This window comes from Artibeus jamaicensis, unplaced genomic scaffold (genome assembly GCF_021234435.1).
Source record: "Artibeus jamaicensis isolate MK-2021 breed Jamaican fruit bat unplaced genomic scaffold, CSHL_Jam_final contig_311, whole genome shotgun sequence".
In the NCBI taxonomy this organism is placed as follows: Eukaryota; Metazoa; Chordata; class Mammalia; order Chiroptera; family Phyllostomidae; genus Artibeus; species Artibeus jamaicensis.
Window position 1 is genome coordinate 6,423,328 of NW_026521717.1, and position 144,179 is coordinate 6,567,506.

The 144,179-nt window shown below is 35.9% G+C and overlaps 1 protein-coding gene across 2 annotated transcripts; it reads right to left on the reverse strand.

Annotated features, from left to right (window-relative positions):
• Positions 1-20,518: 20,518 nt before the first annotated feature.
• On the reverse strand, positions 20,519-90,967 carry PPP1R3A (protein phosphatase 1 regulatory subunit 3A). 2 transcript variants are annotated; one of them, XM_053662937.1, is made up of 5 exons: positions 90,509-90,686; positions 90,148-90,230; positions 28,092-28,150; positions 27,872-27,996; positions 20,519-26,019 (listed from the first exon to the last, which is right to left on the reverse strand). In XM_053662937.1, exons 1-5 carry the CDS (start codon positions 90,614-90,616, stop codon positions 23,650-23,652), a joined length of 2,745 nt encoding a protein of 914 aa, XP_053518912.1. In that variant the 5' UTR covers positions 90,617-90,686; the 3' UTR covers positions 20,519-23,649. The 2 variants fall into 2 exon arrangements, with proteins under 2 accessions (XP_053518912.1, XP_053518911.1); XM_053662936.1 differs by having other exon boundaries at positions 90,148-90,967.
• Positions 90,968-144,179: the final 53,212 nt, after the last annotated feature.

Genomic DNA, 144,179 nt, shown 5'->3' on the forward strand with positions numbered 1-144,179 from the left:
CCTTGGTGAATACCTAAGGCCCCAACCCCTTACAACTTATCAGCTGTGCCAAGACAGAGAAATATGGCCCAAGTGAAATACTCCTGAAAGAGAGCTTAGCAAGGAGGAGATTGCCAACCTATCTGCTGGAGAATTTATAGCCCTGGTAATCAAAATGCTCACAGAACTGATTGAGTTTGGTCAAAATATGAAAGAACAAATGAAAGATATCCAAAATGAAATAAAGCAAGATATTCAGGTAACCAACAGTGCCGTGAAGGAAACCAGGACTCAAAGCAACAATTTGAAGCAAAACAAAGAAACAAACACCCAACCAGATCAGAATGAAGAAATAAGAATCTGAAAAAATGAAGAAAAGTTGAGGAATCTTTGGGACAACCTGAAATGTTCCAATATCTGAATTATAGGGGTGCTGGAAAAAGAGAAGAGCAACAGCAAAAAATTGAAAACCTATTGGAACAATAATGAAGAAGAACTTTTCAAATATGGCAAAGGAAATAGTCTTCCAGGAAGTACAGGAAGCCCAGAGAGTCCCAAAGAAGTTGGAACAAAAGAGGAACACACCAAGGCACAATATCATTAAGTTACCCAAGATTAAAGACAAAGAGAAAAATCCTAAAAGAAGCAAGGGGAAAGGAGAGAGTTATCTACAAAGGAGTGTCCATAAGACACTCCTTGCAGCTAATTTCTCAAAAGAAGCCTTGCAGGCAAGAAGGGGCTGGAAAGAGGTGTTTGAAGTCATAAAAGGCAAAGAACTCCATTCAAGATTACTTTATCCAGCAAATTTTTCAGTTAGAATGGAAGGGCAGATAAAGTAATTCCCAGATAAGGTCAAGTTAAGAGTTCATCATCACCAAGCCATTATTATATGAAAATATTAAAGGGACTTAGTTAAGAAAAATAAGATAAAAAATATGAACAGTAAAATGACAACAATCTCATGACTATCAATAAATTAACCTAAAAGAGAAACAATGAAAACAAAAATTAAGCAACCAACCAGAACTGGAACAGAGTCAGAGAAATAGACATCACATGGAGGAATTTCAGTGGGGAGAAGGGAGGAATAGAGGGGGAAAGGTACATGGAAGAAGAAGCATAATTAGTAGGCATACAATAGATGGGGAGAGATAAAAACGGTACAGGAAACAGAGGACTCAAAGAATTTATATGCACAACCCATGGACATGAACTAAGGGGGGTGAATGGAGGACAGTTGGGTGGAAAGGAGTTAAAGAGGAAAAAATGGGAAAAGTGTAATAGAATAATCAAGAAAAATACTTACAAATAAAAAACTAAGAATATATTCTAAAAAATATTTTATTCATGAATGGAGGAAGATGGCGGTGAGGTAGGTGGGAGCAAGCCCATTTCCCCCTGTGCACAGGTAGAATACCTAGCTGATCTTCTGAGGAACAGAGTGAACAGCCAACGGGAACCCAGCTTATATGAGCTTTGGAGGCCAAAATTGTAAAACACATTGAAAAACAGACAATAAGGGGATTGCATTATGATGGTAAGTTTCCTGGGACCAGTGTAGGGACCAAAGCTGCTGCAGACCCCATCCCAGTACCAGCCACAGGATCCTTGGAGGAGAGCCAAATCAACAGCTCCCTCCCCTACCAAAGCCAGGAGGACATAGCAGCACCAGGAGGGACCTGGTTCCTTGAAATTGCTGGGGGAATAAAGATAAAGTTGGAGACACATAGAAGTGGTATTCACCTTCGGGGACTATGGACACTGGCTAGGTCATTAAAAGAGAAATTGGGGAGCCAGGAAACCCTGGACAAGGGAGAAGAGTTGGGCCATGTTGGACCCTGACCAAGATAGTCTCTGGTCTGGTTAGAAAGTTGCACTGAGTGAAAAGCCAGACACTTGTTAAGAACAGTGGACTTAAAATAGAGCATTTTATTAAAAAAAAAAAAAAAAAGCTCTCAGTCACTGTTTGAGGAATTCTCAATGTGTCTGTGCCTCTTGCTGCTGGCTGCAAAGAGGAAAGACCAGGCTCCCCACACAGATCGTTCAGAGGAGGGCATCAAGGCTCAGGGAGTTAAAAGTTCCCAGAAATATTTAACTCAGTGGGGAAGTTGAACTACCCTAAAGAGACTTTGAGGGTGCCCAGCACCTAGGCCAGTAAAGAGGCAGAAGGTGGTGTATGAGTTTCCCCTAATTAGTGTACCTCGCAGATGGCAAAACTAATGAATTAAAGGCGCCGGCCTGCTGCAGATGGACTGTGATGACCTGGCAGCACATGAGAACAAGAGCTGGAGGCTGGGCAACTGTGAATATTTCAGCCCAGTACTGGCCCCCTCCTCACAAAACCATAGGAATAGAGAAAAGTGAAGCCCAAACCCCACATCAGCTTGCTGTGTTCAGGAAGACCAGAAGGGCTTACAGTCAGCAAGAGGCTTCTTTTCTTTTTCTCCCTGACCAAGTAAGAAAATAAGACCTGGAGCTGTGAAAGGTCCAGAGCCAGAACCAAAGAGGGGACACAAGGCTAACCCCAACAACTGAAAAACGGAGACAAATTTCACTTTGCTATTCCAGAGAACTTGCATGTTATAGTTTATTTGTATTATTATTTTCATTATTTTTAATTTTATTTTATTTGTATTTTTATTTTTTCTTTCTGTTTAGTTTTCTTCATGTTATTTGTTTAATTGCATTGTTTGACTGGTCTTCCTTGTTCTTTCTTTCATAATGTACTTTAATTTTCCTTTTTTTCCAATGTTCCAATATCTCACTACTGCTGATAATGTATTTCCTATTCTTCTTATTCAGATCATATATTTCTTGTCATTTTATTGTTATTCCACTATTATTTTTTTAATTTTTTTATTGATTATGCTGTTACAGTTGTTCTATTCCCCCTTTCATTCCCCTCCACCCTACCCCCCCATCCCCACCATTACCCCCCCTTTAGTTTATGACCATGTGTCTCAAGTTCTTTAGATTCTATATTTCCCATGCTATTCTTGCCTCCCCCATCTATTTTCTATCTACTTTCTATGCTACTTATTTTCTGTACCTTCTCCCCCCTTCTCCTCCTCCCACTCCTCTGTTGCTAACCCTCCTTGAGATCTTCATGTCTATGTTTCCACTCCTGATCTAGCTGTCCTTTTAGTTTGCTTTTGTTTTAGGTGTGGTTGTTAATAACTGTGAGTTTGTTGTCCTTTCACTGTTCATGTTTCTTTAACTTCTTTTTCTTAGATAAGTCCCTTTAACATTTCATATAATAAGGGCTTGGTGATGATGAACTCCTTGAATTTGATCTTATCTAAGAAGCACTTTATCTGTCCTTCCATTCTAAATGAAAACTTTGCTGGATAGAGCAATCTTGGTTGTAGGTCTTTGGATTTCATGACTTGGAATACCTCTTTCCAGCCCCTTCTTGCCTGTAAGGTCTCTTTTGAGAAATCTGCTGACAGTCTGATGGGGACTCCTTTGTAGGTGACTGTCCCCTTAGCTCTTGCTGCTTCTAGGATTCTCTCCTTCATTTTAATTTTGGCTAATGTAATGATGATGTGCCTTGGTGTGTTCCTTCTTGGGTCCAACCTCTTTGGGACTCTCTGAGCTTCCTGGATTTCCTGGAAGTCTATTTCCTTTGCCAGATTGGGGAAATTCTCCTTTATTATTTGTTCAAATAAGTTTTCCACTGGTGGCTGTGCCTTTCCCCCTTCTGGTACCCCTATAATTCAGATGTTGGAGTGTTTAAAGATGTCCTGGAGGTTCCTAAGACTCTCCTCATTTCTTTGAATTCTTGCTTCTTGACTCTTTTCTGTTTGGCCATTATTTGCTTTCTTCTGGTCCACTCCATTGATTTGAGTCCCAGTTTCCTTTTCATTGCTATTGGTGTCTTGTGCATTTCCATTCATTTCCATTAGTTTCACCTTCATATATTTGTCTAATTTGTGGCTATAATCAACCAGTTCTGTGAGGATCCTGATCACCAGTGTTTTAAACTTTGCGTCTGAGAGTTTTGCTATTTCTTCATCACTTAGATCTATAGGCTCTGGGGCTTTGAGATCTTCTTGAGCCATTTTTGTTCTGTTCTCGCCCTTTAAGTGTGAGAAGCTGCACCTTGGGCTACCAGGTTGCTGGGTTGTGATGCTGTATGTAGGGGTGTGGTCCGAGCGGGGAAATGGCGACCCCCTCTGCTGTTTCCTGCCGCTGGGTGAGGAGCAGAGGCTTAGGTGGTTCACCCGGGCCAGGCCACTCAGAGTCGCTGGGTTATGATGCTGTATGTTGAGGTCGGGTCAGAGCAGGGAAATGGCGGCACCCTCCACTGCCGCTTGCAGCGGGGACCCGCTGGGTCCCCGTCCAATCACCCACTCCCTTGCTCATCTATCTGCACACCAATGCGCGGCCACAGTCAACCGCAGCCCCGGTTCCCCACTGTCTCCTCCGAGTCGCTCGCCTGGTTGCTTGCTCCGTCGCTCACTAGGTCCAACCCTGCGCCTGGATTCCACGCTTCTGGATTCCTCGAGCCTGAGCCTGTCTGACCGAGTTTTCCTGTGCAACCCCGCTTCACCAGCCACTGGTTTCGCCCCTTACTGGTCAGGCTGAAGAATTTGTTGTTAACGGACTTCTGAAAAGTTCAATTTTCCGTGTTCTGGCTGTTTTTTCTATTGCTAATATTTTGTTGTCTCTAAACTTCGTCGTGTGAGAAGGCATGGCACATCCACCTATGCCTCCATCTTGGTGGAAGTCCTGTTGTTCCACTATTATTATAAATACAACACAGCACCCCTCCCTGATCATACCTCATTTCACTATATTCTTGAGCTCTATTACTGTTGTGGTTAGCTCTATTCTTTGGCACACTATGGCTACTTTCTATCTTTTACTTTCACTATATCTCACCATCTAACCTGCACAAATGCTCTATTTTCTGGATTCAGTTTATATTCCTTCTCCCATCTAACAAGATTTTTATATCTTTTTCAAATTTTATAAAAAGTGGCAAGTTGGGGGAAATATTATAGTTAACATTGTACTTCTCCAAAGGATCTCCCACCTGTTTTCCACCAGTTGGTACTTTAAATTCCATGGAATAAGATTCTTGTGTCTCAATCCATTTTGCCTCCCCCTTGCCACTTGTATGTGGATCACATACAAGATTAGGTGGGAATTGCAAATAACAGTATACCTACTGGAGGAGAGAAACCACCAAAAAAGGAACCAACAATGGGTAAAAACCCAAGTACAACAAGAGGACCTACAGAAGAAAGGGCAACTCTAGAGCATCCAGGGAAGGAGATCAAAGAGACCACATTGAATCCCATACAACTCCTACCATAGAAGTTCACCCTACAAAGACAGCCTACAAAGGGAAACATTAGGAAGTGCAGAAACAAAAAAATAGTCACCTAAAATGGGGAGACAAAAAAAGAACATGCAGTCAAAAGGAATGAAAAACTCTCCACTAAGAGTTAAATGAAATGGAGGTAAGCAAACTAACATATATAATTGAAAATAATGATTATAAGGATTCCAAAGGAACTCACAGACAACTACAAGGCACTGAGAGAGAACTGCAACAGTATGAAAAGAAAATAGTAACTATAAAAAAAAACCTGGAAGAAATAAAAAATAAAATGTCTGCAATAAGAAAGACACTAGAAAGAATTACAAGTAGGATTTTTTCAGGGGAAAAAAATCCCATTTGACATAGCAATGAGAAAAATATAATACCTAGGAATAAACCTAACCAAGGAGGTAAATGACCTATACTCAGAAAAGTACGCAACACTAAAAAAAAAAAATTAAGGAAGACACGAACAAATGAATACATATACTGTACTCATTAATTGAAAGAACATCATCGATATGTTTATACTACTTAAAGAAATTTACAGATTCAAAGCAATTCTTATTAAAGTACTAATGACTTATTTCACAGATATATAACAAAAATTTAAAAATTTAGGTGGAACCATGAAGGACACAGAATAGCCACAGCAATTTTGAGAAAGAAGAGCAAAGTAGGAGGTACCACAATGCCTGATATCAAATTGTATTTCAAGGCCACTGTAATCACAGTAGCTTGGTACTGGCATAAGGACAGAAACTGAGACCAACGGAACAGAATAGAGAGTTCAGAAATAAACCCAAGTCTCTATGATCAATTAATATTCAACAAATGAGGAAGAAGCATAAAGTGGAGTAAAAATAATCTCTTCAATGAATGGTGTTGGGAGATCTGGACAGCTACATCTAAAAAAATAAAACAACCACCAACTCACACCATACACAAGAATCAATTCATGGTGGATAAAAGACTTAAATATAAGTCATGACACCATAAAAGTCCTACAGAAGAACATAGGTGGTAAAATCTCAAATATTCCAAGCAGCAATATTTTCACCAATATGTCTCCTAGAGCAAGGGAGAGAATAAACAAATTGAATCTCATCAAAATAAAAAGTAGTGCTCAGCCATAGAAAACAACATTAAAATGAAAAGAAATTAACCATATAGGAAAATATGTTTGCCAATAATACATCAGAGAAGCTTTTAATCTCCGAAAGTGTAAGAACTCACTCGAGTCAACTCCAGGAAGACTAACAACCCAATTAAAAACTGGGAAGAAGACTTTAACCAACAGTTCTCCAAGGAGAGCATACCAAGGGCCCACAGACATATGAAAAGAGGCTCAGCATCACTATCCATCAGAGAGATGCAAATTAAAACCACAATGAAATACCACTTCACATTGGTCAGAATGGCTATTCATAAACAAATCAACAAACAAGTTTTAAACACTATTTGGAGAAAATGAAGCCCTAGCGAACTGTTGGGATTGCAGACCGGTAAAGCTACTATGGAAAGCAGTGTGGAATTTCCTCAAAAAACTAAAAATGGGTGCCAAGATGGAGGCATAGGTGGATAAGCCATGCCTTCTCACACAACCAAGTTTAGAGAGAACTGAATATTAGCAACAGAAAACACAGCCAGAACACAGAAAATTGAACTTTTCGGAAGTCTGTAAACAACAAATTCTTCAGCCTGACCGGTAAGGGGCGAAACCAGCAGCTGGTGGAGCGGGATTGCACAGGAGGACTCGGTCAGATGGACTCAGGCGCGTGGAATCCAGGCTCAGGGTTGGACCTAGTGAGAGACCCAGCGAGCGACCAAGCGAGCAACCGTGGGGAAACAACGAGGGAGCAGGGCTGCGGGTTGACTGTGGTCACGCATTGGTGCGCGGATAGACAAGTGAGGGAGTGGGAAATTGGACTGGGACCTAGGGGGGTCCCCGCGGCAAGCAGGGAGGGCGCCGCCATTTCCCTGCTTTGATCCCACCTCCACTTACAGCATCATAACCCAGCAACTCTGAGTGGCCCAGCCCAGGTGAACCACCTAAGCCTCTGCTCCTCACCCAGCGGCAGGAAACAGCAGAGGGTGCCGCCATTTCTCCGCTCGGACCACGCCCCCACATGCAGCTTCACAACCCAGCAAGCTGGTAGCCCAAGGCTCCACTCCTCACGCTTAAAGGGCGTGAAAGACCAAAAATGGCTCAAGAAGATCTCAAAGCCCCAGAGCCTATACATCTAAGTGATGAAGAAATAGCAAAACTCTCAGATGCAAAGTTTAAAACACTGGTGATCAGAATCCTCACAGAACTGGTTGATTATAGCCACAAATTAGACAAATATATGAAGGCAAAACTAATTGAAATGAATGGAATTGCACAGGACACCAATAGCAATGAAAAGGAAACTGGGACTCAAATCAATGGAGTGGACCAGAAGAAAGCAAATAATGGCCAAACAGAAAAGAGTCAAGAAGCAAGAATTCAAAGAAATGAGGAGAGTCTTAGGAACCTCCAGGACATCTTTAAACGCTCCAACATCCAAATTATAGGGGTACCAGAAGGGGGAAAGGCACAGCCACCAGTGGAAAACTTATTTGAACAAATAATAAAAGAGAATTTCCCCAATCTGGCAAAGGAAATAGACTTCCAGGAAATCCAGGAAGCCCAGAGAGTACCAAAGAAGTTGGACCCAAGAAGGAACACACCAAGGCACATCATCATTACATTAGCCAAGATTAAAATGAAGGAGAGAATCCTAGAAGCAGCAAGAGCTAAGGGGACAGTCACCTACAAAGGAGTCCCCATCAGACTGTCAGCAGATTTCTCAAAAGAGACCTTACAGGCAAGAAGGGGCTGGAAAGAGGTATTCCAAGTCATGAAATCCAAAGACCTACAACCAAGATTGCTCTATCCAGAAAAACTTTCATTTAGAATGGAAGGACAGATAAAGTGCTTCTCAGATAAGATCAAATTCAAGGAGTTCATCATCACCAAGCCCTTATTATATGAAATGTTAAATGGACTTATCTAAGAAAAAGAAGTTAAAGAAACATGAACAGTGAAAGGACAACAAACTCACAGTTATTAACAACCACACCTAAAACAAAAGCAAACTAAAAGGACAGCTAGATCAGGAGTGGAAACATAGACATGAAGATCTCAAGGAGGGTTAGCAACAGGGGAGTGGGAGGAGGAGAAGAGGGGAGAAGGTATAGAAAATAAGTAGCATAGACAGTAGATAGAAAATAGATGGGGGAGGCAAGAATAGCATGGGAAATATAGAATCTAAAGAACTTGAGACACATGGACATAAACTAAAGGGGGGTAATGGTGGGGATGGGGGGATAGGGTGGAGGGGAATGAAGGGGGGGAATAGAACAACCGTAACAGCATAATCAATAAAAAAATTTTAAAAAAAACAACTAAAAATGGAGCTGACTTTTGACTTGTCACTTCCACTGCTAGGATTATCTCCTAAGAATCCTGAAACACCCACCCAAAGAGCATATGCACAAGAATGTTCATAGCAGCACAATTCATAATAGCCAAGTGTTGGAAGAAACTTAAGTGGCCACCACCAAATTAATGGATCTAAAATGTATAGTACATTTACTTGCTGGAATACTATACAGCAGAAAAAGGAGCTCCTACCCTTTGTGACAGCATGGGTGGAACTGGAGAGCATTATGCTAAGTGAAATAAGCCAGGTGGTAAAAGACAAATACCATATGATCTCACCTATAAGTGGAACCTAATCAACAAAAACAAACAAGCAATCAAAATATAACCAGAGACATTGAAATAAAGAACAAACTGACAGTAACCAGAGGGGAGGTTGGATGGGAGAAGTGTGGGAAAAGAGGGAGGGATTTTTAAGAAAAATGTATAAAGAACACATGGACAACACAAATTGGGGGTAGTATAGAGGGTGGGAAATGTGGATGGCTGAGGTGGGACAGAGTGGTGGAGGTAAATGGAGACAATTGTACTTGAACAATAATAAAAATTTCATAAAAAAATAAATTCAGTCTTAAAAATATTTTATTTCCTATAGTAACAAAATACATAAGGTACTTATGAATAAATCTATCAATAAATGTGCAATATATTCAAATAGAATATTATAAATTATAATTGAAAGAACAAAAATATATATGAAATACACTATTCTCATGGATGGAAAGATTACATAGTTTCAAATATCAATTAGCCTTAAATTGTTTACTTTCAGTAAAATTCCAATGAAAACAATATTTTTGTAAAACTTTTTAAGCTGATACTATAATTCAAATGAAAGGGCAAAGGATCAAGAATTACAGAATTTTAACGAACAAAGTAGAGGAACTTGCTCCACATGATATCAGGATCTTCTATAAATCTATAGAAATCAAGGTCATATAGATCTTCAAAACAAAAAGAGGCTGAAACATACCCATAAAAATTTGAGATTTGGCACATTATAAATACACATCATAAGTCCTCTATTCATGTCTACTCTTTGAGAACCTGGAAATAATGTCTTTTACAGTGAGTCCTCTATCACATCCATTATGAGAAAATGGCAAATTCTCTGCCTCCAGTTACTGGGATATAATGTCTGGCATCTAGAATGAACATCTGATTCATACCAAACCAGTGAATTTCTCTTTTCTGGGAGTTTAAAGCTGTCATCCAGACCACTCAAACTACTTAACTTTTAGATATATATAAACAGTATGTGACGCTACCATTGGAGAATTCTACTATAGGAACCATGTATCTTGAAGAGATAGCTCACTGACAAAAACAGAAAAATTAAGTGAATGCAGATAAATGGGGGGGGGGGAATATGAAAGACAGGAGATTCTGATGTTTTCTCATGCCCTGGCTTAGGTCCCCAGAAATGCCTATTTTCACTTCCAGCACTAGAGCACCATATTTTCTTATGATATGCTGTTGTTGTTTTTCCTTACTTAAACTACTTTGAGGAGGTTTGGTCATTTCCAGCCAAAGAGCTTTGAGTGATATGGATTGACTATTGTCAAAGTTCCTTTGGCCTTAGCAATTAAAAATGGCAATGCCAGCTTTATGAACTATCATAATCTCTACACTTTCAATGACTGAACAGTTTATAGAAACATAAAACTGACCCCACTGACATATTTTTAAAGGCACAAAGAAGAAACATAGATATTTAGAAACTCTATCTCTATGTCTTATGTGATTAAGGTTGGGTGGAAGGTAGCAGAGGCACATCTATAAAGGCTTTTAGAGCAACTAAGCTAACTTTTTGCCATTCATTTAGCATGACAATGTTCTATGGTGTTAAATTATGTAATTCTTTGGGGGAAGTTTCCAATGCACATATTCCCGACATAGAAGTGAAAAAATGCAATCTCAGAATCACACACCTATATGAAGTGGGGCCAAATGTGAAGCATTGCAAAGGCCAAACCCAAGTGGAATAACACTAGTACCACCTTAAAATTTCTTGTTTTATTGAACATCCTGGGCCATTTGTTTTAATTTTTTTTTCTACTGCAATACTAGTGGCTTACTTTATGATTAATACATTCTAGTAATACAATCTAGTTTCTTTCCAATTTTTTGTTCAGATGATTAGCTTAAAGTATACTCATAATATGGCTTCCAGCAATATATACTACTATAATTTTTAGTGACATACAGTGGCTTCTACAAATTTGCAGAAGTTTCTTTTATATTTTTTCACTTTGGCCACCTTGGATGACAGAATTATCATATCTTGAGCCCTTTGAGTAGGATATAAGATGTAGCATGTGGTTCCACAGTGATATGATTATATTGTATCAGTAATATAAATTACTTCTTTTAATGGATTTTGGCCAGGGTATTCTTTGTAAAATATCCCTACTGGTTGTTGTTGTTTTATTTTATTATTTTTATCATTGCCCTCTGCATATTGGATCTGCAGAAAATGTTGCTTTACTCTACCTAGGCTGACCTAGGGGTTGGTACATCTGAATTATGTGCTATGGCCCTAAGGACAAGAATTCTGTCTGTAAGTTATAGATAATATTAATATTGAAAGCTGCCTCTTTGTTCTGGACACTATTTTAGTTGGTTGGAGCATTGCCTTGTTCACCAAAAGGTTGTGGTTTTCATCCAGTCAAGATACATACCCAGGTTGTGAGTTCAGTCCTCTAGAAAACATACAGGAGGAAACCAATCAATGTTTCTTACATCAATCTCTCTTTCTTTCTGTCTCTCAAATTAATAAAAATATTGGATGAGGATGTTTTTAAAAAGCTGCCTCTTTTATTCATTTAACAGAGTGACTTACACCTACTGGTGAGGATATTTAACTGTATTTTATGTTGACCTTATAATTTTTCATCCAAATCATGTTAATTTTATTAAGATTTTATTTATGTATCTTTAGGGGGGGAAGGGAAGGAGAGAGGGAGAGAAACATCAATGTATGGTTGCCTCTCATACATTCCATGCTGGGAACTGACCTGCAACCCAGGCGTGTGCCCTGACTGGGAATTGAACCTCGATCTTTTGGTTCACAGGGCTGCACTCAATTCACTGAACTATACCAGCCAGGGCCAAATCATGTTAATTTTGAAAACAAAAAAAGTGTTATTAATAATTACATTGGGACAGCAGACATGAATAAGCACTACACCAATTTTATCAAGATGTTTCTTCACTGTAGTTACTATATTTATAAAAGAATAGTAAGGAGATATTTGGTGGGCTTTGTTGTGATTTTCTTTATACCTAAAATTCTAGTGTTAAAATATGACAAATCTCTGAAATGTAAGTGTAGCACAGTGCTTATAAGACCAAACTTTCATTCATGCCATTTCTGTTCCTAAATCTTACCTCTATTATTGATATGGTCACAAAATATTTCAATTATTGATTTATGTCTTCATCTCTTGGGACTAGCACCTTGTTTGTGACCTGGAAGGGATTCAATGTGTACTTTTTGAATTGAGGTTACATAAATAAATAGAAAAGTAACGGAATATTTTAGAAACTTTCATTTTTAGGTATATAAATAAAGATAGGATTACCCCGGCCAATTTGTCTCAGTTGGTTGGGCATGATCCTGCAAATTGAAAGGTTTTGGGTTTGGTTCAAGTCAGGGCACATGCCTAGGTTTTGAGTTTGTTCCACATTCACAGCCCATACAAAAGCCAACCAATGGATGTTTCTCTCTTGCATTGATATTTCTCTCCCTTTTTTTCTCCCTCCCTTCTTCTGTTTCTAAACACTTTACCCCTTCCTCTCCCTAAAAGCAATGAAAAAATTATCCTCCAGTGAGGATAAAAAAATAAAAGCAAAGATAGGATTATCTGTGCAGAAGATATAGTGTATTACATATAATTTACTTATATATTAATATAGGTCCATGAAGCATGCTAATATATTACTACACAATTCATAAGATAACTTGATATATCTGGATGAGCAGCATGCTATAATGGTTAAGAGGATCAAATCTGGAAAAAAAACTGCTGTAATATGAATCTAGACTTAGCCACTTAGGGGCCGTGTGTTTTTCAGAAAAGCTAGCCTTCTATGCACTTGATGCTATCTGTAAAATAGGAAAGTAATAGTACTTCTCTCATGGAGTTATAAAATATAAATGGGTGGTTTCACCAAAGAGCCGAAAATAGCATCTGATGATTTAAAAAAACACAAGAGTCAGCTATGGTGTTATTATAATAATAATTATAACAATTATAATTGCTATTATTGTTTAAGATTGAAGCTCACATATACAAATCGATAGAGATACAGATATAGATGTTGTACTCAAAGATCAAGACTACATTGCATTCCTTGCTTATTCATTTAATTAAAAAAAAAACATGTTGCATCCAAATTAAATACTAATTTAAGGACTGGAATAAAACCAGGTAAGTCAACGAATTCACATGGGAATAGACAATTGACTTAAATTGAATTCTATAATGAAGTATCAGAAAGAGAAACTAAAAAAAAATTCCATTTGTAATTGCTTTAAAATAATAAAATACCTAGAAATAAATTTAACAAAGAATGTAAAAGACCTGTGTTCATAAGATTATAAGAACAGGAATAAACCTACAACTTTATTTTTTATTAAAGATTTTATTTATTCTGTTCAGAGAGAGGGGAAGAGAAAGAGAGAAATATCAATGTGTGGTTGCCTCTCATGTGCCCCATAATGGGGACCTGGCCTTCAACCCAGGCATGTGCCCTGACTGGGAATCAAATTGATGAACTTTCGGTTCTCAGCCAATGCTCAATTTACTGAGCCACAGTAGCCATAGCCAAACCTACAACTTTATAGTCAATTAATATATGACAAAAGAGGCAAAAACACTCAATAGGGTAAAGACATTCTATTCAATGAATGGTGTTGGAAACATCGGTCAAATGAATGAAAAAAGTAAAACTTTCTTATACCATACAAAAGAATAAACTCAACATGGATTAAAGATTTAAATGTCAGACTCAAAACTATACAAATCCTAGAAGAAAGTATAGGAAGTGAAGTCTTGGACATTTCTTGTATCAATATTTTTTGTTTTATCTTCTTGGTTAAGGGAAACAAAATAAACAAATGGGACTACATCATACTAAAAAGGATTTGCACAGAAAAGGAAATTATCAACAAAATGAAAAGATAATCAACTGAATGTGAGAACGTATGTGCCAATTACTCACCTGGTAATAAAGAACTTATCTAACTAAACGCCAAAAATCCAACACCAAATAATAAAAATGGTTAAAGGACCTGAATAGACAATTCTCCAAAGAGAACAATAAGATGGAAAATAGGCATATGAAAAGATGCTCAATGTCACTAATCAGCAGAGAATTACAAATTAAAACTATAGTAAGATATCACCTCATGCTTGTCAGAATGACTATTATCAATAAATCAACAAGCATTGGTTGATAAAATGTAAAGAAAAGAGAACGCTTCGTCACTGTTGGTGAAAATGCAGGCTGGTGCAGCTACTGTATAAAATAGTGTGGAGTTTCCTCAAAAAAAAACAAAAAAAAACTAATATGCCTTATTCAGGTGGTCACTGACAAGCTGTGTTCACAGCATTGACACGAGAAAAATTCTCATGGACTACCAAGTCCTGTGGAAGAAAAGGGACAGTATGGCCACTCTCTCAACGGGAGAGTGCCTCTGGGCACCTCAGCCACTCTCTCAAGAGGAGAGCACACTGACCCTTGACTTGACAAGCTTTCATTGCTTTTCTGGGCACATTACGTGGAAGATAGTCCTCATTTACTATGCACAGGTTCACTTTAGGTGGTTACCTTTTTACGGAAAACAAAGGAAAGAATGTTGCTAATTATTTCAAAGAGAAGGATGTTGCAGACTAAAGGGAAAAGTGGTTGAACCAGTTACACTCCATACTGGGAGGTTTAGCACAGACTTTAGGAAGTTACAGTAAGCACTTTTGCTTCAACTCAGGATGAGGGAGTTTTAGCAAAAGCAAGGCTCATAATGGTCTAGGTACAATGTAGGTCTGATTCTCCACAGGATAACCTATCCATGGGTGTGAGTTCTGTGCATCAGACCTCACTTTCCACTGGCCTTTTTGAGTGGGAGCTGGGCCTACACTATGCAGAATGGTCTTCTATATCTTATGACCCAGTGACTTCATTTCTGGGAATATATCTGAAGAAACTTGAAGCACTAATTCAAAACAATATATGCACCCCTATGTTTATTGTGGCATTATTTACAATAGCCAAAATTTGGAAACATTGCAAATGTTTATCAATGGATGAGTGGGGATAAAACTTTGTGATTTATTTACACAATGAAATACCACTTGGCCATAAAAAGAAGGAAATCTTACTCACTGTGATAACATGTTGGATCTCAAGAGCATTATGCTAACTGAAATAAGAGAGTCAAAAAAGTACTATATAACTTCACTTATATGTGGAACAAAATAAATTAACAAGTGAAACAGAGTCAGATTCATACACAGGGAGCAGTTTGACAGGTGTTGCGAATGGGAGATTGGCTAGGGGGTTGACGTATTAAGAAAAAAATAAAGAAAAATAAAACTCGTGGATGCAAATAACAGACTGTTTATTGCCGGGGGAGAGAGAGAAGTGGGAGGAAGAGCAGGATACAGGGGGATAAGTGGTGATAAACAGAGACTTGACTTGGAGTAATAAACACATAATACTGTGTACAAATGATGTGTTGTGTAATTGTGTACTTGAAACTTGTATAATTTTGTTAACCAGTGTCATTCTAATAAATTAATAAAAAGGATAAATAAATAAATAAATAAATAAATCTATAGGCCTGACCCCAAATACTTAAATACTGTGAAATAAATATGGAGGGCATTTATAATCTCTTATCCAACTTTCAGACTGTAAATACATTAAAAATATTTCCACTTGTTTTTTTGGTAAAGAGATTATTTTTTAAATTTTTTTTATTATTGTTCAAGTACAGTCATCTCCATTCTCACCCCACCATGCCTCCCTGCCCCACCCATCAAAATCTACCCCTTTTGGCTTTGTCCATGTGTCCCTTTTTTAAAAGATTATTTATTTATTTATTTATTTTTAAACAAAGGGAAATGAACTGAGAGGAGAAAAACACCAACATGTGGTTGCCTCTCGCATGTCTCCACCTGGAACCCAGCTTGCAACTCAGGCATATGCTCTGATTAGGAATCAAACCAGTGATCCTTTGTTTAGCAGGTTGACACTCAATCCACTGAGACATACCAGCTAGGGCTACATGTGTCCTTTATACATGTTCTCTAATGGCCCTTTCACTATTTTCCTCCATTATCTCTCTCCTCCCTCTGCTCTGGTTACTGTCAGTTTGTTCTCTGTTTCAATTTATCTGATTATATTGTGCTCTCTTGTTTTTTTGATTAGGTTCCACTTATAGATTTGATCATATGGTATTTGTCTTTCGCTGCCTGGCTTATTTCACTTAGCATGAAGATCTCTATTTCCATCCATGCTGTCACAAAGAGTGGTAGCTTCTTCTTTCTTCTTACTGCATAGTATTCCATTGTGTAAGTGTACCATTATTTTTTGATCCACTCACTTACTGGTGGGCATTTAGTTTGCTTCCAGCAGTTGGCTATTGTGAATTGTGCTGCTGTGAATATTGGGGTGCATATGTTGTTTTGAATTGGTTTTTCAGGATTCTTAGAGATTCTGTTGGCTGTTCACCCTGTTCCTCAAAAGATTGGTTAGGTGTCCCAGTTGAGTGCATGAGCAAGTAGGTTCAGCTCCCATCTACCTTGCCGCCATCTTCTGCCTCCTCTCCACTTATATTTTTGAATATAGAAATAAATTATCTTTTATTTAATGCAGATGGTTTTACTTAAACATGGGAAAAGTTTATTTGAATAATAAAAATGACAATTGCACTTTCTGAGGATTTATGAATTAATGGGGAAAGTCACTTAATGTTTAGAAATAAAATATTCATATTACTCTAGAGTATACACATTAAAATGATTTAAATGTGTAATATTTTTGTAAATGCTTTACATGAAAATATTTTATAAACACTACATTGAAAGCTTTCTACATAAAATTATTAAAAGTAGATTATGGGTTATTTAAGTGTTTACAGCGATAATTTATAACTTCTTATAGTGGTTTTTAAACACTATTCCTCTGCTGTTTAATATTAAATTTAATAAAGTATGTCTTTAGAAAATTCTAAATCTTTCCACTCAGAGCCAAGTCAACAGATACAAGATACTAATGAATTCTACAATATAGCAGACATGTGTCTGATTTTGATTCAAGTCTCTGGAGAATAATTACTGGTGGTCATAAGCTGTTTTATGACATGCTACTACATTTCCAGGACATATAGGGATTTGCTTTAGATTCTGACTTAAAAATAGCCATGTCTTTGCATTATTGCTTTAATTTTATATCTAAAATAGGATAGTATGAGTTTCTTCAAGAAAGAGATAAACCTCTTATGTGTTATATACATCACTACACATTGTGTTAATAGACTACTGTCATTACTGTTGTCAAATGTTGGAATACTGTGTCTATACATATATATTTATGTCTGAATTATGTACATGGTTTTTTTTGTATATATATATATATATATATATATATATATATATATACACATATAATGCTATGTTTAACAAGTAAACATTTTTGGAAAAAAATACTATTCTTGCAAGTTCTACTTGCTTACTTTAAAATTTGACCTGCATCAAGGGAGTGGACCAGAAGGAAGAAAAAATGACCAAACAGAAAAATATGAATAAACAAGAATTCAAAAAATGAGGAGAGGCTTAGGAACCTCCAGGACATCTTTAAACACTCCAACATCCACACTATAGGGGTACTCGAAGGGGAAGAGGAACAGCCATGAGTGGAAAGCTTATTTGAACAAATAATAAAGGAGAATTTCCCCAATCTGGCAAAGGAAATAGACTTCCAGGAAATCCAGGAAGCTCAGAGAGTCCCAAAGAAGTTGGACCCAAGAAGAAACACACCAAGGCACATCATCATTACATTAGCCAAGATTAAAATGAAGGAGAGAATCCTAGAAGCAGCAAGAGATAAGGGAACAGTCACCTACAAAGGACTTCCCATCAGACTGTCAGCTGATTTCTCAAAAGAGACCTCACAGGCAAGAAGGGGCTGGAAAGAAGTATTCCAAGTCATGAAATCCAAAGACCTACAACCAAGATTGCTCTATCCAGCAAAACTTTCATTTAGAATGGAAAGGCAGATAAAGTGCTTCTCAGATAAGATCAAATTCAAGGAGTTCATCATCACCAAGCCCTTATTATATGAAATGTTAAAGGGACTTATCTAGGAAAAAGAAGATGAAAAATATGAACAGTGAAAGGACAGCAAACTCACAGTTATTAACAACCACACCTTAAACAAAAGCAACCTAAAAGGACAGCTAGATCAGGAGCAGAACCATAGAAATGAAGATCTCATGGAGAGTTAGCAACAGGGGAGTAGGAGGAGGAGAAGGAGGGAGAAGGTACAGAAAATAAGAAGCATAGATAGTAGGTAGAAAATAGGGGGCAGAATAGAAAGGGAAATATAGAATCTAAAGAACTTGAGACATGTGGTCATAAACTACAGGGGGGAATGGTAGGGGAGGGGGTGTGCAGGGTGGAGGGGAATGAATGGGGGAATAGAACAACTGTAATAGCATAATCAATAAAGTTTAAAAAATAAAGTAAATAAATAAATAAAATAAAATAAAATAAAAAATTAAATTTGACATGCAGAACAGGTGTGAAATTGAGAGGTCAGTCGTTTTCAAAGGGCATGGCAGCAGCTGGGAAGATTGAGTTTCTTACACTTTATACCTTGTGATGTTTGTTGATTTTTAAGCTACTAAGCTACTTTATCCGAACGCATGTTTTGTTCTATTAGTTATCACACAAACCAGTGATCAAAGATATAAATTATTATTCTTTTAGTGTATAATCTGTGTACATTTCCTATGAAATCAAATTAACAGAAAATGTTTTATGATATCAAGAACTAATAAATGTAGAAATCAGTTTAATTATTAAGAGGAATGGAGAGAAATGATTGTCTCTTTCTACAACCCAAATGCACCATACTACTTGGTGGAATGTGTTTTATCTCCACATGCTCTTTTACTCTATCTTGTCTTTGGCATTTTAATAAAACATTCTAGCTTTGTTTTGATTAAAAGTCTATGTATTTTAAAATCAGACCTCACAATATCCTGTTCACATTTCAGGAATAGGATAGGAAGGAGACAGCACTGCAATTCAATTCTAACCACCAGTATTGACTGAGAATTCCTACAAAATTAACTAGGCTTTGTGAAGTACAGGAAAAAAAACAATAAAACTTTGTCCATTTCCTGAACAAGCAGGTAGTCCAGTTATGGTAATTAGTCAAATGCCCAGTGCATGCAAAAGGAGGAAAAAGAAGGAGAAGGAGAAGGAGGAGAAGGAGAAGGAGAAGGAGAAGGAGAAGGAGAAGGAGAAGGAGAAGGAGAAGGAGAAGAAGAAGAAGAAGAAGAAGAAGAAGAAGAAGAAGAAGAAGAAGAAGAGGAAGAGGAAGAAGAGGAAGAAGAGGAAGAAGAAGAAGAAGAAGAAGAAGAAGAAGAAGAAGAAGAAGAAGAAGAAGAAGAAGAAGAAGAAGAAGAAGAAGAAATAAAGAAAAAAATAAAAGAAAAGAAGAAAAATGTCATTAGAGATGTGAAAACAGAGTGATCTACCATATGAAATAGTTAGAGACCTAGAAAGGGTACAGATTTGAGCTGTACACAGAAAATGTGCAGAGTTGAGTGGGAAGAAAGATGTAGAGACAAATAAAAGTGACCTCTAGGGTGACAACATGACCAGTCACAGATAAACCAGATAAGCATGTTCTAGGTACAAACTGATTGGTTTGACTGATAAGAGTACTTGGCACAGAGAGAAGTAGAAAAAAAGCTGCATGTTGCAGGGAGAATGATGTGAAGTACAAAGTAGATTCACTAATTCCAACCAAAACCAGTAACTTAATTAGGCATTGAAATATGTTGCAAAATCAGTTCTTGGAATCATCTAAGGCAAATAAAAAGAATTCCTCTGTAATCCATTATTGATTTGCCCCTTTCCTTCTTTACTATATCATGAATATTAGAAAATTGGCCTGGCTGGTGTAGCTCAGTGGATTGAGCGCGGGCCTGCGAACCAGACAATCGCGGTTCGATCCCAGTCAGGGCACATACCGGAGTTGCAGGCAGGTTCCCTGCAGGCCAATTCCCCGCAGGGGATGCACGAAAGGCAACCACACATTGATGTTTCTCTCCCTCTCTCCTTCCCTTCCCCTATAAAGATAAATAAATAAAATATTTTAAAAAAAAAAGAAAATTGGATATATCAGTCCTGGCTGGTGTGGCTCAGTGGATTGAGTGTCAGCCTATGAACCGAAGGGTTATTGTCTTGAATTCCAGTCAGGGCACATGCCTGGGTTGTAGACCAGGTCCCCAGGAGGAGCGCGTGAGTGGCAACCACACATTGATGTTTCTCTCTCCCTTCTCCTCTCTCTAAAACCAAATAAATTATCCTAAAAATTTTGGATATATTAGAAAAGCACAGGGAATTTCCACATATTTATATAGTTTTATATTTGAAAAATGAAGATAATATATATGTATTTAACAAATATAGAAATGACACAAAATAAATATGCTCAACTTTTTGAAGAGTTATTTAATGAGGTTTTAACACACAACAATAATGACATTTCTCATAAAACATGGTCATTCAAAGCTAGGCTGAAAATCTAGTGAAAATTTAATTTGTTGTTTTAAAGAGGTTTTGGTAAAGTTATGGAAACATATTTGATTAATGGCAGGATTTCTTATTAAAAATGAGAATTAATGTTGCTATAAATTATTATAAATTATTTCTGAAAACAGAAAATTATTTAAATCAAATCAATGAAAGGAGCTTTTGTAGCTGTTCTCTTCATATAAATATACAACTCTAGTGATGCTGGAAGAGCATGGCCTATCATATTTCTTTTGTACCTTGCTTCATAATTAAAGTAGATTCTATTCTTCAATTGTATAGGAACTAGCTAAGACAGGACTACTAACCAAAATTGAGCCTTATTGAGTAGTTTGACTTCTATATTCACTCAATGAAAGTTAAAAGGAAAGTCAAAGATCTTGATAAGAGAAATACATAGATGAAATTGTCCTAGAGATGACACACCCCTCCTGTCTGCATCTGTATTAGTTCTCCTGCTAGTTTTTGTTTTGCTTTGTTTTCAGTTTTGATTTATTTATATGCAAAAATGTGAGCCTAATAAAGAAGACAAGTCTGGTGATATAAAATAAGATTCATGACTAAAATAAATTATTAAGAACATCACATAAATGCTATTTGGAAAAAATTAAGTATTTTATTTTTCCCAAAATTTGGTGTATACATTTCCCAAATTGAATGTGTATATTTAACCAGAAGACCTATTTAAGATGAAAACAAAACATACTTCTGTTCTTCTCACAAAATTGTGACAGAATATATATGTATACATACATATATACACATATATATTTTTCATGAAATAATTTACTATCAAAATAGTGCAGCTTACCAGGGAAACACAACTGTATTAATTCAACTTTCTTAAATGTTGAGGGATGAATGTCATTTCAGTGACTTTTTATTCCTACAGCAAAAAATATATTTGGCTTATACAAATGTGAATTTTTAAAATGATTTTACTACCTACATTGCTAGACTTGCCAATTAATTTTTGTAATTATTTCTCTAATAGTTAGATGCCCAGAAAAATAAAAAGCAATTATTAATATATCACATTTTTACCCCCTATATGAAGCATATGTGCAATGCATTTTAGCTTATTCTCATGACATATCCTCTATTGACTCTTAACTAATCCTTGGAAGACACAGTGAAGGCAGTTGTGCTTACAGAGATTATTCTTGCCATGATGACTCACAATCAAATTTTTTATTAACTGGGCTTTGCCAGGTCTTCCTGAGATCTACTTTTCTTGTTCAATGTGGTAATGTGACTAAGTCATGTTTCAAAAATCTACTTCTCCACCTAGCAATAGTTTTATAAGGTTATGACTATTTCAAATGTTTCATAAGTAACATTTAGAAAGTCAATTAAATCACATTGTTTTCATTGCGGGGAGAGAAATACACAGTGGGTATTTAAATCCTTGGGTTGTCATATTACTAACATGCATGAGAATGTTTAGTAAGTTAATGTTACCAAAAGTCAAATAAAAGAGATAAAAGAATTTGCATTCTTTTTTGAATAAGGGAATAATTACAGTCCACCCACCTGTTCATAAAGTAATGTAGTATTATTTGCATTAATAAGATATAGTATTTTGAGTGAAAATCTTAAAGGCAGAAAGAAAAACCCAACCTATTAAGAACTGAAGAAATGCTAACCTTAACATTACTGTAATTTATATCTGTCAACAAAGTTAATAGAACAGCAATTTTAGAGATAACATTGTAGGTATGCCTATAGTATTTCACTTATATTTACTAAAAATATGCTTTCTCAATAAAATATTTTCCCTAAGTTCTACTTCAAGATGTCTGTATTTGTTTAACTATATGGTTAAATTCAAGCATTTAATTTCTATGGGACTTGAAATTGTAGTAGTCATTCAGTAAAATCAATTGTATAAAATCTTTGCATTATTCTCATGTGACTAAAATTACTAGTTTGTTTATTTCACAGACTTAGCTATAGATAATAACAACAGTCAAAATTAGTGCTACATTTAATATTCATTTCTCCTTTAGTAGATTTCCATATCTACTTATGTTTCTAGTGTAAAATTTGAGTTATCATCTAGCAACCTGAGTTATATAATAAATATCACTAATAATTACTTGTTATCTAAATGCACCTTAAGGAATAATTCATTTTCTTATAGTGAGAAAAGATTAAAAATTTGTGTGAGAACAAAAATACTACTGAGTAGAATGGTTCATTTGGAACTATTTTAAAATTGTTATTATTTAAAACAATGTTTGTAGTTCTTTAAATTTTTCAACGTTGAATAATAGTTGACATTGAAATTGTTCACCTATGTTACATAGCCTCCCTTTATAATAGAGAAAAATTGCTTAAAGACAGACCATCAACAAAATTTTATAGAATTGAAAGATCATTTACCAACTGTTTCAGGTCTTTGTCAGATTTGACTTATAAATGCCCTGACTTTGTAGGCATAAAGGAGGTGAAAATTATGTGTGTATATAAAGTATTATTCAATTCAAGCAAGTAATGCATTTCTTCAATTTAAGTTTACATATTTTAATATACATGTATGTTGTTTCTAAAGTTATTAAATTGAAGTTGAAAGATTTAATCTATCAAAATGTGTTGATAAATCATACAGTAGTAAATGCAAAATTCATGGTCAGTATTGAATGTTTTAGCTATTTTTAAAAACCACAGAGGAAAAAATACTCAGGGAAAAATAAAGCTTTACTATAAAAGAAATGAATGCAAGAAATGAAACTTTAAGTAGCAAAGAGACATGAAGCACTGCAACTTCATAGCCTGCTAAGGAGCAACAGCTGTACCTAATTTCAACTTCATGTGCTTCAGATCTCATATTCATATAGGCATTTAATGATCCAAGCATAATGGTCCTATATAAAATAACTACTTATTGAATGCGCAAATTTCATATGCATTCTTTTTAAATCATTCTTTAAGAGAAAAACTTGTACTGGTTCTTTGAACAATAAACAGTCTTTTTCACCAATCCAAATATTTGGGGCTAAATAGCTTATCTTTGAAGAAAAATAATAGTACTCTTGAACTTACTTTTTTCTGACAGACTTTTTTTGTCTCCCCCCTTCCCGAGATAGGCAATACAATAAAAAAAGGTAGAACGCCAAGCTGATCATTAAGTCATATTGGTAAATGGTTACAAGAAATATCAGAAACAAAAGGAAATGAAATATTTTTGAGTTGATGTATTTCAAAAGCAGAGATCCACTGCTTTGAGCTTGACATTCTTGGGCATGGAGATTAGCAGAACCAGAGCTCTTAGATTCCTTGTCACTTGAAAAACACAGAGATTGTCCAGAGTTTAATAATCCTTCATTTTTATGCCTTGCATCTTTTATGTTTTCAATATCTTCAGTGATTGAAGCCGTAGGCCTTAAGTATTTTTTCACACTACATTCTTTTTGTTGGGAAATCTGACCTATAGGTTTTTCATTTCTACTAACTGTCATTATGCCTGAACTTTTGGAAACTTCTTCAGATATATCCCAAGAATGCGAATGCAGGTGTTTTTCAATACCTTGGATCATACCTGATGGATTACAATTATATTCTGATTTAGAAGGAATAGATTGGAGAGTCATGGTAGTAACTGTATTCTCTATAGTAACTGCCTGTTCATCAGATGACACTGAAGTTTTAGCATGGTGATTGGAAATGTGAGAGCCATTCTCAAACAGTCTATCAGGGTGTGAGTTTACAGCAGGATTAATAATGGCAGCTACATCCATTTTCTTTGATAATTCTTGGACCTGTCGATGATCTGTATTTTTTGGAAATATTTTTTTGGTTGTTGGTAACAGTCCCAAATGCAAATTCAGTTTTGAATCTGCTCCCTGATTGCCACTAATGACCTGTAAGGATTCTTCTACAGATGTTATATTTCCAATGCCACATTTCTTTGGAGGATTGTACATAGGTAGCATTTCTTCACTTTCCACTTTATCTACATGTACATTGTAAATATCTAAACATGTTTTTTTTTCAAAGTCATTGTCATAGATTATACCTACTTTATCTCCTTGACAAAAGGTATAATGTGAATTATCTTTTCTCCCTTCATGTGGATCAAACATTGTTTCCTTTACCTCAATGGCCCTGTAACTTTGTGCTGTCTCTTGAGGTAGCTTAGCAATTACTGCTTTTTCTGTAGCAGAGATGCTTTCTAGAGTACTTTCTGATGTTGTCTTAATTATATAAGATGTACCTGCTCCCACTTTCTCATTAATATCATGATCAGCTAGAGAAGACAGTCCACAGCTCACTGTTTCTTGGCAGGTAAATAATTCTGTAGGAGTAGCATTCAAACTCTTTGTATTATCTCTTTTTCCCCACATATCTTCACAATCTGCTTGTTCTTTGATCTGCTCTATTGTATTTGTCTTACTCTTTCTTGCTTTTTCCTGACCTCCCAAAATATTCTGTATTTGTTTATGTTGTTTTTTCTTATTCTGATCTTCAGTATTAGCCCAATATGAAGTTTCTTCTTCAGCTTGGTAAAGATGAGAATTCTTCAAAACACTTCTATTTCTTGAACAAACTTGACCAGGCATCTCTCCTAAAGTAGTGCCTTTACTAGGCAAGGGATCACACTCTGAGGTTGTTACCACAGCTTCTTCCAAACTTAGATTTCCTGTTGGTGACTGAAACAAATCTGTCCTGATTGCCTGGTCAGAAGCTGTAGTATCTTCACTCAGAAGAACAGTTACTTCTCTGCTACTAGCTCCAATTCTTTTCACATTCATTTTGGAGTGGCTCATCATTTCTTGGTTGTGTAATACTGATTGAAGATTTTTGCTTTGTTGTTTATTAATACTTAAATGTTTCTCTTTCTCACTTATACCTGTCCCATAATCTTTCGTGGAAGATGCTTTTTCTATGGATTCTTCCAAATGAAAATCTGAAGGTAAATCTCTGCTTAAACATTCCCAATCTTTTATATTAATTTTCATAGCTTCTACTTCATGTTTTTTATTAAGTTTGTCTGCCATTAGTTGATCTGAAGAGGAACAAGATATTTGCACTTTGCCTCTTTTTTGATCTGGATTAGCCTTATCATCTAATACTTCTTTGATATTGATATGTGATTTCACTAATTCATCACTGCCAGTATTTCTCAATGGCAGCTTGATTTTTCTCATATCTGAAGTAATGTTTTCTGAAGGTTGATGACTACAATCATTTCCTGAGAAAAAATTTTCATCGTGGTAAAAATCTCTCTTTAAGTTGCTTCCTGGTGATGAACTTGATGACAAAGTCTTTTTAAGGAAGTCAGTGTATACTTCATCACAAATATGCTTCTTCTCGAACCCTTCAGCTTTATTTGGAAAATTGACTGTGTATGTTGAAAATGTATTTTTTTCATCTTTAGAAGCAGGGCTTCTGATTAAGTGTTGACTTACCTTAAGAAATAAAAAAAAAAACAAGAAATAATGACTAAATGATTTTAAATATACAAAATAAATTAGATAGGTTTTATTAACTTGGCTACTAATTATTTGGTAGACTTTCTTGACTCATTTCAGTTGTGGATTTAGTACACATTGTAGAAGCTAGATGTTTTTTTGGGCGGCACTTGTAGGCTATGACTTGGGAATGAGAGTAATAAGAAAGAGACCAAAATTAATAATTTTCCTTCCCAGCTTACAAATAACACATTATATTATTCAACTGTTCTTGCTTGTCATTGCACTTTCTCACCACTTAGAATATAAACATTGATTGCACCAGGCTAATCAATTAAAGAGTAGCTTTCTGCATTCACATTTGCTGTAGGTGCCCTTATTACAAGTTCTTTTATTAATATGTTTTCTGCAAAGCCTCTGCAAACTATTAATAGCAAAACGTCACTCAAAGAAAAGTGAAGGAGTTAATGTCTCTGCAAATTCTGTTTTAATGACCCTCTGCCAACGGGTACTCAAATGTATTTGAGTTCTTCAGTGATGCCAACTGTCAGGATTTAACAGTGAGATGCCTGTGTATTTTTTCTCCTGATAACTGACATTTGCATGATCTCAATAATTATATGCAAATCTTACGTTTTCCCCTTCTTCTCACATAAGGCTCATGTTACTTGTCAACTGCACAGCTGTCTTGTAAGCCTATGCCTGTGGGTTCTACAAATTTGGTTGTATTTCCATCTATTATAGAGCTTCATTGTTTTATGCATTAATGTCACCATGGAGCAAATTAGCTTCTAAATTACAGCTCCCTGTTCATTTATTGGACATACAATCTCAGTAACTTCTAAATAAACTTATATTTGAGCCTGCATTTTAATGATGTATATTGGTGAAGTATGTAATTTTTCAGTTACCTTTCATTATATTCTGTGGTTTGAAAAAATGGCTATGTTAACTTTCTGCTGGTAAGAATTCTCATAATGGTGACAACTTTGTAGTTTCTTAAAGTTAGAACAAAGTATATTGCCCACTTTAGTGATGCAGCTCCCCATCAGTATAGAAAAAAAAATATGTGTGAAAAAGATGACCTATATTTATTTTCTGTTTCAGACCTGACACTTGAAGAGGTAAGTATTATTTTAATCTTAGATATTTATGAATCTATGTATTCTAATGACAAGCACTCTAACCAAATGCACATTAAAGGATAAATTATGTGATTCATTTATCCTTATTTTTTCTTTTTAATAAAAATATGTAAACCACCCCTTCCAAATTCCAAATAGATTGATTGTTCACCAAGTGTGAAATTTATAACAAACTTAATACTAAATTGTATAGTACTGTGGTTGGTTCCTGTTTTCAAAATATAGCACTGAATAATTTCTCATTTTATAATTTAATACTTTCCAGTGATATAGAACTTTGAGATTCTCACAAAATGAAAGTAAAACAAAATGTTGCTAAATGCAATGTTTGTAGTACTGAACAGAGCCTTAACAATCATCTACCTTAGCTCTCTACTGTTACAGATAAATTTAGAGTAAGTGGACACTTGTCACAGAGATTAGAAATGTACATTAGAATAGTGCTACCTCTTCTGTAACTCCTACAAATTATTATTCAGAGCTTCTGGTAAAAAGGTAAAGGATAAGTGTTAATTTATTACAGCAGAAAGCAGAAGCAACATACTGAAATCAAAGTGCCTTGTTGATCAAGCTAGAACAGAATAGGCTGTACTTTCACATTTGCAAATTACATTAGTTGAAGCTATTGAAAGGCCAGCATTGTAGCCTCTTTGAAGCATAAAATGATTCATCTTCTCTAATACTGTGGCAAACAGAACACTTACCATCAGCTTTAATTCTTTTGCATTAAGTTCATCATGTTCCCTGTTTACATCTTTTACATTTTGATTACCAATTTCCAAGTCCTCCTTCTCCTCATGCGAACAAACAATTGTTGGGATATTGGTATCTGAAAAGTTAATATAATTGTATATATGTAAGATTATTATAATCATAAACTTTAACAAAAACTACAGATTTTGTTTAAAAATTAAGTAAGATTACCTGTAATCTTTGAATTCTCAAAGTTATTCTTATATGTAGTTACTGATGATTCTTCTTTACTGTTAAATTTAAAACAAAATGTTATACATTTTTTCTGGGATTATATCTTCTAAGTATTTTTATACATGGGGAATTATTTCACTATTCATGAATATAATATTTTCAAGTGAGAACATTTTTGTCTTCATTTAAATAATAAAGTTTTATGAACTGACAGTTCATTTGTGGTCATGGAAATTGTTTTCTAATATCACAGTTATTAAGTTTTTTGTGTTCTATCTTAACTAAAATTTAGTTGGACTGATATAACATTAGCTCTATCTCTCCAAGAAAGAAGGTACTAAAACCTACTAAAAACTGAAAGGAAGCTAAATTTATATTCAGTTAAAAGAATTTACATGTGTATTTCCACAAGCCAGTTTTAAAACCAAGACTTCAGATTGCTCATAGGAATCCATACATTTTCAAGTTACAATTTCTTTGCAATTGTATCCTGCATACTGATTGAGAAAGATAAATACCTTTTACTTTCTAATGTAATCTGTTTATAGGTGTATTTGTTGAATCTTTATATTTAGATTTGCCTGTGACACTCAGCCAAAAACAAAAATGTTAGTGAAGAAACCCACTTTGTGTATAGTTATAATACAAGTCAATCCATCAGATTTTCTTGTTCTATTTCAGTTGAATATGTAATAAAAGAAACCTAGGGAATTGGCAATGGCTGATAAATTTATGTAATAGAGTTTATTTTTCAGTGGGAAATGTGATCCAAATCCCAGGAAGCCTAATCTTATTTCAACAAATTCTGAGATAATTGCAAATTATTTCATACTAAGATAATTTAGTATTTATTATACTCATTATGCTTAAATTTAAGTTAACCCAAAATATTTAGTACCTTTCAGTGGGTCTATGAATGAAAATAATATTTCTACATAAAAATTTTCACTAAAAAAATAGTACTTGCATAATTGATACTGATTTAATCCATAAATCTATATTGTTTAATGAGAACAATAATTATGTTAAGTTACATTTTTTGTGATATTTGCAAGCTGTCACATTTTTCATTCTCCATGTATGTAATATTTATGGGCTTAAAAATATATAAAGCACTAAACATCACTTAATTGTTCCAGCTTCCTCTTCATTTCCATAACAATGCAGAAAATTCATTTGTAGAAGGAAAATAGCCATTTAAATCCTTTTATTTTCACCTAACCAAAATGCTATTAATTGTTTTTTAAATTCAATTCTCTAAAATACCTCAATTTAAAAAAGATTCTGTCACAGTGAAATACTACGTAGCAGAAAGAAGGAAGAAGCCCCTACCCTTTGCAGCAGCATGGAGGGAACTGCAGAGCATTATGCTAAGTGAAATAAGCCAGTCAGTGAAAGACAAATACCATATGATTTCATCTTTAAGTGGAACCTAATCAATAAAACAAACAAGCAAGCAAAATATAACCAGAGACATTAAAATTAAGAACAATCTGACAGTACCCAGAAGGGAGGTAGAGAGAATAATGGGGGGGGGAGGGTTTTTAGGAACAACTATAAAGTACACATGGACAAAACCAAGGGGGGCATGGAATCAGGGGAGGAAGGTGGGTATAGATAGGGTTGTGGGGTGAGGTGGGGAGGTGAAAGGCAGACAATTGTACTTGAACAATAAAATAATTATTTTAAAGAGATTGTTCCTTTTTTCAAAAAAAAGAAACCTGCTTTTAACTCATTTTAGAGACAAATAATTAGTTAACAAACAATGTATTATTATATTTGTGTCTTGTAAAAACATATAAATACAGAAATGTAGAGGGAAATAGTAAATTCAGTAATAAACATAAATAAGAGAAGTTGAAATAGATGAAGTTTAAATATATTGAGTGTCTATAAAATTAATAGAAGATATGTAATAAGACTCAAAAAAGAATAAAATTGTATCAAAAACTAGAAAAATTTAAAAATATAACATATTTATAGATATAAAGAAGATATTGCGAAGACACTAATTCTCTCCCAAATTAATCTACTACATTTTAATCACAATTCCAGTTCAGTTTTTCACAATATTTGGCAATATGATTATAAAAAATGTATAAAAAGCTAAAGGTATCTGAAATATCTCCAAGAAATTGCATGAAAGAGGAACCTGCTGTACCTGACTTTAAGAGTTCTTATGAAGATTTAATTAAGACAATGACTGGCACAGAGACAGATGAGAATTGAACAACTTACTAACACATCTAGTGATATTAAACTTTGGTATATGACAAACATAGCATGTCAAACAGCAGGGATCTAAGGAACTTTCTGGTAAATGGAGACAGAAATATGGCAACTCTTATTAGGAAAGATGAAATTAGCATAACGTATATTCACAAATGAACTCCAGATTGATTAGACCTTAAATGTAAAAAAACAAAAACAAAAACCATTGATATTGTTAGTAGAAAGTATATATAAGTCTGTCAGATCTAAAAGTAGGAAATGTTTTCTTTAATAAGAAAAAAACAGGGACTGTAAAAAAGATGGTCTGTGTACCTTTACCAATATTTAAAATGTGCCCATTAAAAGACATCTTTATAATAAACTAATATAAATTACAAACTGGACATACTGGAAAAACATGCTTGCATTACACAAAATCATCACAAATAATTACTAAAATATTATAAAGAACTCTAACAAATCAATAAAAAAGCACAGAGATTTCAATAGAATCAGGGGAGGGTGTGAGACATTTCACAGAAGACAAAATACACTTTGCTAGTAAGTACATAAATAGATGGTCAGCATTATTAAAAAAACAGAGAAATACAAATCAAGAACCTAAAGAACCCTTGTACCACTTACTAGTAATTGATCAAAATTGCTATTGAGTACATAAACTTGAACCAAACCAAATGTCCATCATGATTAGATGCAAAACCATCTCATTTCACAAAAATATATGTAAACCACAGAGACCTGCAACAATATAAAAAAATTTTACCTAAATAATATTAAATGAACAGTTCCAAAATATTACAACTGAGGATGTTCTTTTTTATTAAACTAAATAAAACTAAAATAATTTAAATGTATGTCAAGGAATATATAGACTATAAAAAATTACATAAACAAGAAAGCTTGATTTTTAAGATATGGCTTTCATCAGGTGGGACAAGTTAGGTAATAGATGTTAGGAAAGGCAATGTTTAGAGTCAATTACTGTTTTGAGTGATAGTTTTGTAGGTGCTCATTACATTTTTAATAATATCTGACTAATTAAATCCTCATTTCAGATAATTAACTAAAACAAATGGGTTTCTCTCTGCCCAGCACTGGGGGATATCTATAAATAAAATCCCTCTCTGAAATTCAAAACAGCCATCATATAACCAATTACATCTAAAAGATATAATTAAACAAATTTAGAAAATTTCAGGCAAAAGACAGATTTAATGTTCGATGATAAGGCCTGGATTTACATACAATTGTGATAAATGAAATGTACTATTAAATGTTTCTATGTTCCCCTTTATGTTTCCTGAGTTCTTTTTGAATTTCTTATCTGTATTCCCAGTGGCTAACACATAGCCTACACATAATTGTGGCATAATAAATTCTATTGAGTAAATGCACAGCATCCTTTCTTCACTTCCCTTCTCTCTACCTCTTGTCATATTATCTAATATTTTTCTCTTTTCCCTTCCTCATTAAAATTTAATTTCAGAAAAAGTTCTGCCCAATAAATTAAATTATGCATATTTTGTACATCTCATAAAGCTTCAAGTTTTACTCCTTTCAAAGTTCAGGACAATATTTTTAATTATGGGTTCAAATAATTATACAAAATTTTTAAAAGCTAATATAAATTTTAAAATTAAAAGTCAAAAAGTATATATTTTGTGGAAAAACAGTTAATTTATAGAGAAACTTAAATCATATAATGTCATATTATTTAATCATAAGAGGGGTAGTTTATTCTTCTAATAGATATTTTGAGTACATAGTATGTGCCATAAATTATTATAAGTACTGGGAATCACACATGAATAATCTATAGTTTCTTACCTCAGGAAAGCTATAATGTAATGAAGAAAAAACATGAATATCAATTGCTGTAATAAATGATAAATATTGTAATAAATAGTGTTATTTGATAGATATTCTCTTAGGTAGAAAGAAAGGACAGAATTGAGGCAAGACTTTGTTGGGAGAAATCATAGAATTTTTCACAGAGATCAACATTCTGAGTTAAATTTTAGGGAAAGTAGAAGTTCCCCAATAAGAACAAAATGGTAAGATAATTTCAGTCAGAGGGAATAACAAATGGACAAAGAGTTGAGGGAAAGAAAACTCCAAAGAAAGATACACATCTAAAATCAGTGAAATGTTCAGCATTCAGACAGTGTATCAGGGAAAAAATTCAAATGAACAGAACCAGGGTTTGATTCAGCCAGGTTTAAAAGTCTTAGCATGCCACATGAAGTAAGGCTGAATTTCCATACACTATTTAAATAGTGTGGAGATGTGGTGGTAGGGGAGAGAGAGTTAAATGAGAAAGAGACATGTTTAGATTTACACTTAGGGATTAATCTCTGAAGATACATCTAGAGAGCCTGGATGGAATGAGCCACAATATAGCAAGAAGTCTAGTTATAAGGTTCCAGCAATATTTCAAGCACAAAATGGTGGAGATTAAAGGTAACAGCAACGAGAAAAAGGAAAAGAAATAAAATTTGAGTTACATCAATTGATGTAGCATCAAGATTATTTGTTGATCAATTTCTCATAAACAGATTTTTAAAATGCCTCCCTCTGCTTGAAAGTGGTTGCATTCATGAGCTTTAGGACATACAGAGGGCCCAGAGACATATGAAAGGATTCTCATCATTACAAGCTCTAAGAGAGATGCAAATTAAAAGCACAATGAGATTCATTTCACACCAGTCAGAATGACTATCATAGATAAATCAACAAACAAGTGCTGTCATGGTTGTGGAGGAAAGGGAACCCAAGTACACTGTTGGTGGGAATGCAGGCAGGTGCAGCCACTGTGAAAAAAAAATATGGAATTTCCTCAAAAAACTGAAAATAGAGCTCCCTTTTGACTCAGCAATTCCACTGCTGGGATTATACCCTAAGACTTCTGAAACAACAATTCCAAAGGACTTATGCACCCCAATGTTAATAGCAGCACAATTTACAATACCTGGAAGCAACCTAAGTGTCCATCAGTAAATGAGTGGATCAAAAAACTGTGGTACAACCAGACTATGGAATATTATGCAGCAGAAAGAAAGAAGAAGCTCCTACTATTTGAGACATCATAGATAGAGCTGGAGACCATTATGTTAAGTGAAATAAGTCAGACCATGAGAGACAGATACTGTATGATTTCACCTATAAATGTAACCTAAGCCAAAAAACAAACAAGCAAGCAAAATATAACCAGAGACATTGAAATTAAGAACAAACTGACAACAACCAGTGGGGACATGGGAGGGGATAATGGATGGAAAAGGGGAAGAGTCTTCAAAGAATTTGTATAAAGATCATATGGACAAAACTGAAGGAAGGTAGAATGAAGGGTGGAGACTTGGAATGGCTGGGGTGAGGGGAGTGGGGTGGGGATGAAGACAACTATACTTGAACAACAATAAAAATAAATAAATAAATAAATAAATAAAACCTTAAAAAAGAAATCTGGTATTTTCCCTTCTAAAATCTTGGCAAGGAAAAATTAAGTCAGGTGGTTAACTGGGGCTCCTGCACTAAAAATGAGGAATGTCTTAAATTAATCTGAAGTCTGGTTTCTTTTGTCTTATAGTCTGTGTGATTCACTTCTCATAGGGCCATGAGAAGTACCTTCTTCCTTAATATCTGGTATATATTTCTGAATCGTGGACAAGCAAGTTATGCTTAGGTTCATGGCTTTTATTCTAGCACTTCACTGGGGAAAAATAAAATATGATTTCAGTCATATTCTGTCCACCTGAATCCATACTATTCTCAGTAGTTCTTAACCATCCTGGAAATGGTAACCAATCAATCTTCTTTGCTAGATTTAGGCATTCTACTGAGAGGAATTTCTAGGAAACTAGAAATTAAGCTCATAAAGGAACTATAAGCATTTCAGTTGTTCAGGGGCCCTACTACTTTGGCCTCCCTTCTCCCATGAATACCGTAGCTTTTAAATATAACAATAATTCCCCATGTTACCTTTCATATCAGAAACACCAGATCCTATGTCTATGAATTCTAAATTAAAAGACATGCACATGAAGGTTGGGAGAGGGAATGGAAAATGATGGTACTGGGAATCTCCTAAGATGATATTTTTTTCTTTTTTAAACATTTTTTATTTTATTGATTATGCCATTACAGTTGTTCTATTCCCCCCTTTATTCCTCTCCACCCTGCACCCCCCCACCCCTACCATACCCCCCCCCCTTTAGTTTATGATCATGTGTCTCAAGTTCTTTGGATTCTGTATTTCCCATACTATTCTTGATGTGGGGCCAGAATTGAAAACTCCTGATGCACACAAAAATGTACCTTAGAACACAAGCCCATGGACTTGGCCGTTTAGATTCCCCCCCTTTCCTAGAGAGTTGGGAGGTCATCCCTCCTCTTTAGTTGGATCTCTGGGCCCCAAACCTAGTTCTACATTGTATTAGTTTTATATGAGTACAGCACACTTTACTACAATCTAAGCAACATGTATGAGTAGAAAGAAATAAAGGGTGAGGCAGAGGCTTCTAGTTTGAGATTTAAAGATGCAACTCACAAAACCTAAGATGGAGAATTCAGCAGGGTAAACAAAAGTGAAGGAAAAAGGGTGACTTCTATTGAAGGAAAGAAATTATATTTAGAAGGTCTTGATGATATGAGCTTTTGATCAAGTGGGAAATGAAAATTAGTGCTTGTTGAATAAAAAAATGCCCAGTTTTTGTTGTTCTTCTTTTATCTCCTCCAATATCATTACAGAATGGCTGGCACCATCTTTAGGATTTGAAGAAAAAATGTCCTCACTTGAAAGAAATGGGTCATAAAATTGAAATTTATATGATGTCATTAACTAAATATTAAGCAAATGTGTATTGAATATATGAAGAAGTGAATGTTTTTACCTAATAGTGATCCTGATGAAAATGCAATAGTTATTTAAATAAATAGAAATTAATATTCATTAAGTCATCAGTCACTCATCATTTAACATACATATATTGAGTGCACACAAATTTTTACATATTGTACTAGATCACAATAAATAAGACAGAGTACCCTGCTATCACAAGGCTCACAGGAAAATGGGGAAGGTGGACAATTATGTAAAGTAATACAGTCATCCCCCATCATCTAAAGTTTTGCTTTCCAGGGTTTTAGTTACCTATAGTCAACCATGATCTCAAAATATTAAATAAAAATTCCTGAAATAAACATTTCACAAATTTCAAATAGCACATGGTTCTGAGTATCATGATGAAATCTTGAGCTGTGCTGTCTCATCCCTCCCCTGCAGGATGTGAATGGCTTTGTTTGCATATCTATACTCTAATGCTTCCTTCCCATTAGTCACTTCATAGCCTCTGGGGTATCAGATAGACAGGCTGTTACACTCACACAGTGCCTGTGCTCAAGTAACCCTTATTTTACTTAATAAAGGTCCCAAAGTGCAAGATTAGTGATGCTGGCCATTCAGATATGCCAAAGACAAACCAGAAAGTGCTTCCTTTAAGAGATAAAGTTTTTCATTTAATAACTAATGAAAAAATGCAGATGCTGAAGTTACTAAAATCTTTGGTAAGAATGAACCCTCTAAAGTTGTGAAGAAGAAAAAAGGAATTGAGGCTAGGTTTTCCTTGCATCTCATACTGCAAAAGTTACAGTCATAAGGTAAGTTCTCAGTTAAGGTGAAAAAGTCATTAAATTTGGGGGTAGAAGACATGAAGAGAAAACATATATAAAAGGGGTTGGTATTATCCATGGTTTCAGGCATCCACTGAGGTCTTGGAACTATCACTTTCAGAAAAGCCAAGACTACTGTGACTGCATAATGTAATAAATGTGTGCTCAATGAGGTGGAGGGTGAGGCAGGGAAGACTTCAAGGAAGATATGGACACTAAACTAAACAAAAAGTCGTATTAGAGAAGAAGGGAGCAGCAATTATAAGCCTAAGGCATCATGTGCAAAGGACTTATCAATAAAAATAATTATTTTTTAACATGGCAAGTAATTCAATAATAAAATTACAAAAGTTAGGGCACCAATCAATAGTCAATTGGCTCAAAAGACACAAACTTAAATACTAATGGCACATCTTTTTCTGGGAGGGATTTTTTTAAATTTTTATTATAATTGTTGTTCAAGTACAGTTTTCTGTCTTTCAATCCCATCCCAGCCTACTGCCCCCAATGCTCCCTACCTGCCTCCCATTTCTACCCCCCTTAGTTTTTGTCCATGCGTCCTTTATACTTGTTTTTGTAAACCCTTCCCCTTTTCCCCTGAAATTACCTCCCTTCTCCCCTCTGGTCCCTGTCCCCCTGTTCTCTATTTCAGTGTCTTTGGTTATATTTTGCTTGCTTGTTTGTTTTGTTGTTTAGGTTCCTGTTAAAGGTGAGGTCATATGGTATTTGTCTTTCCCCGCCTGGCTTATTTCACTCAGCATAATGCTTTCCAGTTCAATTCATGCTGTTGCAAAGGGTAGTAGCTCCTTCTTTCTTTCTGCTGCATAGAATTCCATTCATTTACTGATGCTTATAAACCTAGGTTGCTTCCAACACTTGGCTAGTGTAAATTGTGCTGCTGTGAACATTGGGGTGCATAGGTTCTTTTGGATTGGTGTTTCAGGGTTCTTAGAGTATAATAAAAAATAAAACTCAAGCACCAACTTACACCATACACAAAAATAAATTCAAGGTGAACAAAAGATTTAAATACAAGCCATGACACCATTAAAGTTTTAGAGAAGAACATAGGCAGGAAAATCTCAGATATTTCAGGCAGCAACATCTTTACTGATATGTCCCCTAGAGCAAGGGATGTAAAGGAAAGAATAAACAAATGCAATCTCATCAAAATAAAAAGCTTCTGCATGGCTAAAGAAAACAGTATTAAAATAAAAAGAGAATCAACTGTATGGGAAAACATATTTGCCAATGATACCTCAAAGGTTTAATCTCCAAAATATACAAAGAACTTACATTACTCCACTCTAAGAAGACAACCAACCCAGTTAAAAAGTGGGCAAAGAAGTTGAACAGACACTTCTCCAAGGAGGACATACAGAGGATCCAGAGACACATGAAAAGATGCTCAATATCGCTTGCTATCAGAGCTATGCAAATTACAACCACAATGAAATACCACTTTACACTGGTAAGAATGGCCATCATAAACAAAGCAACAAACAACAAGTGTTGGAGAGGTTGTGAGGAAAAGGGACCCTAGTTCACTGTTGGTGGGATTGCTGACTGGTACAACCACTATGGATAAGAGTACGGAATTTTCTAAGAACACTAAAAATGGATCTGCTTTTTGACCCAGCAATTCTGTAACAGCACATCTTAAACTGTGGTTCACAGACCTACTCTGTGAAAATCACCTGGTACCTGTTAACAAACAGTGCTTCAGGAGGCAAAATTCAAATCTACTGAAATAGCATCTCTGGAGTGGGGAATCGGTAATCTTTTTTTTTAACTAGAAAATCAGGTATATATAAGGGCACTAATGTTTTGGAACACATGGGTTTAACTTCACATACAAAAGGGCAACAAGCAAATACTCTAAGACTCTGGGAAGTGATGCAGGAAGTGCCTCTTGCTATCTCAGATGTTCTAGCTCTTCACATCCAACTGTGTAAGAACAACTGCAGTTCTATGCATAAAAGAAAATTGTTTATGTATCACATATATATCCATGAAAGAAGAAACACATTGAAGATTAGACCACTCTAGGTACCTTACCAAAAGAAATAATGAAACATTGATGAGGTCGGTATTGAAATGTATTTGTAAACTGTCAAATAAATTAATAAGAGGACAATATTTTTGTTTCTGAGTCAGCTGTTAATCACCCAAAAATTGAGTCTTTGAGGCTTTACCTTTGAGCCTTATGCAACTTACAAATAGTTTATTTTACTTTTTATGTCAAATTTCTCCAATTCATAAAATCTCAGATCTGTAAGGGAACTCATATGAAGGCCCACAAGGCCCATTCTATAATATTATAGAGAAAGAAACTAAAGCCTAGTTGATATGGCAGAAGTCACAGAAGCTAACTAGTAATTATACTAGAATTAGATTCAAGTTATCATGTCAGTGTATTTTTTTAGTAGAGGGTCAATCTATAATGATGCACATCTCAATCTTTCCTGTTATTTGCCATTTACTAAGCCCCTTATTGTCCATGTGACCAAAGACAAGGTACTTAACATTTACATGTCTCATTTTTTTCTCCAAACTATTTCTTGCTCCTTACAAAGGGCATTTATTTAGCATAGTTCTCAGTATGTGGAGTGTTTAATAAATGTATTACTATGTTGCTACTATTAATTATCATTATTAATTCCATGTGGTAAATATCAAACTGATTATTAGTTCTATGCTACAGAAGTACACAATTCCAGTGCTACATTTTTATTGGAATTATCTATATTTTTAATGTTTATTCCATTCTCATTTATCTTTAATGCACAAGCTACTTGTGCATAAAGTAAAATTTGTAACCCATAATAGCATATTTGTTTAGTTTTTTTCAATTATTGTTCAAGTACAGTTTTCTACATTTCATTCCCACTATCTTCCCCTATCCCACTGACCCCTCACCTCCCCTACTCAATCCTATATCCTTTTGGTTTGTCCATAGGTCCTTTATGTATTTCCCTGATGACCCTTCCTCTTATTTGCCCCATTGTTAAACTTTCTCCCATCCACTCTGCTCACTGTCAGTTTGTTCTTTATTTTAATGTCTCCAGTTATATTTTGCTTCCTTGTCATTTTGTTGATTAGGTTCCACTTATAGGTGAGACCATATGGTATCTGTCTTTTACCATCTGGCTCATTTCACTCAGCATAATGCTTCCAAGTTCCATCCATGCTGTTCAAAGGGTAGGGGCTCCTTCTTTCTTTCAGTTGAGTAATATTCTATTGTCTAATTGTACCATAGTTTTTTGATCTACTCATTTACTGATGGGCACTTATGTTGCTTCTAGCACTTAGCTGTTGTAAATTTTGCTGCAATTATGCACTGAGGTGCATAGGTTCTTTTGGATTGCGTTTCAAGACTCTTAGGGTATAATCCCAGCAGTGGGATTGTTGGGTCAAAAGGCATTTCCATATTTCGACTTTTGAGTAAATTCCATACTGTTTTCCACAGTGGATGCACCAGTCTTCATTCCCAGCAACAGTGTACTAGAATTCCCTTTTCTCCACAATCTGGCGAACACTTGAAGTTTCTTGAGTTGTTTATGATGGCAATTCTCACTGGTGTGAAGTGATAGTTCACTGTGGTTTCAATTTGCATCTTTCTGATGCCTAGTGTTGATGACCATCCTTTCAAATATTTCTGTGCCCTCTGTATGTCCTTCTTGGGAAGTGTCTATTCTGGTCCCTTGCCCATATTTTAATTGGCTTTCTGGAATGGAGTCATATTAGTTTCTTATATATTTTGGAGATCAAACACTTGTCTGAGGTATCATTGACAAATATGTATTCCCGTACAGTTGGTTCTCTTTTCATTTTAATGCTGTTATTTTTAGCCATGCATAAAATTTTTATTTTTTGCCAGATCCCATTTGTTTATTATTTCCCTTATGTCCCTTGCTTTAGGGGACTTATTAGTAGAAATATCGCTGCATGGAATATCTGAGATGTTCCTGCCTATGTTCTCCTCTAGGACTTTTATGGTGCCATCACTTATATTTAAGTATTTTATCCACCTTGGATTTATTTTTGTGTATAGTGTAAATTGGTGGTGTAGGTTCAATTTTTTTGCATGAGCTGTCCAGGACTCCTAACACCAAAGTTGAAGAGGTAATTTTTACTCCATTTTATTCCCCTGACCCCTTAGTTGAATATTAATTGACCATAGAGTCCTGGGTTTACTTCTGGGCTTATTTTTTTAAATATATTCAAAGAAAAATTACTAGATTTTTAGTGAAAATAATTTTTAAAGTACCTTCTCTGAATGCTGTTTACATGGGAATATTAATTCCCACTTTTTGTTACTCCACAACTGATTTATTAAGTATCAGAATTAAGAAGCATATTACTATTATTGTAGTTCCTTGAAGTGTGGCACATCTGCTTCTTTATGTTGATTTTTAAATGGTCAAAATTTAGTAAATAAAAAATGTAGTAATTTACTATAAATAATAATATGTCTTCCCTAAAGTTCTGTAATATTGTGCTAAAAGCCCAAAAATCCTCTTAAAATATGAATGGACCTCTGAAAGACTTGTTCTATACCATCTAAGTCTGATGTGATGGAATAACCCAAAAGTCAGAGTAAGCATCATTATTTTGTAAGCAGCAACATTATAACTCTACATGAAGAAGGATAAAAATGTTAACATTACAAAGTATCATTTCCAAACTGAGTCTTAATTAAAGAGCTTTTAGTCAATATGGTAGAATACATAAATTCTGTACTAGCTTCTGCCCACTACCACATCAAAATTACAACTGAACTACTGAACAACAATGGTTGAAAACTGTCCGAAGCCTAGCTAAGCAGAAGTCCTATAACTAAAGACATACAGAAGAAGCCAAATTGAGACTGGTAGAGACAAAGATGCAAAATGAGTTGGTTTCAACCTACATGTTGTAGGTAAAAATCTGGAGGAATATCTCAGATGCAGAGGTTCCTGTGTAGACCAAGGAGTTCCAGACCTACACCAGGTTTCACAGTCTAGGGTACCAGTGCTAAAAACAGAAGTCCCCATAACTTCTGTCTGTAAAAAAGTTTAGACCATGACTGAGTGAGATGAAGGGCTACTGGACTCCTAGTAGTTCCCCTTAAAGGACACACACATGGATTTTTACTTCCTGGCAGACTTACTTGCTAATGGACTCACTCACCCTGAGATCCAGTGCTGAAGCAGCAACTCAAGAGACACCAGGGAGATATGTGAAAGAATTGAATTGCCTGGCTTCAGGATGTGGCCTGGAATGGTAGCTTTCTCTAAGACAGAAGTGCTGGCAGAAGAGGGGTAAAGGGATTGAAAACCTATTTGAAGAAATAATAACGAGAAAATTACTTGGAGAAAGAAATAGACGTACAAAACCAGAAAGTACAGACAGTCTCAAAAAAGATAAATCCCAAAGAGTCTCATAAGTCTCAAAGAGACTCATATCAAGGCACATTGTAATTAAAATGCCAAAGGTTAAATACAAAGAGAGAATCTTAAAAGGAGCAAGCAAAAAGCAGTTACCTACAAGGGAGATCTTAAAAAACTATCAGCTGATTTCTCAACAGAAACCTTTCATTCCAAAGAAGCAAAATACACATTATTTTCAAATGCACATGGAACATTTTCAAAGATAGGTCACATGATAGGACACCAAACAAGTCTGAACAAATTCAAGAAAACAAATCATATCAAACATATTCTCCAATCATAAGTGACTGAAACTAAAAATGAAACACAAGAAAAAACTCAAAAACACTCAAATGCATGGAGATTGAATAATATGCTATTAAACAATGAGTGGGTTAAAAATGAGATCAAGAAAGAAATAAAAAAGTTTCTGGAAACAAATGAAAATTACTTCACAAGAATACAAAACTTATGGGACAGATTGAAGGCAGTCCTGAGAAGGAAAGGTATAAGGATAAACACATATCTTAAAAAAAGCAACATTTCAAATGAACAACCTAACCCTACATCTACAAGAAATCGAAAAACAACAACAAAGACAGCCCAGAGCAACTTAAAGGAAGGAAATAACCAAGATCAGAGCACAATTAAATGACATAAAGACTAACAGCACAATTTTAAGGATCCAGTAGCTGGTTCTTTGACTAGAGAAACAAAATCAACAAACCTTTAAGAAGGCTCATCAAGAAAAAAAAAAAAAGAGGACCCAAATAAACACAATCATAAATGTAAAAGGAGAGCTTACAACTGATACCACAGAAATACAAAGAACTGTAAGAAGTTACTGCAAAGAACAGTATGCCAAGAAATTTGAAAACCTAGGTGAAATGGAAAAATTTCTAGAAAAATATAATCTTCCAAAACTCAATGAAGAAAAAGCAGAAAGCCTGAACACGTCAATATCAGCTGACAAAATCAAACCAGTAATCAAAAAACTCCTGGCACATGGAAGCATGGGACCAGACAGTTTCACAGGAGAATTTTAAAACAAATTTAAGGAGTATTTTTGTTTCTCTTCAGATCAAATAAATCCTTTGCCTTTTACAAACCATTTAAGGAAGAACTAACCTCTATCCTCCACAGACTATTCAAAAAAATAAAAGAAGATGGAAGATTCCCAAACATTTTTTTGTGATGCCAGCATCATCCAAATCCCCAAACCAGATAATGATACAACAAAGAAAGAAAACTTCAGGCAATATTGCTGATGAATATAGATGCAAAAATAGCAACAAAATATTGGCAAACTGCATCCAGCAATACATTATAAAAGATCATACACCATGATTGGATGGGATTTATCCCAGGAATGCAAGGATGGTACAATATAGGCAAATTAATAAACATAATACATCAAATAAACAAAAGCAAAGACAAAAATCACTTGATCATTCAGTAGATGCAGAAAAAGCATTTGATAAGGTTCACCACCCATTTATGATAAAAACATAAGTCAAAGTGGGAATCGAGGGAACATTCTTTAACATAATAAAGGCCATATATGAGAGAACTACAGCCAACATCATGTTCAATGGGCAAAACTAAAAGCTTTCCCACTAAGATCAGAAATGAAACAAGGTTGTTCACTTTCATCACTCCTATTCAACATAGTATTGGCAGTCCTAGCCACAGCAATCAGACAAGAAAAGGAAATAGAAGGCATCCAAATTGGAAAGCAGGAAGGAAAACTCATTATTTGCAGATAACATAATAGTGTGCATAGAAAATCCTATAGACTCAACTAAAAAAACTACTCAAGCTAATAAGTGAATCTGGAAAACAGCATAACGCAAAGTCAATATTCAAAATCTGAAAGCAGTTTTGTACACCAATAATTAAATACCAGAAATACCTGATTCTTAATCAGGAAAAAAATCCCATTTGATGTCTCAACAAGAAAAATAAAGTACATAGGAATAAATCTAGCCAAGGAAGTAAAAGACCTGTACTCAGAGAACTATACAACACTGAAGAAAAAAATTAAGAAAAACACAAACAAATGCAAGCATGTACCCTGTTCATTGATTGCAAGAATTAACATCATTAAAATGTTCAAACCATCCAAAGCAATTTATAGATGCAGTGCAATCCCAATTAGAGTAGCAATGACATATTTTACATATATAGAAGAAACATTTCAAAAATTTATATTTAACTATAAGTGACCCCAAATGGCTGCAGCAATTTTGAGAAAGAAGAACAAAGTAGGAGGGATCACAATACCTGATATCACACAGTATCACAAAGCTACTGTAATCAGAATAGCCTGGTACTGGCATAAGAACAGACACATAGACCAATGGAATGGATTAGAAAGTTCAGAAATAAATAGAAGTCTGTAGAGTCAATTGACTAGTTTTGAGGCCAGGGCCCCAGTTTGCAGTCACTCACCTGAGTATCTGTGTCCTCCATTGTTCCTCAGCAAAGTAATATTTACATTTGGTTGCTTATTTATTTTAATAAAAAAATTGTATAGGGAACAAAGTGCTAAATGTTTCCAACTTTTTCTTTAGCTTATGTTCCATTCTTGTTTCTTGACAAAGAATGTTAAGCATCTATCAATACTCCTCCATTTAACTGGAGAGTAAATCAGGTAAAATAGTGTATAACTCTATACAAATACCAAAAAAGCAATTATTCTGTATTTCTTATAGGAGATCATAGATTTTATGTTTGTAAAAAATCATCAGATATCTTAAATACAATAATTGGGACCAGTAAAAGTCAAAGAATGCCAAAGCATATTAGAAATGTTAAGATACTTGATATCATCATGTAACTACTTTTAATTAAATGTTACATTTAAAAGTTATAAAGTCATATTTTTAGATCCTGGAACCATTTCTTTCTTTATGATTTTTTTTCATTTCTTTACTTCTGTGCAATCAATATATGTCTAGTTCTCCTATACATTTTTAAATGAATTATGCAATTAGCTGCTGTCTTTTATTTTTAATAAGGCTTTAAAAACCTCTATTATATAAAATGTGCTGTAATTCATTTCTATTTTAAGCAATTTAGTTTTACAAACATATTTTCATACTTGCTATTCTGTTTATGCTAATCACAGAATAACTTGATATATCAGGGTAAAAAGAAATATGGTAAATTGGGTTGAATGATTTGTGTTAAAATCCAAATAACAACCCTATTATCTAACTGGATTAGTTCTTAACTGTGTTTGGAAAGTTTTCTAGGCAGACTCAGTAAGTCTTAAGGCATTATTTCTAAATGATATGCATTTATTAATTTGCCTAACACATTGAAATAATCTTACTACACCTTTTTACCAAGTCTTCACAATAGTGCTGTAAAAGTAGAAGAGAATATATTTAAAAAGCAAATGAAAAAGAAATGAGTGGAAGCCTATTAGGGTACCTGTTGATGAAAGCATTTAGGAGAGTCATTAATATGCATATCATTGATGAGACAGGGCATAATATTTCCCCAGAAAAGGTTTAGTCTATTGTGTCATAAACTAGTTATGGATTCATTAACTCGAAGAGTGGGTCTTCTTAACATGCAAATTATTATTGCAAGGCACTGAGGCATACCTCAAAAATGTTCACGTTTTGTGTAATATATTTTCCTTGTTACCCTTCACCCACATCTTTTGTAAAATTTTTTCTTTTATTATCTGTTACACATTTATTCACAAAGATGATTTACAAAGATGGAATCTACCACTTCAAATTAAAGACCCCTTCTCTTCAGGCCACATTTGTTAAAGCAGGTTTACATATAAAAACCACTTGAACATGTTTACTAAATAAGTCAAAATTCAGTACAAAATGTGATGTGATGCATTTTTTCTGTATTAAGTGGTTTTTAGCTAAAAGCAGAGCATTGTGAACAGAGTGCTTTTTTTAAAATGAGACTGAAACATGAATAGTATGACCATCACCTCAATAATATGGATGCAAAGTGAGTGGGAAAAGAGTAGTAAAGTAGAGAAAAAAGAGAAGAGACAGGCCCAAAAGAAGTGAAGTTAAACCAAGTTAGAAGAGTAAATATTTATATCAGTATAACACATTAAATGAGGAAATGGATTCAAAACATTAAATACCTGGCATACAGCAAGTAATCAGTAAGTATTAGCTATTTTTATAAGTTACCTTTTGCACTTGTGCAAAGAGGTGAAGTTAGTATCCATATCACATATTGAAATAATAAAAGATTATTGAATAAAAGATTATTGAATCAAACATACTACTTATTCTTACAGTAGAATTAGTTATGCAGTTAATAAGGTTACTTAAATATTTTTTAATTTTATTCAAATATCATGTATGTAAAATATGCTATAATACATCTCTTTATATGGAACTTTATATGCTACCTATATTTATTTTTTGTGACTTTATTACTCTAGCCTCATCTAAAATACAATACAATCTTTCAATACTATTTTTCCCCAAATTTCAGAAGAAACAGACCCTTATTTCTAAACTTATAAATTCTATGGACTCTGAACTATAGTGAGTTTGTAGAAGTCTATATCTATGTGTCATAAAATATTTGTATCCTCATTTAAAAAATCAATAACATAATTATTTAATTTAGTAGCTTTATTGAGGTAAATTTACATATCACAAAATTTGCCAATTTTAATTTTTATTTATTTTTAGTATATGTATACATACATATTACATACATAAATAATACATCTATATTTCTGTATATATACTATTTAGTATATATGGTATATTTGCAAAGTTTTGATTTGCATTTTCCTAGTTACTAATGAAGATGAATACTTTTTATTGGGCTTATTAGTCATTAATATATCTTATTTGGAGAAAAGTCTATTCAAACCATTTGCCAATGTTTACATTGGGTTGTCTTTTTATTATTGAGTTGTGAGAGTTCATCTGGATACAAGTCACCTATTAGATATATAATTCAAAAATATTTTCTATGTTTTCTTCCACCTATGAGATATAAATTTGAAAATATTTTCTATGGTTTTTTTCCAATTTCTTGACTGTGTCTTTGAAAAGGCCAAAGTTTTTAAATTTGGATGATACCCAACTAACACAATTTTAAAATTACCTTTAAGGTCTTTGCTATCTTGAAATTATTCTTCGTAGATTTGACAAAAACTCTTTAAATAATAAATTAGGTTATTTTAATATAAATTAACTTGATTGTTATTATTATCACAAGCAGCTAATTAATTTTACATATTTGCTCATTTTTCTTTAAATACTAAATGCTGAAAAACATCCACCAGTTATTTGTCCTACCCAAGTACTAGACTGTAGTAAGTAGACTCAGAGATGATGCAAATGTAAATATATATTCAAGGAAAGCAGCCCAACTGATTTAGGAAGCTTAGAGTACAAACATTATCTTATTTTCTCTTGAGCCTACCACTGGGAGAGGTGGAATAGGCAAGGAGAAGCTTATCAGAATCAAGATGGCTCTTGTGGTTGAAGGCTTTTTGATCTCTGATTAAATAGAACAAAGTTTATTACCAAGAAACCCTAAGAAAATAAAGTACGAAGGGCTCACTAAGATAGGATACATTTGGAGATTAGTGCAAGAGCAATATGGTGCTTGGAAGGATAAGTTGAGAACCAAAAAGCAAGGAGCAAGTGACTGAAGAAGGTTGGACAGACTGAGGTTTCAGAAGGTGTCAGGTACAGGAGCCAAATTCTGAGATGAAGGTACATTGCTGAAGATGGTGATCTCTACCACACTTTTAACAAAGCAGCATAAGATTTTATAGTCAAGTATAAAAGAACTCAGACCTTCTAGTGGATATCATACTAATTCAGAGTAATGTTTTTTAAAACTAAATTTTATTTAGCTACTGCTTCATTTTTTAAAATTGTGGTTCAAGTACAATTGTCTCCATTTTCACCCCACCACAGCCCTTGCCCCATCCATCCTTGCCACCCACCCTTGAACCTACCCCCTTTGGTTTTGTCCATGTGTCCTTTATATATGTTCCTTGATGGTCCTTCTTCTATTATCCCCTATTATCCCTCTCCCACTTCCTCTCTAATTACTGTCAGTTTGTTCTTTATTTCAATGTCTGGTTATATTTTGCTTGCTTGCTTGCTTGCTTGTTTGTTCTGTTGATTAGGCTCCACTTCTACGTGAGATCATATGGTATTTCTTTTTCATTGCCTGGCTAATTTCACTTAGCATAATGCTTTCTAGTTCCATCCATGCTGTTGCACAGGGTACAAAATTCAGTGTGCACTCATTCAACAGATATTTAGGGTGCTAAGCATCATGCAAGAAGTTAAACCATAGTAGAAGGTAAGATTAAATAAACTCTGCCTTGCACAAATCCAGCACAGTAGGGACAGGAGCCCCATAGGCCCTAATAATGTGCTGAACCTGGACTTACTGAAAAGTTTTAACAGGTCTAGGAGATGGAGAAATTGAGCTCTTCAATCTGACAGGCCTCTGGGTGCCAAACCCCAAAGGTTGCCTTGGGTTTGAATTATTATTGCAAATGAACTTCCTAAATCATCAGGAGTTGAAGATGAGTTTGAAGTTGGAATCAGACAACTCAAGTTCAGGGTGGTCTTACTCCTCCATGTATTCAATCAAGTGTGCACGGCACTCTTTTCCCAAAGTACTCCTGCTCTCTGGCACCTCTAGCCACTAGTACTGAGCAGTGAGGCAGCATCTACCTGACCTAGGAACCCAGCTCTGAGACTATAAAAATTTTACCTTGAAAAGTCTCAAAGTACTCTCAAGAGCAGGTATTCAGGGAGCAGATAATTCTTTAATTTGACTAGGAAGTGATCACAATCAGATCCAAGATGGAGGAGGAATAAGTGAAAGCTACACTAGTGCCCTACCAGAACCAATCTGGAATTACAATTAATTATAGAGAAATCATCCAGAATAACCAACTGAACACTACCTGGAGAGAACATTTATAACGAAGGTGAGATGGAAGAAACAACTTCACCACAAAAAAACTGGTAGGCATGAGGAGTTGGCATAAGAGAGCTAGCTGGGCTCCTACAGGTGGCAGCTGAAGTTCTGGAGGGATATTTCAGCAGACAAGAGGCTTCTCCTGAAATGTGCAGGGTCTAAACCACAAGCCGGGCTCCCCTACCTACAGCAACAGAGCCAGAAAGGAACCCAGATAACACCCAGCTGTGAAAAGCCACAGGATTTATGTCTGTCCTAGAGAGATGGTGGGAGGTTCTGGGAGCCTCTTAAAGGCCTAACACACAAAATTTTATTTGTAGCCATTTACCCTCGGCTCTGGTGGAGGAAGGGCAGAGTGAACTAGAAATGCTAGAGGAGAGTCTGAGTCTGGTGGATTTAGGGAGATATCTGAAGGAACAAATGTCAGGATCCCTGTGCTGGTTCATTCCCAATACTGCAGAAGCCATCATTCTTGGGCAGAATACTTCTCTCTGAATGGCATCAGCCTGAGGGGAAGCAATAGCTCCACCTGCAGAAATTATTCTGCCTCAGCATGTGATGCTTGAATTTGGCTGCTGATCAAATTTTGCTTAGATAGCAATTGATAATTTTTGGCAATTGATTACCATAGCACCTAAAGAAGAATATACAAAGAAGCAGCCAAAAAGGGAAGGACAAAGAAACAGACTCCAAATGAAAGAACAATAGATTTCTCCAGAAAAACTAGATGAAATAAAGGCAAGCAATTTATCAGGTAAAGAGTTTAATGAGTATAAGGATATTAACAGCATGAAAAACATATGGAAACCATAAAAAGTGTTAGTCAGAAATAAAGAATGCAATATCTGAGATAAAATATACACTGGATGGGTAAATAGTAGGTCAGAGGAAGCAGAAGGTCAAATCAATAATTTGGAAGACAAGGTAGACAAAACACCCAGAAAGAGCAGCACAAAAAAAAATAATAATAATTTTAAAAAATGAGAGCTTAAGAAACATTTTCAAAGACATGAGGCATACGAACATCTGTGTCATGGAAATACCAGAAGGGAGGAAGCAAAGGATTAAGAATGTATTTGAAGAAATGAAGACCAAAACTTTCCTAATCTTGTGAAGAAAAAAGACACACAAGTCTAAACTCAGACAGTCCCAAACTAGTTGGACCCAATGAGGCCTACACTCAGACACATCATAACTAAAATGACAGGTCTTAAAGACAAGGAGAGAATCCTAAAAGCTGCAAGAGAAAAGCAGGAAGTACCCTACAAGGGAGTACTGATTAGACTGGCAGCTAATTACTCAACAGAAACATTTCAGGCCACAAGGCAGTGGAGTGAAATATTCAAGGTGATGAAAAGTCAGGACCTGCAACCAAGATTACTTTACCCAGAAAACCTATCATTAAGAATAGAAAAAATTAGGAGTTTCCCAGACAAGTAAAAGCTAAAGGTGTTTGTTAACACCAAAATACTACTGCACCAAATATTAAAGAGCTTGCTTTGAGACAAAGGAGAAAATGAGAATGAAAAAAACACAGAGGAAAAAGTCTAACAATAAAATGACACTGCATACATATCTATAATCAGCTTTAATGTAAATGACTTAAATGTTCCAACCAAAAGACATACGGTAGTTGAATGGATAAGAAAACAACACCCATATATATATTGCCTAAAAGATACTCATCCCAGATAAAAAGATACATGCAGACTAAAAGTAAAGGGTTGAAATAACATACTTCCTGAAAATAAAAAATAAAAATATCTGAGGTATCAGTACTTACATCTGACACAAAGACTTTAAAACCAAGGCTGTACTAAGAGACAAAGAAGGACATTACATAATTATTAAAGGAAAAATCCAACAAGAGGATACAACTCTAGTAAACATTTATGCATGCTACATAGGAGCACATAAATGAGTAAAGCAAATATTGATGGATGTAAAGAAAGAGATCCACAGAAATACAGTTAGAGTTGGAGATTTTAACACCCCATTGACTTCCATGTATAAATCTTCAAGGTAGAAAGTCAACAGGGAGACAGCAGCCTTAAATGATACACTATATCAAATGTATTTAATTGACAGCTTCAGAGCATTTCACCCCAAGCAATAGAATATGCATATTTTCTTTTCTTTTCTTTTTTTGGTACAGCTACTGTTGCCTTGCCTTTTCCTCATTGCTCATCCCTACACTATACCCCCTGCATTTCCACAGTTTATTGGCCTCCATTGTCAGTGCCCATGAGTCCTCTATTTATGTTCCTTTGTGTGCCCCTTCCCCTTCTTTTCCCTATTATCCCTTGCCCCTTTGGTCACTCTCAGTTTGTTTTTTATTTCCAAGTCTCTGGTGCTGTTTGGCTCACTTGTTTCTTTTGTTGATTATTTGACTTACAGGCAAAATCATGTAGTATTTGTTTCTCACGGCCTGGCTTATTTCACTTAGCATAATGCTTTCCAGTTTGATTCAAGCTGTTGTGAAAAGTAGGAATCCCTTCTTTCTTTCTGCTTCATAGTATTCCATTGCATAAATGTACCACAGATTTTTGATCTATTTATTTACTGATGGGCACTTAGGCTGTTTCTAGCACTTGGCCATTGTAAATTGTGCTACTATGAACATTGCAGTGCATGGGTTCTTTTGAATTGATGTTTCAGGATTCTTAGGGTATAATCCCAGCAGTGGAATTTCTGGGTCAAAAGGCAGTTCCGTTTTTAATATTTTAAGGAAATTTCATACTGTTTTCCACAGCTGGCTGACCAGTCTGCATTCCCACTAACAGTGTAGTAGGGTTTCATTTTCTCCACAGCCTCACCAGCAGTTGTTGTTTATCGATTTATTAGTGGTTATCATACTTTTTAAGTGCACATGAAATGTTTTATAATATAGACCACATGTTAGGAGACAAAACAAGCCCCCCCAATTTAAGAATATTGAAATCATATCAACTATCTTCTCAGACCACAATGCTATGCAAGTAGAAATTAATCACAAGAATACTTCAAAACACAAAGGGACATGGAAGCTAAATAACATGTTATTAAACAATGAATGGGTTAACAACAAGAAAAAGGAAAAAAATTACAAGTTACCTTAAAACAAAGAAAAATGAGGACACAATAATAAAAAATATGTGAGACAGTGAGAAAATAATCATAAAGGGAAAATTCATAGCATTACAGGCTTACCTCAAAACCAACAAAAAGTCCAGCCAAGATGGAGAAGTAGGTAGAGACTCTTCACTTTCTCACACAACCAGAAGGAGGACAACAACCAATCTGAAATCAATAAACAACCAAAAGCACCAAAAAATCAAGCAACATGGAATTCCAACAACCAAGAAATCAAAGAACAAGTCAGCCAAAACAACCAGACCAGTAAGGCTGCAGCCTGGGCCTGCAGACTCAGAAAAACTGCAGCAATGTGCAGACATTGGTGACAGGGCTGGTTGCCCAGCTTGAAGGGCTGCCCAGGAGGGGATGACTTAACGGGACTCAGAGGTAGCTGTTGGCTAGGTCTGGGGTTGCTGCAGTGGGTGATACAACAAGTATCACAGGCCAGTCTAAGAGTCCATTCAAAAGTGCACTAGAGATGAGCAGGTGAGCCACACGTTCCCTCTCTGGCCCCTCCCTGACAGGCAGTGCAGCTGCACAAAAGAGAGTTGCCCTGCCTGGGTGAATACCTAAGGCCCCAACCCCTTACAACCTATCAGCTGCACCAAGATAAATAAATATTGCCCCAGTGAAAGAACAGAGTAAAGCTTCAGAAAGAGAGCTAAGCAAGGAGAAGATTGCCCACCTATCTGATGGAGAATTTAAAGTCCCGGTAATCAAAATGCTCATAGATCTGATTGAGCTTCATTGAAAAATGAAAAAAACAAATGAAAGATAGCCAAAGTGAAACAAAACAGAATGTTCAGAGAACAGTGATGGTAAGGAACCAGGACACACAAAGCAATGATTTGGAACAGAAGGGAAAAATAAATATCCATCTAGATCAAAATAAAGAAACAAGAATTTGAAAAAAGTGAAGAGACTCTTACAATCCTCTGGGACAACTTGATATATTCCAATATCTGGATTATAAGGGTGCCAGAAGGAGAACATCAGCAAAAAATTGAAAACTTATTTGAACAAATAATGAAGAAAAACTTCCCCAATCTGGCAAAGGAAATAGACTTCCAAGAATTCCAGAAAGCCCAGAGAGTCCCAAGGAAGTTGGACCCAAACAATAACATACCAAAGAACATCATCATTAAGTTACTCAAGATTAAAGACAAGGAGAGAATCTTAAAAGCTGCAAGAGAAAAGGAAAGAGTTACCTACAGAGGAGTTCCCATTAGACTATCAAAACAAACCTTACAGGCCAGAAGTGGCTGGAAAGAAGTATTTGAAGTCATGAAAGACAAAATCCTATATCCAAAAAGATTCTTTCATTTAGCTTTCCAGCAAAGCTTTCATTTAGAATGGAAGGGCAGATAAAGTGCGTCCCAGATAAAGTCAAGTTAAAAGAGTTCATCATTACCAAGCCATTATTATATGAAATGTTAAAGGGACTTATCTAAGAAAAAAGAAGATAAAAATATGAACAGTAAAATGAAAAGAAACACACAACTATGGACAAATGAATCTAAAAGAAAAGAAAAAGAATGGAAACAAAAACTAAGCAAACTACCAGAATAGGAACAGAATCAGATGAATGGACATCACACAGAGGGAGTCCAGTGAGGAGGGTCAGGAAGGAATAGGGGGGAAAAGGTACAGGGAAGAAGAAGCATGGTTAGTAGGCATAAGGTAAACAGGGAGAGTTAAAATGGTATGGGAAACAGAGGACTCAAAAAACTTATATGTACAACCCATGGATGTGAACTAAGGGAGGAGAATGCTGAAGGGTTTGGGGGGCAGGGCAGAGGGGGGACAGAGGGGGGAAATTGGGGTAACTGTAATAGCATAATCAATCAAAATATTTAAATAAATAAGAAAAAGCTAAAAAACAATAAAACACTATATCTAAAGGAATTTGAAAAAGAACAACAAAGCTTAAAGTGGGTATAAGGAAGTAAATAATAAAGATCAGAGCAGAAATGTAAAAAGAGTAAAGTCTGAAAAAAAATTACACAAAGGTTAAAGAATCCAAGAGCTAGTTCCCTGAAAAAAATAAACAACATTGACAAATCTTTAATCAGACTCATCAGAAAGTGGTTGTGGGTAAATGGAGACAAATGGACTTGAACAACAATAAAAAAAGAAGAAAAAAATAAATAAAATCAGATATGAAGGGGGAGAAATAAGCATTAAAACCAAAGAAATACAAAGGTTTGTAAGAAACTATTATGCACAATAATATGCCAAAAAACTAGACAAACTGGATGAAATAGATAAATTTCCAGAAACATACAATCTTCCAGAAATAAATCAGGATGATTCAGAGAATCTGGATAGAAAAATTACACCTAATGAGATTCAAGCAGTTTCTGATTACTATCAGAAACTTCCAACAAACAAAAGCCCTGGACTAGATGGCTTCACAGGTGAATTTTACCGAACATTTTAGGAAGAAGTAACACCACTCCTTTTCAAATTATTTCATAAAATTCAAAAGCAGAAAGGTTTCCAAACTCATTTTATGAAGCCAGCATTATCCTAATTCCAAAGCCACATAAAGATATTACAAATAAAGAAAATTACAGGCCAATATCCCTGAAGAATATAGCTTCTATAATCCTAAACAAAATATTATCAGACAGATTTTAACAATGTATCAAAAAGATCACATAGCATGATCAACTGGGATTTATTCTGGGAGTGCAAGGTTGGTACTACATTCACAAATCAATAAATATGATTCATCACATAAACAAAATGAAGGATAAAATCCACATGATCATATTAATAGATGCAGAAAAATCAGTAAATAAAATCCAGCAAATATATATATATGTGTATATGTGTGTATATGTGTGTGTGTGTATATATATATATATATATATACATATATATATATATAATAAAAACTCTTACCAATGTGGGAATAGAGGAAATATAACTAAACATAATAAAGACTGTATAACTCAAACCCATGCCCAGCATCATACTCAATAGACAAAAACTACAAGCATTTCCCTTAAGATCATGAACAAGACAAGTATGTCTTCTTTTACCTCCCTTATTCAACATAGTACTGGATGTCCTAGCCACAGCAATCAGAGGAGAAGAAGAAATAAAAGGCATCCAAATTGGAAAGAAAGAAGTAAAAGTGTCAGTATTTGTTGATGACTTGTTTCTGTACATAGAGAATGCCAAAGATTCCACCAAGAAACTCTTAGAACAGGTAAATTAATTCAGCAAAGTAATAGGACACAAAATTAATATTCAGAAATCAGTTGCATTTTATATGTCAATAACAAATCAACAGAAAGGGAAAGAAGAAGACATTTCCTATCAAAATCTCTTAAAAAAATAAAATTCCTAAGAATAAACCTAATGAAGGATGTAAGTGACCTGTATTCACAAAATTATTAGATACTGAAGAAGAAAATTGAAGAAGAGACAAATAAGTGGAAACACATACCATGTTCATGGATAAGTTAAATTAATATTATTAAAGTGTCCCTACTACCAAAAACAATCTATAGATTCAACACAATTCTAATCGAGATTCCAATGACGTATTTCACAGACAAATAACTAAAAATGTATATGGAATCACAAAAGGCCTCCCATAGCAACAGCAATCCTGAAAAAGAACAAATTTGGAGAAATCACACTACCTAATATCAACCTATACTACAAGGCCATAGTTATCAAAACAAGATGGTACTAGCATAAAAACAGATACTCAGATCACAGAACAGAATAGAGAGCCCAGAAATAAATACTCACCTTTTTAATCAATTAATACTCAGCAGAGGATGCTAGGACACCCCATGGTCTAAATATAGTCTACTTAATAAATGGCATTGAGAAAATTGGATCAAAATGTGCAGAAAAATGAAATTAGACCACCTTCTTACAACACACCACGAATAAACTCAAAATGGATCAAAGACTTAAATGTTAGACCCCAAACTATAAAAATCTTAGAAGGAAATATATACAGCAAAATGTCAGACATTGCTCCTAGAAGATTTTTAATGGATATATCTCCACAGCAAGGGAGCCAAAAGAAAAACACACAAACAAAAAAATGAGACTACATCAAGCTAAAAGGTTTTTTCACAGCAAAGGAAATCATCAACAAAATAAAAAGAGAACTCACAGAATGAGAGAACATATTTGCTGATGCATCGGACAAGTGGTTAATATTCAAGATTTATTTTAATTCACCAAAAACAGAAATAACCCAATTTAAAAATGGACAAAAGACCTGAATAGGCACTTCTCCAGTGAAGACATACAGAGGGCCAATACACATATGAAAAGATTATCAATGTCACTAATCATCAGAGAAACACAAATTAAAACCACAACCAGGTACCATCTCTCACTCATCAGTATGGCTACCATCAGTAAATCAACAAAGAATAAATGGTGGTGAGGATGTGGAGAAAGGAAAATCCTTTTGCATTGTTGATGGAATGCTGATTATACAGCCAGTATGGAAAGGAGAATGTAAATACCACAAAAAAAAATTTTTAATGGATCTGCCTTTTGACCCAGGGATCCCACTTCTGGGAATATATTGAAGGAACCAAAATACTAATCTGAAAGAACACAAGCACTACTATTTCACTGCAGCATTATTTACAATCACCAAGATATGAAAACAGCCTAATGTCCATCAATAGATAAATGTATAAAATAACTATTGGATACTTACACAATGGAATTCCACTCACAAATGGAATTTGTAAGAAAGAAAGAAAGAAAGAAAGAAAGAAAGAAAGAAAGAAAGAAAGAAAGAAAGAAAGAAAGGAAGGAAGGAAGGAAGGAAGGAAGGAAGGAAGGAAGGAAGGAAGGAAGAGAGAGAGAGAGAGAGAGAGAGAGAAAGAAAGAAAGAAAGAAAGAAAGAAAGAAAGAAAGAAAGAAAGAAAGAAAGAAAGAAAGAAAGAAAGAAAGAAAGAAAGAAAGAAAGAAAGAAAAAAGGAAGGAAGGAAGGAAGGAAGGAAGGAAGGAAGGAAGGAAGGAAGGAAGGAAGGAAGGAAGGAAGGAAGGAAGGAAGGAAGGAAGAAAGAAAGAAAGAAAGAAAGAAAGAAAGAAAGAAAGAAAGAAAGAAAGAAAGAAAGAAAGAAAGAAAGAAAGAAAGAAAGAAAGAAAGAAAGAAAGAAAGATGGACATGGCCTTTGCAGCAGCATGGATGGACATGGAGAAAATTATGCTAAGTGAAATAAGCTAATTAGAGAAAAACAAATACCACATGATTTTACTCATCTGTGGAATCTAATGAACAAATTGAACTAATAAACAAAACAGAGACAGACTCAGATGAAGAGCAGATGACACGTAGTGCTTGTGGGACTCAGGGCATGGAATGATTGAGCAAAAGGAAAAAGGACTCATGGACACGGACAACTGTGCAGTGATTCCTGGTGTGAACAAGGTATAAGGGGATCAAATGGTAATGAAAAATGCAATAAAGCTTAAGTAAAAGTAAATAAATAAACTCTTCCTTTATAAAGTTTACAATATAATGAAGGATAAAAGCTAATTAGCATTTTAAAATCACAGTTGTATCTTTGTGATTGGAGAATCTGGGGTCCTATAACAGAAAATAATAAAAATGCTGACTCAAGCTCAGAAAAAAACAATAGCAATTGTGTGTGTAGAAATCAGATTAAAAAGTTTGATTTTCTGAATCATAAAATACACATTTCAAAAAGAAAAAATAATTACTTTCTAAAAGCTTACTTCATTCTAAATAAAAATTAATTTTACCATGCTACTTAATGTGCTATTTTCCTCTTCCTCAAGTTTGTACAGGAGCAAAGAATTTTAATGAATGCCGATTTGTAATGTTCACCTTTTTAATCTCAGTATTCCACAGTTCTTAATGTTGCTATTATTGCTTAAAAAGCTCTCATTCCATATTTGCAAAAGAATTGTTTTGTTTAGATTTACTGATTTTCCTGTATTTAGTATTATTTTTCTGGTGAATAGTGAGAAAGGTGACTTTCAATTTCAAAAATAATTATAACTCAGAACACCTGTGTTTATTTTTTGTTTGTACCATTCTCAAACCTTGGGCATATCTGTATCATGTTGGAAGCTTTCAAAAAAATTTTATATATCTGAGACCTCCCTTAGACCAATTAAATTAGAATCTTTGTAATGGGATCTAAGTAAGGGTGCTTTATTTTTCTTTTCCTATGAGCAGCCAAGTTTGAGAAACCCTGGTTACAATAATAGTCTATGCCAGATTTTGCTATATGGATTTTGTTATAGCCTCCATAACAGATATGGAGGCTATATGTTAGTATGAAATTAAGTCTTTCGGTAAAAATACTCTTCTAATGAGGTATTCCAAAAATGTGGAGAGGAGAGGGTGCATAAAATCAAACAGATCTGCATTAATGTAAATTAAATATGGATTGTACTTCTGCTACTGTTAGCTCTATAAAACAATTAATTTCTAGTCATCATTGGTATTACATGTCTATACTTCAGTGAATTTAAAGTTATTATGTTTTAGCTTAAAGGAAACCTAGTGCTGATCTTTGGGGTAATAGGCATTCATCACTTCTATGTGAACAACTATATTGCTCATCATAAAAATGAGCATGTTTGTAAGATTTAGACCTGAGCTAATAAAATGATTTCCAGGTGTTCTATGCAGCAAATTGCCCAATCATTGTAAATGCAAGCAACATAAAGTATATTGCCAAAGCCACTCAGAGATTATATCTCATAAAAGAAACAATTACAGTACTGAAGTAAAAATAATAGAAATGAGGTGACAGTTACTGAAAAAAATCTAGACTCAATTTAATGGTTTACATACAAATTTGTAATACTGAGAGTTTAATTGTGTCAGAAGTTTATCATATTTAAGAGATGTCTTATATAAAAATACAGTAACAACACATATTGTGGTCTTTTTTTTCCTGATTTGTTGATAGTGAAGGAGCTTGAAAAATTAAACTTTCAGAATCACCATTTTACAATGGTTTGTTTGATTTATATTTATTGTTTAGGGTGTTAATGTTATTAATTAATTTATTTATTTATGTGATATAGATTTTATTAAAAATTTACCTCCCACAAGTAATAATTTTTTAATTATATTATATTGATTATGCTATTACAGTTGTCCATCCAGCTAGCACCCCCACTCCTTCAGGCAATGCCCCCCTCAACTATTTTCATGTCCATGGGTCATGCATATAAGTTCTTTGACTACTCCATTTACTACATGGTACAGTACTTTTCATCCCCATGGCTATTCTTTAACTACCTTTTGTACTTAATATCCATACCTCTTCACCCTTTCCCACACATCCTCTTCCCATCTGGCAACCATCAAAACACTCTCTGTAACCATGATTCATTTTTTATTGTTGTTCAAATACAAGTGTCTCCATTTTCACCCCAGTGCCCAAACTATACCCGCCTCCCACTCTCAAACCCACCCCCCTTGACTTTGTCCATGTGTCCCTTGCAAATGTTCCTTGATGGCCCTTCCCCCATTCTCCCCCCTACCCTCTGGTTACTGTCAGTTTGTTATTTATTTCAATGACTTTGCTTGTATCTTGTTTGTTTGTTTGTTTGATTTGTTGATTAGATTCCATTTATCAGTGAGATCATGTGGTATTTGTCTTATTTCACTTAGCATAATGCTCTCCAGTTCCATCCACGCTGTTGCAAAAGGTAGGAGCTCCTTCTTTCTTTCTGCTATGTAGCATCCTATTGTGTAAATATACCACAGTTTTTGATCCACTCATTTACTGACAGGCACTTAGGTTGCTTATGGCACTTGCCTATTGTAAATTGTGCTTCTATTAACAATGGGGCACAGATCTTCTTTTGAATTGGTGTTTCAGGATTCTTAGGGTATAATCTCAGCAATGGAATTGCTAGGTCAAAAGGCAGTTCCACTTTTAATTTTTTTTAGGGAATTCCCTATTGTTTTCCACAATGGTTGCACCAGTTTGAATTTCCACCAATAGTTTACTAGGGATCCCTGTTCTCCACAACCTCTCCAACACTTGTTTGTTGATTTGTTTTTGATAGCTATTCTCACCACCCTGATGTGAAGTGGTATCTCACTGTGTTTTAAATTTCCATCTCTCCAATGGCTAGTGATGCTGAGCATCTTGTCATATGTCTCTGGGCCCTCTGTATGTCTTTCTTAGGAAAGTGTCTGTGTAGGTCCTTTGCCCATTTTTTAATTGGGTTGTTTGTCTTCCTGAAATGGATTCAGGTGATTTTTATATATATTTTGGATACCAAACCCTTGTCTGAGGTCTCATTTGTAAATACGTTTTCCTATAGGGTTGGCTCTCTTTTCATTTTAACGTTGTTTTCTTTAGCTGTGCAGAAAACTTTCTACTGCTAAGTTTTATTTTTATGAGATCCTATTTGTTTCACCACTTCTACTCAACACAGTATTGGAAGTCCTAGCCATGGCAATCAGGCATCCAAATTGGAAAGGTGGCAGTGAAACTGTCACAGTTTGCAGATAACACAACAGTGTACATAGAAGACCCTACAGACTCCACCAAAAAACTAATTGACCTAATAGATGAATTTGGCAAAAACAGCAGAATTCATGTTCCATATTCATAAATCAAAGGTATTTTTATATACCAACAATGAAAGATCAGAATCATAAATCAGAAAAAATCCAACTTGCTATATCAATGAGGAAAATAAAGTACATAGGGAAAAACCTTACCAAGAAGGTAAAAGGTCTGTACTGAAAAAACACTGAAGGAAGAAATTATGGGAGACACTAATATATGGAAGCACATATACTGTTCATGGACTGGAAGAATGAACATTATCAAAATGTCTATACTACCCAAAGCAATTTACAGATTCAATGCAATCCTTTGCTTCACAGGCCCATTCTCAATCCACTGAGCTACACCAGCCAGGGCCAATGCAAACCTTTTAAAAATACCAATGAATATTTCACAAATATAAGATAAAAATTTCCAAAATTTTATGGAACTGTAAACAACACAGAATAGCCATGGCAATTTTGAGAAAAAAGAACAAAGTAGGAGGAATTATGATACGTGATATCACACTGTATTACAAGGTCACTATAATCAAAACAGTATGGTACTTGCATAAAAACAGACCCATAGATCAATGGAACAGATTAAAGAGCCTGGAAATAAACTGAAGTCTCTATGGTCAATAAATATTTGACAAAGGGGGTAGAAGCATAAAATGGAGTAAAAATAGCCTCTTCAACAAATGGTGTTGGGAGATATGGACAGTTACATGCAAAAAAATGAAAGTGGATCACCAACTTACACCACACATAAGAATAAATTCAAGTTGGATAAAAGACTTAAATATAAGTTGTGACACTGTAAAAGTCCTAGAGAATAATATAGGCAAGAAAATCTCAGATATTCCATGCAGCAATATTTTCACTGATATGTCCCCTAGACCAAGGGACATAAAGGAAAGAATAAACAAATGTATCCACAATTCTGTCTCTGTTCTTTATGTTTGCTTAATTTGTTTTTTAGATTCAATTATTGATAGATATATATTTTTCCCATTTTATTTTTCATAGTTTTGAGCATCTTCTTTCTCTTAAGTCCCTTTATCATTTCATATAATAATGGTTTGATGATAATGAACTCATTTAGCTTTTTTCTTGTCTGAGAAGCTATCTGCCATTTTATTCTAAATAATATCTTTGTTGGATACAGCAACGTTGGATGTAGGTCTCTGCTTTTCATAATTTTGAATATGTACTGCTAATCCCTTCTAATCATGCAGACTTTCTATTGAGAAATCAGCTGACCCCCCCTGACTCTTGGAGTGGTTCTTTGCATCCATTATATTGGATACTTTCTTATGCTTACTAGACTTGCATGCCTAGTTCCTCTGCCAAATCAGTGAAATTTTCACTATTTTTTCAAACAGATTTCCAAGTTTTTGCTTTTTCTCTTCTCCTTCTGACACCACTACAATGCATATGCTATCCTCTGCATATGTCCAAAGGGCTGCTTACACTATACCCATTTTTCCTATTCTTTCTTTCTTTTGTTCTGATTGCTTTTTTCTTTTTGCTTCCTTATGTTCCAAATCATATATTTGATTCTTGGCTACATCCACTCTACTGTTATTTCCCTGTAAATTGTTCTTTATTTCAATTAGTGTATCCTTTGTTTCTGGGTGTATCATTTTTTAAATGCTTTTGAGGTCTTCACTAAATTCCTTGAGCATCATCAAAACCAGTGTTTTGAACTCTGCATCTAATAGATTGTTCATCTCCATTTTGTTTAGATCTTTTTCTGGAGTTTTCATCTGATCTTTCACTTGATCCATGTTTCCTTGTGTCCTCATTTTTGCAGTCTCTCTGTCTTTGTTTCTGTTTATTAGGTGGAACTGCTATTACTCCCTGTCTTGGTAATGTGGCATAATATAGTAGGTTTCCTGTAGGGTCCAGTGGCACAGCCTCTGCTATCAGCCACCTGGATACTTGAGGTATGCCCTTCCTGTGAACTGAGTACACTTTTCTCTCATAGTTGAGCTTTGGTTGTTGTTGGCAGGTCAATGGGAGGAATTTATCCAGGCCAGTCAGCTATAAGAAGTGGCTCTGAGCACTGACCACCAACTTCCATCCTCTGTGGAGGACCAGCTGTGCAGTGGCAAGGTGGTGGTGCTCTAGTGTAGTCTGTAGCTGGGCTCTAGTATTTCTGGGTGGTACAGGCCAATTTCAGAACCCATTCTGCTCATTGCCACTCTGCCTGAGCTATAAAGCAATCTGAGATGGCTGTTACTTGTCCTTGGCTTAGAGATTCCCAGGCAAAGACAAGCTGGGAATCTAGACAGACTGCTGCTACTGCCAAGCTTGAGTCCACTTAGCAATAGGTACAGGAGCTAGGGGCTCACTGAGGCTGGCTGTTCCTTATTTGTAAGTATTTAAGAAGTTGTGAAGTATGAGCCAAGACCAGTCATTGAATTAACAACTTGGGTGGGCCTGTAAGTTGGGTAGGATAAAGTCTCAGGTGATCTCCAGAATGGGGCAAACAATATCAGCCATGTTGATGGAGTCTTAGATATGGCACCCACCTGCCAGTTCTGTAGCTCTGTTCGGGGGGGGGGGATTCAAAAAAGGGACAATGGACTGTGCCTACCTTTCTGCCCAAGAAAAAGCTGTCCCCACCTCTTGCCCTGATGCCAGACACTTCAGCTCTGCCCTGTATGCTACCAGTGCCTTTGAAGCTGCTACTCTAGTGCTGGAGCTAAGGCAGAGTAAGTCTGAGTAAGTGTGTGTGTCTGAGTTTTTTTCAAATTATATATCTTTATTAATTTTTAAGCAGTAATATTTAAATATTTCAAATTTCATTTTAGGGAGTCCACGGTGACTTTAAAGTGAGGCTTGTTTTTCTTGCTTTTTTATTTATCTATTTATTTTTATTTTTAATTGTTATTTAAGTGTGGATGGATCTGGATAGCATTATGCTAAATAAAATAAGCTAGGTGGTTAAAGACAAATGCCATATGATCTCACCTATAAGTAGAACCTAATCAATAAAACAAACAAAAAAACAAAATATAGCAAGAGAGATTGAAATAAAGAACAAACTAACAGTAACCAGAGAAGAGGTGGAAGGGGATGATAAGTGGAAAGGAGGGAAGAGTTTTCAGGAACATGTACAAAGGACGCATGGACAAAACCAAAGAGGGGTAGGATCAGGGGTGGGAAGTGGGGACAGCTGGGGTTGGTGGAGGGGAGTGGTGGAGGGAAATGGAGACAACTGTGTGTTAGTTTTTTAAGAGGAAATGCTTGAGACTCCAACAGTTTCTTCTACAAACTCAATTCCTGTTGTTTTTTGCAGCCAGAAGTTATAGCTTATCTTTCTGGCACTGAAACCCTGCTATAGCACTAGGACTCTTTGCTCCCAAGGTATCTGTCCATAATTTTTATCCACCACATGTGGATGTGGGACTGGTATATTCTCCAACTCTGTCCCTCCTATCAGTCCAGATGAACTGATAGTTGTCAGACTTCCATTTAACTAGATTTATGATGGTTCTGAGTGATGGTTGTTCTGTAGTTTAGTTGGAATTTTGATGTGGTTGTAAAAGGAGGTGAATTGTGTTTACCTATGCTGCCATCTTGACCAGAAGTCTCAGTCCCACCACAAGTATTAATGTACATAAACTTACCTGATGTGTATACTATTAGTCTATATTTGAGATAATCAAACATTTTGAAAATAAAAATAAAGATAGATACATTTAGCACTTTTTATGATTACTCAAATATGGATTATTTTCTTTGATTAGATTAACTGAAACACAACTCTACCCTCACTGAAACAACATTGCAACCGGATCCTTCGATAGAAGAGATGAATATAAAAGATAGGATATGGGGATCTGTGCAGCCAGAAAACAGCCAGAGAAAAGAGAAAGGGAGTCTAAAAAAGATTGATGCCAAAGACAAACTGGTAATTGCATGTTTCATCTATGTTTCTCCTGAACTCTCTCTTTCTCTCAGAGACCCTGATTGTAGTGACTTGTCCTGCAGAAAATAAGCCCATGAGTCCATAAGAGACCTAAAGAGCAGGAGAACCCAATGCAAACAGAATTGGAAGTCTATCACTTGAACTTGCTTAGTGTATTTGTACTAGTTTCTTCATCAGCATGAAACTCTTGTCCCCCAGATTCTTCATGACTGACTGTCTTTGAATATCTATTCAATTATAGGTTTCTCAGTGAAGTATAATATTTACTCTATTCTTATTATGCTGCTCTGCACTTTATTTTTCAACTGCATGTATTATCTTCTTACATATGTATTCTTTATGTTTATTACTTATTAGTTTTCCCATTAGAATCCACACTACATAAGGACAAAGACTGTCTGGCACATAGTATGTGTTCAATAAATATTTGTTGAAGGTATAAAGATTACATCTTATTTCTTCCATTTATTGATTTTTTTACTCCCCATCAATGGACAAACTAAAGAGATTATAAGAGCTTGGTAACTGTTATGATTATTTTTCATGTTAAACAAGATCCATGACCCTCAATCTTGAGGTCAAAATTGTTATAGAGAAAAACATATTTGTGTAATTTCTATACATCCAAGAGGATAAAGGTTCAAATACTTGGGGCAACATTTTTTACTAAGTTAAAATATAAACCATAATACGTTTAAGGAAAAATTGAGGTCAAAACTAATTTCAAAAATAAATTCTTCTAAACATGATAAAATTAGTCAAATGAATCACCCATGGAGTAGGTATGTATTTGTAAATTAAATATATACACATTATGTGGCAAATTCATAACTATTGATTTATGTTAAAATGACCTATAGAAAAACTCAATAATTAATATTGATAATGAGAAAATGATAAAATCTGTGTTTTAAACATTTCAACATGTAGAGACAATAATTTTTAAAAATGGTTATGAACATAGACAAGATCATTTAATCTATAATGGAAAACATCTAAAGAGAAAAATATTAGGGAAGTTATATTCAACATATACAATTACATTCAACCTGATTCACAATTTTTTCTTCACTCTAATTTACACTGCATACTGTTTGTGGATTAGTACAACTAAAATACTGTTATGCCCTTGAACATAGAAACTAAAGTTTAAAATTCTTAGCCTGGCAAGACAGTACAACTGTTTTCAGCTTTGTTTTTTAAGTTTGTGTTCCACCTTTCTTTTCATTCAAGGTACTCTGATTGACTAACAAAAGCTCCAATTTGTCCTTTTGCTGCCATTTCCAAAAGTATTTTTTACTTTACATTAATGCTTTCCTGTCATCTTCTACACCTACCCAAGTTTTACCATTTCAAGGTCAAGTTCAATTACTTTTGTTGCTGCTCCTAATCAAGGTAGCTCGCAGTACAATAATTTCTACAGTGTCTATTGTTCTTTAACTACTATGTTTTCCTCTGAGTATATGCCATTCCATTTGGCACATCCTAAGTCTACACAAACTTCTCATCTGTATAAATATTGTCTCAACCAAATTAATTCTTGAAGATAGAAACTACCTAGAACAGTTCTACATAAAATAAGAACTCTGTATGTTCTTTATGAATAACTGGCTTTTTAAGCTGCTGTTGGTTAGATCCACAGGTAATAGAGACCTTAAGTCACAAATTCAGCTTCTCTTCACATTGCCTGCACTCAGTCAAATAAATCCCTTTTGCCAAAATTTCTTCTTACATGAAACTGAGCTGGCTTTGCTTACTATAATATATAAAATTAATCTAATGAAAGATAATTTCATATCACTTAGGAAATAGTAAAAATAATTAAACATGCATTCTATAAGTTTATATAATTACACATTTCTAAATAAAAGAAACCAAACTAACTCAATAAAGAACATGAATCAAAGTTATCAATAGGCTACAGTCCATATATGGGATGAAATTCTTACCTGGTTTTGCAAGCAAATTCTCATAAGTGTAACAGATCCTTAGATATTAAATTAGGAGAATAAAAGAGATTTTGGTCCAAAATGCCATAAGTGGCCAATGAATTTACCAAGAATTAGAGAAATACACACAGACACACAGTTGGTCCTCAAAATCAGGCCAACATAATTTTGAAAATGGTTTCCAAAAATTAATTTACTCAGAGATAACAATTTATTAGACTAGTAAACTATACTAAACAAACAAATGAAAAAATTCTCTAGATTGCTTAACCAACAGCTAAGCTTTCCCCAGAAAATATTTAATTCAGTCTCCCAAGTGTCATTTCCAGTGAGAACCTATCCACATATTGAAATTAATTGGAAAAAAACATAAATGATTTTTTTCAAAAACCATATTTTTCAATTAATTTCATTGAAAATTTTCTGAAAAAGTGAAATACAATTATTTGTGAATGTCATGCATTATATACCTCTTAATACACACATACTTTGGGTAGACACTTTAGTTTTGTTCAATAAACTTATTTAGGATATTAAAAAATTATAGTAAAAGTATTAATGAGAACTATAAGATATTAGTTGATAGTGATAATTTAAAAGTTATATTAAATAATACATTATTGTTTTTACCATATAAAGTCTATAATAATTTACTTTATTTCCTAAAATATGTGTCATAAAATAATATAACTTTAAAATTTTTTAAAGAATTATAATATTTTTATATTAGTGCTTTTTCTATTTGAAGTTTTTAATATTTTTACAAAACATTTTAAATGTACTTTATATATGCAAAATAGGCAATAAGCTACAAACTACAAAGTTAGTCACTGCTTAAAGTTTTCCATAGTAAAAGATGTTGCCTACAAGAATCGATGCAACCGGACCCCTCTTTTATCTAATTTCAAAACATTTGTATACAGGAATATGGGTAATCTTCATGTTCTTGTTGTTTTCTTTAAATATAAAACTCTATCAAAAAGTTTTAAATAGTATTCAATAGAGTGTTGCAGATTGATCACACTACCTTTCTAAAAGTTTTAAGGTTAAACCTTTAGATGTATTGCATTGCTCTCCTTTGATTTTTTTGTTAGGTTTCAGGTATGGTAAGACCAAGTCTGCAAAGTAAAGACAGAGATAACAGTAGTACGCAACTTAACAGTGTTTAGGTACAAAGAAGGAATCTGGTAGAGGTAACAGGGAAGTCATAAAGTGAAAAAAGCAGTCACAGGACAACCAGGTCCAGATCCACTGGTGCCAGAATTTGTGAACCTTGCATGAGCTGCTGGACTAACAGGATCGCTGGCCCTCGTCCTGGTCCCAGAAAGAACAAAGAATGAATGACTCTGTTCTAAGTAGTAGATATGCCGTATCTGCCTTTGGTCTTCTTTATGCAGCATATTGAATTTTTTTCTGGTTCTAGTCCCACTAGTCTGGATTATAGCATAAAAGATACCAAAGGCCAAGCAATAAATATTTATTTTACATGAGATATTAAGATTGCCTGACATTACTGAAAGTAAAATTTTAGCAACTCAATGAATCATCTCCTTAGAAGACACAGAAAAGAAGGAAATACAATAATAAAAGTATCTTATAGTAGACTATATTAATTTATGTTAATTTTTATTGCTAATTATTCAGTTGTCCCAAATTTTCCCCTGTTGTTTACTCCAGCCCCACCCCAACCCCTACCCAGAGCTCCCACAGCCAACCCCTCACCCTGTTATCCATGCCCATGGGTCCTTCATACATGTTCCTTGACTTGGCCCTTTCCCTTCTTTCCCTAGCTACCCCCTCTTTGATTGATATGTTGGTCATTGAAAGCAACATCTAAATTAGACTGTCTGCAAGATGTTAACATGGTTAATATTTTCAACTTTTTATTTAATTTTGAGTCAGTTTAGATGACAAATGTATGATGACTCCAGAAATAGATTGCCTTTTTGTCTGCTCTTTTTCTAAAGTATTTTTATTGATTATGCTATTACAGTTTTCCCATTTTTTCCCTTTATCCCTCCTCCACCCTGGCCCCCCAACCTTCCAGCATCCCCCCACTTAGTTCATGTCCACATTGTATATATGTTATTTGAGTCCTCTGTTTCGTATACCATTTTTTCTATCCCTGTCTATTTTATGCCTACTAATTATGCTTCTTACCTATACATTTTCCCCCCTATTCCTCCCTTCCCCATCACCACTGAACTCCCTCTGCGTGATGTCCATTTCTCTGATTCTGTTCCTATTATGGCTATTTGCTTAGTTTTTGTTTTCATTGTTTTTCCTATCTTTTAGGTTCATTTGTTGATAGTTATGAGTTTGTTGTCATTTTACTATTCATATTTTTATCTTCTTTTTTTATAGATAAGTCCCTTTAATGTTTCACATAATGAGGGCTTAGTGATGATGAACTCCTTTAACTTGGCCTTATCTGGGAAGCGCTTTATCTGCCCTTTCATTCTAAATAAAAGCTTTGCTGGACAGAGTAATCTTGAATGTACATCCTTGCCTTTCATGACTCCAAATACTTCTTTCCAGCCCCTTCTTGCCTGTAAGGTTTCTTTTGAGAAAGCAGCTGATAACCTTATGGGAATTTCGTTGTAGGTAAATGTCTCTTTTTCTCTTGCTGCTCTTAAGATTTTCTCTTTGTCTTTAATCTTGGGTAACTTAATGATGATGTGCCTTAGTGTGTTCCTTTTTGGGTCCAAATTCTTTGGAACTCTCTGTGCTTCCTAGACTTCCTGGAAGTCTATTTCCTTTGCCATATTAGGGAAGTTTTCCTTCATTATTTGTTCAAATAAATTTTAAATTTCTTTTTGTTGCACTTCTCCTTTTGCCACTCCTATAATTCAGATCTTGGGATGTTTCAGGTTGTCGCAGAGAGTCCTCAGCCTCTCTTCTTTTTTTAAAAAATTCTTGTTTCTTTGTTCCGATCAGTTGGATGTTTATTTCTTCCTTTTGTTCCAAATAATTGCTTTGGATCCTGGTTTCCTTCATGGCACTCTTTCATTTTGGGTATCTTTCATTTGTTCTTGCATTTTTCAGCCAAGTTCAATCAGTTCTGTGAGCATTTTGATTTCCAGGGCTTTAATTCTCCATCAGTTAGGTTGGCAATGTCCTCATCACTTAGCTCTGAGGTTTTGCTGTGTTCTTTCATTTGGGCCATATTTCTTTGTCTTGTTGCACCTGATAAGTTTTAAGGGGTGGGGCCTTAGGTATTCACCCAGGCATGGCAACCCTCTTTGCTGCGGTGTCTGTGGGGGACGAGCCAGAGAGGGAGCAATGCAGCTCACCTGCTCATCTCTAGAGCACTTTCCAACAGACTCTTGAGTCAGACTGTAAGTATCTCCCACTATAGCAACCCCAGCCATAGCTCAGTCAGCTCTGAGTCTCAGTTTACCCCTTAAGTCAGTCCCTCCCATGCAACTCCCCTGAGCTTGGCAGTCATCCCAACCCCTAAACTGCCTTACAGTGGTTTCTCTGAGTAGCTCACTCTACAGGGTCCACCTTACTGGTCTGGTTGTTCTGGTTCATTTTTTCTTTAATTCCCTGGTTGTCAGAATTCCATGCAGTTTGATTTTCTGGTGCTTCTGGTTGTTTATTGATTTTAGATTGGTTGTCATCTTCCTTTTCATTGTGAGAGGAAGCAAAGGGTTTCTACCTATGCTTTTATCTTGGCTGGAACTTTGCTTGTCTATCTGCTCTTCTTATATAATACAGTCTTGTATATTCTATTCTATTCCTAACTTTTAAGTAATTTTCATTTTACATCACATGAACAGCCATTACTTCTATATTCATAGAATAGGAGTGTAAAATTAATGAATTGGCAAAAGGTAAATCAGTTATTATGTTGAAGTTTCTTATTTTTATGACAACAAAGATGACTGATTCTAAACTATATAGAGAGCATAAGAAGTAGAATTAACATTGGAAGAGAAATGTAACTTTCCTTTGGGACTTAGGGGAATTAATTTGCTTCCTGGATATCCAGATGAAGATGTCCAGAAAACATCTTATTTTTAGATTGTGAAAACAACCAAAGCACTCATTATTAGGTGATCCTACTTTTGGGAATATATCCTAAGAATCCCAAAACTCTAATCAGAAATAATACATGCACTCCTGTGTTCATAGCAGCATTATTTACAATAACCAAGGTCTGGAAACAGCCCAAGTGCCTATTAGTACATGAATGGATAAAAAAGATGCTATACATTTACACAATGGAATACTATATATCTGTGAAAAAAGGAACTTTTAGCTTTTGCAGCAACATGGATGAGCCTGGAGAACATTATTCTGAGTGAAATAAGCCAGTCAGAGAAAGATACATACCATATGATCTCATTCATATGTGGAATTTAATGAACAAAGTAAAGTGATGAACAGAATAAAACCAGAGGTATGGACACATGAAAAAGACTAATAGACCTCAGAGGGTATTGGGGTGAATGGAAGAGATTAGCCAAGGAACAGATATTCATATATGCAAAGCCCATGGACATAGACAACAGTGTGGTGAAGGCCAGGAAAGGGGGAGCTTGGTGGAGGGGGGAAAGTGTGGGAAAACAGATATCTACAATAATGCTGACAATAGAAAATTCAAATTAAAATAAATAAAAGTTAACTTCAAAAACCTATAATAAGCATAAGCCATTCTCTGATAAATTCAGAGGTACTTTTGTATTTTACCAGGCCTAAAAATTATCAGTGAGAAAACCAATTGCCTTTAATATTTTCCAGAGCTTTTTATGTGCAATACACTGTGTTGGTCACTGAGGGGAATGATTTTTTTAAATTGTTGTTCAATTAGAGTTGTCCCAATTATTTCCCCATTGCTCTCCCCTGCCCTGCCCACCTCCCCCCCTCAGTCAATCCCCACATTGTTGTCCATTACCATGGGTCTTTAAACATGTTCCTTGAATAGACCCTTCCCTTTTTTTCCACTGTTATCACTCTCTCCTCTCCCCTCTGGTCACTATTAGTTTGTTCCTTATTTCCATTTCCCTGGTCCTATTTTACTCATTTATTTGTTTGTTTTGTTAATTAGGTTCCACTGATAAGTGAGATCATATGGTATTTGTCTTTTGCTGCCTAGTGAGGGGAATAATTTTTAGATTAAAATATCATAAGTGACCTCAAAAACTTGAAAATCTACTTGGGAAGATAACACACATGTAAGATATTTAGAAGTTGAGGAATCTGTTAAATTTTGTTAACCAGTGTCACCCCAATAAATTCAATAAAAAGGAAATTGTATGAAAAAATAGCAATATAAGAAAAGGTCACCATTTTGTAAATTCCACCAATGTAAACATTCTGACTAAAGAGATATAGAGGGCTATAAAGCAAAAGTAATCTTCCTTCCATACAGAAAAAAAATCTGATCCTCTGATAAACATTAGGTCTTTTGCCAAATATTAATTTTGTTGCCTATAAATAAATTGTACTGTATGCAAATGTGGCAAATAGCAGTCCTTTCATTTAAAGATTATTTTGCTCCCTCAAGGTAGCTACTTTATGGAAAAATATTCCCAGAAATACTGTTAATATAAAAGAGTCTGACAAAGAAATGAAAGGGCAAAAGCAAGTCCTATAATATAGATAAATCCAACAATTGGAGTAGGGGTTCTGTTGAATGACAAGAGTTCTGTAAGGTTTAGAAACAAATATCGTGTGTTCATATAACCAGCATTGTCTAAAAACGTTGTTGAAGTTAGCTTTCAATATGACTAACACAGAAAATGTAACATACTAGAAAAAATGAACTGAAGAGTGCCTTTATATTTATTAAACACATAGACATAAGGCTTAAACAAAGCTAATGCATATACATGTGTGTATTTTTCCACTAAAAAAGCAATGCATCGAGGATAATTTAAATGTAGATGTTTTTAATGTATACTGCTCCCTATAATTTAAATGTATACTGCCATCTATGTTCAATTTACTAAATAAATTATCAAGTGGATTTGTGATTCCAGCCTTCTGCACATATTCATTGACCAGAACAAATAGCTGTTAGTTAAAATTTTACACACATACACACACATCAAGAAATTTAACATATATTCAAATGAATTTTGCCTATAAACAAAGTATTAACCTTTCTACAAAAGAATACACTTAGAGGACTTCCGCCAAGATGGAGGTATAGGTGGATGTGCCGTACCTTCTCACACAACCAAGTTTAGGGACAACTAAATATTAGCACCAGAAAACACAACCAGAACACGGAAAATTGAACTTTTCGGAAGTCCGTTAACAACAAATTCTTCAGCCCGACCGGTAAGGGGCGAAACCGGCGTCTGGTGAGAAGTTGCACGGGAGGGCTCCGGTCGGACGGACCCAGGTGCGGAGTCCAGACGCGCGAATCCAGATGCACGGGTTCCAGGCCCAGTGTTGGACCTAGTGAGCGACCGAGCGACCCACCGGGTGAGCGACTGCTGAGGAGACGGTGGGGAGGCGATGCTGCGTGTTGACTGCGGTTGCCTGTCTGAGGGCGAGCGGACGGGTGAGGGAGTGGGCGGTTGGACCAGCCACGGCGGGTAAAGGGCGCTGCCATTTCCCACTCTGACCACGCCCCCACGTACAGCGTCACAACCCAGCGACCTGGGAGTCCAAGGAGCTGCTTCTCACATTTAAAGGGCCAGAACAGACCAAAAATGTCGCAGGAAGACCTCAAAGCCCCAGAGATAAATCTAAGCGACGAAGAAATAGCAAAACTCACAGACGCACAGTTTAAAACACTGGTCATCAGGATCCTAACAGATCTGGTTGACTATAGCCACAAACTAGAGAAACATATGAAGGCTAAACTAAGGGAAATTAATGGAATTCCACAGGAAACCCATAGAGATGAAAAGGAAACTGGGACTCAAATCAATGGAGTGGACCAGAAGAAAGCAAATAATGGCCAAACAGAAAAGAGTCAAGGAGCAAGAATTCAAAGAAATGAGGAGAGTCTTAGGAACCTCCAGGACATCTTTAAACGCTCCAATATCCGAATTATAGGGATACCAGAAGGGGGAAAGACACAACCACCAGTGGAAAAATTATTTGAACAAATAATAAAAGAAAATTTCCCCAATCTGGCAAAGGAAATAGACTTCCAAGAAATCCAAGAAGCTCAGAGAGTACCAAAAAAGTTGGACTCAAGAAGAAACACACCAAGGCATATCATAATTACATTAGCCAAAATTAAAATGAAGGAGAGAATCCTAGAAGCAGCAAGAGCTAAGGGGACAATCACCTACAAAGGAGTCCCCATCAGACTGTCAGCAGATTTCTCAAAAGAGACCTTACAGGCAAGAAGGGGCTGGAAAGAAATATTCCAAGTCATGAAATCCAAAGACCTACAACCAAGATTGCTCTATCCAGCAAAACTTTCATTTAGAATGGAAGGACAGATAAGGTGCTTCTCAGATAAGATCAAATTCAAGGAGTTCATCATCACCAAGCCCTTATTATATGAAATGTTAAAGGGACTTATCTAAGAAAAAGAAGTTAATGAAACATGAACAGTGAAAGAACAACAAGCTCACAGTTATTAACAACCACACCTAAAATGAAAGCAAACTAAAAGAACAGCTAGATCAGGTGTGGAAACATAGAAATGAAGATCTCAAGGAGGGTTAGCAACAGGGGAGTGGGAGGAGGAGATGGGGGGAGAAGGCACAGAAAATAAGTAGCATAGACAGTAGATAGAAAATAGATGGGGGGGGCAAGAATAGCATGGGAAATATAGAACCTAAAGGACTTGAGACACATGGACATAAACTAAAGGGGGGTAATGGTGGGGATGGGGGGGCAGGGTGGAGGGGAATGAAGGGGGGAATAGAACAACTGTAACAGCATAATCAATTAAAAAAAATAAATTTAATTTAAAAAAAAGAATACACTTAAAATTTTTTTAATTTCAGCTGATTTATTGATTTTTACAAATATAACCAAGATTTATTTTCAGTGCCTTACTTATACAATAACACTCCTAAAAACAATTTATTTAAAAATTTTATATCTAGAAAATAGTGTTACTAATATTTTAATTATCTTATATGTCTAAGAGGCTTTTAAAAATTCTAATAGAGCTATTGTTTTTTATGTAAAGTTGAGATATAAACTGAGTGGACATTTTAAATCATTTACTTTCATAATTTTGTAAAAAATAGTTTTTCTCTGATTTTCATAATAGGTACAGTAATAATATTAATACCTTTAATATTCAGTCCTAAAGCCAAAGAGAGAGAGCTTTATAGGTAGTCTGTTATTAACTTACTGACTGCTCCTTGATACATTAACACTGGTAAAGCAAAGTTCTTGTAATGATAAAATTCATTCCTCAAGAGAATCTAGTTGCTTATCAGTTTTTTTCTTTTCTGAAGTTTTCATTAAAATACCACAAACTAATTTATTAGTTTACTAGTTAGTACCTCAAAGTAAAGATCTAAAAGTAAATCTATTGTGGCTATTTGACACAGAAAATAATAATCAGTAACAGAAACAATATAATTCTGCTAATTTTTAAAATGTAGAGATAATGAACTCTAACATTTAATTCAAGTAAAAATCAGAGTAAACAAAGAACAAATAAGTAGTTTTAAGAATCATTTTTTTCTGAAAGCAAAGAATAAAATTAGATGTATATTAGGTGTATATTAGATATATAACAATATAGTTCAATAAAAATTGTTAAGAAATCTTTGGAAAACATAGCAAGGATCCAAGATTGTGGAGGAGTAAGTGAAAGCTACACTAACCTCTTCCCAGGACCAATATGGAATTACAAGTAAATTGTAGAAAAATCATCTTGAATAAACAACTGCACACTAGAGAGAATGAAGAAGTCTTACAACCACAGACAACAGAAAATATTTCAGCCCAGTGTGACTGGTGATGTGGAAGAGATGTGAGAGGGCAGGCTGGGTTCCCATAGATGGCAGCTAAAGTCCCATAGGGATATTTTACCAGTCTAGGGATTCCCTCTAGGAAGGGTTAGGTCTAAACACCAAGCTTGACTCCCCAGCCTACAGCAACAGAGTGAGAAAGGAACCTAGAGAACATCCAACTGTGAAAAGCAGCAGAGGTTCTGTCCACCAGGGAGAGACATCTGGAGAAGTACAAAATTTCATTTGTAGCCCTGTATACCAAAAAAGAGAGGGCAGAGTGGGCAAGAGAAGCTTGAGGAGAGTCTAGTGTTGTTTTCTCTGAGGAGAAAACTAAAAGAATAGCCATTAGGATCCTTGTGCTAGAACATTCTCCGTACTGCAGGAGCCATCTCTCTCATGCAGAACACTCCACTCTGAATGGCAGCAGCCTGAGGGGAAGAAGAAGCTCCACCCATAGGAATTACTCTGCCTTATCCTGTGCTCTTTAAGCCTGACTGATGGTTACAAATTGACTAGATTAACACCTGATCAGTTTAACATCTAAGAGGGAAAATTCAAAGAAGTAGCCAAAATAAGAAGACAAAGAAACAAAGGGAAGATGAAAGAACAAGAGAATTTTCCAGAAGAACTAGGTGAAATGAAAGTAAGCAATTCATCAGATAAAGTTTAGAGTAATGATTATAATGATATTCAAATCATGTAAAAAGACATAGAAACCATAAACGGGGATCAGTCAGAAATAAAGAATGCTATATCTGAGATAAATAATGCACTGGAAGGAAAAAACAGTAGGTCAGATGAAGCAGAGGATTGAATTAGTGTCTTGGAAGATAAGGTAGAAAAAAAACAGACAGAGCAGCAAAAAGAAAAAAAGAATTTAAAAAAATGAGAAGAGCTTGAGAAACATCTTGGAAAGCAAGAAGCATAACAATATCCACATCATGGGAATACCAGAAGGAGAAGAGAGTGAGCAAGGAGTTAAGAACTTATTTGAAGAAACAATAACTGAAAATTTCTCTAATCTTGTGAATGAAAATGTTGTACCAGTCCAGAAAACCTCAGGGAGTGCCAAACAAGTTGGACCCAAAGAAACCTACACCGAGACTCATCATAATTAAAGTGACAAGGCTTAAAGATAAGTAGAGAATCCTAATTGCTACAAGAGAAGAGCAGGTTTTTACCTACAAAGGAGCACCAATTAGACTGTCATCCAATTACTCAACAGAAACATTTCAGGCCAGAAGGGAGTGGCATGAAATATTCAAGGTGATAAAAAGCAAGAACCTACAACCAAGGCTACTTTTCCCAGCAAGGCTATAATTTATAACTGAGGGATAAATAAGGAGCTTCCCAGACAAGAAAAAGCAAAAGAAAAATTATTTTAGATTTTTCTTCATGGTTTCTTTATTCATTTTTAAAATAATTAATTATTCTTTTCACATTTTAATTGTTCAAGTACACTTTTCTGCCTTTTCTCCCAACCCAACCCAATCTCCCAGCCCTCACCACCTCCCTCCCACCTCTACACCCCCTTGTTATTGTCTATGTGTCCTCTATAATTGCTCCTGAGACCCCTTCACCCCTTTCTCCTAAAATTCCTTCCCCTCTCCCCTCTGGTTGCCATCCTAACACCAAACCAATACTGCAACAAATGTTGAAGTGCTTACTTGAAGAAGTAAAAGAGAAAGGAAAAAAAAAAAGAGGAAAACAGTATAACAATAAAATAGCACTACATATGTGTCTATCAATGATCACCTGAAATGTAAATGGTTTAAATACTCCAACCTAAAGTTAAAGAGTAACTTAATGGGTTAAAAAAATTATGATCCATATGTATGTTGCTTCCATGAAGCCCATCTCATATGAAAAGATACACACAGACTAAAATAAAAGGAATGAAAACGATAGTTGATAAAAATGGAAAAGAAAAAATGCTGAGGTAGAAGTACTTATATCTGAAAAAACAGACTTTAAAAGCAAGGCAATAGTAAGAGAAAAAGAAGAACACTACAAAAGGATAAAGGGAACAATCCAATAAGAGCATATAACCCTAGTAAACACTTACACATCCAACATAGTAGCACTTAAATATGCAAAGCAAATATAGTTTTTTAAAAATTTAAAGACTTTATTTATTTATTTTTTTGAGAGAGGGGAGAGGAGGGAGAAAGAGTTGGAGAGAAACATCAATGTATGGTTGCCTCTCATGCGCCCCTAACTGGGGCCTGGCCAGCAACCCAGGTGTGTGCCCTGACTGGGAGTCAATCCAGTGACCCTTTGATTAGCAGGCCAGCACTCAATCCACTGAGACACACCAGCCAGGGCAACAAAGCAAATCTTGATGGACAAAAAGGAAGAGATCCAAAGAAATGCAGTCATAGTTGGGGATTTTAAAACTCCGTTGACTTCAATGGATAGATTTTTCAGGTAGAAAATCAGCAAGGAGATAGTGGCCTTAAACAACACATTAGATCAATGGATTTAATTGATATCTTCTGAGCATTTCACCCCCAAACAGCGGAATATACATACTTTATAACTGCACATGGAACATTTTCTAGAACACACCACATGCTAGGACACTAAACAAGTCTCAGTAGAAGATATCAAGCATCTTCTTTGTCCACAATGTTGTAAAACTAGAAATCAATCAGGAGAAGCACACTGAAAAATACACAAATTAAGATAGGACACATGGAAAACAGTCCTAAGAGGAAAATTCATAGCCCTATAGCCCTATCTCATAAACCAGAAAAAGCTCAAATAAATTATCTAATTTCACGCTTAAAAAATGAACTTGAAAAGAAACAAGTCTGATGTGAGTAGAAGGAAGTTAATAATTAAGAGCAAAAATAAATGAAGTATAGTTTTAAAAAAATACAAAAGGCCAATGCATCCAAGAGCTGGTTCTTTTAAAAGATAAGCAAAATTGACAAACTTTTAATCAAACTTGTTAAGATAAAAAGTAAATGAACCAAATAATTAAATAGGTTCTAAAATCTGTTTCAGATAATTAGGAAAAGCATCTACTACTTGGCATGCTCTGCAAATAAAATTTTGCAAATAATTTGATAATTTTGACTACTACATATTTTAAAAGGGATAAGTAAAATTTAAATGCACAGCTTCAAAATTAGTTTTGATTTCTGAACATTGACTTTGTATCCAACTAATTTTTCAAATTCTCTTATTAGGTTGAATAGGGAGATTTTTTGGAAACTATAGAGTTTTCTATGTACACTATCATATATCTAAGAATGACAATTTTACTTCCCCATTTCCAATTTGGATACCCTTTATATTTTTTCTTGCCTAATTGACATGGCTAGAACTTCCAGTACTATGTTCAATAAAAGTGGTGAAAGCAGATACCTTTGTTTTATTCCTGATCTTGAGCAGAAAGCTTTTAGTGTTTTCCCATTGAATATGATATTAGCTGTAGTTTTCTTGTATATGGCCATATTATGTTAAGATATGCTCCCTCTATACCCACTTAGCTGAGTGTTTTTATCATAAATGGGTGCTAGATTTTTTCAAATGCTTTTCAGTATCTATTGATATGATCATGTTATGTTTTTTTTAATTTTGTTTATGTGGTGTATTATGTTTATTGATTTGCAAATCATTGTACCAACAATAAAATAGCAGAAAGAGAAACTAGGAAAAAGATCCCATTTACTATAGCAACAAGAAAAATAAAGTACCTAGGGGTAAATGTAACCAAATAAATAAAAGATCTGTATTCAGGAAACTATAAAACACTGAAGAAAGAAATTAAGGAAAGTACAAATAAATGGAAGCATATACCATGTTCATGGATTGGAAGAATTAAAATCACTAAAATGTCCACAGTACCCAAAACAATGTATAGAGTAAACATAATTTCTATCGAAATGTCAATGTCATATTTCACAGACCTAGAACAAATATTTCAAAAATTTATATTTAATCAAAAAAGACTCCATATAGCCTCAGCACTATTGATAGAAAAAGAACAAAGTAAGAGGGATCACAATACCAGATATCAAACTATCCAACAAGGCCTCTGTAATCAAAACAGTCTTATGCTGGCATAAGAACCGACACATAGATCAAAGGAACAGAATAGAGGCCCACAATTAAACTTATGTCTCTATGGTCAATTTTTATTTGACAAAGGGGGTATGAGCATACATGGAGTAAAAATAGCCTCTTCAATAAATGGCATTGAGAGAACTGGACTGGTATATGCCAAAAATTTAAACTAGACCACCATCTTACACCATATACCAGAATAAATTCAAAATGGATTTAAAAACAAATATAAGTCATAACATCATAAAAGTCCTAGAGGAAAACTCTAGGCAGTAAAATCTCAATAATCTCATGTAGCAATATGTTTGTCCATATACTCCAAGGGAATGAAGGAAAAAATGGAACTACATCAAATTAAAAAGCTTCTGTATGGCTAAAGAAACTATCATCAAAATGAAAAGGGAACTGACCATAAAGGAGAACATATTTGCCAATGACATATCAGACACAGGTTTGATTTCCAAAACATATAAAGAAATCATATGACTCAATACCATGAAGACAAACAATCCAATTAAAAATTTGGCAAAGGAACCTCTCCAAGGGGACATATAGATGGCTCATAGATATATGAAATGGTGCTCAACATTACTAGCCATCAGAGAGATGCAAATTAAAACCACAATGAGGAATGACCATCATTAATAAATCAACAAGCAACAAGTTCTGGCAAAAATGTGGAGACAGTAGAACCCTGACGCACTGTTGGTGGGAATGCAGACTGGTGCAGTCACAGTGGAAAACAGTATGGAATTTCTATTAAAAACTAGAAATGGAAGTTTTTTCTGACCCAAGGATTCCACTGCTGGAAATTTACCCTAAGAATCCTGAAATACCAATCCAAATGACTTTATGCTCCCCTGTGTTCATAACAGTGCTATTTACAATATCCAAGTACTGGAAACAGCCTAAGTGACCATCACTAAATTAGTGAGTGGATCAAAAAACTATGGTACATTTACACGATGGAATACTACACAACAGAAAGAAAGAAGGAACTCCTACATTTTGTGACAGCATGGATGGTACTGGAGAATATTATCCTAAGTGAAATAAGCCAGGCATTGAAAGACAAATACCACATGATCTCACCTATTAGGAGTAATCTAATAAAAAAGTAAACTAATGAGAAAAATAAAACCAGAGGCATGGAAATATGGAGCAGACTAGCAGTGACCAGAGAGGAGGGTAATAAAGGGAGAAAGAAGAAGGGAGTGGTCAAAGAACATGCATAAATAACCCATGGATGTGGTCAAATGTGGGAATTGACTGGGGGAGTGTGGGATGGGCTGGGCAGAGGAGGGCAAAAGGGTAATATTGGGACAACTCTAATAAAATAACAATTAAAAGTTTAAGAAAATAAAAAATAAACTGTCATAGCCAAGAGTAACCTAAGGAGAAATGGTAAGTTTTAGTAATGTGGTATCTTGGCTGAAATCCTGGAACAGAAAAGAGACATTATTTAAAAACTAAAGAAATCTGAATAAAGTATGAAATTTAGTTTAAAAAATCCATAACTACACATAGGACGATCATTGCTTATGATGGTAGAGTTACACTTCTAATTGTAACTTGAATAGCACTACTGTACAATACACTCAGATCATTTTCAGAGTAACTTAATGGGGGAAGGAATAGCAAAATTTTATAAGGCAGCTCTGTTTAAAGTACAATTAGTCTCTCACTAAGCACTGCAGTAGAACAATTTAGCAATTTATTTCTATTTGTCATAAAATCTTTAAACAGCAGGTCAAAAAGTTTCAAAACCAGTTAATAACTCTATCATACCAGTTACCAAGTGAAACTTAGAGAAGCAGAATTATAATGTGAAAAGATTTGAGAGATGATTTCAAAAGTTTTTTTTTCTTTTTTATATAGTGGTCAGGTACAAAGAATGCTTTAAAACAAAGGAATTGCCAAAATATAATAGTGTATATTTTCTTGGAGGAAAATATTGTATAGAATTCAACTTTTTCTTCTATTCATAGATATACTGGTATGAAAAAGTGAAATTGTATACAACCAGCTCAGCTATTTAGTGCAAAAGAACCATCTTAAGAATAACTACTTTAAGAAAAATATGTGTATTTCATTTTTTAAAAGTAGCTAGTGTCACACTTATGAACAAGTGATATATCAAAATATTTTGTAACCCAAAAGTTGCTAGATTTTGGAAATAATTCTCCTTATGGAAACAACATCATAAATAGTATTTAGATTTCCTGGTTAGTGACTAAAAACTTATTGAACCCATAACATAACTAATTTAAAAACTATTAATTTCATCCTGGGCCATGGTAGCAGAGATGATATTAAAACAAGAATTTCTCCATTTTGGGCATTTCTCCATTAATTTGGGGCATTAATCTCACCAGACACAAGATTTTTAATGTATAATGTATCACTTATATCATTATGAGTATCTACAAAGTGCCGATATTTGAAAGATGCATGTTAGTGAATGTACTTCTTATAGCAATTCTTTTTTAAATTTTTGTTCAAGTACAGTTGTCTCCATTTTCTCCTCTCCAATCCCCCCACCCACCTCCACCTTTCACACTTGATCCTATCCACCTTTAGTTTTGTCCACTTGTCTTTTATATCTGTTCTTTGATGACTCTTCTCCTTCTTTCCCAATTCTTGTAAGTAGAAATTATCGTCTCTATTTCACTTCTGAATAAAATGGATATAAAATATAATTTATCCAAGTTTATACAAAAATTAATTAGAATAAAAGTCCAAATCTGCCCCTCTTTAAAGCCTGGGCTATTTCTATTATGTTTCATTGCTTTTGAGTCCACTTTCCCCTTAGAGAAACACAAGCACACACACACTCCTCACTCTCAGACTTCTATAGATTCATTAACATAACTGAGCACTCAAATCTTCCTGAAACTTTATAGTGCTCTGTGCTCTAAAATTATTCATTTCTGTGGTCTCAATAAAAAGTCAAAGTGCATTTGAGCAACTGACCTTAATCGGGTGTAAGATGATGATAGCACCTGACATCCCTTACATCCTAAGTTGTCTGAATTTAAAGAGGGGGGATTTTATGTGTGCATGTGTGTGTGTCATACATATCTGTGTGCATCCACATATAAAAACACACACATATTTCAGGCACAGTTTCAATGTGAGGTGTCATAGAAGTGAAGATCTTTTAAGTCTGACACAGCACTGGGTAATTAGGCCCACCTCAACTGTGTGTACTTTAGGTCACTTCACTTATGTTATTCCCATTGAGGTGTTGGAATAAAAACTTGGAACAGAGAAGAGCCACAGTCAGCAGAAAGAGAAGAGAATGAAAAATCTATGTCCCACTTGTCCTACTTCACAATTTTTTTTGTCTGGAGCTTTATTAGTTGAGAGTTCTTGAGCCCTGTTCCATTTTTTTTTACAGGCTGCAGATGGGCTCTGGGTGGTGAGTTAGGTCCAGAGAGATCCCAGAGGATCCATGTGAGAGATGCTATCCATAGTGTTTCTCTTCAGCTAGAGCTTGAGAGAAACTGTTAATGATGAGGCCTTCTTCTTCACCTAGAAAAGGTTCAGAACTACTCTAAGGAAAGTCTAGGCCAAATGGCACAAATTTCCAAATTTTCACTAAGCTGGGAAACCACAAAGCCTTGGTAGGTCTTCAAGGAAACTCTAATCTGTTTGGCTCCAAATAGTCCTCATGACAGTTCATTTACAGCTGTGTTTTATGTTTCCATATGATCTTGACAGAAGTCCCTCCACAATTAGTGTGGACTCAAAACAAGTTAGCTATGAAATACATTACATTCTTATGGCCTCCTGGAGCTATTTACTCATATTTGGACTATTTCCAGGATCCCAGATTATGCTGTGAGTATAAATTAAGGAAGTCTCACAATCCAATAGCACTGACTGGAAAATGACATGACCATATCTTATGCTCCATTTCCAATGCTTTTCTTGGCATCATGTTAATGATTTCACCACCCTGAAAGGTAAACACTCTGTAATCTTAAAATCATACCTTAGAAAACATTTCTCTCTTGCCAATTCTTGAATGTGCCCAGTTCTATTCCTCAGGTGCAAAAATTGACCACTAGTTAATTTTCTCCTTTGGCATTAAAAGTTTTCAGAAGTCACCTGGCTAAGTTAGAAATACCATCCAACATCTATGTCATGTTGATTCTTTATTTAAAATAATATATTGGTCGCACTTACTGAAATACAAAACCAGGTGAATATTCTCAATTGTTGGGAACATACATTTAGCAGCTGGTGGGGAAAAAAGGTATTGAAAAGGTATATTCCCTTACCCAATACATGAAATCAGTTACAGACCACATATTTCAGAAAGCTCTAAATGTAATGTGTTTCTTATGTCTTTTTTATACATGGCTTCAATCATACACCCAAAGAATTTGAGCTTGGTTTTGGTGTTCTCTCTCTCCTCTTCTCAACTTTCATCCTCCGTGAGGCCTTTTCCCTGTATATGCCCAACACTGTACTGAAAACTTTAAAAATATAATCTCATTTTACTTTAACCATCACAATATCAAGCACTGTTACACCATTTACAGATGGTGCAATATCTGTAAAATAAGTGAAAATTAAGAGGAAATACCACTCTGAGAAATTAAGTGATATGTCCATGGCCACATCGCTATTAAATATACACTTACTAAAATTAATGCACATGTCTTTTCAATGGCAAGGTTAATGCCTTTTTTACCTTTCCAATCTGGTCATCCACTGTTTCATCTATTAAATATGGAAATATTAATAGGCATTAAGATCTCTTCCAACTTTAAGATGTTCCAGCTATGACACATATCTCAGAAAATTTGCAGTTTAATTAGTTGTGCTTATTTATTAAACTCCTGCAAGAGACAAAGAAATGGCTCTCATAATCTCAAAATTTAGAAACTCTGAAAGGAAAGAAGTGAGGAACTTTGGGGAGGCTTAAGCCTTTTTAGGGTTTTTCACATCCACTTAAAGCTGGATTCACTCTTGTTTTTTTTCTTTTTTACAGCAGTTAATGTTTACTGATAACTTACCATGTGCCAGGTTTCATGTCAAAAATTTATATGTATTATCTCATGTATATGCCCAGACAAAAACTCCTATGAGATAGTACTATTATTATTCCTAATTAACAAATGAGGAAACAAAATTTAACTTGCTCAAGATCACACAGCTAACATGTGATGAAACTTGGACTCCAAACCACAAATGTTTGACTCAGAAACCCATAATTTTAACTTAGAGGTTATATTGCTTTTCTATGCCACTTTTAGCCTATTTATCTATATATATTTCATGTAAATTATATCATGTCATTTATTTCTTTTGAAATAAAGCCCATGGGTGCAGATCAGAAATCTCCTTAGTTTGCTAGTACATACCCCCGTGCCATATATGTGATAACACCAAATATCTCATGATGCATGCCTTATTGGTGCAATTAAATACCTTTGGTTTGCTTTCAGTCACACATCTAAGAGCAACAAACTTAACTCTCCCTCTAGATTTTCTTTTAATCCAAAGTAGATAGATTAACAAACATCAAAAAATAGGCAACTGCATTAATGTAGAGATTTGCAATCTCTGATCTAAAAAAAAACCTTCATAGAAAAAGCCATGTTGCCTAAGGTGGCTGACTTAACTGAAATCCTACCTTACTAAATGTGTTCCCACATTTTATTCTGAACTTATTAGAAGAAATTATTGACATTCACAGAAGATGCAATCTCCAAGACCTCAATAGCAAATTAACTTTGGTATTAAGAAGAATTCATGTTAGATGTACATTGGAACAACTTTATTTTTATTTTAACTCTGACTTCTAATATACACTAATATCAATCTGCTTGCATGTATAAAGCTAAAATTCACCTACATTTCCCTTTTTATTATCTTTGGAAATAATTGACCTCCAAATTAAGTGTGGAAATGCTCAAAAAAAGACCAATTTAGATTTTATAACTCTTTAGGAGGATTAAGATATTTTAAAGGAGACAACTTTTATCAAATAAGTATTAGTTCATATTTATTTTAGCCGAGTACATGTTTTGTAAAATAGCACTAGTAAGGTGTGTAATTTTTCCCTAAACAAATTCTTCACAGTGAAATCCAACTGTAATATTCATTTATAAATTTGACAATGCTCTCTTATGTGGGTTTTGGGAATATTTGTAATTCCACTATGTATAAATTATATCATGGAAAAGTTGTATAAATATTCTATAAGAGCACATGCTGCTTTACTCTAAGTAGCTGTCAGGATTTCCTTTACACACTCCATTTTGAGTGGTATATAAATCAGATGTAAATTCATGTTGGACTGAAACTCAGCACAAAAGGCCTCCTCCAGAGGCAAATGCTTTTTTTTTTTCTTCAAAATGTGGTTTGAATTATGTTAGTGATTTTTAAGTTATAGAAGTACAGAAAGTATATTCGTAGTTTTGAAGGAGAGACATAGACCTTTAGACTATTTTGTAGTTTAATTCTTCTCAGATTATTACCCAAAGCAATATTAAAACTTGAATGATGTCTGCTATGAATCCAATGTTTACTGTTCTGTATAAAAATGGGTTATGGATATATATACACAGGGTGAGACAAAAGTCAGTTTACAGTAGTGAGCATGCAGAGCACAGTTCTCTTATTTATTATTTTATTATTTTCCATACAAACAACTACTCTTGACCTACCTTGTATATAGCTATACATATCTTAGACTAGAAAATTCTATAATATAGTGACTGAGGTAGATTAGGCTATCAGTTGCACACTTGGTTCTTAATATCAAACAAAAGTTTGGTTTATCAAAGGAATCCCCTATCTATAACATAGTTCAGCATGTACTGCTTGTAATTTTAAAATTGACTATTTAGCTGTGGTAGCCATCAGAGAAATCAGGTCCAGTTGCAGGTGTTGAGAGTTGGAGGATGGCCAGCTGAACTTGAAAATGGTCCTGCTAGGAGGCCACTGTAGCTACATAGACAAGAGGATTAAGATTTCTGGTTGAGAGAGAGACATTGACACAAGAGAGAAGCAATGATTTGCTGCCTCTCACAGGTGCCCCAACCAGGACATCAAACCTACAACCTACATTTTCCCCTCTACAGTCAAAACAACAACCTAGTCTGCTGTCTGATCTTCTGCAGTAGGGTCCCTGAAGACATGACCTAGTAGGATTCCTGCCAAGATGGAAGATTAGATAGAAACACTTATTTTCCTTGAACAAACAAAAGAAGGATAACTACCAATTTAAAAACAACCAGAACTGCCAGAAAATCAAACTACATGGAAGTACAACAATCATGGAGTTAAAGACATTCATCCAGACTGATAAAAGGGGTAAAGACAGGAAAGAGGGCAGAGAGGATGCATAGCAAGGCTGTGGACCAGCAGGTGAGGTGGAAGCTGGCAGAGCAGACTATCCTACACTCACATATGGATAGGCCAGTTGGAAGAAATGGGGAGTGAGACAGAAACACAGGGATTCAGTGTGGGTAACTAAAGATCCAAAATCTATGGCTATAAAAATCTCCAGGGGTTGTGGCAGTAGGAGAAACTCCCAATCTTACAGAAGAGTCTGATGAAGAGGCTCATGTAGTCCTAGAATGTACAGAAACCTACTCACCTGGGAAACAGCACCTGAAAAGTCACAATCATCTTGTGGGAAGTGAGGGAAGTGATGGAGTGGGTCAAGAGCCAAGCACATGGCATTGTTCCCTCTCTGACCCCTCCCCCAAAGACAACAACACAATGAAGGAAAGAAGGTTGCCCTGTCCTGGTGAATGCCTAAGGCTCCACCCTTTACAGTGTAAAAAATATGCTGAGATAAACAAATATGGCCCAAATAAAAGTACAGATTAAAACTCCAGAAAATGAACTAAGCAACAAAGAGATAGAAAACCTATGTGATGCAGAGTTCAAAACACTGGTAATCAGGATGCTCATAGAAATGGTTTAGGTTGGTCACAAAATAAAGGAAGAAATGAAGGCTGTACAAAGTGAATTTTATTTTTATTTTTTTTAAATATTAAATTTTATTTAGTTACTTTTCAAGTACATTTTTTTTTTATCTATTTCTCCCATCCCACCCCACCCCCCCGCCCGGTCTCCCCTCTCCCTCCCATCCCCCCCCCCCCCAGTCCTCATCTCTGTGTCTTTCATACTTGTTCCTCAAAATCCCTCCCCCTTTTTCCCCTTAAGTTCCCTTCCGAATTAAAAAAAATATATACAGGGAACCAACAGTGAAATAATGGAAACTGGGACTCAAATCAATGATGTGGAACAAAGGGAAGAAATAAGCATCCAACAAGAACAAAATAAAGAAATAAGAATTCAAAAAAAATGAGGACAGTCTGTGAGGAACCTCTAGGATAACTTTAAATTCTCCAACACCCAAATCACAGAAGTGCCAGAAGGAGTAGAGGAAGAGCAAGAAATTGAAAATGTTTCTGAACAAATAATGAAGAAAAACTTCCCCAGTCTTTCCAAAGAAATAAACTTCCAGGAAGTCCAGAAAGCTCACAGTCCCAGAGAATTTGGACCCAAGGAGGAACACCCCAAGACATATCATAATTAAATTAACCAAGATTAAAGATAAGGATAGAATCTTAAAAGCAGCAAAAGAAAAGAACACAATTACTTCCAAAGGAGTGCTCATAAGACCTTCAGCTGTTTCCTCAAAAGACACCTTACAGGCAAGAAAAGGCTGGCAGGAAGTATTCAGTCATGATAGGCAAGGACCTACATCTGAGACTAATCTACCCAGCAAAGCTATCATTTAGGATGGAAGGGGAGATAAAGTGCTTCCCAGATAAGGTCAAAGTAAAGGAGTTCATCATCACCAAGCCCTTATAATATGAAATGTTAAAGGGACTTATATAAGATAGAGAAGATCAAAAACTATGAATAGTAAAATGACAATAAACTCACAATCAACAACTGAACCTAAAAAACAAAAAAACAACCAAACAACTTGAACGCAAACAGAACCACAGAAGTGGAGATCACATGGAGTGTTATCAGCTTGAGAGGCAAGGGGGTAATGGGGGGAAAGGTACAGGGAATAAGAAGCATAATAGGGAATCACAAAATAGACAGGGGGAGGTTAAGAACTTTATATAAAAGGGAGAACCCAAAGAACTTATATGTACAACTCATGGACATGAATTAAAAGGCAGGGAATGTTAAAGAATGAGGGGATGAGGGGAGGAGTGGGATAAAAGGGAGAAAAAAATTAGGAAAACTGTAATAGCATAATCAATAAAATATGCTTTAAAAATAAAATAAAACAGCATATTTAATTTGCACAAAAATCCTAAATCAAACAATCCTTCTTTTATGAGATTTTTTATAATAAGGTTGTGCCTTTTCCAAATTTCCCTTTCCTCTAACATATAAAACAATTTGCAGCTGTTTAATAGCTATCATGATGATAAACTCATTTGGAATAAAATACACATATATGTATGTAAATAAATTATTTTGTTAAATACTGTTTTTTAAATTATTGTTCAAGTACAGTTTTCTGTCTTTTACTCCCATCCCAGCCTACCCCCTGCCCAGTATTCCCCACCTCCCTCCCATTTCCACCCCTGTTAGTTTTTGTCCATGGGTCCTTTATACCTGTTCCTGTGAATCCTTCCCCTTTTCCCCTGAAATTCTCTCCCCTCTCCCCTCTGGTCCCTGTCAGCCTGCTCTGTATTTCAGTGTCTTTGGTTGTATTTTGCTTGCTCGTTTGTTTTGTTGTTCAGGTTCCTGTTAAAGGTGAGATCATATGGTATTTGTTTTTCACTGTCTAGCTTATTTCACTCAGTTTCATCCATGCTGTTGCAAAGGGTAGGAGCTCCTTCTTTCTTTCTGCTGCATAGAATTCCACTGTGTAAATGTATCATAGTTTTTGGATCCATTCATTTACTGATGGGCACCTAGATACTGTTAAACTTATTTTATCTGTATAACTATCATGTTGCTGAGTAATTACATAAATGTCTAAAGTATTATTTTAGCACATGTAGAGATTATGATCATATTTGCTCCCTTAATAGTATCAGTTAAAATCTGAGAAAGTTTTCTTAGGACTAACAAAGTTGGAAAAATTCACAAAGTTGAGTAAGCTGATCCTTCAAATGACTTTGAAGAATAACAGAAGTAGAAATATTTTATATGGTTAAATTTCTTCCATCTATATTATATGTAATTTATTAATGCATTAAAATTAAATATTTAGAGCAGGCATATAAAAGTTTGAATTTCCCAATATCATTTGTTAGGTATTTATTTAATTGTGTTAGAATTTGAGTATCTTGATCCCTAATACAGTTCCCTTTTCATTATATTATACTGTTTCTGATTCAATTACTACAATCTTTGGGTCTAATGACAGTTTGAACAACCTAGAATAAACAAACATTTGACTTGTGACAGGTGGAGTGCTATGAACTTTTCTATTGGGACACTCTGCAGTAGATGTATTTTCTACTAACCAAGTGTCATGAAAATTAGTCAACTCCACAATAAAGAGAACTGAATGCCAGGTTTCTATTTTTTTGCATATTAACAGAAGAACAAGGTTACTAATAACAGGTTATAGCTCAAATCTCTAATCTATAAGGCTGAATATTTTTATTTCTAGTTAGGTATCTCTTTTATTCTGCTCCATTTACTTTTACTAAATCATATACCTTTGTGCTTAATGTTACATTTGGTTATAATTGCATTATGAAACTTTATGTGTAATTCATACATCACTCATATTGTTATATCTGTCTCTTAGGTTATCATTAAAGTCATAGCTTTTATGATTTAACTTAACATATATCTCTCCAAACAAAAATTTGTTGCAGATTTTAGGGGAAGTCTAGAAGTTTCTGAGTTGTAGGTACATTGAAACACAATGTTATATTTTTCAGAAATGTTTTGAAATATAGTAAAGATTTTTAAATGCTCAAAAATATGATTTAAATGACAAGATAAATCATCTAACATGTTAAAAATCTAGATTCCATGAATTTAAGTAATTTATATCTCATTAGGCAAGCAATATATATATAATTTTTTATATATTAATATATAATATAACATATATATATTACACTCTCTTTCATCTGACATCATATGAAATTGTTTCTTATATTTGGAGAAGGGATAACAGTGCTATTTGAATAGCATTTACCTTGTTATTTTAAACAGAATGGCTATCTCTTAACACTACATGAAATAAACAATGACGAAAGAAAACTTTAAGATTATAGAATAAAGAATGTAAGATATATTCTCACCTTGATTTTACCTTTAAACAGCCTTTTATTTGTCTACTAGCAAGGTCTTCCCAAGGTTTTACAGGCTTCGGCTCTTGTTCTTTCTTTTGACAAACCAATATATAATTTGTGCCATTATTATTTGACCAAAATGTACCAACAGAAGTTTCATAACGTATGCAAAACTGAACTTTACTGCCATCTTTTTGATAAGGAGGGACCAACGAAATCTTAAAGGAGAACTGATCTGTTTCACCATCACATGAATTTGGGACATATTCTGCTAATATGTCATAATGTGTCTGCCAATCATCTAAGGACATTCTCACATATACTAACTTCTCAAAAGAAATATTTAAAACTCGAATAATGCCTTTCATACTTGTAGATCCAGGAAGATACTCAGCTGACTCCAGTATTGCTTTCTGTTCTTGAAGTTGTTGCATAAGCTCTTTTGAAGAAGGTAAGTCAAATAGTGGAGATAAAACATATTCTTCTGGGTGGAAAATGTCTTTCCTTAAGTCAGAATTGATTAAAAAACTTGGTAAATCCCAGCAATCAAATTCTTTGACAGATACCAGATTTAATCCAAAGGTGTCAGCAAATGAAACTCGTCTAGTACCTGAAGATGGAATGTCCAGGTACATATCTTCAGAAGAATCAGAACCTCGTCTACTAGGTTGAGGGGAGAAACCAGGTTTGAAGGTAGCTTTAACTTCTTCATCTTCAGAAAGAGAATCAGATAAGTTAGGAACTCCTAAAAAGTTGTCTTTGTTAATTTGACTAGGTTCTTCGGAAGGCTCCATGGAAGTCTCCTCTGGACTCTCTGATAGCAAGTAAGGGAGAACTGTATAACTAGTACAGGCAGATATTTGAGATGCGAAGGCTAAAATAAGTATAATGTTACAATTGACATTACAAGAAGGAGTCAGCTCTATAAATAGGTTTGTTGGAATGTAAACTATGCCAGTTTGCCTCTAAAGACCTTTAATATGATAACACTCATGTTACTCTCACCAGTATGTTTCAGATTTAACTCTTATTTTTCAAAGTTGCATGTGGAAGTTTGTGAACTGAGTTCCAGAGACATTTTTCTGTGTTAGAAAATCTGAAACTTAAGAATAAAAATATTTTGTTCAGTTGTTAAAAGTAAAATCTCAGACCATTTATTTTAAAACAAAATAAAAGTAGTGTTAAATATGTAGTGTCAGCTAAACCAATCCATTGGAGCAGACCAGAACAACAGAAGAGAAAAAGAACACTTATAGAAATGAAATATCCAGTGCCTAATAATAGTAGTAGCTACCATTTATCAGGAACATATAATGTTAACTAGCAGTTCTGGGAGCTCAGAGGAAAACATTATTTAGATGAGAAAGGTATTTTTTTAAGTAAACCAGTAGGGGCAAGTAAGACATCAACATGAAGGGTTGAAGAGAGGTGGATATTCTTTTTGTGTGTGTAAAAATTTTATTTTTATTTATGTATTTATTTAATTTTATTTATTATTATTGTTGTTCAAGTATGGTTGTCTCCATTTTCCCCCACCATGCCCCACTCCCAACCTGTTCTCGCCTTCCACCCTTGAACTTACCTTTGCCTTTGCCTTTGTCCACATGTCTTTTATACATGTTCCTTGATAGTCCTTTCCCTATTTGTCTCCATTATCCCTCTCCACCATCTCCTCTGGTTACTGTCAGCTTGTTCTTTATTTCAATGTTTCTGGTTATATTTGTCAAAGTGGAAGAAATAGTGTGAGTCAAGACCTATAGCAAATAGCCAAATATGTTAAACATTAGCATGTTTTTTAATTAAGCCATGGGAAATACACACAAGAAATGTGTTATTGATTTGAATATGTGAGCCATGGGAAGACTTGCCCAGGAGTGAAATATTTACGTAGAATAAAATATTTATGCTTGGAAAATTTCCATTTTGTACTCACAAAATTGAAGCTATTCACATCTTGCAGTTTAATGTGAGTTTTAAAATGTGCACAGCCTGTTTAGATTCTATTTTGTGTATTTATATAAAAAGGCTTTGGGGACAACAATTGAGTAAAAACCCATAAAAACATTTAAACATATATATGCTTTCAACCAGAACACCCCAGCTACAAATATGCCCTATTGGTAAGGAATAGGTATGCAGATAAATGTAGATATATTCATAATTTTTATTACTAATTTAACTTCTTGTATTTATTTTTTTAATTCTTATCTAAGGATATGTTTATTGATTTTAGAAAGAAAGGAAGGGAGAGAAAAAAGAGAAACAGTAATGTGAGAGAGAAACATTAATCTATTGCCTCCCATACATGCTCCAACCAGGGATCAAACCTACAATCCTGGCATGTGCCCTGACTGGAAATTGAACCAACATCCTTTTGGTTTATGAGATGATGGTTGCAACCAACTTAGCCACCTGACCAAAGGATATAAGATAATTTTTTTTTAAATTCTAGAAATATCCATCAATAGGAAACTGGATAAATAATGGTACATGTATTAGAATGTTTTTATAGACATTAAATAGGTTAAAGTTTCATTGTATGTGTTGAAATGAAAAGAAAACCAAGATAAGTGGCTAACTTAAAAACAGTGTGCACATATATGCACATAGAAAATTCCTGGAAAGACCAAAGATACTATTAGCAGCAGTTAATCTCTAAAAACAGAGGTTGATAGTTGTAGGGGAAAAGGGACTCATTCATTTCAGTTTAAAGTCTTCTGTACTGTTTGAAATATTAACCATGATCAAGATATTTTTTAAAATTTATCTTCAACTCAAATCAAAATGTGTTAGAGAGGTGATTAGTTAAAAAAAAAAAAAACAACACAGACATGGATACATGGAGCAGACTAACATCTGTCAGAAGGGAGGGGGAATTGAATGAAGGAAGGTGAAGAAATTAGCCAAAGAAAAAATATTAACAGTGTGGTGATGGCCAGAGGGAAAGGGGGATGAGGGCAGGATGGAAATGGATGAAGAGGGGAGTGGGGGGATGGGGACATCTGTAATAGTGTCAGCAAAATAAAGTAAAAAATAAATCGATAAAAAGAGAAACCCATAGCACATATTTTTTTAAAAAATTATAACTTTATAAACATATTACAACTTATTGGACAATTCAAATTGTGTACAATAAGGAATCAAGAAATTATTTTTCAAAATTAAAACTGAGTAGTCATTAAAATAAGAAAAAATTATTTAGGCTTTAAAACTTTCATATAGCTAGAGTGGGTGGTGATCCCATGTGCTGTTCAAGAATGGTAAATGCTACTTATTTTCTGTATCTTCTCCCCCTTCTCCTCCTCCCACTCCTCTGTTGCTAACCCTCCATGTGATCTCCATTTCTATGGTTCCACTCCTGATCTAGCTGTCCTCTTAATTTGCTTTTGTTTTAGGTGTGGTTGTTAATAACTGTGAGTTTGCTGTCCTTTCACTGTTCATCTTTTTTATCTTCTTTTTCTTAGGTAAATCCCTTTAACATTTCATATAGTATAGACAGTAGATAGAAAATAGATAGGGGGGAGGGTAAGAATAGTAGGGGAAATATAGAATCGAAAGAATTTGAGACACGTGTTCATGAACTAAAGGGGGGAGAATGGTGGAGGAGGGGTGTGCAGGGTGGAAGGGAATGGAGGAGGGGAAATAGAACAAATGTAATGGCATAATCTATTTTTAAAAAGTTAAAAATAAAAAAATACTGCGAACCAGACAATCGCGGTTCGATTCCCAGTCAGGGCACATGCCTGGGTTGCAGGCCGGTTCCCTGCAGGCCAGTTCCCAGCAGGGGACATACAGAAAAAGGCAACCATACATTGATGTTTCTCTCCCTCTCGCCTTCCCTTCCCTTCTAAAGATAAATAAATAAAATCTTTTAAAAAAATAAAATAAAAAAATAATAAAGCTGAAATAAATTTATAGATACAAAAAAAATGGTAAATGGCTATAAAATCTCCCTTGCAAATTTAACGAACATGAGCCATGAATAGTTATTCCAAAATACCCAAAATATATTGTTAGGTATTCAAGAAAATTAGTAATAAAATACTTCTTAATAATTAATATATTAATGTTAATTAATCCATACAGTTATGTAAATAGGTAATAAATTATAGATATGATATATATCAAAGTAATTTAACTATTTAAGGATTATAAGCAGAGACGTAGAGATAAAGGCCCCCGAGTTTGTATCCTGGCTCTACCACTTACTAGCTGAGTTATTTTCATAATATTGCTCAAATTATATCTGTTTCTCTAATTGTAAGCATGCAATATTAACAATTAAATGAGATGCATGGTTACATTTCTAGTACAAAAGATATAGTAATAGGACACAGGCAGGATGGAGAAGTTATTAGGTCTTTCTCAATTCTACAGGTGGTGGCACATGACTGTTCTAAAGCAATTTGATAAAGCAATTTGTATAGTTAATTTAATAACAAATGTTACTCTGACTTGATAACTAACTACACAAACCTCAAGTCTGACAAAAACAGAATGGGGAGGGGTGAAGGTCTAAACTTGCAAAGGGAAATAGAGATAAAATGCATTCAGGAGAAAATGGGCCACTGTATGTATGTAATTTTCTTTTGCATAACTTAGTGAAAACCATATAGAAATTTTCCAGCCTAGAAACATAATATGAAAGCAGAGAAAAAAGGGGAAAAAGTAATCAAATACCACCAAATGAAATCAACAGACAAAATACAGGAAAAATGAAGCAATGGAGATACAGAGCCACCAGAAAATGAAATATAAAATAGCTATAGAAATCCTCATATGTCAATAATCACTGTAAATATAAAGGAATGAATTCGCTAATAAGAAGGCACAGAGTAGCAGAATGGTACAAAAAACAAAACACAACCATGTGATGCCTTCAGGAGACATGTGTCAGCTATAAAGGCAAATATAGACACAAAGTGAAAGGATAGGAAGTAATTCTCAAAACAAATGGCACCCAGAGAAAACAGGTACAAGAGTCCTCATATCTAACAAAATTAATTTAAAGATAAAAAATAACAAGAGAAAAGAAGATGGCAGTGATATAGGTAGGTGGGAGTAGAGTCCACTTCCCCCAGCGCATGGGTGAAACATTTAACTGATCTTCTGAGGAACAGAGTGAACAGCCAATGTTATCCCAGCATATATGAACATTGGAGACCAAAAATTATAGAGGACATTGAAAAATCAGATGGTAAGGAGGGTGCTTCAGGACAATAAGGTCCCCGGAACCAGAGTGGGAACCAGGGAGTCTGCAGCCCCAGGCCCAGAGTCTGCCAGTTCTGCCCCAGGATTCTTGGGAGAGATCCAGGTCAGCAGTTCCCTCCCCTGCCAAACAAGGTTTGAGCAGCACCAGGAAAAACCTGGATGCTTGAAGTTGCAGGACTGGCATAAGGACAAAGTGGCAAACACACAGCAGAGGTATTCAACCACTGAGACTATGGACGCAGGCTGGGAAGAGTTGGGCAATCATGAACCCTAACCTGGTCAGCCCCTGGTCTGGTTGGAGAGTGGGGCTGTGTGACAGGCCAGGCGCTGGTTTGGAGTGGCAGGCTTGAACAGAAAAACTTTTTCACAAAGCAAAAGAGAGAAAAGAGTCACTCAGGCTGTTTAGAAAATTCTCCTGCAGCAGCTGCCCCCACCTCCTGTACCCCTACTCCCCACCTGGTCTTGAGCTCATACCTGAAGCCCCAGGGACAGTGTGCACCTGATCTGGAGGCGCAACGGTGGCCCATCCCACCCCAGCAGTGAGTCCAAGTGTTCAGTACCAGCCTGTAGCCCTGGCACAGAGGGTGCCTGACACTGCTGCCAAGAGGCACCTCCCATCAAGCCCCTCAGTCCAGGGCCCTGCAGGGTCAACTGGCTCTCTGAGACAAAGGCAGAGAACTGCAGGGCTCAGGGAGTCAGTAATCCCCAGAAAGACTTAACTCAGTGGAGGCCTGAACTACCCTGAAGGGGCATTGAGAATGCCTAGCATCTAGGAGAGCAAAGAGCAAGAAGGTGGTATGTGAGTTGTACCATTAGGGGCAGCACAACTGGTGGACTCTGCACCCATAGGCTGGATGCAGAAGGGCTCTGGGGGCCCCACAGTGAACTGTGGAAATGGGCTGGAAGCTGGGCAACTGCAAAGAGTGGAAGAGTGCAGATCAGGAAGGGAGAAAAAGGAAACCAAACCCTCCTCAGCTGGCTACAGTAAAGAAGATCAGAAGAACTGGCTTGGCCACTTTAACGAAGTCAGCAGAATGCTTTTTTTTCAATCCTCTCTTCCTTTCTTTCCTCCCTTCTTTTTTTATTACTTCTTCCTTCCTTCGTTTTTTTTTTTTTAATTCCCACAGATGAGACAATAAAACCTGGACCTATGAAAAGACTGGAGTTATACCCAGAGGGGTCATCCCAACAACTGAGACAGTGAGACAAATTTCACTTTGCTACTCCAGAGAACTTGCAAGTTATTGTATATTTGTATTATTATTATTTTTCATTATTCTTAGATCTTTTATTTTATTAGCATTTTTGTATTGCTCTTTTTCCTGTTTATTTTTCTTCATTTCATTTGATAAATAACATTATCTGACTGGTTTCCCTTGTTCTCTCTTTCATAGTGTATTTTTAATTTTCCATCTTTCACTTCACTTGTGTTCCAATAATACACTACTCTAGTTCCTGTACTTCCTATTCTTGTTATTCAGATCACATAGATTCTGTCATATGATTAGTGTTCCATTACTATTATAAATAATTGCTATCTGGACAAAAAACTACTTAACATAATAAATGATTTGGTGAAACAGCATGGTACAATGTCAATATTCAGAAATCAATGGCATTTTTATATGAACAATAAACATCAGAAGTAAAAATCAAGAAAAAAAGCCCACTTGATAAAATACCTAGGAAAGAAACCTAACCAAGGAAGGAAAAGACCTGTACTCAAAAAACTATAAAAAATGGAAAAAAGATATTAAAGAAGACACAAACAAATGGAAACATATACCGTGTTCATGGATTGGAAGGATTAACATTATCAAAATGTCCATAATACCCAAAGCAATATACAGATTCAGTGCAATACCTACTAAAGTACCAATGGCATATTTCACAGACATAGAACAAACACTTCAAAAATTTATATGGAACCATAAATGACCCTGAATAGCAGCTGCAATTTTGAGAAAGAAGAACAAAGTAGGAGAAATCACAATACCTGATATCAAACTGTATTACAAGGCCACTGTAATCAAAACAGCCTGGAACTGGCATAAAAACAGGCACATGGACCAATGGAACAGAACACTGAACCCAAGTCTCTACACTCAATATTTGACAAAGGGGGCAGCAACATAAAATCAAGTAAAGATAGCCTCTTCGACAAATGGTGTTGGGAGAACTGGACAGCTACGTGCAAAAAAATGAAACTTGAGCACCATACACCAAAATAAATTCAAGGTGGATAAAAGACTTAAATATAAGCCATGACACCATTAAAGTCCTAGAGGAGAACATTGGCAGAAAAATCTCAGATATTTCACACAGCAACATTTTTACTGATATGTCCCCTAGAGTAAGGGAGATAAAGGAAAGAATAAACAAATGGGATCTCATCAAAATAAGAAAGCTTCTGTGTGGCTAAAGAAAACAGTATTAAGGTAAAAAAAGAACCAACTGTATGGGAAAACATATTTGCTAATGATACCACAGACAAGGGTTTAATCTCCAAAATATACAAAGAACTTACAGGACTCCACTCTAAGAAGACAAGCAACCCAATTAAAAAGTGGGCAAAGGACTTGAACAGACACTTCTCGAAAGAGGACATACAGAGGATCCAGAGACACATGAAAAGATGCTCAATATCGCTAGCTATCAGAGAGATGCAAATTAAAGCCACAATGAGATACCACTTTACACCAGTCAGAATGGCCATCATAAACAAAGCAACAAACAACAAGTGTTGGAGAAGTTGTGGGGAAAAGGGGACCTTAGTTCATTGTTGGTGAGATTGCAGACTGGTACAACCATTATGGAAAACAGTATGGAATTTTCTCAGAAAAATAAAAATGGATCTACCTTTTGACCCAGGAATTCCACTGTTAGGAGTATATCCTAAGAACCCTAAAACACCAATCCAAAAGAACCTATGCACCAAAATGTTCATAGTAGCACAATTTACAATAGCCAAGAGTTGGAAGCAACCTAGGTGCCCATCAGCAAATGAATGGATCCAAACACAATGGTACATTTACATAATGGAATTCTATGCAGCAGAAAGAAAGAAGGAGCTACTACCCTTTGCAATAGCATGGATGGAACTGGCAAGCATTTGGCAAGCATACCTAAAAACCAACATTACATCATAAAGCAGTATAAAAAGAAGAAAAAATGCAGCCCAGAGTTACAGAAGAAAAAAATTAAATACTACATCAGAATTGAATGAAATAGAGAACAAAAAATACAATACAAAAATTAATGCAACAGTCATTTATTTGAAAAGAAATAAAATGACAACTTCTTATAAGAAACAAGAAAAAAGAGAAATGGCACAAATATACACAATCAAATTAAAAGAGAAATTATGATGGAAACCACAGAAATAGAAAGGGTCATACAAGAATGCCATGAAATACTATATGACAGCACATTAAATAACCTAAAATAATTGACAAGTTCTTAAAAATATATAACCTTTCTAGCATGGAACATGAAGAACTGGAAAATCCAAATGTACTGGTCAATAGTTAGGAAATTTAAGCAACCATCAAATCTCAAAAAAAGTAAATGCCCAGGACCAGGTATCTTCACTATTAAATTCTGCCAAACATTCAAAGGGGATTTGGTACTTAGCCTTCCTAAATTCTTCCAAAAATTTGAAGAAGAAGCTATAGTTTCTAAAACATTTTATGAGGATATGTAACTCTGATACTACAACCTGGTACAAATGACACCAAGTAAGGAAACTACAGACCAATATATCTGATGAATACAAATACTTAATCATAAACAATGTACTAGCAAATTGAGTAGAATGATACATTAAAAAGATAATACATAATGATCAAATGAGCTTCATTTCAGGAGCACAGGGATAGTTAAAGCATATATTAATTGATCAATATGATACACCATATTAACAAAATAAAGGATAAAAATCATATGATCCTATCAGCAGATGCAGAAAACTCTCATTAAAATGCGTAGGGAAGGAAAGTACCTCAATCTATAAGCCCTCAGCTAACATCATATGCAATGGTGAAAAACTGGAATCTTTATTTCTGAGAGCAGAAATAAGACAAGGATGGCCACTCTCAGACTGTTATTCAGCATAATATGAAAAAATCTTAGCCAGAACAATCAGGCAAGAGAAAGAAAGAAGCATCTAAATTGGGAAGGATAAAGTACAATTTTGACTTTTACATATGACATGATTCTTTATATTTCAAACTCTAAATAGTCTAGCAAACAAACAAAAACAATTAGAAATAATAAGCAAATACAGTAAAGTTGTAGGACACAAAATCAATGTACAAAAATTTATTGTGACCCTATATATTAAAAATGATATTTCAGAAAAATTAATAAAAAAAACCAATTTCATTTGTAACTGCAACAACAACAAAAAAGTACCTGGGGGGAAAAACTTAACAAGGTATTTGAAGAACTTATACACTGAAAACTATAAAGCATTATTTAAAGTAATTAAAGACAGAAAGAGAAGACATTTTGTGTTCATGGGTGGGAAGAATCAACATAGTTAAAATGTTTATATTACCAAATATGAGATTTAATGTAAACCTAATCAAAATCCCAATGGAGATTTTTTAAATAGAACAAAATTATCAGTTTTCTGAGAAACCACAAAAGACACCAAATAGAGACACTGATACTGAGAAAAAGAAGAAAAAAAGAACAAAGCCAGACATATCACACCCCTTGATTTAAAATTATAATACAAAATGACAATAACAAAACACCCAAGTACTGGCAGAAAAATAGACAAATGGAACAGAACTGAATGTTCAGCAATAATTATATATGTGTGGGTATATATATAATTTTTTAATATTTTATTGATTATGCCATTAAAGTTGTCCCATTTCATCCCCCTTCATTCCCCTCCACCCTGCATAACCCCTCCCCCACCATTTTCCCCCTTTAGTTTATGACCATGTGTCTGTCACAAGTTCATTAGATTATATATTTCCCCTACTATTCTTGCCCTTCCCCCTATTTTCTATCTACCATCTATGCTACTTATTCTCTCTACCTTATCTCTCCTTCTCCTCCTCCCACTCCTCTGTTGCTAACCCTCCATGTGATCTCCATTTCTATGGTTCCACTCCTGATCTAGCTGTCCTCTTAGTTTGTTTTTGTTTTAGGTGTGGTTGTTAATAACTGTGAGTTTGCTGCCCTTTCCTTTCACTGTTCATATTTTTTATCTTCTTTTTCTCAGATTTGAAATTTACATATAATAAGGGCTTGGTGATGATGAACTTCTTGAACTTGACCTCATCTGAAAAGCACTTATCTGTCCTTCCATTCTAAATGAAAGCTTTGCTGGATAGAGCAATCTTGGTTGTAGATCTTCGGATTTCATGACTTGGAATACTTCTTTCCAGCCCCTTGTTGCGTGTAAGGTCTCCTTTGAGAAATCAGCTGACAGTCTGATGGGAAGTCCTTTGTAGGTGACTGTCCCCTTATCTCTTGCTGCTTCTAGGATTCTCGCCTTCATTTTAATCTTAGCTAATATAATTATGATGTGCCTTGGTGTGTTCTTCCTTGGGTCTACCTTCTTTGGGACTCTGAGCTTTCTGGATTTCCTGGAAGTCTATTTCTTTTGCCAGATTGGGGGAGTTCTCATTTATTATTTGTTCAAATACATTTTCCATGTGTTGCTCTTCCTCTTCCCCTTCTGTTACCCCTATAATTTGGATGTTGGAACGTTTAAAGATGTCCTGGAGGTTCTTAAGCCTCTTCTCATTTTTTTGAGTTCTTGTTTCTTCATTCTTTTCTGTTTGGTCATTTTTTCCTTCCTTCTGGTCCACTCCATTGATTTTAGTCTCAGTTTCCTTCCCATCATTATTGGTTCCCTGAGCATTTCCTTTCATTTCCCTTAGTGTATCCTTCTTTTGTTCCTCTAAATTTTGACTGAAATCAACCAGTTCTGTGAGCTTGCTCATCACCAGTGTTTTGAACTATGCATCTGATAGGTTGGCTATCTCTTGGTTGCTTAGAAGTATTGGCTCTGGGGCTTTGAGCTGTTCTTCTTCTTAAGCCATAATGTTTTGGTCTATTCACACTTGTTACATATGAGGTGCACAGCCTTAGGTGTTCACCAGGGTGGGTCAACCCAGGTCTCTGGGTTGTGATGCTGTATGTTGGGGCAGGGTCAGAGAGGGGCAATAGCTCTTGTTCCAAGCTCTCTCTCTCAGATTTTGATCCCCTCTGCTGCTTCCCAGAAGCAAATTGGGCCCTTATGGTGCTGGTTCCTGGGTGTGTGGGCTTATGCATCCTCCAGGACCCTGTGAGTCTCTCCAATGAACTCTCTGTGAGCCTGGGAGCCTCTCCTGGCACCTCAACCCCTGCGAGTTTCTCCAATTAGTGATTTTAAGCTTTAATTCCCAGCACTGGGGCCCTGGTTTGTGTGGTCTGTCTCACTGCTCCCTCCTTTCCCTGGTTTATCTGAGTGTGAATGTGTGACCACAGTCAGCTGGCTGCCTTGTGCCCTCACTGGGTCTGCCTGTTGCCATCCCATTCCTGGGATCTGCCAGCCTCTGCCTGCATGCCTAGCTCAGTCTGGCCACTTTATCCTGCAGGACCCCTCTCCAGTAGTCGCTGACTCCCCTTCTCTTACCAGTCTGGCTGAGTGATTCCTTGTTGTCGGACTTCCATACAGTTCAATTTTCTGTGTGTTTTGGTTCCATTTTTTGTTAATAAAACTTTGTTGTCTTTAAACTTGGTTGTGTGAGGAGGCACAATGTTTCTACCTATGCCTCCATCTTGGCCAGAAGATATATATATATATATATATATATATATATATATATATAGTTGTTATAGTTATAGTTATAGTTATAGTTAGTTATAGTTATAGTTATATATATAAATATATTTTGTTTATGTAATGTATTGTTTATTGATTTGTGATAATTGTATCATCCTTGAATTTTGGGGATAAATTCTGTTTGATCAAGATTTATGATCTTTTTACTGTATTACTGGATCTGGTATGCTAATATTTTCTTAAGAATTTTATTGTCTATTTTCATCAGTGATACTGGCCTGTGGTTCTTTTTCTTTTTTGTGGCTTTATCTTGTTTTGAAGTTAGGATGATTCTGGCCTCATAGGCAAAATATAACAAGAGACATTGAAATTAAGAACAAACTGACAGTAACTAGAGAAGAGATGGGAGGGGATAATGAGGGAAAAGAGTCAAGTGTTTTCAGGGACATTTATAAAGGACTTATGGACAAAGCCAAGGGGGGTGGGATCAGGGGTGGGAAGTAGGAATGGCTTGGAATGGGGTGGAGAGTGGTGGAGGGAAAATAGAAACAACAGTACCCGAACAACAATAAAAAAAAAGCAAAAAAAAAAAACAAAACAAATAAATAAGAGTCACATGCCAAATAGAAGGAAAAAAGTTTTTGTTGCATCCCTCTTCTTGGACTTTTTGGAATAGTCTGAGATGAATAGGAGCTACCTCATCCTTTTTTTTAAATATATTTTATTGATTATGCCACTACAGTTCTTCTATTCCCCCCTTCATTCCCCTCCACCCTGCACACCCCCTCCCCCCACCGTTCCCCCCTTTAGTTTATGACCATGTGTTTCAAGTTCTTTAGATTCTATATCTCCCCTACTATTCTTGCCCTCCCCCATCTATTTTCTACCTACCATCTATGCTACTTATTTTCTGCACCTTCTCCCCCTTCTCCTCCTCCCACTCCCCAGTTGCTAACCCTCCATGTGATCTTCATTTCTATGGTTCTGCTCCTGATCTAGCTATCCTCTTAGTTTGCTTAAATGTCTTTTTTTTAAACTCTGTGAAACCATTTGGTCCAGAACTTTTGTGTACTGGGAATTTTCAGATCACTGTTTCCTATTCACTTACTGTTATTTGTCTGTTATTAGTATTCTTCACTTGGTCTCATAAATTGCATTGTTTGACTTTTATGATTGTAGATCCATTACTATGGTAAATAATTGTGGTTCCATACAATTGTAAATACTACACAGCACCCCTCCAGAATCTTAGCCCACTTCACTGTTTCCTGAACTTTATTAGTGTGGTGGTTAACTCTATTTGCTCACACACTGCGCCTATTTTCTATCCTTTACTCTTACTTTACCTTATAATCTGATCCCCCACAAGCTCACTGCTTTCTACACCCAAATCACAATCCTTCCCTGCCCCTAACAAGAGTCTTATTTTTTCCCACCATATCCAAAAAGTGACTATTTGAGTGAACTACCACAGTTAACACCATGCATACCCAAAAGATCTCCTATCTTTTTTCTCTGGGTTGGTACTTTAAATACCATAGAATTTACTCATACTGTCTTAAACCATTTTGCCTCCCCACTACAACTATCATCAAAAAGAGTAGGTGAGAGGTATGAACATCAGGATACCTGCTGGAAAATGAAACACACCAACAAAGAAACCACAAAGAGATAACAATGGAAGAAGGTGAAGGAAGGAGTGGAAGCCACACTAACCTCAATCCAGGACCAATCTAGATATACAACTAAGTGGTGCAGAAATTACCCACAAGAAACAACTAAACAACAGTGAGAGGGAAGTCTCAAAACCTTGTACAAACAGAAGAATCAGCTTCAACACAACCTGTCCACAGCTGCACAACAGATACAGGAAGTGGTGGAAGGAGTGACCCTCAGTTAAACAGCTGGAGGGAAGAACCCACCAAAGAAAGACTAAACAACAATCAAAACCCCCAAACATACAGAGAACCAACATAAATGACAGCCCAAGACCAGCAAACTCAGAAAATTCAGAAGGCTGCACCATTGAATCTCACAGATCTTCATAGAAGTTCACACCAGAAACCCAGGGAGTTAGAGCAGATCAATTGAAGAAGCAGAGGCTGACAAAAAGGGTCTCACAAACAATGGGAAGACAAAGAAACAATCTCCAAACGAAAGAAAAGAAGGGGTCTTCAGAAAGAATGGTAAATGAAATAGACACAAGTGTACTATTAGGTATTGAGTTCAAAGCAGTGGCTATTAGGAAGCTCAATGAGCTCACAGAGAATTACTGAAAAGAACAAGGAAACTACAATGAACTCATTGTAAACTATATCAACATGAAAAAGAAAATAAAATCTAGCAACAAGGGCCAAGAGGAAATGAAGAATACAATTTCTGAATTGAAGAACACACTAGAAGAAATCAAAAGTAGGCTAGAAGAAGCAGGGGATCAGATCAGTGAGGGGCAGGACAAATTAGGGAAAAAAGCAATCAGAAAGATCAAGGAAAAAAGCAGACTCAGAAAGAACATACAGAGGTTAAGAGAAATACAGGACAACATGAAATGTAATACCATCTATGTAATAGAGGTATGAGAAGGAGAAGGAGAAGAAGAACAAGGTGTAAGTTGCAAAAAGTAATAATGGAAAACTTCCCTAATTTGATGAGACAAAAAGTCACACAGATCCAGGAAACACAGACAGTCCCAGTCAAGATGAACCCAAAAGGCCCACTTCAAGACACATCATAGTTAAAATGACAAAATTACAAGGCAAACAGAGAATCTTAAAGGCAGCAAGGGAAAAACAGGAAGTAATATACAAGGGAGCCCCAATAAGAGTAGCTGCTGACTTCTCAATAAAAGAACTCCAAGCCAGAAGAGAATGACAAGAAATATTCCAAGTAATGAAACCAGAGGCCTGCAACCATAGCTACTGTACCTACCAAGGTTATAAACTAAGGTGAAAGGCCAAATAAGGAGTTTTGCAGACAAAAAAAAAATGTAAAAGAATACAATTCCACCAAGCCCAGTCTGCAAGATATGCTAAAGGCCTTGCTTTGAGAAAAGAAAAAGGAGTTAGAGAGAAAAGAATGCAGATATGAAAAATGGCAAAGAATAAGTAAATATCAATAATAACCTAAATGTAAATGGAGCAAATGCTCTAATCAAAAGACATAGAATAGGTGAACAGATAAGAAAGCATGACCCACACATATGCCCATCTCAGGACAGAAGACCTACAAGACTGAAAGTGAAGTTCTGCAAACAAATATTCCAAGCAAATGGACAAGAAAATAAGCAGTTTGCAATACTCACATCAGACAAAATAGACTTCAAAAAAATGACCATAAATAGACCCAGAAGGCCACTTTGTAATACTCAAAGGAAGAATCCATCAAGAAGACAAAACATTGTAAATATATATGCACCCAACATAGGAGCACCCTACTACATAAATAAAATCTTAGAGGACATCAAGGAAGATATTGACAGCAACACAATTATAGTAGGGTATTTAAAAATCCCAAGGTAGCCCTGACTGGTGTAGCTCAGTGGACTGAGCTCGGGCCTGCGAACCAGACAATCGCAGTTCGATTCCCAGTCAGGGAACATGCCTGGGTTGCAGGCCAGTTTCCTGTGGGCCAGTTCCCATCAGGGGTTGCGCAAAGGGCAACCATACATTGATGTTTCTCTCCCTTTCTCCTTCCCTTCCCTTCTAAAGATAAATAAATAAATTTTAAAAAATCCCAAGGTAAAAAATGGATAGATCTTCCAAATAAAATATCAATAAAGATATTACAGTATTTAACTGTAAATGTCCTAGATCAAATTAACTGAACTGATATATATAGAGCCTTTCACCCATGGAAGCTAAATACACATTCTTTTCGAATGCATATGGAACATTTACACAGATAGACCACATGGTAGGACAAAAAATAAGCCTCAGCTAGTTTTAAAAAATTGAAATTATATCAAATATTTTCTCTGACTGCATGAGACTGAAACCAGAAACCAACCTCAAGGAAAAAATTCCAAAACACACCAAGTGATGGAGTTTGAATAGCATACTATTAAACAATGAATGGGTCAAGAATCTGATCAAGGAAGACATCAAAATATTTCTGGAAACAAATCAAAATGAAATCCCAACAACCCAAGATTATGGGAAACAACAAAGGCAGTCCTGAGGTGGAAGTTCAACTGATACAAGCCTACCTAAAAAAAATGGTAACATTTTAAGTAAAAAACTTAACTCTGCACATACAATAACTTGAAGAACAACAACAAAGACAGCCTAAAGCAAGTAGAAGGAATGAAATAACCAAGATTAGAGAAGAAATAAATGACATAGAGACTAAAAGCACAATTCTAAGTATTAATAAATCCAGAAGCTGGTTCTCTGAAAAGATAAACAAAATTGAGAAACCTTTAAGCATGCTCATCAAGAAAAACAAGCAGAGGACCCAAATAAACACAATCAGAAATGAAAGAAGAGAGATTAAAACTGATACCACAGAAATACCAAGGATTGTAAGAAATTACTACGAAGAAGTATATGCCACAAAATTTGAAAATGTAGATGAAATGGATAAATTTCTAGAAAAATATAATATTCCAAAACTCAATGAAGAAGAAGCAAAAAGCCTAAACAGAGGAATAACACCTGATAAATTGACGCAGTAGTCAAAAATCTCCCAACACACAAAAGCCCTGGACTGGACAGTTTCACAGAAGAATTCTACAAAGTATTTAAGGGAGAGCTAATCCCTATCTTTCACAGACTATTAAAAAACATTCCAAGAAGATGAAAGATTCCCAAACTCTTTCATAAAGCCAGCATCATCCTAATCCCAAAACCAGATAAAGACACAACAAAAAAAGAAAATGACAAGCCAATATTTCTGGTGAACATAGACACTAAAATTCTCAACAAAAATGTTGGCAAACTTAATGCACCAATACATTAAAAATATCATACACAATGAACAAGTGGGATTCATCACAGAAATGCAAGGATGTTACAGTATTTGCAAATCAATAAATGTAATAAATCACATAAAAAGAAGCAAGGATAAAAAACACATGATCATATCAATAGGTGCTCAAAATTATTTGATAAGGTAAAGTGACCATTTATAATTAAAACACTCAACAAAGTGGGAATAGAGGAGGCATACCTCAACATAATGAAGGCCATATATGAAAGACCTACAGCCAACAACATACTCAAGGGGCAAAAATTAAAAGCTTTCCTATTAAGATTAGGACAAGACAAGGATGTCCACCCTCACAACATCCATTCAACATACAATTGGAGATTCTAGCCACAGCAATCAGACAAGAAAAAGAAATAAAAGGCAGTCAAATTGGAAAAAAGAAAGCAAAACTTTCATGGTTTGCAGATGACATGATAGTGTACATAGAAAATCCTATATACTCCACCAAAAACCTGCACAACCTAATTAATAAATTCGGCAAAACAGCAGGATACTGTTGTAGACCGATTTGCCTGGTTTTAGAAATTCTATCTCGACCCCTTGTGGCTAAGGGCCAGGGACGACCTTTGAAATGTGAGCCACAGGAGACAAAGCTTGTCTCTGGTAGCAAACACTGCCTCAGTTCCTCTCCCCGCCCCCAAAGCTTGGTCAGAAGTCAATAATGGGTAAGACCTCTCACAGCGGGGGGCAACCTAAGCCAGACTTGATCACTTGGGAGGCGTTCATGGAAGGACTCTGGGGGCTGCAACAAAGAGCAATGGACTCTCATCCCCCGGCTTTGACAAAGCCCGAGTCCCATGTTCTCTGGGAGAAGTGCTTCCTGGTTCTAATCCACTTAAGCCTGAATACCTGTTGGGGAGAGGTGCAGCTTCTTGCCTTGCTAGAATGTGTCCTGCAGGAAAATCTGGCATTACAAAGACTTCCTGATAAACCTGTGAAATCTGCTCTGCTAAGAGTGCTTTCATTCATATATTAAGGTTTGAGCAGGAAACTATAAAACTCTGTTCCTGACAGACTCATAGTAAGTCCTCAGATTTCTTTGAAATGTTATCTACTGTTTGATTCTTGCCTCCCTTGTTCCTGTGTATTAGAACCCAATAAAAGCTCTGGAGGAGGGGGCTCAGGCCTTTTTCTCCTTGGAGAAACTGGCTGCTGCTGGCCTTTGTCTCCCCTGAGAAACTGGCCACAGCTCACTTCTCCCCAAGCAGATCACATCATATGTCATACATATTCGCTTTTCATCCATGGCACACAGGGGGACTTGCAAGGAAGTCGCCCCCACAGGATACAAAGTTAATATTCAGAAATTAAAGGCACATTTGTATAATAACAATGAAATATCAGAAACAGAAATCAGGAAAAAACTCCATTTGCTATAGCAACAAGAAAAATAAAATACCTAACCAAGGAGGTAAAAGACCTGTACTCAGAAAACAAGACAACGCTGAAGAAAGAATTTAATGAAGACACAAACAAATGAAAGCAGGTACCCTCTTTATGTATTGAAAGAATTAACATCATCAAAATTTCCATATTAGTCAAAGCAATTTATAGATTTGACTCAATCCCAATTAAATTACCAATGTCATAGTACACAGATATTGAACAAACACTTCAAAAATTTATATGGAATCATAAATGACCACAAATAGCTTCAGCAATTTTGAGAAAGGACAAAGTTGCTGGTCTCACATAGCTGATATTAAACTGTATTACAAGGCCACTGTAATCAAAACAGCCTGGTACTGACATATGAACAGACACATGAACCAATGAAACAGAATAGAGAGCTCAGAATAAAACTAAGTCTCTATGATCAAGTAATATTTGACAGAGGGGGCAGAAGCATAAAATGGAGTAAAAATAGCCTCTTCAACAAAAGGTGTTGGAAGAACTAGACAGCTACATTAAAAAAATGAAACTGAACCTCCAAATTTCACCATACACACAAAAATGTCAAGATAGAAAAAAGAGTTAAATATAAATCATAACACCATAAATTCCCTAGAGCAGAATGCAGACAGAAAAATCTCACATATTCTATGCAGCGATATTTTCACTGATACATCTCCTAGAACAAAGGACATAAGAAGAAAAATACAAATTGGATCTCATCAAAATAAAAAGCTTCTGCACAGCAAAAGAAAACAGCATTAAAATGAAAATAAATGAACCATATAGGAAAACTTATTTGCCAATGATACCTCAGACAAGTGTCGATTTCCAAAACATATAAAGAACTAACACAACTCCACTGTAGGAAGACAGAGAAACCCAATTAAAAAATGGGAAAAGGAGTTGAACAGACACTTCTCCAAGAGGGACCTAAAAAGAGCCCAGAGATATACTAAATGATGCTCAACATCACTATCCATCAGAGACACGCAAATTAAATCCACAATGACATACATTTCATACATGTGAAAATGGTCATCATAAACAAATCAACAAACAACAAGTGTTCTAGAGGATGTGGAGTAAAGGGAAATGTTTGCTCTATATCTGTGAAATATGGTATAGGTACATTAGTAAGGATTGCTTTAAATCAGTACATTCCTTTGGGTAGTATGGACAAATGAATGTTGTTAATTCTTCCAATCCATGAACAGTATGCTTCCATTTGTTTGTGCCTTCCTTAATTTCTTTCTTCAGTGTAGTGTAGCTTTCTGAGTACAGGTCTTTTACCTCCTCAGTTAGGGTTATTCCTAGGTATGTATTTTTCTTGTTACTATTTCAAATGGGTTTTTCCCTTATTTCTGTTTCTGATATTTCACTGTTGGTGTACAAAAATGCCTACTATTTCTGAATATTGACTTTGTATCCCACTGTTTTGCCAAATTCATTTAATAGGCAGTGTTGTTCTTTGCTGCAGTTTATAGGATTTTCTATGTACAGTATTATGTAATCTGCAAACAATTACAGGTTTGTATTCTCTTTTCCAATTTGCACCTGGCCAGGTGCCACAGCAGCCTAGTTCTCTGCACAGACCCCTGAGACTTTAGTGTCCCAGCGCAATCTCCTCACCATCTATCTTTCAATGCCCTGTACAATTTCTGGCCTCCAAACTTCATATAAGCTGGGATTCCATTGGCTGCTCATTCTGTTCTTCATAAGATTGGCTATGTGTTCCAGCTGGGCATGGGGATAAGTGGGCTCCACTCCCACCCACCTAAACGCCATCTTTTTTTTTCTGATGTTTCTTTCAAGGATGTAGGAAGTTTTGGTTGTTTCTGCATGTCAATGTCTGCTTGGAAAAGCAAAATATATGTGCCCACCAACTACCATGTGCTCAAAAGCCATTCATGGCTTTTAAAATATTAGATCTGAGTTGCTATGAAGATTTCTTATAATATGAAAAACCACTAATTTATTAATAAATTGAAACTTCATAGAGTATTTAGAGATAGTTATTAGCACAGATTTAGAAATGATGAAGTTAATTACAAATGAATCCCTTCTCATTAAATTAAGTTTGAAGAACCTGTACTCAAACTCTTTTGTTAAGAAACAGTAGTCTTTAGTTCAGCAATTTCATCTATCACCATTGAATCAAATTAGTCTGGATCCATGTAAATTTATATTACAAACTTCAAAACTTGTTGTACATGAAAAACATGATAAAAGAAATTCACATCTCAAATTGCTACCTATTTTTAAGGACAATTACCTATAGTGAGGATGTGAAACTAAATTAAATTCCAGTTACATACAAATATTTTTCTTCACATACTGAATAATCTGATTCAGACTCTTCTGAGTGCAAGGTTACTTTGCTTGGTGAAGTGAATAATTTTTATAGCTTTTCTCATCATTAAGCCTACCACTTATCTAACTTTACACAGGCAGTCTAGTTATTGCATCTTATAGATATACTCTGCTGCATAACATGGTCCCACATGGCAGAGTCAAGTTGCCCCTTTTACTATTATTTGCTGATGGTTTGAAAATAGTGGGGCAATGACTGCATGCCATATTTATTTTACAATTTCTAATCTAATGTCTCTATAGGGGGATCTAATTGTGGTGTATAGCATGTATAAAACAAAGAGATAAAAGTCACTTGTTATTGAGAATTAAGGTCCAAGGACCTTTTATGAAGCTTTGTACTTATTGACAGAATTCTAAAACTGGGTTATTTTAAAAAGCTATTTCTTGATGAAGCATTTATGAAAAATAGAATGCCCCAGGAGGCTAAATACTTCACATTCAAAGACATATACACTTGAAGCATTGTAAAAATATGAACTAATGGAATGTAAATTGTATTTCTTATAGGAAGCTGTTTATAGTTACACAATGAAACTAATTCAGTGTTAATTGAGAGTAATATTTAAGTTCTTAAAATATCATCTTGTGTGTGTATGTTTTACAGAATAATTTTTGGATGGAGAGGAAGATGGCAACAGAGTAGGACAAAGCAGATTCCACTTCCCCCTAAACATGGGAGAAAAACCTGGCTAATCTATGGAGGAACAGAGCAAACAGCCAACAGTACCCTGGCAGATATGAAAATAAGAGACCAGAAATTGTAGCAGACACTGAAAAAACAGATGGTAAGGAGATGGCTGCAGGAAAATAAGGTCCTGGGGACCAGCGCAGGGACAGAGGCAGTGGCAGCCTTGGCTAGCACCCAGCACCCAGCACTGGATCTACCACGCACTCTTTGGGAGCTAGAGGTCTGTCACAAGATCCTTGGAAGAGAGCCAGGGCACCAGCTTCCTCCCTCCCCAGCCAAGCAGGGTTTGGGCAACATCAGGAGGGATCTGGTTGCTTGAGGTTTCAGAGAAAGGAATAAGAACAAAGAGGCAAATACAAAAGCCATGATCACCCACGAAGTCTGTGGTCACAGGCTTGGGAGAGTTGAGAGGCACAGTGTCAGGCTCTGACCCCAAGAGTGACCCATCTGGCTGGAGAATTGGGCTGTACTGAGCAGCAGGCTTGATTAGGAGGAATTTCACAAAAAGTAAATTATTTGAAGGATTCTCCTGAAACAGCCACTTGGCCTACTCCCCACACAGCCTAGCAGCTATCCTGAGGTTGGGCAGAAGGCCTTGCATTCCCCCATAGCACTGGGAAGGGTTTGTGCCCAAACCCACAGGACCCAGGCAGCGTGGTCAAGCACGGGCACCTGCACCCCAGCCCACAGCGATGACCCCCAGGGAAACAGTGCTCTGAAGAGGACCTGGATCCCCTGTGTGGAATGCTGGGGAGAGGTGTCAGACTAGCTCTTGGGAGAGTGCTCACAGGGGTGGCTGAGTGCACATCAAGAAGGGAGAAAGGCCACACCAATCACCCCTCAGCCTGCTACAACCAGAGAGACCAGAAAAAAAACAGTTTGGCCAGTTTGAAACCAAAGAGAAATTTTTTAAAGTAATCTTTTATTTTTTATTTTATTATTATTTTATCTTTCAATATTGTTTTCCTCTCTTTCCTTCTTTCTTGTTTTATTCCTTCTTTCTTTCCAAACTTATCTCTTCTTTGTCCCTTCTCCTGTCTTCTTTTTACCCACAAGTGAGACAAACAACTTGGAACTGCAAAAAGACCAGAGTTGGACCCAAAGAGGGGGCATTCCAACAGTAAAGACGAAGAGACAAATTTCACTTTGCTATAGCAGAAAAACTACAAGTTACTGCATATTTATCTTATTATTTTTCATTATCCTTACATTTTTTATTTTAATAGTATCTTTGTAGTCCTCCTCTTTCTGTATAGTCTTCTTCACCTTGGCTGGATATATTTTATCACTTAACAGGTTTCCCCTGTCTCCTCATTCATACTGTATTGCTAATTTAATGTCCTTTACTTCCCCTTGCCCCATCCGCACACTATTGAAGGTCCAATACTCCCTAATCTTGGTACCTCATAGATTCTGTCATATGATTGTTGCTCTAATATTATTGTAAATAATAGCAGTTGCACACTATTGTAAATACTACACAACAGCGCCCCCCCCAGATCTTAGCCCACTTCATTTTTTGCATGAACTATAATACTGTAGTGGTTAGCTCTATTCTCTCTCACACTCCACCTATTTACCATCTTTTATTCTCACTTTATCTCAGAATTAGACCTCCTTCAACCTTATGGCTTTCTAGATCCAACTCACAAACCTTCCCTCCCCAACAAGAGTCTTATATTTTCTCCATCCTTTCTAAAAAGTGACTAGTTGGGTTGAAGATTACGGTTATTGCTGTACATAGCGAGGGGATCTCCTATCTCTTCTCTACTAGCTGCTACTGTAAATATCATAGAATACTCTTCTGCTGTCATAAACCATTTTGCCTACCCCTCCAACTGATCACAAAAAAAAAAAAAAAGAGCAGGCGGAAGTGGTGAACACCAGGATACCCACTGGAAGAGGAACCCCCCCAAAAAAAGCAACCACCAACAGATAACAACAAAAGAAGGTGAAGGAGAAAGTGGAAACCACACAAACCTCAACCCAAGACCTATCTGGAATACAACTAAACAGTGGGGAAACTACCAAATACAAACAACTGAAAAAGAGCAAAAGAGAATCCTCAAAACCCTGTACACACAGAAGAACTAGCTTCAACACCACCCACCCTCACCGGCACAACAAATTAAAATGGGAAGTGGACAGAGGGACCATCAGTTCACCAGCTGGCGGGAAGGACCCACCAAAGAATAACCCCAAAATAACAAAAAAAACCCCAAAATGCAGAGCCAACATAAAGCAGAGCTCAAGACCAGTGAGCCTGGGAGAGCAAGGAGTCTACATCACTGAATCTCACAGGTATTATACCACAGAGTTCACACCATAAACCCAGGAGGCCAGAACAAATCAACTTAAGAAGTTGAAGCTCACAAGAAGAGTCTCACAAACAATGGGAAGACAAAAAACAACCCCCCAATGAAAGGAAAGGAGGAAGTCTCAGAAAGAATGTTAAGATGAAATAAAGGCAAGTCAGCTATCAGATATTCAATTCAAAGCACTGGTAATCAGGAAGTTCAAAGAGCTCACAATAAGATACCAGAAACTACAGAGGAATTACAATGAACTCACTGCAAATTATATCAACATGAAAAAGGAAATAGAAACTATCAGCAAGGGCCAAGAGGAAATGAAGAATACAATTTCTGAACTGAAGAACACAGTGGAAGGAATCAAAAGCAGAATCGATAAAGCACAATATTGGATCAGCGAGTTGGAGGACAAAATAGGAAAAAAAACTCCCATAAGGAGCAAGAAAAAGAAAAAAAGGTTCAGAAACAATGAAGAGTGATTAAAAGAAATGCAAGAGAATATGAAGCATAATAATATCCGAATAATAGGAATACCAGAAGGAGAAGAAGAAGAACAAGGCATAGAAAATCTATTTGAAAGAGTAATGATGGAAAACTTTCCTAAATTGATGACAGAAAAAGTCACACAAATCCAGGAATCACAGAGAGTCCCAATCAAGAGGAACCCAAAGAGGCCCACTTCAAGACACATCATCATTAAAATGGCAAAATTCAAAGACAAAGAGAGAATATTAAAGGCAGCAAGGGAGAAAAAGGAAGTAACATACAAGGGAGCCCCAATAAGGTTATCCGCTCCAATGGAAACACTCCAAGCAAGAAGAGAATGGCAAGAAAAATTCTAAGTAATGAGAACCAAAGGCCTGCAACCAAGGCTACTTTACCCAGCAAGGCTCCCAGTCAAGACAGAAGTCCAAATAAGGGCTCAGGACAAAAGAAGTCTAAAATACTATACCTCCACAAAACTAGCTCTGCAGGAGATGCTAAAGGGACTGCTTTAAGGAAAGGGAAAAAAAGTGAGAGAGAGGAACGAAGGTATGAACAAAGGACAATGAATAAGTAAGTGCCTATTAATAATAACCTTAAACATAAATGGATTAAATGTTCAATCAAAACACATAGAATAGCTCAATGGATAAGAAAGCATGACTCACACATATGCTTGTTACAAGAGATGCACTTCAGGACAAAAGACCTACACAGACTAAAAGTGAAGGGCTGGAAACTAATTTTCCAAGCAAACAGATAAGAGGAAAAAAAGTCTGGGTAGCAAGACTCATAACAGACAAAATAGCCTTCAAAAAAAAGGGCCATAAAAAGAGACCCAGAAGGTTACTTCATAATACTCAAGGGAAGAATCCACCAAGAAGACATAAACATTGTAAATATACATATGCACCCAACATAGGAGCACCCAAATATATCAAGAAAATCTTAGAGGACTTCAAGAAAGATATTGACAGGAACACAATTATAGTAGTGTATTTTAACACCCCACTGTCAGAAATGGACAGATCTTCCAAACAAAATATCAACAAAGATATTGTGGCATTGAAAAATGCCCTAGATGGAATGTACTTAACTGATACATATAGACCCGTTCACTCCAAAGAAGCTAAATACATATTCTTTTCTTTTTTTTTTTTTAGAGATTTTATTTATTTATTTTTGAACAGAGGGAAAGGGCGGGAGAAAGAGAGGCAGAGAAACATCAATGTATGGTTGCCTTTCGTGCATTCCCTGCTGGGAAGTGGCCTGCAGGGAACCAGCCTGCAACCCCGGCATGTGCCCTGACTGGGTATCGAACCGCGATTGTCTGGTTCGCAGGCCTGTGCTCAATCCACTGAGCTACACCAGCCAGGGCTACATATTCTTTTCAAGTGTGCATGGAACATCTTCAAAGATAGACCACATGATAGGACACAAAATGAGCCTCAACAAATTTAAGAAAATTGAAATCATCCCGAGCATTTTCTCCTACCACAAAGGACTGAAACTGGAAACCAACTCCAAGAGACAAGACCCCAAACATTAAAAATCATGGAGATTGAATAGCATGCTATTAAACAACAAATGGGTCAAGAATAAAATTAGGGAAGAAATCAAAAAGTTTCTGGAAACAAATGAAAATGAACTCATGAATACCCAAAACTTATGCCACACAGCGAAGGCAGTCCTGAGAGGGAAGATCATAGCAATACAGGCCTATACAATCCTAAAAAAGATAGGAACATTTCAAACAAACAACCTAACCCTACACCTACAAGAACTCAAGGAACAACAGCAGATAGCCCAGAGCAAGTAGGAAATGGAAATAACCAAAATCAGAGCAGAATTAAAAGACATAGAGACTAAAGGCACAATTCTAAGGATAAATGAATCCAGGAGCTGTTTTTTTTTGAAAAGATAACCAAAATCCACAAGCTTCTAAGCAGACTCATCAAGAAAAGAAGAGAAGCCCTGGCTGGTGTAGCTCAGTGGATTGAGCGCGGGCCTGCGAACCAGACAATCGTGGTTCGATTCCCAGTCAGGGCACATACTGGGGTTGCAGGCAGGTTCCCTGCAGGCCAGTTCCCAGCAGGGGACGCATGAAAGGCAACCATACATTGATGTTTCTCTCCCTCTCTCCTTCCCTTCCCCTCTAAAGATAAATAAATAAAATCTTTAAAAAAAAAAGAAAGAAAAGAAGAGAGAGGACACAAATAAACACAATCAGAAATGAAAGAGGAGAGATTATAACTGACACCACAGAAATACAAAGGATTGTAAGGAATTACTATGAAGAACTGTATGCCGCGAAATTAGAAAACCTAGGTGGGGGAGCAAGGGGCGGGGGAGGCTGGGATGGGAAAAATAGACAAAAAACTGTACTTGAAAAATAACTAAATAAAATTTTAAAAAAAAGAAAAGAAAACCTAGGTGAAGTGGACAAATTTCTACAAAAATATAATCTTCCAAAACTCATTGAAGAAGAAGCAGAAAGCCTGAACAGACCAATAAGAAAAGATGAAATTGAAGCAATAATCAAAAAACTTCCGTCACACAAAAGCCCAGGACCAGTTGGTTTCACAGGAGAATTCTACAAAGCATTTAAAGAGAGCTAACCCCTATTCTTCACAGACTATTCCAAAAAATCTAAAATGACGGAAGACTCCCAAACTCTTTATGAATCCAGTATTATCCTAATTCCAAAACCAGATAAAGATACAACAAAGAAAAAACTTCAGGCCAATATCACTGATGAACATAGATGCTAAAATCTTCAACAAAATATTGGCAAGCCATAACTAACAATACATTAAAAAGATCATTCACCATGACCAAGTGGGATTCATCCCAGGAATGCAAGGATGGTTCAACATTCACAAATCGGTAAATGTAAGACATTACATAAACAAAAGCAAAGACAAAAATCATATGATCATATCAATAGATGCGGAAAAAGCTTTTGATAAGGTACAACACCCATTTATGATAAAACACTCAGCAAAGTGGGAATAGAGGGAGCATTCCTCAATATAATAAAGGCCATATATGAGAGACCTACAGCCAACATCATACTCAATGGGCAAAAACTAAAATATTTTCCACTAAGTTCAGGAAAAAGAAAAGGTTGTCCACTTTCATCACTTCTATTCAATATAGTATTGGAAGTTTTAGCCACACCAATCAGACAAGAAAAGAAAATAAAAGGCATCCAAATTGGAAAGGAGGAAACAAAACTGTCAGTTTGCAGATGACATGATAGTGATCATGGAAAATCCTATAGACTACCAAACACTGCTAAACCTAATAAATGAATTTGACAAAACAGCAGGATACAAAGTCAATATCCAAAAATGAAAGGCCTTTTTGTATACCAAACAACAGAAGCAGAAATTAAGAAAAAAAATCCCATTCGATATAGCAAATAGAAAAATAAAATACCTAGGAATAAACCTAACCAAGGAGCTAAAAGACCTGTATGCAGAAAACTACACAACACTAAAGAAAGAAATCAAGGAATACACAAACAAATAGAAACATATACCATGTTCAGGGACTGGAGGAGTTAACATCATCAAAATGTCCTTACTATGCAAAGCAATTTATAAATTCAATGTAATACCAATGATGTACTTCACAGACATAGAACAAACACTTCAAAAATTTATATGAAACCACAAATGACTCCGAATAGCAGCTGCAATTTTGAGAAAGAAGAACAATGTAGGAGGGATCACAATACCTGATACCAAACTGTATTACAAGGCCACTGTAATCAAAACAGCCTGGTACTGGCATAAAAACAGTCACATAGACCAATGGAACAGAACAGAGAGCCCAGATATAAACCCAACTCTCTACAGGCAATTAATATTCAACAAAGGGGGCAGTAACATAAAATGGACTAAAAATAGCCTCTTCAACAAATGGTGTTGGGAGAACTGGACAGCTACATGCAAAAAAAAATGAAACTTGAGCACCAACTTACACCATACACCAAAATAAATTCAAGGTGGATAAAAGACTCAAATATAAGCCATGACACCATTAAAGTCCTAGAGGAGAACATTGGCAAGAAAATGTCAGATATTTCACACAGCAACATTTTTACTGATATGTCCCCCAGAGCAAGAAATATAAAGGAAAGAATAAACAAATGGGATCTCATCACAATTAAAAGCTTTTGCACGGCTAAAGAAAACAGTAATAAAATAAAAAGAGAACCAACTATATGGGAAAACATATTTGCTAATGATACCTCAGACAAGGGTTTAATCTCCAAAATATACAAAGAACTTACATGACTCCACTCTAGGATGACAAATAACCCAATTAAAAAGTGGGCAAAGGACTTGAACAGACACTTCTCCAAGGAGGACATACAGAGGATCCAGAGACACATGAAAAGATGTTAAATATCGCTAGCTATCAGAGAGATGCAAATTAAAACCACAATGAGATACCACTTTACACCAGTCAGAATGGCCATCATAAACAAAGCAACAAACAACAAGTGTTAGAGAGGTTGTGGAGAAGAGGGGACCCTGGTTCACTGTTGGTGGGATTGCAGACTGGTACAACCACTGTGAAAAACAGTATGGAATTTTCTCAGAAAAATAAAAATCCACCTGCCTTTTGATCCAGCAATTCCACTGCTGGGATTATATCCTAAGAACCCTAAAACACCAATCCAAAAGAATCTATGCACCACAATGTTCATAGCAGCACAATTTACAATAGCCAAGAGTTGGAAGCAACCTAGGTGCCCATCAGTAAATGAATGGATCAAAAAATTATGGAACATATACACAATGGAATTCTATGCAGCAGAACGAAAGAAGGAGCTCCTACCCTTTGCAACAGCATGGATGGAACTGGAAAGTATTATGCTTAGTGAAATAAGCCAGGCATTGAAAGACAAATACCACATGATCTCACCTTTAACAGGAAGCTAAACAATAAAACAAACAAGCGAGCAAAATATAACCCAAGACACTGAAATAGAGAACAGGGGGACAGTGACCAGAGGAGAAAGGGGAGGGAATTTCAGGGGGAAAAGGGGAAGGATTTACAGGAACTAGTATAAAGGACACATGGACAACAACTAAGGAGGGTGTAAATGGGAAGGAGGTGGGGAGCTGTTGCAGACCCAGGCCAGCAGAGTCCGCCTGTTGTGGTATACATGCACAGGTGACAACAACCCTGTGTGGAAAAAGGGAATAGGCATGACTACTCTCTCAAGGGGAGAGTGCCTATGGTGCCTCGGCCACTCCCTCAAGAGGGGAGCACCCTGACCCCTGCCTAGACAGGCTTTTATTGTCTTCCTTGGGTTTTACATCAAAGAAATATTTATTATCTATCACACAGAGCATTATTATCTACATTCTAGGTACAATCAAGGAAATAGAAATAGCATGCGGAGAGGGATGTCAATGAGCTAATTAGCTCTGTTCTTGGAAGAGGTCACACAGGTTTTGGGAGTTACCTTGAGGATAAACAATACACATCTGTTGCTTTAGACTAGGGTGAGGGGGTTTTAGCAAGAGCAAGCCATAACAGTTTGTAAGTATTTTCTAGGCCTGATTCCCATGGGAAAACTCGGTTTGAAGATCTGGCTCCTGCCCACCACATAGCATCTGTAGGTTTTCCATATAGAGCTGAGTCACATTTGCCAGGCCAAGATAAACCGGTCCCCTACGGGGAGCACTAGAGCAGTGGGCTGGGATGGGAGTAAAAGACATAAACCTGTACTTGAACAACAATTAAATAGAAAAAAGATAATAACTAAATAAAAATTATAATAATAACAGAGAAAGATAATTTTCAAAAGTAAATATGAGGCCTAAGAGAATTAAATAGTAATGAGATTACTCTTATAAAAGAATTATCACTCTCTGTGTTCATCACATATTTGTCTTTAATTTATTGAATTTTAATAATAGTTCTTTCTTTAGTACTTTTGCAATATGCTTATGCTCCTACATAATGAACCTAAATGTTTAAGTTAATTTCTTATTGATAGCAAAGTAATTCTTGTAAGCATATATTGGTCTTCTGTGATGGTCTCATTAATAAATGCATAGAAAGGGTGCATTGGTTTTGATGTAATCACCATTTTGAAACCACTAGCTTATGATTATGGCTCACTTTTCCATCAAAATGCCCTTTTGAAAGAAAATTTGTGATAAAGTTCTCAATGCCATACCTCTTGAATAACTTTATTCAAGGCATAAATATGAAGTAGGACAAAAAATTAAAGTTTCACTGTGAACATAATTTGCTTTAAGGAGAAATAATTAAGAATTTAATAGTAACATTAAATAAGTTATAAAATTATTTTCTCAAAATAAAGTAAAATAGAAAATTACCCTGGCTGGTGTAGCTCAGTCGCTTGAGGACAGGCCTGTGAAGCAAAGGGTCGCTGGTTTGATTCCCAGTCAGGGAACATGCCTGGGTTGCGGGCCAGGTCGCCAGTAGGGGACACATGAGAGGCAACCACACATTTACGTTTCTCTCCCACTCTGTCTCCTTCCCTTTCCCTCTCTCTAAAAATAAATAAATGAAATATTTTTTAAAAAGTAAAATAGAAAATTGGTATTTTCCTGGTGAATTTGACATACATAGGCATACATATTTGCTACTATCACGATTTAAAATATGTATCCAACAACTGGCTTTAGAATGTATTGTAAATTGTCATTTTTATCTTATTTTATTCACTGGTTAAAATAGTATTTCAGAGACCATTACACAGGAAGTGTTTTCGGAATATAAGTATTTATAGTACACACAGATGATTATTCTCTTGAGCAACATTCTGCAAGCCCTATGAAAGGATAACCACAATGATGCGTATTATATATAGCATATTAAATTAAATGTTCATATATTAAACATTCATTAAAGTAACATATATTAATTAAATTTATGCATGATTGAAATATATAACTTATTTAATATTAAATTTATATTAAATTTCAAAAGAAAATATATAATTAATAAATCTAAAATACATTTTAATGCTTACTATGCTCAATTCTTTATAGTGTTTGCTTTAATTTACCAGCTCTTCCTATGTTAAATACTGGCCTTGTGACATTAGAAGCCTCCTGTTTTCTTGTCACTGTTCATTATACCCTCTTTGTGGAACACAGCATAAACATTTCAACTCTTCTTTTTCTCTAACTGCTCTGCTCATTCTGACTTCATTACCTTGGTAGTCCCTTTTCCTGTTCCTACTCTTATGTGTTTGTATTGTAACCACGCAAGTCTCTCTTCTTTCCTTCCACACAACACACTCTTCCTTAGTAATTTCATTGCTTATATTAACAGTCTTAAACTTGTAACTACCAATACATCTTTTTCTTACAGTAGAGAACAGCACACTTTTTTAAAAAGGAGCTTATAGTGGATAATTTAGGTTTTGCAAGCCTATGGTCTCTGGCACAACTAATCACCTTTGTTGTTGTAGCAAAAAAATAAATAAATAAAGCAGGCATAGAAAACATATGAACAAAATAGCATGCCTGTGTTCAAATAAAACACTGGAATTTGAATTTCATACAACTTTTGGATGTAATAATGTATGTTATGAATTGTTTCTCCCCCAAATTCACATGTTGGAGCCCTAACTCCTTAGAAAGTGATTGTATTTGGAAATAAAATCTTTAAAAAGTAATTAAATTAAAAATTAGTTCATTATTGTGGGCCCTAATCCATTATAATTGGATTTATAAGAAGAGAATATTTTGACAGATGTCTTTGAAGATTCTAGCCTACCTATACCATATGGACACCTTGGACTTCTAGCTTCTAGCTTCCGTTGTTTAAGCCGCCCAGTCTGTGAAACTTTGTTATAGAAGCTCTTGGAAACCAACACAATATATTCTTCTTCTGATTTTTTCCACCATTTGAAAAAGGAAATATTACTCTAAGCTCACATCACAGTCTGTACAAAAGTAGGTGATAGGCCAGATTCAACCTATTTACCCTCATTTGTTGACCGCTGATCTAGCAGTATTTTTCAGGCTTCATCATCTAAAATTATTCCATGTTTTTATTTCCTCAAATCTCTCAAATGCAAACTGTTCCTAGAAATTTTATTATAATTTGGTTTACATCTTCTATCTACTTCTGTGCTGTGTTGAGTAGAATCATCATCCACTTAGTCACTCACATTTTAAACCCAGTATTTATCCTAGATTCCTCTTGGACTTCATTTCTTATATATATAATAAGGCAGCAAATCTTACTAATTTTACTTAATATTTCCTTGTCTATTTGACATTTTTTATTTTATCTATTGTAAAACTGTCCAAATTTGCCCTGATCTCTAGTCTTAAAATCCACATCATTGCCAGAGTGATGGTCTAAAATCTAAATCTAATTGTATTTTTTTGTGCTTAAAATCTTTAAAATTTTCCTGATACCTAAAACCCAAGCTTCTGAAGATAATGTAATTTGCTTCCATGGATTCTTACTTTATCAAATTCATTCCTGGATGGACTTCTTTTTCAACAAGTATTCCAATTATATACTTATCACATCCATGAAGAGGCATAAGGATTCCTATCTCCCTGCTTTTATTTATTCTAATTTCTTTGTAATACTTATCTTCTTCCTCTTCTCTTCATGCTATTTACTGCTTAATAACAGGAACAATTTTCCATCTTTAGCTCTTACACAAGGCTTAGCAAAGAGTATGTGTTCATAAATAAATTAATAAAATGTAATAAAAAGAGCTATGTGAAAGTTGATAACATATATATGCACACATATATGTGGCATATACATATATGTGGCATTAATGTGTGTATGTGTACCTGCACACATTTGTGCATGCAAAATCTTTGTTTTCTAGCTCAGCCAACAGTGCTATAACACATCTGACAACTTCTGAGTTGGGGTTTAAGGACAGTTGGACTTCAAAGAGTTTGAGTCCAAAACTCCAGCATTTCAAGATATATACAGAAGAATTAAGAAATAATTCCTGTCCATTTGCTGCTCACTCCCTCCTCTGTAGCTTTGGTAAGGCTATCTTCTAATATCAGGTGTGCACAGTCTTCTGTGTCCAATTACCCAAACCCTACATGTCCTTTAAGGCTCCATTCAGAGTGGACTTCCTTCAGGGATCCAAAAGTTATCCCCCCAATCCAAGGTTCTCTTTTGTAACATTTATATCCCATTGTCTACCACTAACTTTTTAACTTTCTTCTGATTCTAAGATCTATCTTCCTTTACCTTGTAAGGTATTTTGTTAGTGGTCTTCTCATAACATCACATAGTCCCAACTCCTAGCACCATGTAGGCAATTGAATTACCCAGAGGAGTAATAGTCATTTGGAACTCTTATGTAGTTCTGACAGTTTACCCTGTATTGCACACATGAGTTTTAACATTTTGTAGGGAGGGAATCACTGAACATTTTGAGAATCCAGATTATAGTACCCCTCTTCTTAGAAAAAAAAATGAATATATACACATACCCACATAGTCTCTCACACACACCACCTGTATGCACAATTTTGTATGTAGTTTAAAGGATTCATCAACCACAACTCACCAGACTGTAAGTTTCTTTGATTACAAAAAATGTGTTGCATTTTTAAATACATAATACCATACCTACCTGCTCAATACATATAGTTTGAAATAAACAGAACCTATCTCAAGTCTTTGTTAGATTACATTTCTTATATTTCAATTCCACGTTGTATCTTGCACATTGTCTTGACTATAATGGTAGAATAATAAATATTTATTGAATCCAATTAAATTCTGCTTTCTTTATATTTCCAAGAAACATCAATTACAGTAATGTAGATAGGTGGAGCTAAATAAATATTTTGAATAACTCTTTCAACATTTAATCATGTTATTTTAACATTCTACAGACTTGAATTTACTTAGTTATTAGTGTTAATAGATACACTTTGTTAATCTTTCCTCATGAAGTGTTTAAATTATAAAGCACTTAGCTACAAAAAAAGTAGAATCCATTCCTCCTTGTATAAATGTCACTACATTATATTTTGAGAATAATGTGAATAAGGACCAGGTCTGAGAATTCTAAAATAAAACATTTCTACTAGTGAAGGAAAAATATGAAACAACTTTTTCTTCCACAATCAACCCAAATGCCTCACCACTTAAAACAGATCCTCTTCTGATTGGATAGTGGTCCTGTTCTTAGCAGTTTCTGGAATAATGAATAACCCTCTTCATAGTTACATAAGTTGAGCCTTAAAAATAAAATACATAATTAAAAAGGAGAAGGGAAAGATGACTGATTGAAGCAACACAAAATTTTAATTTTCCATGGCATTTGTAGCTGCTAGAAGTGACACACTTGCTGTCAGTCTAGGGACTTGAAGTAACCAAACATATATTGTAGTTGACCAAATTAAAATTAGAATAATCATATTAGTTCATCAAATAAATGATGTGAAGAATTTCCCAACTTAGCAGTGAGATATAAAATAAAAGGCCACCTATTCAATAGAAAAGAAGATGAAAAGAGATAAATGAGCCCTGGCTGGTGTAGCTCAGTGGATTGAGTGTGGGCCTACAGGCCACACAATTGTGGTTCGATTCCCAGTCAGGGCACATGCCTGGGTTGCAGGCCAGGTCCCAGCAGGGGACTCAAGAGAAGCAACCATACATTGATATTTCTCTCCTTCTCTCCTTCCCTTCCCCTCTAAAGATAAATAAATAAAATCTTTTTTTTTTTTAGAAAAAGAGATAAATGAGAATAAAAATCAAACTTTCTCTTCAAAGAAAACAAAACAAAGGCAATGGAAAGAAACAGTTAAAATGGAAGTTTTAATTAGCAAGAAATTGAAAAAATATCCATGTGGGAGTCTCTAGGAAGGAAAAGGACATGAAAGTTTAGATCATAAACTATAAATAGCTTTTTATATTATAAATCCTTTATGTTATGCAATAGATTACACAGTGAGCCTCCTTAATACTTAATATGCACAGTCTTGTGGAACATACATTTTATTTTTTTAGTTTTTGTGCAGCTATTTTAATATTGAAGATGGGAGAAAATACACATTTTTGGCATATTATGCTTTATTATTTATTTTTTATTTTATTTTTATTTTTATTTATTTTTAATTTAATTTTTATTTTTTAAATTGTTGTTCAAGTACAGTTTTCTGTCTTTTACTCCCATCCCAGCTCACTCACCCAGCCCTGCCCCCTCCCTCCCATTTCCACCCCCCTTCCAGTTTTTGTCCATGTGTCTTTTATACTCGTTCCTGTAAACCCTTTCCCCGGAAAGTTCCTCTCCTCTCCCCTCTAGACTCTGTCAGCCTGTTCTCTATTTCAGTGTCTTTGGTTATATTTTGCTTGTTTGATTGTTTTGTTGTTTAGGTTCCTGTTAAAGATGAGATCATACAGTATTTGTCTTTCACCACCTGGCATATTTCGCTTAGCATAATGCTTTCCAGTTCCATCCATGCTATTGCAAAGGGTAGGAGCTCCTTCTTTCTTTCTGCTGCATAGAATTCCATTGTGTAAATGTACCATTGTTTTTGGATCCATTCATTTACTGATGGGCACCTAGGTTGGTTCCAACTCTTGGCTATTGTAAATTGTGCTGCTATGAACATTGTGGTGCATAGATTCTTCAAAATTGATGTTTTAGGATTCTTAGGATATAATCCTAGCAGTGGACTTGCTGGGTCAAAAGGCATGTTCATTTTTAGTTTTCTTAGAAAATTCCATACTGTTTCCCATACTGGTTGTACCAGTATTCAATCCCACCAACAGTGCACTAGAGTTCCCTTTTCCCCACAACCTCTCCAACATTTGTTGTTTGTTGCTTTATTTATGATGCTCATTCTAACTGGTGTAAAGTAGTATTTCATTGTGGCTTATAATACATTTTTTAAGTTTTATGTGTATAAAAGTTTATTTTTTATCTTTTTCATATTTACAAGATTCTTTTTTTCTGGCTCAATACTGTTATACTTTTTAAAAAATTTTTATTTAGTTATTTTTCAAGTACAGTTTCTTGTCTATTTCTCCTATTCCAGCCTCCCCCCCCACCCCGTGCTCCCCACCTCCCTCCCATTTCCGCCCCCCTTAGTTCTCATCCCTGTGTCCTTCCTATTTGTTCCTCCAAATCCCTCCCCTTTTTTCCCCTTAAATTCCCTTCCCTCTCCCTTCTGGTCACTGTCCCCCTGTTCTCTATTTCAGTGTCTTTGTTTTTATTCTGCTTGCTTGTTTGTTTTGTTGTTTAGAAGCTTTGATTAGTTTAGATCAATAATTTCTTTTTATATTTTTTTAAATTTTTTAAAATTTATTTAATTATTGTTCAAGTACAGTTTTCTGTTTAAAGCAATTTGAAATAGTAAGCACAAAGAATCAGTTCTGGCCAATGACTTGGGTTTCTCTCTTTCAAAAACCAAGAGGAAAATGGACAAGGAGAGAATCTGGGAACAACGGATAAATTGTCAAGAGGGCACAGAAGGAATAAGTCTCAGTAGATTACAAAATAACTTGAGGAAATAGTATGTCTTGCTTCTTCAAACTTAAAAGTGAGAGGGACAAATTTAATTATCATTCTATAATGAACCTCCCTCTAAATAACAATGGAGACCCCTTTATCTGTCATCCTTTAAATGTGTCCGGGCTTATGCTCTCTTTGTCTCTTCTCAGCCCTTTTTAAATTTTTCTTTTATTTTTTGTTTTATACTTGTAATAATGTTTATATATTTTTTATTTTTCTTGTTGTTTAATTACAGTCATCCCCATTTTCCTATTACTCTCTCCTGCCCTACCCAATCTCACCTCCCACATTCACTCCCCCTCACCCCACATTGTCTTTGTCCTTGGGTCTTTTATACATGTTCCTTCACTTGATCCTTCCCCTTTTTTTCCCTGTACTCTCCCTCTCCCATCTGGTCTATTTCCAAGCATCTGGTCTATTTTGCTCTCTTGTTTGTTTTGTTGATTAGGTTAAACTTTTAAAGATTTTTTATTTATTTATCTTTAGAGGGGAAGGGAAGAAGATAGAGAAATATCAATGTATGGTTGCCTCTCATGTGTCCCCTACTGGGAAGTGGCCTGCAACCCAGGCATGTACCCTGACTGGCAATCCAACTGGTTCACAGGCCCACACGGTTCTACTTTTAGATGAGCTCATGTTATATTTGTCTTTCACTGTCTAGCTTATTTCACTTAGCATAGTACTCTCCAGTTCTATCCATGCTGTTGTGAAGGGTAAAATCTTTTCTAATTTTCAATTCTGTAAGATGCTAGTGGTAATGAAAAGAGGCTGAGGACTGAAAAGCAGAGATTGTCAGGAGGCAGAAATCTCATAATTAATTCTTTGGTAAATTTTGTTGTACTTTTAATGACTCCATAGTATTTCAAAACACTTATATTGGAGAAACAGTCTTTCAAATCCTATACCAAATATAATATATAATACTTTATTCCTGTTTTATTCAGCATGGCTAATAGTTGGTAAATGTAACCATCATGACAGTTGGCACTTCTTCAGAATATTCTTTATTACTAGGCATTATGCCTTTTTCTAAAAAAAAAAACCAACAACCTTATTTTAAAGAAGAATTATAATAGATCTTGAGACCCCTTGAGATAAATATGCATTGTACAAATCTGCATTCTTAGTCATTTCTTTCCATCTGGCCAGGAGAACCTGTGTGGCTTATTAAAATAAAACCTTCATATACAGTTTGATTAGCATGGTCAATGTGCAGCAGGAAATTTAGACTAGAGAACAAAGTCCTCAAGCTCTAGTCCTCCTCTTTTCTGTCTTTGCTGGAACATCACAGACATGACCTTCATTGAATATCTGTTCTCCCACTCCCCTCTCCCCAATTTCGTATAATTGAGATCAAATAAAACCTGTTTCAACTATATTCAGTAGCCATACTGACCAAAAGATGACCAGCAGGGCCATTATAATATCTTTATAATAAATATGCATTATGGTTTTGAGACACCTCCTTTCCCTGCCCCCATAAGCATCATGACAGTTCTGGGAAGACCCAAGGAGAAATCACTATGTAAAGAGGATGGGCAAGGGCGAGACAAATTGTCATTCACCCCATCAGTGTCAAAAGCTGAGGATTACTCTACCCACCCCCTTGCCTAAGTTTAATAAAAGCTTTCCAGCTAGACCTCATCAGATGTCTTGTTTGTCGAGGTTACCTGCTTTAACTTCTTGAGTGCATGTTATTGATTTAGTAAAATTATTATGCCTCCTAACTCTTTCTATTATACTTTGGAATCTTTTCTTGGGCCATGACAAGAACATAGAACCTGCTGTTGGTTTGAGGCTTCATTTGGCCTACTGTTGGGAATCTTCCTGCCTGGTTTCAGGAGCTATAACCCCTCCAACAGGTGAAAAGGCCCCGTGGTTAGGGGACCTTGGGACCATAAGCCACTAAGGAGACAAAACGTATCCTCCTGGCAGGGAAACAACATCTGCCCCCTTTGCTTCACCCTGCGTGGCCCCTGGAGAATGGCTGGATAGTCAATGACAGGTAAGAGTCCTCAAGGAAGGAACAACCTAAGACGGGCACAGTCATGAAGGGGCCATCAGGGAAGGAATTAGGGAATTGTGGAAGAGGGACAAAAGATCCTCACCCTTCAGCCTTGTCATAGCCTGAGTCCTCATTCTATCTGTAAAAAGTCTCCTAATCTCTTGGCTGCCTTGCTTCCCATGCCTGATTCAGGCCTGAAACAAGGCCAAAGTGGGGTGCAGCCCTGTGCTGGAACTGGGGGTTCCTGGAGGGGGCACATCAGGCCTAAGAAAGAATGCATAAAGTCCTATGAAACCTGCTTTGCTAAGAATGTCCTCAGTTTAAATATTAAGGGTCCGAGCACAAAATAATTTGTTTTCCCAAGGTTTTACAGCCAATTGACATCACCCCATCTACCAGACCTTGACTCAAAAGGACCCCAGGATGCCAGAAATGTTATCTGTATACCATAACTCCTTCCTTTGATGTGCATCTCTATGCAAGCAAAACTCAATAAAAGTCCACTGAGAGAGAGACTTGACATGTTTCTACTCTGAGAGATTTGTCAGCCTTTTCTCCCCAAGCAGGTAATATCTCGGTAGACTTATTCTCATCTTCAGCATCTGGGTGAGCTCTGTGGGATTAAGTCCCCCACAGCCTACCTCAATGCTGCCCAGCATCAAATAGATTTCCCCGTATGTCAAAAAGATATGAAGGCTGTCTCAAATATAAAGATTTAAATCAGATATAAGGATTTAAAAATCTATGCTATTTCCTTTTGGAAGATAAATATATCACTTCTTTAGTTGTTTGCCTTTTTAAAAATTATTGTTCAAGTACAGTTATCTCCATTTCCCTCCCCCCACTCCCCCACCCCACACATTCCTACTTCCCATCCTCAAACCTAACCACTTTAGTTTTGTCCATGTGTGCTTTATTCAAGTTCCTTGGTGATTCTTCTCCTACTTTCCCCTATTATTCCTCTTTTCCCTACCCTCTGGTTAATGTAAGTTTGTTCTTTATTCCAATGTCTCTGGTTATATATTGCTTACTTGTTAGTTTTGTTGATTAGGTTCAGCTTCTGGGTGAGATCATATGACATTTATCTTTCACCACTGGCTTACTTCATTTAGCACAATGCTCTCCATTTCCAACCATGCTGTCAAGAAAGCATGGCAGCTCTTTTCTTTCTGCTGTGAAATACTCTATTGTATAAATGTACAATAGTTTTTTGATTCATACATTTACTGATGGGCACTTAGGTTTCTTCCAACACTGGGCTACTATAAATTGTGCTGCAATGAACATTGGGGAGCATAGATTTCTTTTGATTTGGTGTTTCAGTATTCTTGGGATATAATTCCAGCAGCAAAAGTGCTGGATCAAAAGGCAACTCAAGCCCTGGCTGGTGTAGGTCAGTGGATTGAGAGCAGACCTGTAAACCATAGCATCGCTGGTTTTATTCCCAGTCAGGGCACATGCCTGAGTTGCAGGCCATATCCCCAGTATGGGGTGTGCTAGAGGCAGCCATACATTTATGTTTCACTCCCTCTCTTTCTCCCTCCCTTCCCCATGTATCTAAAAATAAATAAAATCTTTAAAAAAATTTTAAAGGCAGTTTAATTTTTACCTTTCTGAGGAAATTTCATATTGATTTCCACAGTGTTTTCATCAGTCTTCATTCCCACCAACAGTGTGCTAGGGTTCCCTTTTTGCCACAACCCCACCAACACTAGTTTGTTGATTTGGTTATGATGGCCATTCTGACTGGTGTGAAGTGGAATCTCATTGTAGTTTTAAATTTCATCTCTCTGATGGCTAATGATGCTGAGCATCTTTTCACACGTCTCTGGGTCCTCTGTATGTCCTCCATGAATTAATAGCTGTTCAGATCTTTTGCACATTTATTAATTGGGTTGTCTGTCTTCCTGGAGTGGAGTTGTGTGAGTTTTATATATTTTGGAGATCAAACCCTTGTCTGAGGTATCATTTGCAAATATACTTTCCCATATAATTAGTTCCATTTTCCTTTTGCTGTTGTTTTCTTTAGTCGTGCAGAAGATTTTTATTTGGATGAGGTCCCACTTATTTATTCTTTTTTTTATGTCCCTTGCACTAAGAGACATATTGGTGAAATATTGGTGCATGGAACATCTGAGATTTTCCCGCCTGTGCTTTTCTCTAGGAATTTTATGGTTTCCATGACTTATATTTAAGTCTTTTATCCTTCTTGAGTTTATTTTTATGTATGGTGTAAATTGGTGGTCCAGTTTCATTTCTTTTGCATGTAACTGTCCAGCTCTCCCACCACTATTTGTTGAAGAAATTACTTTTACTCCATTATATGCTTCTGCCCCCCTCTTCAAATATTAATTAACTATGAAGACATTGATTTATTTCTGGGATCTTTATTCTGATTCATTGATCTACGTGTCTGTTCTTATGTCAGTATCAAAATCTCGATTACCATGATCATGGAATATAGTTCGATATTAGGTATTGTGATCCTTCATACTTTGTTCTTTCTCAAAATTGCTGAGGCCATTTGGGTTCATTTATGATTCAAGATAAGTTTTTGAAATGTTTGTTCTTTATCTATCAAATATGTCATTGGTATATTAAAAAGGATTACATTAAATGTATAAATTGCTATGGGTAGTATAAACATTTTAATGATGTTCTTCCAATTATGCTTCCATTTGTTTCTGTCTTCATTAGTTTCTTGAGAGTTTTGTAGTTTTCTGAGCATAGGTCTTCTACCTCCTAAGCTAAGTTTATTCCTAGGTACTTTATTTTTTGGTTGCTGTGGCGATGTGATTATTTCCAGGTTTATGTTTCTGATATTTTGTTGTTGATATAGAAAAATGTGTTTGGTTTCTGAATATTGAATTTGTATCCTGCTGTTTTGTCAAGTTCACTTATTAAGTCAACTAGTTTTTGGTGGAGTCTATAGGGTTTCTTATGTACACTATCATGTCTTCTGTCAACAGTGACAATTTTCATTCCTCTTTTCCAGTATGGATGCCTTTTTATTTTTGGTCAGATTGCTGTAGTTAGGACTTCCAATGCAATGTTGAATAGAATTGATGAAAGTGGATACCCTCATCTTATTCCTAGTCTTAGCTGGAAAGCTTTTAGTATTTGCCCATTGAGTACGATGTTGGCTGTAGTTTTCTTGCATTAGCCTTTATTGTATTGAGGTATACTCCCACTTTTCTGAGTGTTTTTTTTAATCATAAATAGGTATAAGACCTTATCAAATGCTTTTTAGCGTCTATTGATATAATCATGCGATTTTTCTCTTTCCTTTTGTATATGTGATATATTATGTTTATCAAATTGCAAATATTTTACTATCCTTGCATCCCTGGGGTGAATCTAACTTGGTCATGATGTAAGATCTTTTAATGTATTGCTGGATTCAGTTTGCCAACTGAATTTTGTTGAGGATTTTAGAATTTATATGCATCAGCTAATGGGCCTGGTTTTCTTTCTTTGTTGTATCCTTATCTGGTTTGGTGACTAGGGATATTCAGGCTTTATAAAAAGAATTTGGGAGTCTTTCCTCTTCTTGGATATTTTGGAATAGTCTGAGAAGAACAGGGGTTAGCTGTTCCTGAAATGTTTTGTAACATTCTCCAGTGGAACCACACTTAAAAAAAATTCTCCTCTTGACTTTTAACTTCCAAATGGTTCTTCTGGTTTTCCTGGATGCTACAGTCAGAGGGAGGCTGGGGTCCTTTTATTTTTCTTTACGTGGTTCCACAGGGATGGGGACTCAGTCTGTGTTACAATATTTATTCACGGGTGCCCATTTTTCAGTTCACACCCTCAGAGCACTGTGCAGTCCACACTGTCCACTGCATAATTGTGCCAGGCTTGAGCCTTTAATCCACCTCATTGTGCAACCTTTTGATTAGTCCATGAGGTACACTAAGTGGGAGAAGAGTGTACTGCTCCTTCTTTTGTGGCCTGGGCCTGCACATGCACAAAATCCCTTCATGGGAGATTAATTCCCTTAATGATTTAATTCTCTTTGGGTGCTGCTACATCCCTGAGCCCCTGTTGCCCCTCTTTCATCAATCTGTGTTTGCTGAGTGAGAGCAAATTGCATGCCCCCTCCTCCATCTTCCTTGGCCTGGCCACTGCACTAAAGAGGTTCTTACACAGTGACTGAGAGATTTCATTAGGGAATTCCCTTTGTTTGTGGCAGGCTGTTCTTAACCAGCACCCAGCTTTCCACACAGACCAACTCTCTGACCAGACCAGAGACTATCTGGGTCACGACCCATTATGGACCATTTCTTATCCCATCACCAAGTGTCACTAGACTCCCCAATGTCCCTGGTATTGACCCAGCCAAAGGCCACATTTCCAGATGGGGTATGCTGCCAGCCGTGTGTCTCTAACTACATTTTTATCCTCCCAGCCACTTTAAGCAACCAGGTCTCTTGTGGATTTGTGAATTCGCTGCTTGGGAGGTGATGAGCCTCCAAATCACAATCACTGACCCAGCTGTCCTCCAAAGCTGCCACAGCAGCCATAGTCTCTGACACAGGGCCCAGGGCCCCTCCTATCAGCCTACAAAATCTCCTTCCTCTCCATTTTTAAATGTCCTCTGTAACCTTTGGTTTCCAGACTTCATATCAGCTAGAATTATGTGAGCTGTTCACTTTGTTCCTCAGAAGATGAGCTAAGTGTCCCAGTTGGGTGCATGAGCAAGTGGGATAAGCCCACCCACTTCATTTCCATCTTCCCTCAGCTCTCTTTAGTCACTTATCTTGAAAATCACTGTCTCCTGCACCTTTGTTCTGGCCAAAAAAAAATAATATAGCTTTGTTTTCAGCATTTTATTACAAAAGAAACCTGTTGTATTTAAAATTTTTATATAGACGTACTCCATACTTGCTAGCAAAAAGAAAGGAGTTTGTCTGCTTGCCACCACAAAAGCCAAACTCAAGAGGCAGAGGCTGGTAAGGAAAAAAGAGATGTTAATCAGGTGCTGTGCAATCTGGGAGAATGACAGACTCCCTGTCTTAAAGATCATCTCCTCTACAAAATTCACACAAAAATCTAACCATCCTTAGCAAGGCCAAAATAAAAGGCAGTGTACTGAATTTCTCCTCCAGTTTAAAGTACTATTCATTAGAGTCCTCAGACAGCTCCTAATCAGTCATCTTAAAACGAGTATGACCCACAGAGAATTTCTCACACCACTTCTCTACACATTATACCACATACCAGGAACCAGGTGCCTGATTCTAGGATTCTGAAGGTTTGGATATACCTCATTAAACCACAGTTAACATAATAGTTAGATACACACATTTCTTTTCAGAACTGATGTGGACTTCAGTCCGCAGCTGAAGTGTCCACAGTGTTGTGGATGTGAGGAACAAATTTGCATGAACTGCAAAGTCCTGTGGATAAAAAGGCAGCATAGCCACTGCCCTGACTGCCTGGACAGGCTTTTATTGCTTTCTAGTAGCATTACATCAAAGAAGGTTTCATTCATTATGCTCAGATTTACTTTAAGTGATTACTTCCTACAGTTAACAAAGAAAAGAATGTTGCAAATGCAAGGGAGTGATAAAAGTAATTCATCTGGTTACGCTCCGTCCTCAGGACAGCTTAGCACAGACATTATGGAGTTGCTTCAGAGATATACATTAAATGTCTGCTGTCTTAACTCTCAGGGTGAGTTTTAGCAAAAGCAAGTCTCGAATCAGCCTAGATATAATACAGGACTGGTTCCGATCTGTGGGCCTGGCTCCTGTGTGCCACCTCACTCCTGTTGATTTTCTGAGCTAGGGCTGAGTTACATTCACCATTGCCATGCAGACTGATTCCCTATACAGAATTCCTGTCATATTGGGACATATGCAGTTAAAAAATCAAAGCTTTCAAAGGAAAGTTATATTGTACAATATAAATCTTTATTCACTTTTCCATTTCTCCTACTTCTCCTCACTCTTCTCTTACCCTGGTGAACCCTGAGGTGGGAGGAGGAAAAGACACCTACTCAGAAGGACTCCTGGGAGCTAACCAGGCTCAAAATAACAAATGGAAAAAAAATTAGCCTAGCAGCCATTTCTTCACAGAGGCCTCTCATTCAGACTGCACTTCAGGAGAAGTCTCTGCACTGCCTTTGCATTCCTGGAGTCCTATGTCGATCAATAGGACAGAGACTTTCCCCAAACAATCAGAGCTTCCCATTTTTGACTAATTAGAGCAGCTCTATTCTGACCAAACAGGGATATGGGACAGAGGCTTCTATCTATACAAGCCAGCTCTGCTCTGGCTAGGACAGCTCACTTTCCACTACAGGTGAAAGACTGCTTTCTGCAGCTGGAGTTGAAACACTAAAGTTGTCTTCCCCACAGCAGAGCAGATCTGTGCAGACCAGCGCAGGGCAGAGGCAGAATAGAGCAGAGCAGAGTAGGGCAAATCACCTCAGAGTTGCCTCACCCCAGGACTGCCTGGACTCCAGGGCAGCCTCACACCTGTGCTGTTTTCACTTCAACTGCACTGTAGCCCTGTTGAGCTGTTCTACAGCACTTCTATTTTCACAGCCATGCTATATTACTGTCAAGCTGTTTGAGCTAAAGTTTCCTTCTTCATGCACCCTAAATTAGGGATTCCAAATGGTGTCTGAATGTGCACCAATGATCATCAGTTGATACCCTTTTTATGAAAAATGTTTCTTTCTTGATAGACTACATTTATAAAATTTCTGTATTATTTTAATAAATGACATAGATTCCATTTTAATAAATATTATATCACTATATTTAGAATGTGACTTGGAAAAGTCAACTTTATTTTGGACAGTTTGAAAGCCTAGAAAATGTAGGCTGTACTCAAATTAAATAAAAATGGAGACAATATTGCTATAACATTACAAGCAAATGAAGATTTACACTCTTTACAAGATTTAGTATTTTCTATTTCTCCTCCAATCTGAGAATTGCATAATAGAATGAAGTTGAGGAGTAATATTTCTCCCATCTTCATTTATTTGATTATGTTTTCACAGAAGAAATGGGAATAATGTTCAGTAACTCAGATATGCTGTTTTGGCACCTTACCTTAATAGCTTCAGTCAGGTTGTTTATATGATGTTTCTACAAAAAGATAATGGAAAACCAGGGTTTTTGTATAAAGTCAGAGTAAATGTCTGAAAATCTAGAGCCAAACTTACTAATGGTTTGAATTAGTTAATTCGAATGGATGCACTTAAACTAGGTTTAGCTCAGTCATAGAAAAACCTAAGTCTGAAATATATGCATACACTCAGTAAAGCATAATCACAAAAATTGTTTTGCTCTTTTTTCTCTCTTTATTTATTTGTTGTTCATTTACATTTGCCTCAATTTTTTCTGGGGCAAATCACATTTCATTTTCCTAAAGGTGCATTGTAATGTAATTTAAATAATTTTTATTTTTCATTTTTTAAATTTTTTCTATTTATTTTTATATTTTATTCTTTTAAAATCTTTTCTACTGTTTATAAACACTTGTCTTTATTTCCCACCACCACTTCTCTCACCCATCCACCTCACCCTCTCACCCTCAATCCTTCCCCTCCTTGGCTTTGCCCATGTGTCCTTTGTACAGTTCCTTGATGGTCTTCTCCCTTCATCCTCTTGTTATTACTCTCCCTTCTAGTTACTATCATTTTGTTCTTTATTGCAATGTCTCTGGTTATATTTTGCTTGTTTATATGTTTCATTGACTAGGTTTCACTTATAGGTGAGATCATATGATATTTGTCTATCTCCGCCTGGCTTAGTTAAGTTAGCATAATGCTCATCATTTCCATCCATGCTGTTGTAAAGGGTAGGAGCTCCTTCTTCCTTTCTGCTGTGTAGTATTCCACTGTCTAAAGCTACCATAGCTTTTTGATCCACTCATTTACTGATGAGTACCCAGGCTGCTTTAAGCACTTAGCTCTTGTAAACTGTGCTGCTATGAACATTGGGTTGCCTGGGTTCTTTTGAATTGGTGTTTCAGGGTACTAATAGTATAATCCCAGCAGTGGATTTGCTGTATCAAAATGCAGTTCTATTTTTAGTTTTCTAAGAAAATTCCATACTGTTTTCCACAGTGACTGCACCAGTTTGCATTCCTACCAACAGTGCACCAGTGTTCCCTTTTCTCCACAATCTCTCTAGCACTTCTTGTTTGTTGATTTGTTTATGATGGCGATTCTGACCTATGTGAAGTGGTATCTCATTGTGGTTTTAATTTTCATCTCTCTGAAGGCTAGCGATATTGAGCATGTTTTCATATGTCTATGGGTCTTCTCTGTGTACTCCTTGGAGAAATATATGTTTCATTCCTTTGTCCATTTTTTAATTGGGTTGTCTTCCTGAAGTGGAGTCATGAGTTCTTTATATATTTTGTAGATCAAACTTTTGTCTGAGATACCATTTGCAAATGTATTTTCCCACACAGTTGGTTCCCTTTTGCCTTTTCTGATGCTTTCTTTAGCCATGAAAAAAGTTGCTTTTTCTTTAATTTTGATGACATCTTATTTGTTTATTTGATTTTTGTGTCCATTCTTATGCCACACCAGACTAATTTGATTACCTTGGTCATGTAAATATAGTTTGATGACAGGTATATTGATCCCTCCTACTTTGTTCTTTTTTATCAAAGTTTCTGTGGCTATTGAGTGTTGTTTATGGTTCCATATAAATTTTTGAAATGTTTGTTCTATATCTGTGAAATATATCATTGGTATTTTAATAAGGATTGCATTGAATCTAAATTGCTTTGAGTTGTATGGACATTATGATTATGTTAATTCCTCCAATCCATGAACATGATAAATGCTTCCATATATTTGTGCCTTCTTTAATTTCTTCAGTGTTGAGTAGTTTTTAGAGTACAGATCTTTAACCTCCTTGGTTATGTTTATGCCTAGGTACTTAATTTTTCTTGTTGCTATTGCAAATAGAATTTTTCTTGATTTCTGTTTCTAATATTTTGTTATAGGTGTGCAAAATGCCTTCAATTTCTGAATATTGACTTTGTATCCCAGTGCTTTGCAAATTCACTTATTAGGTCTAATAATTTTTGGTGGGGTCTATAGGGTTTTCTATGTACACTATCATGTCATTTGCAAACAATGACAATTTTATTTCATTTTTAATAATTTGGATGCTCTTTCTTTCTTGTCTGGTTGCTGTAGCTAGGACTTCCAATACTATATTGATTACAAATGGTGAAAGAGGACATCCTTCTCTTGTTCCTGATCTTAGTGGGAAAGCTTTTAGTATCTGCCCATTGAATATGATGTTGGTTGTAAGATTTTTATACATGGCCTTTATTATGTTGAAGTATGTTTTCTCTACTCCCACTCTGAGAATGGTTCTTATCATAAATTGGTGTTGTACCTTGTCAAATGCTCTTTGGACAACTACTGATAAGACCTTTTGATTTTTGTCTAACTTAAAGAATTTTTTAAAATGCTAGCTCATTAATGTCAATCACTTGCCTTTTGTCAAACAACTCATGAATATGTTGCCCATTTACAGAGTAAAAAGGCTCTAGAGTAATCTTTGTCTTTATTTTAAATATTTTTATTTATTTATTTTTAGACAGAAGGGAAGGGAAGGAGAAAGACAGGAAAAGAAATATCAATGTGTGTTCGCTTCTCATATGCTCCACACTGGGTGCTTGTCCCACAATCCATGCATGTGCCCTGACTGGACATGAGAGTGGTGTCACTTGGTCCATAGGCCAGCACTCAATCCACTGAGCCACACCAGCCAGAGCTGTTACAAGTTTCTTTTAACAAAGTGTTTCCATATCTGAGTGCATATATGACTTTAGAAATACTTAAATAATATTTTAACAAAGAGAAATCTCAGCATTTACTGGCAGTGAATTACATTTTGCACCATAAAAGTTGCTTTCTCTTTCAGAATACAAATGATATGAAAGATGATACCTATGACATATTCTTTAAAGATACAAGAACTGAAAGTCATGCCCTTTGCTGTTGTGGGCCGCTCTGCCTGGTTTCAGGGACTGTAACACTATCCCCTGTGGCTAAGGATGAGGGAGTGACCTCCAGAATGCAAGCCACAGGAGATAAAGCTTGTCTCTGATAGCAAATGCTGCCTCAATTTCCTCCCTGCCCCCAAAGTGTGGTAGGAAGTCCATGATGAGTAAGTCTCCTCACATTGGGGAGCAACCTAAGCCAGATTTGACCACTTGGGAGGCCATCACGGAAGGACTCAGGGGGCTGCAACAAAGAGCGAGCGATATACCTGTGCCCCATGGCTATGTGAAATAGCTCAAGTCCCCATGCCCTCTGCGAGAAGCTCTTCCTGGCTCTAATCCCCTTAAACCTGAATACCTGATAGGAAGGGGTGCAGCTCCTTGCCCTGCCAGAGCAGATCCCCGGGGGAAAATCTGGCATCACAAAGCATTCCTGAAAAGCCTGTGGAATCTGCTCTGCTAAGAGTGCTTTCATTCATATGTTAAGGGTCCAAGCAGGAAACCCTAAAAGTTACTGCAAATCCCCCTTTCTGACAGACTCTGACTCATACTAAGCCCTCAGACTTCTTTGAAATGTTATCTACTGTTTGATCCTTGCTGCCCTGTATTTCTGTGTATTACAACCCAATAAAATCCTCTGGAGGAAGGGGCTCAAGGCCCTCCCTTTTTGAGGAATCAATCAGACACCTCTCCTCCCCAAGCAGATCATGTCTTGTCTTGTTTACTTTCATCTGTGGTGGACAGGGGAACTTGCAGAAAGAGTCGCCCCCACACTTTGCTTCTCATTTTAATTGTTTTAGTGAAAATTAATCTCTAACTCCTTGTCAAATAAGTAAAAATGATAAATTGAGTTCTTATGTGCAAATTCATCCCAGGATCAGAATTCTACTGCCTTCATCTAGAAACCACTATATCATCACAGAGTTTACCTGAATCCCAGGAATAAAACTACTCAAAGAAAATCATGTTTAAATTGCACAGGTGATTCTATCTGTCAGTCTTTTGAGGCTCTTCTTGTCCTCTCTGACCTTGCTTTCTATTTTCAGGAAGTCTTCTGACAAGAGAGGATCAGCCAAGGCAAGCTGGGAACCAGTGTTGTAACCTTGTTGATGATGTTTACTCACTTGGCCTTCTGCAAAGCTTTAATAACAAGAAAATGTAGTATAGCACTCTGTGAAATAAGCAGTTCTGTAACAGAGCTTTGTCAGTAAGGTCAGGAACAAAAATGGATGTAGGTTCTGTAAGCATGAGTGATATTTACATGTCAGAATAGACTGCATGCTAACAGCACTGACACTTCATAACTGTCTGTTTACTCCTATGCTAATACCCCAAGATATGTAAGTCCTGTATTAATTGCTCAGTTACATATAGACTGTTGATGTGTTTTCACAGAGCTTTCTTCCATCAATGCAGTTACAAGTAAACTGCTAAACACTTTGCTTATTCCAGACACTATTTTAAGGAAATCTGCAACACACACAGGTTAATGATTCCTCTATTTAACAATGAATATCATGATTAGGTATGCATATAAGAGTAACAGTTTAGTAGCAGTTATCTGCAAAGTGGAAAAAAAGGAAGATATAAATAAGTAATTATCACATTGCTAAATAATCTGAGAATAACTAAATTGAACTCTGAGGAAAGGGCACTGACTAGTGAATTGTTTTCTCATCCTTTCTTAAACCCCACAGAGCCCCTATAGGAATAAGAATAAGTATAATCATTTAAGTTCTTAAGAGATTTTTAAATATTTGATTTTCAATGTGACATTATTTGGAAAAATCAAAGAAATCAGGAAAAACAAAACTGAAGATAAACATCATTAGTAAGACAGTTTACCAAAAAAAAAAAAAAAAAAAAGATTGGCCCTATAAATGTCTATTTTATGAAAACATCAGATTTTCTATATGTCTTAGTAAAAGAGCACAAAGTCCCAATTTATTCTCTTTTCATGTCAAGCAATGACTTTTATTAGTACCTTATTCTTCTCTGGAAAACTCAGTGTTATCTAGGTATAAAGAAAAAGACCACATGGGGTTCTGAGGATATGCAATGTGTCCACAATGATAGGATTTGGTAACAAACATTATAAGATCCATTTTTGTTTACTAATCTTGACTTGTAACAGCCATATTAAGTTATTTCAGCTCAGTCACCCTCCAGGAGAAATTGAGAGAGGCAGAAACTATGGCACCCAAGCAGGACAAAGACCAGCCATTTAGATCTGGTCTTTGTCAACCAGGGCAATTTTGACTTCAGTCTTTTTTATCAACCACAATGGGCTGATTAGAATACGAATTAGAGCAGATAACAAATATTTTGAGCTTTTCCAAAAGATCTATGGCCCACTAATTACTGTAATAGCTTTCCCCCCACGTCAGATTAAAATGACTACAATAGGTCAAAAGTTTGTTCAATTTTTACCTATAGTGATCATATTTTCCAAATAAAAAATAAAGACATATGCTTTGACAAATAAATATGGAGAGACAATTAGAAAGGTGAACTCTATTGTCTAAAATACAATTAGACTGCTGTGACAAGGAAACCCCAACATAAAATTTTGAAGAACAGGGAAGTACATTTTGCTGTTATATTTCAATTCTAAATGAAGTTTCCTACTACTAGGCTGGTTGGCTCCATGTGGTAAAACAGATTATTAGGGCTGTGGAGATGCACCACCCAGATTTTTTTCTTTTTTATTGTTGTTCTATTAGAGATGTCATAATTTTCTCCATTGCTCTCACTTTCTCTACTCACTCTGGGCTCCCACAGACAATCCCCAACCTGTTATTCATTTCCATTGGTTATTTATACCTGTTCCTTGACTAGATCCTTCCCCTTCTTTCCCCCTTTATCTCCCACCACTCTCCACTCTGCTCAATGTCAGTCTGTTCCTTTTTCCATAGTTCTATTTTGCTCATTTGTTTGTTTTGTTTATTAGGTTCTACTTATAGGTGAGATCATATGGTATTTGTCTTTTGCCTCGACTTTGCCCTCAAGTCCCCCGGGCCTCCATGGATGAAAGTAACACTACCAAGACATGGTCTGCTTTGGGAGGAGAGGTGCCCACTTTCTCAGAGGAAAAAGGCCAGGAGCCCCTTCCTCCAGGGGCTTTTATTGGGTTATAATACACAGGAATACAGGGCGGCAAGGATCAAACAGTAGAGAGTATTTCAAAGGAATATGAGGGCTTAGTCTGAGTCAGTGTCTGTTAGAAACGGGGTTTGCAGAAACTTTGGGAGACATACTCATTTCCTACTTGGACCCTTAACATATAAATGAAAACAATCTTAGCAAAGCAGGTTTCACAGGATTTTTAGGAATCCTTTCTTATACCCGATTTACCCCCAGATACTACTCTAGCAAGGCAAGGAGCTACACTGCCTCTCCATCACATGTTTTCAGGCTTAAGTGGATCAGAACCAGGAAATGCTTCTCCAAGAGGACATGGGGACTCAGGCTATGTCAGAATAGCTGGGGAGCAAGGATCCATTGCTCCCTCTTTGTTGCAGCCCTTCGAGTCCTTCCATGATGGCCTCTCAAGTGATGGTGTCTGGCTTAGGTTGCCCCTTGCTGTGAGGAGACTTACCCATCATCAACTAGCTGACCACGCTTTGGGGGCAGGGGATTAAGCTGAGGAAGCATTTGTTACCAGAGACAAGCTTTTGTCTTTTGTAGCTCGCATTCCGGAGATTGCTCACTCATCCTTAGCCATGGGGGTAGTTAAAATTCCTGAAACCAGGCAGAGTGGTTCCCAATGCCACCTGGCTTATTTCACTTAGCATAATACTTTCCAGTTCCATTTATTCTGTCCTGAAAGTTAGTAGTTCCCTCTTCTTTCAGCTGTGTGGTAGTCCATGGTGTAAATAAACCAGTTTTTTTTACTTCTGGCCAAGATGGAGGCGTAGGTAGAAACAATGTGCCTTCTTGCACAACCAAGTTTAAAGACAACAAAGATTTAGTAACAAAAATGCAACCAAAGCACAGAAAATTGAACTGTACGGAAGTCTGACAACAAGGAACCATTCAGCCAGACCGGTAAGAGAGGCGGAGTCACTAGCTGGTGGAGAGGGGTCCTGCAGGAAAAAGTGGCCAGACTGACCCAGGTGCACAGACAGCAGTTGGCAGATCCCAGGCATGGGGTGAGAACAGCAGACCCAGTGAGGCAAAAGGCAGCTGGCTGACTGCGGTCACACATTCACACTCAGATAAACCAGGGAAAGGAGGGAGCAGTGAGACAGACCACGCAAACCAGGGCCCCAGTGCTGGGAATTAAAGCTTAAAAGCACCAATTGGAAAAACTTTTGGGGGTCAAGGTGCTGAGAGAGGCTCCCAGGCTCACAGAGAGTTTATTGGAGAGACCCACAGGGTGCTGGAGGGTGCACAAGCCCACACACCCAGGAACCAGCACCAGAAGGGCTCAATTTGCTTGTGGGAAGCAGCAGAGGGGACCAAGGTCCGAGAGAGAGCAGAGCAAATGCCATTGCCCTCTCTGACCCTGCCCCCACATACAGCATCACAACCCAGAGACCTGGGTTGACCCATTCTGGTGAACACCTAAGGCTCTGCACCTCATATGTAACAGGTGTGAACAGACCAAAACATTATGGCTCAAGAAGAACAGCTCAAAGCCCCAGAGCCAATACTTCTAAGCAACCAAGAGATAGCCAACCTATTAGATGCACAGTTCAAAACACTGGTGATGAGGAAGCTCACAGAACTGGTTGATTTTAGTCACAAATTACAGAAACAAATGAAGGATGCACTAACAGAAATGAAGAGAAATGCTCAGGGAATCAATAATGATAGGAAGGAAACTGGGACTAAAATCAATGGAGTGGGCCAGAAGGAAGGAAAAAATGACCAAACAGAAAAGAATGAAGAAACAAGAACTCAAAAAAATGAGAAGAGGCTTAAGAACCTCCAGGACATCTTTAAATGTTCCAACATCCGAATTATAAGGGTAGCAGAAGGGGAAGAGGAAGAAAAAGTAGAAAACTTATTTGAACAAATAATAAAGGAGAATTTCCCCAATCTGGCAAAGGCAATAGGCTCCCAGGAAATCCAGGAAGCTCAGAGAGTCCTGAAGAAGGTAGACCCAAGGAAGAACACACCAAGGCACATCATAATTATATTAGCTAAGATTAAAATGAAGGCGAGAATCCTAGAAGCAGCAAGAGATAAGGGGACAGTCACCTACAAAGGACTTCCCATCAGACTGTCAGCTGATTTCTCAAAGGAGACCTTACACGCAACAAGGGGCTGGAAAGAAGTATTCC

What these genes read in the sequence shown, in the direction of transcription:
- PPP1R3A (XM_053662936.1), bottom strand. Translation starts at nt 90,932, where the DNA reads ATGGAGCCTTCCGAAGAACCTAGTCAAATTAACAAAGACAACTTTTTA. An exon ending in TGTTTAAAGGTAAAATCAAG is followed by an intron (nt 28,151 to 90,147) that starts GTGAGAATATAT and finishes TAAATTTAACAG; the next exon opens with TAAAGAAGAATCATCAGTAA. An exon ending in TGAGAATTCAAAGATTACAG is followed by an intron (nt 27,997 to 28,091) that starts GTAATCTTACTT and finishes TTAACTTTTCAG; the next exon opens with ATACCAATATCCCAACAATT.